This window comes from Idiotropiscis lumnitzeri, chromosome 5 (assembly GCF_059441095.1).
Source record: "Idiotropiscis lumnitzeri isolate Australia: NSW breed Sydney's pygmy pipehorse chromosome 5, RoL_Ilum_1.0, whole genome shotgun sequence".
NCBI classification, from domain to species: Eukaryota; Metazoa; Chordata; class Actinopteri; order Syngnathiformes; family Syngnathidae; genus Idiotropiscis; species Idiotropiscis lumnitzeri.
The window spans coordinates 21,778,883-21,892,415 of record NC_142395.1 but is presented as its reverse complement, the minus strand read 5'-3'; the positions used below and the strand labels follow the sequence as shown (position 1 = coordinate 21,892,415).

General features: G+C 39.8%; 14 protein-coding genes and 5 pseudogenes across 25 annotated transcripts in view; 12 read left to right on the top strand and 7 right to left on the bottom strand.

Moving 5' to 3' along the window:
• Positions 1 to 1,383: 1,383 nt before the first annotated feature.
• LOC148337282 (uncharacterized) lies at positions 1,384 to 4,997 on the bottom strand. Its single transcript, XM_088296082.1, has 2 exons — positions 4,357 to 4,997; positions 1,384 to 3,701 (listed from the first exon to the last, which is right to left on the bottom strand). The coding sequence occupies exons 1-2, from the start codon at positions 4,475 to 4,477 to the stop codon at positions 2,296 to 2,298; spliced, it is 1,527 nt and encodes a 508-aa protein (XP_088152208.1). The 5' UTR covers positions 4,478 to 4,997; the 3' UTR covers positions 1,384 to 2,295.
• A 744-nt stretch (positions 4,998 to 5,741) lies between these two features.
• LOC148337281 (uncharacterized) lies at positions 5,742 to 7,904 on the bottom strand. Of its 2 annotated transcripts, none has more exons than XM_088296089.1 (2): positions 7,557 to 7,904; positions 5,742 to 6,984 (listed from the first exon to the last, which is right to left on the bottom strand). In XM_088296089.1, the coding sequence occupies exons 1-2, from the start codon at positions 7,675 to 7,677 to the stop codon at positions 5,870 to 5,872; spliced, it is 1,236 nt and encodes a 411-aa protein (XP_088152215.1). In that variant the 5' UTR covers positions 7,678 to 7,904; the 3' UTR covers positions 5,742 to 5,869. The 2 variants fall into 2 exon arrangements, with proteins under 2 accessions (XP_088152215.1, XP_088152216.1); XM_088296090.1 differs by having other exon boundaries at positions 7,561 to 7,904.
• A 198-nt stretch (positions 7,905 to 8,102) lies between these two features.
• On the bottom strand, positions 8,103 to 11,241 carry LOC148337280 (uncharacterized; annotated as a pseudogene). Its single transcript, XR_015843180.1, has 2 exons — positions 10,833 to 11,241; positions 8,103 to 10,567 (listed from the first exon to the last, which is right to left on the bottom strand). The product of XR_015843180.1 is annotated as an uncharacterized LOC148337280 (transcript).
• Positions 11,242 to 11,935: 694 nt separating this feature from the next.
• On the bottom strand, positions 11,936 to 15,512 carry LOC148337279 (uncharacterized). Of its 2 annotated transcripts, XM_088296093.1 has the most exons (3): positions 15,302 to 15,512; positions 14,953 to 14,985; positions 11,936 to 13,045 (listed from the first exon to the last, which is right to left on the bottom strand). In XM_088296093.1, the coding sequence occupies exons 1-3, from the start codon at positions 15,306 to 15,308 to the stop codon at positions 12,075 to 12,077; spliced, it is 1,011 nt and encodes a 336-aa protein (XP_088152219.1). In that variant the 5' UTR covers positions 15,309 to 15,512; the 3' UTR covers positions 11,936 to 12,074. The 2 variants fall into 2 exon arrangements, with proteins under 2 accessions (XP_088152219.1, XP_088152218.1); XM_088296092.1 differs by lacking the exons at positions 14,953 to 14,985; positions 15,302 to 15,512 and adding an exon at positions 13,906 to 14,420.
• On the top strand, positions 15,387 to 19,052 carry LOC148337278 (uncharacterized). Of its 2 annotated transcripts, XM_088296083.1 has the most exons (3): positions 15,459 to 15,935; positions 16,987 to 17,160; positions 17,259 to 19,052. In XM_088296083.1, the coding sequence occupies exons 1-3, from the start codon at positions 15,812 to 15,814 to the stop codon at positions 18,464 to 18,466; spliced, it is 1,506 nt and encodes a 501-aa protein (XP_088152209.1). In that variant the 5' UTR covers positions 15,459 to 15,811; the 3' UTR covers positions 18,467 to 19,052. The 2 variants fall into 2 exon arrangements, with proteins under 2 accessions (XP_088152210.1, XP_088152209.1); XM_088296084.1 differs by lacking the exon at positions 16,987 to 17,160 and having other exon boundaries at positions 15,387 to 15,935.
• Positions 19,053 to 21,559: 2,507 nt separating this feature from the next.
• Positions 21,560 to 22,571, top strand: LOC148337277 (snaclec coagulation factor IX/factor X-binding protein subunit B-like; annotated as a pseudogene).
• Positions 22,572 to 25,947: 3,376 nt separating this feature from the next.
• LOC148337276 (uncharacterized) lies at positions 25,948 to 40,068 on the bottom strand. The gene is made up of 19 exons (XM_088297104.1): positions 39,638 to 40,068; positions 38,926 to 39,114; positions 37,202 to 38,118; positions 36,668 to 36,767; positions 34,457 to 34,668; positions 34,276 to 34,382; positions 33,965 to 34,080; positions 33,621 to 33,832; positions 33,442 to 33,548; positions 33,150 to 33,262; positions 33,017 to 33,079; positions 32,706 to 32,861; positions 32,487 to 32,597; positions 31,075 to 31,178; positions 30,763 to 30,851; positions 30,447 to 30,675; positions 30,037 to 30,176; positions 28,116 to 28,303; positions 25,948 to 27,632 (listed from the first exon to the last, which is right to left on the bottom strand). Exons 1-19 carry the CDS (start codon positions 39,756 to 39,758, stop codon positions 26,611 to 26,613), a joined length of 4,296 nt encoding a protein of 1,431 aa, XP_088153230.1. The 5' UTR covers positions 39,759 to 40,068; the 3' UTR covers positions 25,948 to 26,610.
• Positions 40,047 to 42,825, top strand: LOC148337275 (uncharacterized). Its single transcript, XM_088296087.1, has 2 exons — positions 40,047 to 40,488; positions 40,963 to 42,825. The coding sequence occupies exons 1-2, from the start codon at positions 40,377 to 40,379 to the stop codon at positions 42,213 to 42,215; spliced, it is 1,365 nt and encodes a 454-aa protein (XP_088152213.1). The 5' UTR covers positions 40,047 to 40,376; the 3' UTR covers positions 42,216 to 42,825.
• Positions 42,826 to 43,756: 931 nt separating this feature from the next.
• Positions 43,757 to 49,005, top strand: LOC148337274 (uncharacterized). The gene is made up of 3 exons (XM_088296085.1): positions 43,757 to 44,125; positions 44,660 to 44,932; positions 47,748 to 49,005. Exons 1-3 carry the CDS (start codon positions 44,011 to 44,013, stop codon positions 48,824 to 48,826), a joined length of 1,467 nt encoding a protein of 488 aa, XP_088152211.1. The 5' UTR covers positions 43,757 to 44,010; the 3' UTR covers positions 48,827 to 49,005.
• A 1,475-nt stretch (positions 49,006 to 50,480) lies between these two features.
• Positions 50,481 to 53,204, top strand: LOC148337273 (uncharacterized; annotated as a pseudogene). The gene is made up of 2 exons (XR_015843179.1): positions 50,481 to 50,889; positions 51,856 to 53,204. The product of XR_015843179.1 is annotated as an uncharacterized LOC148337273 (transcript).
• Positions 53,205 to 54,531: 1,327 nt separating this feature from the next.
• LOC148337272 (uncharacterized) lies at positions 54,532 to 57,232 on the top strand (annotated as a pseudogene). Its single transcript, XR_015843178.1, has 2 exons — positions 54,532 to 54,884; positions 55,744 to 57,232. The product of XR_015843178.1 is annotated as an uncharacterized LOC148337272 (transcript).
• A 1,518-nt stretch (positions 57,233 to 58,750) lies between these two features.
• Positions 58,751 to 62,156, top strand: LOC148337271 (uncharacterized). The gene is made up of 2 exons (XM_088296086.1): positions 58,751 to 59,540; positions 59,857 to 62,156. Exons 1-2 carry the CDS (start codon positions 59,417 to 59,419, stop codon positions 61,155 to 61,157), a joined length of 1,425 nt encoding a protein of 474 aa, XP_088152212.1. The 5' UTR covers positions 58,751 to 59,416; the 3' UTR covers positions 61,158 to 62,156.
• A 311-nt stretch (positions 62,157 to 62,467) lies between these two features.
• On the top strand, positions 62,468 to 65,295 carry LOC148337270 (uncharacterized; annotated as a pseudogene). The gene is made up of 2 exons (XR_015843177.1): positions 62,468 to 62,802; positions 63,521 to 65,295. The product of XR_015843177.1 is annotated as an uncharacterized LOC148337270 (transcript).
• Positions 65,296 to 65,808: 513 nt separating this feature from the next.
• LOC148337269 (uncharacterized) lies at positions 65,809 to 68,239 on the top strand. The gene is made up of 2 exons (XM_088296091.1): positions 65,809 to 66,221; positions 67,114 to 68,239. The coding sequence occupies exons 1-2, from the start codon at positions 66,089 to 66,091 to the stop codon at positions 68,103 to 68,105; spliced, it is 1,125 nt and encodes a 374-aa protein (XP_088152217.1). The 5' UTR covers positions 65,809 to 66,088; the 3' UTR covers positions 68,106 to 68,239.
• Positions 68,240 to 70,048: 1,809 nt separating this feature from the next.
• Positions 70,049 to 73,454, top strand: LOC148337268 (uncharacterized). Its single transcript, XM_088296081.1, has 4 exons — positions 70,049 to 70,480; positions 71,149 to 71,394; positions 71,728 to 71,775; positions 72,101 to 73,454. Exons 1-4 carry the CDS (start codon positions 70,366 to 70,368, stop codon positions 73,303 to 73,305), a joined length of 1,614 nt encoding a protein of 537 aa, XP_088152207.1. The 5' UTR covers positions 70,049 to 70,365; the 3' UTR covers positions 73,306 to 73,454.
• Positions 73,455 to 76,884: 3,430 nt separating this feature from the next.
• On the top strand, positions 76,885 to 88,471 carry LOC148337267 (AP-2 complex subunit alpha-2-like). Of its 2 annotated transcripts, XM_088296078.1 has the most exons (23): positions 76,885 to 77,171; positions 77,798 to 77,866; positions 78,586 to 78,728; positions 78,889 to 79,082; positions 79,955 to 80,084; positions 80,313 to 80,414; positions 80,500 to 80,608; positions 81,123 to 81,273; positions 81,594 to 81,762; positions 82,054 to 82,191; positions 82,428 to 82,610; positions 82,692 to 82,789; positions 83,355 to 83,586; positions 83,692 to 83,862; positions 83,954 to 84,040; positions 84,803 to 84,972; positions 85,152 to 85,234; positions 85,867 to 85,957; positions 86,188 to 86,310; positions 87,150 to 87,266; positions 87,344 to 87,413; positions 87,514 to 87,648; positions 87,950 to 88,471. In XM_088296078.1, exons 1-23 carry the CDS (start codon positions 77,105 to 77,107, stop codon positions 88,025 to 88,027), a joined length of 2,910 nt encoding a protein of 969 aa, XP_088152204.1. In that variant the 5' UTR covers positions 76,885 to 77,104; the 3' UTR covers positions 88,028 to 88,471. The 2 variants fall into 2 exon arrangements, with proteins under 2 accessions (XP_088152204.1, XP_088152205.1); XM_088296079.1 differs by lacking the exon at positions 83,954 to 84,040.
• Positions 88,472 to 89,263: 792 nt separating this feature from the next.
• Positions 89,264 to 93,038, bottom strand: LOC148337266 (protein C19orf12 homolog). 3 transcript variants are annotated; one of them, XM_088296094.1, is made up of 3 exons: positions 92,816 to 93,038; positions 90,993 to 91,162; positions 89,264 to 89,713 (listed from the first exon to the last, which is right to left on the bottom strand). In XM_088296094.1, the coding sequence occupies exons 1-3, from the start codon at positions 92,890 to 92,892 to the stop codon at positions 89,448 to 89,450; spliced, it is 513 nt and encodes a 170-aa protein (XP_088152220.1). In that variant the 5' UTR covers positions 92,893 to 93,038; the 3' UTR covers positions 89,264 to 89,447. The 3 variants fall into 3 exon arrangements, with proteins under 3 accessions (XP_088152220.1, XP_088152222.1, XP_088152221.1); XM_088296096.1 differs by having other exon boundaries at positions 89,266 to 89,713; positions 92,845 to 93,018; XM_088296095.1 differs by lacking the exon at positions 92,816 to 93,038 and adding an exon at positions 92,220 to 92,478 and having other exon boundaries at positions 89,299 to 89,713.
• Positions 93,039 to 93,084: 46 nt separating this feature from the next.
• On the top strand, positions 93,085 to 95,667 carry LOC148337265 (uncharacterized). Of its 2 annotated transcripts, XM_088296761.1 has the most exons (4): positions 93,085 to 93,220; positions 94,444 to 94,564; positions 94,670 to 94,844; positions 95,232 to 95,667. In XM_088296761.1, the coding sequence occupies exons 2-4, from the start codon at positions 94,456 to 94,458 to the stop codon at positions 95,479 to 95,481; spliced, it is 534 nt and encodes a 177-aa protein (XP_088152887.1). In that variant the 5' UTR covers positions 93,085 to 93,220; positions 94,444 to 94,455; the 3' UTR covers positions 95,482 to 95,667. The 2 variants fall into 2 exon arrangements, with proteins under 2 accessions (XP_088152887.1, XP_088152886.1); XM_088296760.1 differs by having other exon boundaries at positions 94,444 to 94,844.
• Positions 95,668 to 96,444: 777 nt separating this feature from the next.
• The window catches only part of znf536 (zinc finger protein 536), a 188,549-nt gene continuing 171,460 nt past the window's right edge, over positions 96,445 to 113,533 (bottom strand). The window contains exon 8 of the mRNA XM_088297073.1: positions 96,445 to 100,234. Coding sequence (XP_088153199.1) covers positions 100,110 to 100,234 — 125 coding nt within the window. The 3' untranslated portion in view covers positions 96,445 to 100,109. The remainder of the gene's footprint in view (positions 100,235 to 113,533) is intronic.

Here is a 113,533-nt window from a genome sequence, read left to right as displayed (position 1 = left end):
TCAAAGAGAAATTACCTGCAATAGCCCCGTTGTGAATGCTGAATGGTTATCCACGTCCTCTTTTTCTCATTACTGCCTTATCAGTTGAGAACAGTTCTCTGAGGCTGAGGAGCAGTCGAAGAAAGGCTCTCAGTCTCTATGGGTGTCTTTGAGGATGTAATCTATGACTAAGTGACAGTTGGCCCGGCCACAAAATTTCATATTAAGCCTGGACGATAAACATTGCTTTGCAAAATTCCGAATCCTTTGTTAACTCTTGCCCACAATCACTTGCAGGCTGCATAGTGAGGCGTAGCAACAGATGACATAAGATAATGGGTGAGATTTATCTCCGCTGTTGAGAGTGAAGTAGGATTAGAAAAATCGGAGATAAAATTAATATTAGTACTTAAGCATCATGCAGCACCTTAATGGAACTGGCAACGACATGCCTGAGTGAAAGACTACTTAAAGCTCAAATGAGCTCACATTAGTGTCCTCACAATTCCGCAGATGTCTTATACAAATGTGCTACGTGGCCACACAACATCAGTGTCAAGGTGGGAAAAAGGACTCAGACGCCTCATGTTTTCCTGGAAATTTTTTAATCTCCTCGTCCACTGCATAGTTCCTACTCATCTTTGCTCACTATTGACAGATTCAAATCAATTTTGTGATCTGTGCAGTGGCGGCAAGGCGTGTGCAAAGGGTGGGGCCAAAGAGGCGGTGGCCCCTGGAATCCAACTTAGCGGGGCGTCCAGAGTACAGCACTCCAATGGTGAATTTAAAGGCATGTGGAAGGGGCATCTAGTTGGGGTTGAGTGGCACATACTTGGGAAAACACCCATCCGACGCACCCACACAGGGTTTCAAACTAGGCTCTCAAACTCAGGTTAAGGTTTCAAAGTAAGGTTTTGAACAAGGGTTAGGGTTTCAAAAAGGAATTTAAACTATGGTCATAATTTCAAAGTAAGGATTTTAACAATGTTTGGGGTTTCCAAGAAGCATGAGCATACTCTTGGTTTTAGGACTGCAAAGAGCCGTCTCCACATCCTCCTGCTGGGTGCAAATCCTGTGGAAACATATGATCTGTGATTTAATAATTCCCTTAAAAGTATATTTGAATGGAAATGAGTTTTGTGAAGCAAGACATGCCTGTCAGTCGCTTTAAACCAGACTCTGGTTCCCAAGCTCCTCAGCCCCGCAATCCTCTGGGGAATGGAAAGGAATTGTGAAATTTCCAGGAATTCCAGCGCCCTCTGCTGGACATTTTGGGTAATGGAGCAAGCTGGATGTTGGGAGCCCAAAATGCCCCAAAAAAACTCCAATAGCAGACCAAATCCCAACGATGTCATCAGAAAAGTGCAAGTTGAGGCCTCGTTTGGCTTTTTTCCAAAAGCTGTTTCTTTCCACATATTCATGTGCAGCTTGGCATAGGCCGTGGCAAACATTTTCTCCATTGCTGTGCCAAAGATTTGTTAGTAGAATTAATCAAATATGAAATCAAGGCAGGGAATATACCCTGAAATATGTTTTGATCTGATTAAAATAATACAATAATTTTATTCTCCTATGGTAATTACAAAGATCACATCTCAGTTCGTTTCCATCTTCCTTCTGAGGAGTAGGAAGGTCTGACTTCTTTCCAAAACCTCCTGTTGTATATAATTCAATTTGAAATGCTCAGATAGGTTAGTGATATTATACTAGAATATGGTCTTGCGTGTGTCATCAGACAATACAATACTTCGAAACGTGTGTGAAATATCACGACCCGCCACTTGTCTCCATCGTGTTCCCCGCCTTTGTAGATGGGAGGGAGTGACTTCACTTTGTTTCAGGCCGACAAGAGGAGGAGCACTCGTCCTCCATAAATCAGAATCAGAATCAGAATGCCCTTTATTGTCATTGTACTCGGTCTACAACGAGATTGGAGAGCTCCCCTCTCCAATGCAATATAACAAAGTGACCGATGGTGGCTGTGTTGGCAGCTAAATGCTATCTTGGGAGACACTTAAACAACTGGAAACAATTCAATCCAAAAGCATTCTGCTCGGGAAGAAGAATTAAAAAATAAAATTACCCCCAAAAAAAACATTGTGATTTTTTTTTTTTGAAAGTGACATTAATACATAAGCAGCAATAGTCAGAACTAAAGTATCACTTCATGGATACACCATGGTTCTTCAGTCGCTGATGATTTTTTTTTTAACATCTTGACATAATCAAATTCACAGTACATGTTTTTTTTCAATCACTCATACAATTTTACAGTATACCAAGAGTCAATTTGTTCAGACTATGGTACTTAAATCTTCATTTAACGCTACTATTCTCATCAAGACACTTGTGTCTCTTAACATGATGCTTACTAGAGAATCTTTTATCGCACACGGTGCAACTGAATGGTTTCTCCCCAGTGTGTGTCCTTGTATGTCTTTTTAAATTTGCCTTCATCGAGAATCGTTTGTCACAAACCAAGCAGGCAAAGGGTTTCTCCCCAGTGTGCGTTCTTTTGTGTGTTGTTAAATTTGTACTCATAGAAAACCTTTGACCACAAACTGGGCAGACAAAAGGTTTCTCTTCAGAGTGAATTGCTGTGTGAGCTATTAAATCTTCTTTTGAATTGAATCTTTGACCACAGACTGAGCAGATGCAAGGTTTTTCTCCACTATGCATTTTTGTATGGGTTACTAAACTTGTCTTTACACTGAATCTTTCATTACAAACTGTGCAGGAAAAAGGTTTCTCTCCAGTGTGTGTACGTATGTGTCTTGTTAACTCTGTCTTTAAAGTGAATCTTTTCTTGCAAACTGAGCAGGCAAAAGGTTTCTCTCCAATGTGCCTTTGCGTATGTGTTGTTAAATTTTTCTTTAGAGTGAATCTTTTCTCACAAACTAAGCAGGCAAATGGTTTCTCTCCAGTGTGTGTTCTCGTGTGAGCTGTTAAATTTTTCTTCAAAGCAAACGTTTTCTCACAAAGTGAACAGGCAAACGGTTTCTCCCCAGTGTGCGTTCTTGCGTGTTTTCTTAAGTTTCCGCTTTGAGAGAATCGTTGATCACAAACCAAGCAGGTAAAAGGTTTCTCACCAGTGTGAGTTCTGGTGTGTGTTTTTAAGTCTCTCTTCGAAGTGAATCGTTTGCCACAAACTGAACAGGTAAAAGGTTTTTCCCCAGTGTGGATTCTAATGTGTGCATTTAAACGTCCCTTATTACTAAATGTTTTTCCACAAAAAGAACATTTCACACATTTCCTGTCAGTGTAACATGTCACATCGACTTCAGACTGTTCATCATCATCATCCCCATCAGTGCCAGAAGAGTGTGACATTACGTCGTTACTATCAGATAGTGGCGCTAAGAAGCTGTTGCCTTGTACTTCGTTATCATGTTCTGCTAATATGTGTTGGCTTGACCTTCTGCTTAGAGGCTGCACCCCTCCGTTCTCCTCACATTGAACTTTGTCTTCATCTTCTTCACTCTTCATAGGGATTAAAGTCAATGGCAACATGATGAGCTCATCCTCCTCTTCCTCTTTAATGTGTGTGTACTCCGGCTCCTCTACTTCTTTAGTATGAAAGAACTCTTCCTCATCCTCTTCTTTAAAGTCAGCATGCTTCTGCTGCACTTCCACTTCAATGTAGGGTAGGTCTTTCTCCTCTTCCTGCTGATTGTGGGGACACTCTGGTTCCTGTTGCTCAAGATCCAGATCTTCACTGACATCTGCAGGACGCATAAAGCAAAATACAAATTGCTTTGGGCAAGTCAAAACGCATACTGTGACTTTGATGTTGTGTCTTAATGTTTATACAGGGGTACCGTGACAAACTTAGATAATCACAAGGGAGGAGTGTGCATTGCTCAACAAAAGACGATTTTGATATAATTCTCAATTGATGGAGTATGGTATGAGTCAAGGGAGTAATGAATTTAAATTGTAATGATTTGATTCAGTTGGATTATGATTTGATCCAATATGGTAGAAACAACAAATCATCAGCACAACAAACCGATTTGTATATGGTGCACGTCCCTAATAAAAAAAAGATTTGATAATGTCTCAATACATGGGGTGTGATATGAGACAAGGATGCAAAGATTGTAAAATGCAATGAATCGATTCGTCAAATAAAAGACAATTTTCCAATTCAAATAATTTATATTACTCACCTAATAATCACCTTGCTTACTTTGTTTTGTGACACAGCAAAAAAAAATCATGAATAAATTAAGAGACTGGAAATATGTGCAACATAATATGAGTGGTGGTTTTTCACGATTCGGTCAGACAAATCGACTCAAATGAATGACGTTTTGGATGCTTCTCAAGCAGCCAAGTGACATTCCGCTTACACACACAAATAAGAAGTGAACAAACCTGCTCTGTGTAACACAACTGGAGGCTTTTGGAAAACAGCATCCAGCAATTGACGTTGTCGTTGGCTCGTTGCAAAAAGTTCCTCTTCGTAGTCTTCTTCCTTCACACTTCTTGCACACATTTTTACGGGACATTCACAACACTTGATGCCTGCTTCTCGGCGTGTTGCTAACAAACGCCCATCTTTTGTAAGCGGCTAGCAAGCTAAGCTATTCGGTGCGGCGACAACAGAGATACGAAGATTGAAAAAAATCTATTTTTGTGCGGTAAATAAGTGCTGTGCGTGCTGTGTCGAGTCTTCTATACCGTAAGTTCAGTACTGAAACGATACGAACATTACCGTACACACTGAATTTGTCAGGAAAGTTTTCGTTTTATTTCCTGTTCCCTTCGACTTAATGTCCGGTCATGGAACGCCAGACCCTATGTAATACTGCCATCTAGTGGCAATTACAGCACAAAGTACACTTGGGCACCGTGACTGTAAAGATATTTGCTCGAGGAGCACTGAAGTGTTGAAATTGCCAAAACTATACCCTTTTCTAACTTCGTGGCGCAAGCTGATGACGTAACACGCGCTGTCCCAATTCTGCAATTTTCGCGCGCCTGTAAACTGCGCCCCCAAACACGACGCGCATTTCACCCAGGCATGCACTCCATTGAACACCGTAATGTGTAGGGTCGGTATTAAAAGTGGGCCATAGTCCTCTTCATGTTTATGGCACAGAAGCGACGTTACCGAGCAGCAGCCAATGAAAAAAGAGCCCGCAAATGACGTCACTTCTGGTTACACTAGTTTGCGCGTGGTTTAGGGTCGATTGCTCGCCTGCTCTTGTCAGTTAAAACAACCCGAAATGCCACGGTAGGAAAAATGTACTTTCCTTTTTTGATTAATGTATATATGAAAATAATATATATACTGTATTTTATCAACATTACTTAAAGCCACAAATCCACTCCAGAAGCTGGCAACTAATTGGCAAACGAGGCATCCTATCTTTAGTATAATTTGGGCACATCCATGCGTCCATGATTCTAACATCAGAAGAGGCATGTACTGCAACTATTCAAAGTCTGTGAACTGTCTTGTTAAAACTGTAAACTATACCCCGCATTATTCTCAAAAATGTATTTGTTGAATTTTTACTTCACAATACATATCATGGTCTTTTTTTTAAAATCGTACCCATAATAAATCCCTTTAAAAAATAATAATAATAAAACTAATGTAAAAAAAACACCATGAAGACTAATTAAAACTAACTACATTTAAAATACAAAACTCAAAACAAAATAAAAACTATTATTTCCAAAACTATAATAATGCTGGTGTAATAACGCAAGTATCACTCCACCTTGCAGACAATACAGTACACAACATCATGGTCCTTCTGTCACTGATAAATTTATTGACTTAACTTCGAGACATCATCACCGTCCAGTCGATCGTCATATTTTATTCACAATCACATATGCATTTTTACAGCGTACCACAGTCAGTCAATGTAAAGCTTCATTTATTACTGTTATTCTCACCAACACACCTATGTGTTGTAACACTTTTCTTTGTAGTGAACCTTCTGTGACAAACACTGCAACTAAACGGTTTCTCGCCAGTATGTGTTCTTATGTGTGCTGTTAAATTTGTCTTCAATAAAAATCGTTTACCACAAACTGCACATGCAAAAGGTTTTTCTCCAGAGTGTGTTTTGGAGTGCGCTGTTAAATTTGTCTTCAAAGTAAATCTTCTCCCACAAACAGAACAGGCAAAAAGTTTCTCTCCAGTGTGTGTTGTTGTGTGCCTCGTTAAATGTGCCTTTCTACCAAAGCGTTTATCACAAAGTGAACAGGCAAAAGGTTTCTCTCCAGTGTGGATTCTTGTGTGCCTTGTTAAATGTGCCTTTTCAGAGAATCTTTTGCCACAATCTAAGCAGGCAAAACATTTGTCCCCAGTGTGAGTTCTTTTGTGTGTTCTTAAGTTTTCCTTATAAGAGAATCGTTGATCACACACTGAGCAGGCAAAAGGTTTCTCGCCAGTGTGCGTACGTGTGTGATATATTAGACTTTTCTTAACAGAGAAGCCTTTTCCACAAATTGAGCAGGTAAAAGGTTTCTCTCCAGTGTGTACTCTCACATGTATTTTTAATCCCCACTTCAAACTAAAAGTTTTGCCACACTGGGAACATTTCCAGTGTTTATTATCAGTGTGACATGTCACATCAACTTGAGAGTTTTCATTATCATCCTTATCATCACCATGAGAGTGTGAGGTTACATTGTTACTATCTGATAGTGGAGTTAAGAGGCTGTCTGATTGGGATCGTCCATCATCTTCTTTTGTCATGTCTTGACTTAAATTGCTGGTTGACAGCTCCATTCCTCTGCTCTCCTCACTTTGACCTATGTCTTCATCATGTTCAGTCTTTAAGGGGACAAAAATGAATGGTAACATGATGAGATTGTCCTCGTTTTCCTCTTTAATGTGAGTGGCCTCTTCCTCTTTCTTTACAGCATGAAGGGCCTCTGGCTGTACTTCGTTTTTCATGCAGACTTGCTCCTCTTCCTCTTTAATGTGGGATGACTCGGGTTCCTGCTGTTCAGAACAAGGAGAATTTTGCAGTTTTGCATCTGCAGGACACAAGCAGAGAAGCACATTTAGTTGGATATGGTGGACTGTTTTATTTGTCATGACAGTACCTTTTACCAAAAGTAGCAACAGAGGAGAAAACCTCCAGAACAGGTACACACTTTGAAAGTGCTCTTATACACGCAACCGAAACGGGTATTTCACTATAACAAACAAACAATTATCTAAACTGCTTGCGTGATTGAAAAAAATATTGCAGTCAAACTTTCCAGTTCTATTATTTACTTGAATAAAGTAGGAGTCTCCTTATTTTACTTTTATTCCTGCGTTTTTGCAGTGTACCGTTGAGGGCTAACTTTTGACCCTTCACCGTTTTTCTTTTAAATTTACCATTTAGAATGCATGACGATGGCGTTTTTCTGACTTCTGTGTCGTGTTTCAGCCGTTGTGAATGACGATTGTAAATTTGTTGTCGCGCATTCGCGCTACACGTTTGTTTCAATGGCACGAAGTCGACCAGCCGTGGAACTCTCAAGCAACGCTCACCCACCACATCAAAAAGACCCTTCCGACAAGTAGTAACTAAACAGAAGAGCGTAAAATGTGGACCAACCTACTCTGTGTAGCACAACTCGAGGCTGCTTGTAAATAGCGTCCAGTAGTTGACGTTGTCTCTCGTTCTCGTCGTTTGTTCGACATTCCTCCAGGTACTCTGGTGTCGTCCTCGCACACATTTTCAAACGCTACCACAAAACCCTCTACAATTACACTTATCTCTGCTTAGCAAAGTTATCCGGACACGAAAATTAAATCAAATCGTGGTTTAATCCAGTAAAGCAGAGGCAGACGTAGTCTTTCGGGGGCTTTAAGTACATACAGCAGCTTCAGCATCGACGTGAACAAGTCACGCTAAAGTCCAGTAGTCAGACAGTTTCTATTTCCTGTTCCGTTAAATCTAACTTCCGGTCATTACCGTGGCGTTACTGCCATCTAGAGGTAATAAGAGCACACAGCAAATGTTTTGCGGAACTTTTACTATGCGCTCTAATTTTTCAAAGTCATGGTTTAAATATGCGTGTAACACATTTTTTTAATGAAGCTGCAGTCGAATCAATGAGTTATAAATGTGGCTCCGCCACATATGAATGTTCTGAACAGCCACAGATCCACATCCACAGCTTTTTTTAAAAACGTGAATTCAAATCTATTTGATTTTTTCCCCCCATTTTTTGCGGAGAACATAGATGGAATGTTACTCAGCATTTTTTTTTACATCGAGAGACAGATTTGAAAAATTATAATAAAAAGACTTTCATTTATATTATATACAATTGTACATAGCAGCATATATGAATTACGAGTACATTCTTTTTGAAAAGCAACAAAGTGAACCGTGTACAGAAAGCCAAAAAATTAAATACAACCTCATCTATTCGTTATTTTCGCCGCTTCTCCTATGTATACTGTCAGGTTCGCCAATTTGACATATAGTGTTCGTAAGCTAAAAGGAGAGGACAAACAGCTCTTGTGGAGACAGAAAGGTTAACAAAGTTTATTTGACAACTTTATCTCCCCCCTGTTCCTCGATGCTTTTCACACATTCCCTTTTATAACATCGGGGAATCAGATTACACTTCAAGAAATCAGATTACACTCAAGGGTGGTACAGTTCGTCTTCTCAAAAGCTGGTTTAGTCCGGTTTATCATTGGCGTGTCGTCGTGGGTCGCAGCTGACTCTCACGTCAACATCTTTATCAGGACCTAGCACGATGCCGCTTGCGTCAGACTTTGAGGCCCACTTCTTTATCAGGACTTTTCATGATGTTGTTTACTTCATCCTCATCACCCCCCACACTGCAAACACTCAGCACAGTTCACTCTATTAAACTGCAATATGTTATATGTGCTACATATTAAAATAAGCTGCATCACAGCAAATCATCACGGCAAATGTATAATAACCTCTTAATATTATTCTAACATATACAAAACGTAACATACTAATTCAACTTGTTTCCTTGAAGTGAATAATCAACGGCTTCTGAATTTTGGTTGCTACTGCAGTGCCAAGTAGATTCTCAATGTTGAGAGCAAATTTTAGTTTATTTTCCTTCCGTACTGTTGTCACATATACCAAACAAACAGTCTCACCATGGTCACACATATCACAGCGAACACTATGTTGTTTTGCACCAATCCGAGGAAAAGTGAAATTGGTTTCTTCCATTTTCATTCATGGACCTCTGTCCTGAGAAGTGGAAGTCAGAATCAGAATGTTCTTTATTGTCATTGTACTCAGTGTGCAACGGGATCGCCCACCCTGTAGCCTCACCACAAGTACAAGGAGCAAAAGAGGATGGATTTGGTCTATAAACAGCAAGCATCCCTGATGAGTATATTGCATTTTATTTCAAGTATGTACAATTAAGAATTCTATCAACGAGTAACTGCCCAAAGACGGCTGGAATAGGCCAAAGCAGCCCAGCAACACTTGTGAGGAAAAGATGCCTGGATAATAGATGGATTGAGTCAATGATTACAGACACAGCCTCAGTTTCTTCGGCTTATTCAGCAGATTTATTGACTGCTGCTCTTCTCACCAACACATTCATGTCTCTTCAGATCATAATTGACATTTAATCTTTTATTAGACACACCCACTGCAACCAAATGGTTTCTCACCAGTGTGTATTTTTACATGCTCTTTTAAATACCCCCTTCGAGTGAATCTTTTGCCACAAATTGAGCAGGCAAAAGGTGTTTCCCCGCTGTGTGTCCTTATGTGTCTTGTCAAATCTCCCTTTTGAGCAAATCTTTGATCACAAACTGAGCAGGAAAATGGTTTGTCTCCAGTGTGTGTCCTTGTGTGTTCTATTAAATGTTCCTTTCTAGAGAATCTTTTACTACAAACTGAGCAGTGCAATGGTTTATCTCCAGCGTGTGCTTTTATATGCCTTGTTAAATGTGTCTTTGAAGAAAATCTTTTACCACATATTGAGCAGACAAAAGGTTTGTCTCCAGTGTGTGTTCTTTTGTGTGTTATTAAAGTTCCCTGTGCAGCGAATTTTTGACCACAAACTGAGCAAGCAAATGGTTTTTCCCCAGTGTGCGTTCTTGCGTGTCTTGTTAAACCTCCTTTTTGAGTGAATCTTTGACCACAAACTAAGCAAGCGAATGGTTTCTCTCCAGTGTGTGTTACTGTGTGTTTTGTTAAATTTCCTTTTATCGAGAAGCTTTTCCCACAAACTGAGCAGGTAAAGGGTTGTTCTCCTGTGTGTGTTCTTGTGTGTGCTTTCAACAATGACTTTCTGTAAAATCGTTTCTCACAATGAGCACACTGGACAGACTTGTTGTCAGAGTGGCATGTCATATCACTTCGAGGGTAACCATCAGCATCATCATTATCAGAAGAAGTAGAGTGTGACATTATGTCATCATTATCTGATAGTGGAGCGAAGATGCCATTTGATGAAGATACTCCACAAGGGTCTCCATCACCTTCTTCACTCTTCACGGTAACAACCAAACATGGAAAAGTGGTGATATCCTCATCCTGCTCCTCATCTTTAACTTGAGGAACATTTGGTTTCTGCTGCCCATGACGAAGATATTCTTCAGTGATGTCTGCACGACACAAGATGTTAAAAGCATGGTTTATTTAAGTGAAGCTTTTATCAGCCAAGTCTCCTATTGTAACTTTTATTTGGTGTATTATTGTTGAGCAACAGTTTTAACATTTTTACCATACCCTCTATTGATCCCCAAACGGGGAAATTCTATCATTACAAGAACAAAGAATAGGAATATATAATATTCTGAAAAGAACAAGTATTATCAAAATAATCCAGATGGGAGGGCAAAAAAAAATACACATAAGAAGTAAACACACCTGCTGTGTGTAACACAACTCGAGGTTGATTGCAAACAGCGTCCAGTCGTTGACGTTCACAATAATCCGACTCTTCTTTTGATCCAGAAAGTTCCTCCGCGTCTTCTCCATTCATAGGCTTCGCACACATTTTCACACGATAATCACAAAACCGAACACTCACTTTACACTTGCTCTCTGCTTCGCCATGTGAATGAAACGTCTCTTTGTTCGCGGCGAGCAGGCTAAGCTAAATTAGCTCGAGAAGCGTCACTGTGATGAGTTCATGCGAACACGAAGAATTCATTCACGGCTTTTTAAGTCCTGAAATGATGACGGATTAATTGTGTTTAGCGTGCCTCGGTGTGTTAAAAAATAAAACAGTACGAACTGGCGAGTGACGCAAGCGTGGTTGAGTAAAAAAAAAAAGCGTATGCGGAAGTAAAAGAGGCTGTGGAAGGAGTAGAGCAACTGCACTTGGACAAAATTAATATATCAATGGTTGGGCGTTATGTGAGCCACTGGACGGAGGCCCTCGGGCAGTGGTTCTCTACTTTTTTTCAATGATGTACCCCCTCTGGAATATTTTGTCAGCCAAGTAACTCTTAATCAGCAAAAAGCAATTTTTAGGTAAATAAAAGATTTAAAACATGCCATCAATGTCAGATTGATTAAAATATAGAACCTATAAAACTTCAATTGCATTGGTCCACAAAAATAATCAACATAAAGTGTCCTCTTTTGGATGATAGATGAGATATGCAACATGTGACTGGTTCCAACGGGACAACTGACTAAAAATGTTGGCGACCCCGGCAAATAACTTCTCAAAGTAGGTCAAGAGACCAAAAACTTAATGCAGTTATTGGGTGCCCTACAAGATATTCAGAGTGCCTTTGGAAATTGTGTCCATGAACATTAAATATTTGGCTTTTCAAACCCAACTGACAAAAACTTTAAACGCTGAGAATGGGAAACATCAAAGTATAAGGCAATCTTTTATCATTCCTGGAGGGATATCAAAACTCTTGTAACTCACCGGGTAAACATTAACTTTCCTGGATAAATTTCCACATATATGACACTTTGGCACAAACACTTCATTTCTTGATTTATTTGTTGAGTGCATGTACTGAGAAGAAGAAAAAAAGATTGCAGAACATGCAATAAAAAACATTTGTTTAAATATGAGTGAACTATATCATGCACAATAAAATAATCCCTGGATAGGGACAACAGCCATTTTTTTGTTATTTTGCAGCTTTATTGATGGCAGCTCTTCTCACCTGCACATTTGTGTCTCTTAACATCACGCTTGACATGGAATCTTTTCTCACACACATTACAACTGAACTGTTTCTCTCCAGCATGTGTTTTTGTGTGTGTTGCTAAATTTGTCTTTCGGTTAAATGTTTTCCCACAAACGGAACAAACAAAAGGTTTCTCGCCAGTATGTGTTCTTGTGTGTCTTGTTAAATTTGTCTTTTGAGTGAATCGAAGACCACATACCGAGCAGGCGAAAGGCTTTTCACCTGTGTGTGTTCTTTTGTGTGTTGTTAAAATTGTATTTCGAGAGAATCTCTGCCCACAAACTGAGCAAGAAAAAGGTTTCACCCCAGTGTGTGTTCTTGTGTGTATTTTCAAATCTTCCTTTATAGAGAATCTTTTATCGCAAACTAAGCAGGCAAAGGGTTTTTCTCCATCATGTCTTCTTATGTGCCTTGTTAAGTTTGTCTTTATCGAGAATCCTTTTCCACAAATTGAGCAGGCAAAAGGTTTTTCTCCAGTGTGTGTCCTCGTGTGTCTTTTCAATGTTGATTTATTGTAAAACGTTTTGTCACACTGGGAACATTTCACACGTTCAGTGTCACCGTGACATCGCATATCACCTTTTGAGTGTTCTTCATCATCATCATCATCATCATCATCATCCTCATCAGTGTCAGGAGCATGTGAGGTAATTTCATCACAGTCTGATAGTGGCGCTCTGAAGCTGCCTGAGTAGGATCCTCCAAAGTGCTCCCCATCACCTGCATCTTCTTCTTCATCCTCATCTTCACTCTTCACAATTACAGTCAATGGAAAGTTGCTGATGTCAGCTTCCTGCTCTTCCTCTTTAATGAAAGTGGGATCCAGCGCCTCTCCTTTAAAATTAGGGATGTCTGGTTTCTCTTCCTCTTTTATATAAGGTTGCTCTGGCTCCTGCTGTTCACAATGAGGATCTTTGCTGACATCTACAGGACACCAGAAGACAAAAACATGTTTTAGAAAGCTCAAGCTTTGCTTAATCAAGTCGAATGTTTTGACTTTGGTGTTGTGTTGTTATTTCTGATAAATGTCTGTCAGACACAAGTTTGATCATGGTTTGAGAATTCTGTTCTTGCTAAAGGCACGTGAGCAGTCCAGTAATTACATCTATGAATTTAGCAATTTGTTATTAATAGTCTATTTAATTATTATTCATGCAAGTGAGTAGATTTTATCTACAACACAAAGACAATGGCCACAACTGGAATTGTATCCCTCAAAAATAATTTGGTGGCACCAGTGACATCTCATAGTGACCGGAAGATGGACTTCACAAATAAGAATTCAATTATGAAACTGAGGAGCCTTGTGGAATTTTGTAAAATGCATTTGTGAAAGATTTAATAGTTGGACTTGCCAAGAAAAGCATTTAAATCTTTGGCTTTGACAAAATGTAAAGTTATACAATGGTACGATTACAAAATAAAATCCCAACAGTCTGTGTGCAAACTTAAACGTAAAAAAAACATCCCGAGTAGGACTGTCACGATAATTATTATTGACATTGCTCAATGAGTAGCTGTGATGAAGTGATTACAGTTAAACAGAAATCATCTACAAGATTCTGTCAAATCCCTCCGGTTCAGGTCCATCATATGCTCCAGTATAACCTTCAACTTTTAGATCAAAACCCGTATCGACATAATCATGAGGGGACACCATCAGATTCACATACTCTAGCACATTTTCGTTTATTTTACTAACGAGAAGTCCAGTTGATATCAACAACCCGAATATTTTAACTATGTGATGTAGTAAAACTAGTGACCGAAAGAAATGCGCAAACCTGCAACGTGGAACACATCTTGAGGCTTTAAAACAGCGTCTGGTAGTTGTTGACGTTGTCGCTCCTTCTCTTTTGTTTCACAAAATCCCTCCGCGTACTGCGCTGTAGGTTGTGCACACATTTTTACACGACGATCACAACACTTTCATGTGATCTCGATATGGCGAAATTGTCTTTCCTCTGATAGCTTAAATAGCTAGCTCAAGAGGCTTTATGAACCCAGAGGAGATAATCCCGATACGAAGATTTGATGAATGATGTGTTAGTCTGGGGACGTTAAGTAATAATTACTTTGTCGAAACTTCACTACGCACCGCACTGACTCCATAATGAAGCACAATAGGCCTCTTCAAATTCGCGTTTTTGACCAAGGAATTTCCTTTCTAACCTATCCGAACGAAATGACCCGGAAGTACTAGGATCTAAGAATCGTTCGAATTCCACAAATGTTTCGGAAAGGTGCTTGGATGAACCCTTAAGGCCTTTTTAGCATAGGTTACTCCCGACCAACCTTTACGAAATGATATTACCCACAATTCTTTGCGACAGCAACATTTAAAGCAACAGGGCATTGGAGTTAATATCATACTAAAACCTCACCCACATACAAAACATTATTTACTCGAGCCCAAAATCTTGCTTCACAAATACAGCATGTTTTACATATAATAAAGAACATTTCTTCAATTACAACAAAATATAATTCAAGTACAATATCTAATCTTTCAAGTACAAAAACAAAACTCCTTCAAATACAAACTAAAATCTTTCAAGTACCAAAAACATATTAGCAGATACCCGCAAATGCAAGTAAACTTGCACTTTAATTTTTTTGTTCAAAATCTAAAAAAAAAAAAAAAAAAAAAGGAAACTTGCACTCCACAACAGCAGGTGGCGCTTAAGAAAGTTTAAGGCCGCTAGGAGTAATTTTTTGCCCCCCAATATATACATATACGGGAGAATTTAGTTTGCTCATGACCACGTTTCTCACAATGAGCAAACTGTTGGGCTACCTGTCGTTAAAGCAAATGACCAAAAATGTCCAACCTGTATCATGTCCTGGTGATGGTCTCCCACTTTCTGCAAAAATGTCATTAAAAACGTAATTAATCTTAACTGTCGTGTCCCAGCAGAAGGCGGTCAGTGCACGGAGTATCAAGCGACACCGTTTAAAATAAATTAAATAAAACACATCAACTTTCCAGCTGTTGAAATGGTCCAAATCCTAGCTTTGTACATTGAGACCCATTCAAAATTGGAAGTGGAAGAAAAGTTTTACCCATAATGCACCGCGCGATACACATTTTTTTATTTGCCTTATCGAAAGATTGTGTGATAGATTAAATGTCACCCATAGATGGCAGTGTTCCCTCAGGAGACATTTCGTAGGACAAACCTGGCATTCATTTCACCGAGTACTGATGAGTGAACCACAGCAATGCGATTTAATGCACGATGCAATAAAGAGCTTGCTGAAACTATTATTAACGTTCCAAGGCGACGCTTTATGTATTAGCACGCACAATTAACACAGGCTTATAAGTGCAGCCTCCGCATTGTGCTGACCCTGGAATGGGCAATGGTTTTATTTGTCCAAACAGAGTTGCCGTACTAATTACGCTAAGGATCAACTTCTGAGCATTGTTTCTCTTGTAGCTTCGTACGCTCTACCACATAATACTGAATCAATCATGAGCGCACTGAAGCTTCGATTGAGCACGGCCATTACTGGACAATAACATCATTTATTAACTCTTGGTGTCCACTTAAACTCGTTTCGTTGCACGTTGAAGTTTCTCGAGCTAGCTTAGTTTAGCTTGTAACAAAGAGACGTCTTTGTTAGCAACGCAGCGCTAAATAGAGGCCAAGTGTGAGTGTAAGTTGTTACTATTATTGTAAAAAAACAATGTGCGCAAAAGTTGTCAAAGAAGAGCACGAGGGGGGAGTCAATGGAGCGAGAGATGAGAACGAGCGAGAACGTCAACGACTGGACGCTTTGTTAAGGCCTCAAGTTGTCTTCCACCGAGCAGGTTTGTCCATTTCTTTCGCTCACTTGTTTAGTAACGCGTCGTGCTCAGCCTTTCTGCGTGATTTTAGCAATGTAATTCTCTTCAAATATGTGTAATGTTTTTACAAACAAATGTATGTCCTCACTTAGCAAGGACTTAAAACATTTTTTTGAGTCGGTTGGTACTGCTTTTACGAGAATTAGTGTCAGTGGGCTCCTTTATAAACCTCTCATTATTGTAACCTAAGTTGTCTTTTTTAAGTTTTTAATTTCAGTTATTGTTACATCACGCAACGTTGTAGTTACACACACGTACCTTAGTTTTTAATCACAAAGGCACGTCAACGTTTTGAGATTAATTTGCGCTGATTCTGAATCTCCCCTCGTTTTTCTCAAGCATATCATGTTTTTATAGTAGTACTACTAATAATATAATACCAATAATTTCATGTTATTAAAGTAATTATAATGAATTAAGGGTTAATGAAGGGATTTTTTTCAACTAATGTCAGAGCTATAAATTGTGTAAATTTAAATAAATGTATTGCACAAGCTTTTTCAGGTCTAACTTAATTGATTAATATCAGATGTGAGGAACAGCGACACAAATGAAGTTTCAGCTTGGAAAGCCCCACAATGAGACGTTAGGATAGATTCCAGCCAACAGATATTGTCTGAATACAACATGTCATGATGTGTCAGCATTAAACGCATGTTTGATGTAGTAGCATCCTTTTTTTTTAATTAAAGGGCGTTGTGTAATGCATTCAGCTGCCACACTCATTGGGTTTTAAAGTGGAAATGATTGCTTTTTTTTAAGCCTCATTTTATAGAAGTCCCAATTCAATTATTTAATAATTATTCAAAATTGGCAGTGGAGTTAATAATACCAGAAAACACAAGAGACTGCCTCAAGGTAGACAGCAATACGGAAAGAGCTGCAGGAATTTTTGGGAAGTACTGGCTGTTATGCAACAACATTGTTTAATTTTCGTTATATATCTGGACAGCCTTATTTTATGACTTGGGCAAACCACATGTGTCTGTCTTGTGTCCTGCGGACATCACAAAAGATCTTGGCCTTGAGCAGCAGGAGTGGAGCACCAGGGTGGAGCGGCAGGCGCCTGAGACCCCAAACATAAAAGAGGAAGAGCAGGAAGCTGAAGTCACCGAGTTTCAAATTATGGGTGTGATTGTGAAGAGTGAAGATGATGAAGAAGAAGGTCACTGGCTTCAATCCAGTCCAAGTGAGGAGTGAAATAAAAAAAAAGGCCCAACTTGAAACTTCACAGAGCAAAGCTCCAGTTTACTAAAGCATGCACGTTTGTTATCTTGTGTCCTGTAGATGTCAGTGAAGAAGATCCTTGCCTTCAGCATCATGAATCAGAGCCCCTGCACATTAAGGAGGAAGAGCAAGAGGATGATTTCGCCAAGTTTCCATTGACTGTCATTGTAAAGAGTGAAGAAGGTGATGAAGACGCATTTGCAGGCTTCCAGTCACAAAGCCTCTTTGCTCCACTCTCAGATGGTGATGACATGACCGCACACTCTCCTGACACTGATGCTGATGACGAACACTCGAAAGGTGATATATGTCACACTGACAACAAACACTTAGCATGTTCTCAGTGTGACAAAACTTTTTTCAACACATCTACATTGAAAAGACACATAAGAACACACACTGGAGAAAAGCCTTTTGCATGCTCAGTTTGTGATAAAAGATTCACTCAAAAGGGACATTTAATAGCGCATACAAGAACACACACTGGGGAGAAACCTTTTGCCTGTTTAGTTTGTGGCAAAGGGTTTTCTAGAAAGGGAGATTTGAGAATACATTCAAGAACACACACTGGGGAGAAACCCTTTGCCTGCTCATTTTGCGGTACAAGATTCAGACAGAAGGGAGATTTAATTGCACACACAAGAACCCACACTGGGGAAAAACCTTTTGCCTGCTCAGTTTGTGGCACAAGATTCACTCAGAAGGGACATCTAATTGCACACACAAGAACACATACTGGGGAGAAAACCTTTGCCTGTTCATTTTGTGGTACAAGATTTACTCAAAAGGGGGATTTAAGAATACACATCAGAACACACACTGGTGAGAAACCTTTTGCTTGCTCAGTTTGCAGCTTAAGTTTCAGTGTACGTTCGACATTGATTCAACACATGAGAACACACACGGGGGAGAAACCCTTTTCCTGCACAGTTTGTAGTAAAAGTTTCTCTAAAAAGACAAATTTAACAGCGCATACAAGAACGCATGCTGGAGAGAAACCTTTTGCCTGCTTAGTTTGTGGGAAAGGATTCACTCAGAAGGGACATTTAATTGCACACACAAGAACACACACAGGAGAGAAAACCTTTGCCTGCTCCGATTGTGATAAGAGATTCACTCAGAAGGAACATTTAATATCACACATAAGAACACACACTGGTGAGAAACCATTCAGTTGCAGCGTGTGTGATAAAAGATTTCATGTTAAGCGTCAGGTGAAGAGGCACAAGTGTGCTGGTGTCAAGGTGGCCAATAAATCTGTAGAATGAACTTGAGGCATTGAGGCTGTGTTTGGAATCATTTACTTCTTTCCAATAATAATTTTTGAAGGATTTTTATGTTGTGAACTACGGCATGTAGTTGACTCGTTAAATTAAAATGGAAACGTGTTATTTTGATACCTCTCAGAGTTACGAATAAATGGGTATTCTATATACTTGGCAGTAAAATTACTGTCCTTATTTGTGTTTTCATTACATTTTATTTTCTTCTCTTTTCTACTCATTTTGTTTACTGTTTTACTGTGTCTTCTTGCTTAATGATGAATCACATACATTGATGGTGACCACTCCCTCATTTGTGATATGTCAAAATAATAAAAACACATTCATTCACATCCCAAACTTTTGAAATTATTTTTTTGTTTTGTTTTGTTTATTGAAAAGTTTGTCAACACAAACTGACATGAGGAAATTCTTCATGTGAAATTGATCGATTTCTTTTATTGTATATCATCTGCGTTGTACACCAGATCATGTGTAAGATTAACTTAATTTTTATTGCATGCCTTCATAAAATTTGTCTTGGACAAGCTCAAGCCTGTGTGCTATAAATAAAGTTGTCTTTGTTCAACTATCTTGTGTGAGCAGAGTCTTCCTTCAAAATCACCCAATCATTTGATCATTTTCTAACCCGGCAGGAGATGATACACCAAAGCTCCAAATGTTGCTCGTGGTTCCTGTTAGCCTGATGTGAAATGACACGGAGTGACAACGACGACAACGCGCCTGACGTCACATCGCGCAGAGAACTCTGGAAAATCGAGCCAGATTATCGTCTGAAAATTATTTTCCAGAGGTCTTTAACAAAACCCATTGCGAACAGCTAAAGTGCTAATCTGCTATTTATGAAAATTTGTGAGTCATAAATTGTCAAATGAAAAGGTTATTGTAAAGATATTTTCGGGGAAAGCGCAGTGCTGCTAAATTAACTAGCCTGACGGACGCATCTTGCTTCAGTCCTCGGTTTCAAAGAGACAATCGCACTCAGGAAATAGTTAGAAATTTCAGAACCACCTACAATAGGTGGAAATCGTTTATCTGGACTATTAATGTTTTTCCTCTCTCACGCTTTGAAACCCTTTTCAAGCATTCATCACTCATGCTCGCATATAGGTTTCGAAAAATAGAGGCATTCTTGCTTCAAGCTGTTTATTGGTCACTCACATCTTAAGTTGACTGTAAAAAAGACTCATAAAACAAAAGAGAATTAAACACGGCATCGCATGAAAATGTTTAGCCCAACAGTTCGTGTAACGTAATTTAATGCGAAATGCCATAAAACAGCACTTTAAGTACAAACGTACAAAAAAAATCTCTGTAAACAAACAAAAAAAGACTTTGCCTCTTTCATTAATTTGACTACAAGAAAAAAAATAACAGGACGCACTATCTAAACGTATTCACATGTTTTCCCACGACATACAAATTCCAAAATAGTGATCAGGGAATAGTGAATGTGTCAGTATTGCCAATACATCCTGTTTCTTCGGTTATTTTGCAGCTTTACTGAACACCGCTCTTCTCACCAGCACTCTTGTGTCTCTTTACCTCGCGCTCGACATTTAATCTTTTATCACAGACTGCAACTAAATGGCTTCTCACCAGCGTGTGTTCTTGTGTGTGTTGTTAAATGTCCCTGTGCAGAGAATTTCTTACCGCAAACTGTAGACTGAACAGGAATAAGGTTTCTCGCCAGTGTGTGTTCTTGTGTGTATACCATTAAAAGCCTATTTTTAGAGATTTTTCTATTACAAACTGAGCAGGCAAAACGTTTCTCTCCAGTGTGTGTTCTTGCGAGCCTTTTCAGCGATGAATTGTTGAAAAATGTTTTGTCACACTGATGACACTTCACACGTTTGTTATCAGTGTCACGTGTCATATTGTCTTTGGAGTGTTCATCATCATTGTCAGAAGAGCATGATGTCAAGTCATCACCTCGTGATATTGACACTAAGAAGCCACCGGCTTGTCATCGCCCACTGTGGTCTCTATCACCTTCATTTTACTTTGAAAACAAATCTTAACGTTTGCCTGTGTTTAAACGCTTGTCGGACACTTCTGAAATGACGTCTCCAAGAAAAACAACATTTCTTCATGAGGATGTTCTTTGAGCTCTGATGTGACGTCACGTGAACAGGTCCTCGCAGGGCGAAACTACAGTTGAGATTGATCTCGATCTTGTCGCTTGCATCGTCCGGACTGAATCAAAGCTGCGTGTGAAATGAGAGTCGCCAGTCTTATGAAGAAGTTGACCGAAACCCCGTCGAACTGGCCCAAGATGAAGAAGCAGTGCTCAGACATGCTCGTCTTGATGCTCTCCGTGATGTTCGTCCTAGGGTTCTTCGGCATGGTCGCGCTCGGCATTGGCTGGGCGCTTTCACGTGAGTTGGAGTCTTTTAACTTAAGAAAGTTCAAAATAGTAATAGGCTTTATAGGTTTCGTTTATTAAGAATACTTGTTTTATGTATCTTTTGGAAAATGTTTAGGTTTTTAATTAGATTAGAAATATATGTCGAAATTTCACTGTGCACGCTTTGAAGCTATATCATGTGGTAAAAAAAAGACAATCAGTGGACATAAGAATCAAATTCGTTGTCAATACACGAATGTTCTATGACATCCCATTGCTTGTATTTACATACATTTATATAGAAATTGAATTCAAATTGCCCGGTCGAATGCACCTTTTTTTTATTACCACGGCCTGCGTCTGATGGGGACTTAGTTGTCCCCGAGCGCCTGGCTGAGGGCAAAATCTGAAAAAAAAATGTTCTACCAAGCATTGGCATTGAGTCTTGGAAATGTAATTTTCATTCTGGAATTAATTTCTCATTAAATTAGTGGCCGGTTGATTTATTATTAAAGCATTTTGTCAGGTCAATGCAAATTTCTAGCCCTCAATCACAACAAAGTCTCAAGTGCTTCACTGACAATTAACGGAAACATAAAAAATATTTACACCTTTTTACTTACGAGAGGTAAAAAACATAAAAATAACTAAGGAAATTATGACTTTAGGCGAATAGGCTAATGTACGAAAGAGAAGTGAGAATGTTCCAATTGACTGGCAATGAGACAAAGTGTGAGGACAAATCTTTTGTCTTGGTACACTGAAAATGAGCATTGTGTCCCCAAAATGGCAACTTGACCTTCCTTAACAAAATGCCGGCCATGTTGTAACTTCACAAAGAGCAAGAACATTCTAGTCCACTATCATTGTGCGCAAGTGCGTCAGCGTAATTGCAAAAAAAAAGATGTGTCCTCAGTCAGAAATATGTCGGAGTGTGAGAAGGGGTGGCACCAATACAAATCCAGCTGCTACAAGGAGATGACCGCTGTCAATGATTGGATGCAAGCCCACCTCGAGTGTATCAAGGAGGGTGCACACCTAGTCTCCTTCAACTCATCTCAAGAGGAAGACTTTGTGAGATGGCACATGGACATGTCGTTCTGGATTGGACTCTCCAATCTGGTGAGATGGAAGTGCAAGCTGCTATTTATTGACTCTGTACTGGTACTCAATTGACAACCGGGTTTGGTTTCTGCTGAGATGCAATGATAGTGGGTGTTTCTATGAGGGGAACCAGAACCTAATTTGGTCCGACACCGGTTTGAGGCCAATCTACACCAATTTGGACCAGGATCAACATATTCGGTAAAAAGTCACATGATTGCATGCTTCGATTATCCAGGCAGTAACGCGTTGAAATTTTAAACCAATTTTCAAAATGGGGAGAACACACACATAACAAGGGGAAAGAGGGTAAATCATCCCAACTTGGCCTGTTTGTCAGTGTCTCACTTAATGCGACTTCTCCCTACAGCCTTGAAGATAAGTCCTGCACGTATCTTACTAGTAGATATGGGTGTGGTTTTTGTAACGGTGCCGGCAAGTGGAGACTCGGTCTGTGCGGATCCTTGCTGCCGTTCATGTGCGAACGGCCGCTGAAGGGTAAATCTGCACATTCGTCATGTTGACATTTAAAAAAAAAAAGCTTAGTCACAATGTCTTGTAGGTGGCCCGGATGGACAGTTAAGTTCCAACAAAAAACTGGAGAGTGCGTTGTACCAATGCTACTTTTCACCCCTTCGTTGTCCTGTCATCATTTTCTACTAAATGTTTCTTAGGGTCGTTAGCTTCCGATTGCGACTCTGGTGAGTTCTTGTATGGCAATTTTTGCTACCGTTTCGAGATGTCACTTCGAAGTTGGCAGGAAGCCGAGAACTTCTGCGTCGGACGGGAAGGTCACCTGGCGAGTGTCCACTCAGTTGAAGAGGGCAACTTCTTGACTGGTGAGTGCCGATCAACTTTTGCGTGCTGTTCTCGTAATAAAGTTCTTGTTCTCCTTTCCGCAAGATCACCTGGTTAAAGGAACAAATCCTTTGGACCAACTCATGCCTTTCGTGGGTCTCAAGAAGAAGGACAAGTTTGAGTGGAGTGACAAAACACCTGCCGTAAGTGAAACATTTGCAGCATTCTACAAGTGTTGTAATTTGCTAAGTTATGAATGAGAATAAAAATGTCATTTTGACACAACAAACGTGTACTTTTCCAAATACATTTCATAATGCTAACAAGAAGAAACAATCGGTTGAGGACAAAGTTGGAATTTTATGAGGATAGTATCAAAATTTACAATCCATCTATCCCCACGAGGGTCGCGAGTGTGTTGCAGCCTATCCCAGCCAATCGCAGGACACACAAAGACAATCATCCACGCTTACGCTCACATCTGGGAACAATTTTGAGTGTTCAATCAGCCTACCATCACTCTCTTTGAAATTTGGGAGGGAACTGGAGTACCTGGATAAAACCCACGCAGGAACGAGGAGAACATGCAAACTCCACAGAGGAAGGCGGCAGCCGTAACCGAACACTGCCCCTCTGCACTATGAGGTGGAATTGCTAAACAGTCGGTCACTGTGGCACCCTTCGGAATTTAATTTTAAATAAAAGTGGTCAGTATCTTTTGACTAAAAAAAAGTTATATATGACAAAAGGGTTCTCAAAAATTGTGGCACAATGGCAATGGGAAGTCATCCGGACCAAGAGCGCACGCACAACGCGCTCAAGTCACATCTCCAATGTCATCCACAGGACAATATCAAGTGGAAGCAAGGATATCACGGCGGAGAATGCGCAGTACTGCGCAGTGATGGGGAAGTCCAAGACGTGTCCTGCTTTCAGCGTCTGCCATCCGTCTGCAAAAAAGGTCCAATCGTCAGTACTGATCACTTTGCACATTTTGTAATATGCCCAACTCAAGATTTGGTCTCTTGCATCCCTGCAGCCAAGCATCAGGGGTCTCGTCCTGACGTGATGCCAATCAAGCAGCCGACACCAGGTGGGTGAGAATTCAGCGACTGCTATTAGATATGAGCCATCAATATGCAGAATCTAATCCCTCCACTCCCTGTGTGATGTTCCACTCATTCTCGTCACGTTTTGATATCCACGATAGGATCTCTTGGAGCAAGAAAGGCACCGCTGACCAATGGGACAGAAGGCTTGCCGCCATGTTTCTCTGGTCGCAGCAACTGCTTGTGCTCGCTTGGACTCATTGCTAAGAATGCGAGGAATGTTAATAACTATCGTGAGATTCATTTTCGTGATATCGTATTGTGACGTTTGGCTACATCCCTTCCAACCACTGTCTTCACCTCATTCTGGACATCTTAGAAAATAACTTTCCCTTTTGCCCAAACTAACACTGCAACAAAATTGGATATTTTCCATAAAAAACAAATCAATTTCACATGAACTGCTTTTTCTTTTTACTGTAATTCTTTTTCCTTTGTGTGTATGCAGAAAGATCAATTCATTGCGGAGATTCCCAACGGTGTCAACATTGGCTGCAAAATCGTCATCAATGGAGTACTCGAGGCAGCTGCAAAGTAAATAGGCCATCACCCCCAACCTTACCATGACAACACTATCGTGTGTTTGTGTTAACGATGATCTCACTTTTGTGTGTTTGTGTTGCAGGTTTGTCATTACAATATTGGCAGCTGGCCAGGATGACAAAGATTCGATTGCACTGCTCTTGAGCGCCGATTTGAGTAGCAGAAAGATCAAGTTGTTGACCAAAAATGTGACCTTGGCCGGTGCAGAAAAGGAGTTTTCAAAACAAAGCTTCCCCTTGGCACCCGGACACTTCAAGGTCACATGAATCATCATTCTTGTTCCAATCTCTTTAGCAAGTTGGCCTCACACATTCATTTGTGTACCTGAAGAAAATTGAAATTTACTGTTTAAAAAGCATTTTTTGGGGGGTTCACCCTGCTCACTTTTCATCATTCAGATTGCCATTGAGTGCCATGCTGACATCTTCCGCGTGACCATCAACGACACCCACCAGATGGAGGACCAAAATCACAATGTTGACCCGCAAAGCTTCCAACAGGTGTCCACATCCGACATGACGCTGATTAGCATCCAGCTGCTGTGACACTGTCCGACTGTCACTTCCTATCTGGACATCCTGTCTGGACGGCTTCATGCTAATAGCACTGAGCTTAATTGTTACATGTTTTATTTTAGCACTCTATCCTGTTGTATTCTGAAAGTTGCCTTTGTCACATCTTTAAAACAAAAGTATTGTCAAAAATCAATTTTGAAAAAACGATAAGTCCCCCACGGAGAATCTAAAAATACTAAGTTATGTCCTTTTAGGGAATCTTAAGTATATTCTAGGCAGGCCTCAGCACCCCTAAAATTGGCACAGATGGCAAAAATTGGGAATAATTTTCAAACCGAGTGAAATTTGATGCCTCAAGCGCGCCACCCTCATGTCGTCAGATGGGACTGTGTGATGAGCAAGAACATGCGAGTGCACCACCACCGTGCACTGATATCAGACTCGTGGCCTAAATATGTCCCAACCAATCAGATGTCAACGTGCAAGGACTGCTGGCAGCAGTACCACTCCTGCTGCTACAAGATGACCGACACCAGAGGTTGGAATCAATCCCACCAGTCATCCACCGTGCCACACTTGTTTGCTTTTCTTACCATGTTAAATGGTTAACATGATCAGTGTTTTCACAGATCAATAACAATTATAGGTAATTATTTCAAAGGGTTTTTCCCTAGTGTGAATGCATTTTGAAGTCTTGAGTGATATTTTTTTCATTTACTGAAGTGAAATGAATATATCTTTGAAAAAAAACATCAAAAATATTTAAAAAAAATGAAACATTTCCATATTTTGGGATTTTTTTTTTGGAGCAGCTAACGGCTAACAAAACCGTACAATTACTAATTACCAAACTTCCAGGTCATAAAAATATTAAACTTTGAAAAATATTAAAATAAAACTCAACAGAAGATTTCATAATGAGGTAGAGGACCATGACTGAGTAATTGGGCAATATTAGCTCTACCAAAAAAAAAACAGGTAAAGGGCTGGCCCATATTTTAGAACATATTTTTTTTCTTTGAGAAAATTATTTACGCCATCAGACAAATATAATACAATACATCTTTATTTGGTGCATTTACAACCGGACATTCAAACATTAGCCACCCCAAAATGTTAACTATTTTTCTTTGGTTGTAAAGCTAAACAAATACTCAAGAATAAAGTTAGTTAAAACACAAATGTTCTGCCTTTACAAAGTGTCTTCTCAGTTTTATTGTTGAAAGCGTTAAACGAGCAAAAAAATCTTATTTAATTCCTTTCATTTTTTAATGAATCAATCAGTTATCTGATTTTTAATCAGCTGAATGATAATCGACATTTGCCTGAAAAAAATTCATATTGGCTTGGTATTATGATATTACAGAAAATTAAAATATGACTATTAAAAGTAAAGGAGGACTCAAAATTTACAAAAATATTTTTTTTACCTGTCAACGTCTGTATATACAATAACCATTTTAAGAGCTAGCAATAACATCACTGCACACAAATAAGTCTCTTTTTTAACTTGTGCTCAGGGGAAAAAACTCACGGGTCATGATACCAAACCATGTTCCCATTTTTGTTTGATGAGTCAACAAGATGAAAGTGCCTAATTATTGATTCGAAAAACGCCTCAATAATGATTTGGGAAAAGGGAATGACTTGATATTTCCCAACACATGTTAATTTTCTTTGTTTTATTTCACAGCTCGATCGACGACGGCTGGTCTAACCAGAACACTTGTGTCTCTTCACTTCCCTCTTGGCATGAAATTGTTTATCACACACAGTGCAACTGAATGGTTTCTCGCCGGTGTGTGTTCTTGTGTGTGTTGTTAAACTTGTCTTTCTAGAGAATCTTTTACGACAATAGACGCAGGCAAAAGGTTTCTCCCCAGTATGTGTTCTTGTGTGTGTATTTAAATGCGTCTTAATAGAGAATCTTTTACCGCAAATAGAGCAGGGAAAGGGTTTTTCTCCGGAGTGTGTTCTTGTGTGCCTAGTTATATTTTCCTTTGCAGAGAACTTTTTACCACAAACGGTGCAGGCAAAAGGTTTTTCTCCAGTGTGTGTTCTTGTGTGCATTATTAGACTTTTCTTTTCAGAGAATCGTTTAGCACAAACTGAGCAGGCAAATGTTTTCTCCCCTGTGTGTGTTCTTGTGTGTGCTATTAAATGTCCCTTCTGAGTGAACGTTTTACCACAAACTGAGCAGGAATAAGGTTTTTCTCCCGTGTGAGTTCTTATGTGCATTGTTAAAGTTGCCTTTCGAGAGAACCTTTTACTACAAACTGAGCAGGCAAAAGGTTTTTCTCCTGTGTGTGTTCTTGCGGGTCTTTCCAATGATGACGCATTGAAAAAAGTTGCGGCACACTGAGAACCTTTCACATGTTTGCTGTCAGTGTGGCATATCATTTCCCCTTTAGACTGTTTAGTATCATCATCACCGTCATCCTCATCGTCATTATCCACATAGTCATCAGTTTCAGAAGAGTGTGTTATGTCGTCACCATCTGAAAGTGGTGGGATGAGGTTGTCTGTCTGGGAGTGGTCTCCAGCAACACCTTCTTCACTCTTCACAATGACACCAGGCAATGTCAACATGATGCCGTCATCCTCGTCTTGTTCTTTTTTAATGGAGCAACGCTCCTCTTTAAAATGTGACAAATATGGCTCGTGTTCCTCCTCCTCTTTTATGGAAGGATGATGTGGTTCTTGCTGCTCAGGTCCCAGATCATCTTCATTGACATCTACGGGACACAAGAAGACAAACACCGAAAATATTTCCAGTAAAAAAAAAAAAAGTTTGCTGAGATGTGTAATATGAATTAAAGAAATAAAAAATGTTGGTTATCTTAAAATAAGAAAAACAATTGATTATTCACGGTAAAACGAAACAATCAGTAAAAATGCTTCAGCCCTGCACTCAACCAGGCAGTTTTATTGTCATATTTTTATTGTTGAAAACCTTGCAAAAAAATAACCTGCAAAGAATTGCTCCTCAAAATTTGTAATTTGCTCCTCAAATTAGGTCATTAGCCAAATTTGTCCATGAATTGAAAAAAATATTTCAAGCCTTATATGTTCAACCAGTTAATTAGTAAAGTGTGCTTCTATAAGGTGCTTGAAACTCATTCCACGTGATCCCTTCTTACGTTGACCCAAAGGTCTCTTCACACACTTGGTGACTTCCTTGGACCTCCGAAACAAGTGAGAGCCAAAACTGAACAAACCTTCTGCGTGGAACTCATGAGGCTGCTTGCAAACAGCGTCCACTCGTCGTTCGCTGGCTTTTATCCGACAGATGTCCTCCTCGTAGACTTCTTCTTTCACACTTTTTGCACACATTTTCAAACAATAATGCCAATATTTAACAGTCACACTCGGCTGACCGATGTGTTGTCCACAAACGCCTATTACGCTTTATTGGCGACTACGCGTTTTAGCTCGAATAAGCTAAGCTAAAACTAGGCCGTGAAGCATTATCTTACGCTAAAACGAGTTTATACAGAGAAGAATATTTAAGTGAGGACATTTTGGTCCAATGAGGAAGTGATGACAGTACATCACGTGACCGGTTCAAAGTGAGGAGAAATAATTTAACCTAGCTTGGGACGTCGCGTCAAAATGCAAGCCAGCATTGGAAGCAGTACGGCAACATTACTTGGACAAACTACATGACCCAATCGCGGAAGTTAGACTCAAATGTTTTGCGTGAGCATTCATATAAAATAAAGAAATATGTTTAGTTTTTATACTCAATGAGTAGCATATAGGCTAAAGCGCGGCTCAAAGTTTTTGTGATCCATGTGAGCCTAATATCTTCGTTTTTGAGCACCTTAAACCCCCGCACCAGAAGTCATGTCACGTGACCGGAAAATTCAGTAATAGATTCAAACTGGTTAGCACGATGGCCTCACAGTACTTAGGTCGTGGGTTCGATTCCGGCTGCAGCCTTCCCTGTGTGGGGTTTCCATGTTCTTCCCATCCCTGCGTGGGTTTCTTCTGGGTACTCCGGTTTCTTCCCACATTCCAAAAACTCTTATAGATGCATTCAATTGTTTTTTTAAACTGTTAAACACATTGAATTACCAATAGTGCAACATAAATGCTTCCTTTTGTTATGATTTCACAAGTATCATCCTAACAATTATTTGTGAGTGATATTGTGTTGGGACTCATTTCTGGTGTTTGAAGGCAACATTGCAGAGAATTGCCGTATATTTGAGCAGGGTCATGGTGGCCATCGGAAATTTTGGGAGGACTCCTGTACCGCTCATCCGTTGCAGGCTGAAATTGTTGCGCAAATAAAACTTGAGCTTTGTATCCTTTGGGGTTTTATTTCAAATGTATTTCGATATTCCGGCACAGCTGTAAAAGGGTCGAAGAGAAGCAAAGCCTTCAAACAACCAGCATATTTGTCACCGATGACGACAATTCTAGAAGTTTGCGTGTTGGTCCACTCACCTGATCACACCCCGAAATGTAACGTGATTCAAAAAAATTTTTTTCAGTTTTATATATGAAAAATATTTTACACAGTATACAAAAAAGTAGTCCACTCTACAACTGAGTTCAATACTTAACGATTCTAATTCTCAAATCCACTTTTATTGTATTTGTAAGTCTGGACTGTAAACTGAACAGTGAAATATCAAACAACATGGTTTTCTCTAATCTTGCACACAAGTAAAAAATAAATTTATTTAATAATGGTAATACTAAAACTGTTTTTGAGAATAGCTGTCCTGAAAACAACAAAAAAATGTCCTGAAAACAACATGACGCACATTTCCTCATTTGCCGCCTTTCGAGTTGCTCAAAGGCAGTCGCGTAGCTAAATATTGTAGAATAAATTTTCAAACTTTGCTTCATCTTTATACATTGTTAGGAAATGTGCATTCTAGTTTTTAACAGATGTGTCCCTGTCATGCATAATTGACAATTAAACTTTTTTTTTTTTAAACCACATCCATTTAATGTTTTAACACATTTCCAGGATCATTCCAGTTTGTGGCCAATTAAGACTCATCAGGATCATCTTTGTTAAATCAACAGAACCAATGTTGCCATGGAATTAAGAAAGTAGAAATAAAATATCCAGATAGGAAGTGGATGTCCGTACAGGGTGTGGCAGTCAGATGACGACGTCACATCAGCTTGACACTTGTCAGCGTCACACCCATCGCTGTTATCTGATAGACATTTTTTAGGTCAAGATTATAGTTGTCCTTCATCCGGTGGATGTTGTTGATGGTAACGCGGAAGGCCTTGGTATCACACTGAATGATAATCTGAATGAGAAAACAATGAATGAAAGCACACTTCAACCTGTAAATATTACATTTCAATGTCAGGACACGGCGACACGATGGCCTCACAGTGCACAGGTCATGGGTTCGTACTCCGCCTACTGCCAGAAGACGGGCATAGAAACAGCAAAACGGATAATGTATGGATGTTAATACTCATGTCGGCACCAAACGAGAAGTTGTCGGCCTCCAATGACGTTAGGAAAAAGCCAGTTTTATGAGAAGGCCGTGACCAAGAATCAAACCTCAAACCTGTGAGGCCACAAATGAAGCCGTGTGTGCTGACGTAGTGATTGACGCCACCTTGAAGTTGACTCCGGATCCAAAGGGGAAGCTTTGTTCTGAAAACACATTTTCCATGCCGGCCATGGTGTCACTTTTGGACAACAGCTTGACCTTTCTGCGACCCAAGTCAGCCTTCAGGAGCAGCGCAGTAAAATTTTTGCCGCCCTCGACACTTGCCATCAGTTTAACGATAAGACTGAAACATTTAACACAAAAAAAGTGGTGTCATGAAACACAAACACACAAAAGTGTTGTTATGGTAAGTGGTGGGGTGGCTTTTTACTTCTGTGCTTTGGCCTTGACTTGTCCTCTGATGACGATTATGCGGTTCACGCTGAGACCTTTTGGAAGCGGCACTTTGAATACATTTTTCTGCACACACACAAATGAGGAAAGGTTACAGTAGATAGAGAATGGAGTTTAAATAAGTAGAATGGATTTTCTTTCATGGGAATTGCAGAAAAGAGTTAATTTGGGCAATGGCCATAAATATTTCCCCAGATGGTAATTGAAAAATGTCAATTACCAATGAAGGACAAAAATAGTTGTGGAGAGTACAAATCCTCTTGGGCATTCTTGCAAAAAATAAACTCACCCGGGGAGAAATGGGAAGCGAGCATGAGCATGTGGTGTCATTAGAGGAACATGACTGCTGATTGGAGGCGGTTGCGCAGGTCTCTAGTTTCTGATTGTTCTTTCCTGCAAGAGCAAAATCATTTGAGAATCAGTCGAGCATCACACATGGAGGGTCGGGTGCTAAATTCTTTCAATGGGGCGGCTAAGGTGATGCAGTGACCTTCTAAGGCAGATGTGGGCAAAATACGGCCCGGGGGCCACATGCGGCCCGGTAAATGTTTTAATCCGGCCGGCTGAACTTAAAAAAAAAAAATGATGAATAAACTTTTTATTTTCTAAATACTGTGGTGTGTCAAAGACATTTTATAGTAATGTTTTCGTTTACTTCCATTGAAAATTAAATTTTAAATTATTTTTTTTTCTCCAATGAGGTGAGGTTACCAAAACACTCCATCCATCTGCTCCTGGTCCGGCCCCTCAGTCAAATTTTAGAACCGATTGTGGCCTGCCAATCAAAAAGTTTGCCCACCCCTGCTCTAAGAGGTGGCAGGAAAAAAAATTGCCGTCATTTGAAAATTATTTAATTCTGTGGTCATATCTTAATCTGCAAAAATAAAGTGAATCACCATCCTCCGAAAATGGCAATTCCATAAGTTTTTACACAACACGCCTATTTAACAAGCAGGATCAATTCGCTGAGCTGATCTGACTCATCAATTGTCATTGATGGCCGGCACTTTTTTTTGTATTCTGCCGATCGATAGACGGCCTATTCGTTCATATCATCTAAGAAGCACAATGACGCAGCCGTCTCTCAATTGGCTTTTTACTCAGATTTGCTCCTGCTTGTTGGGTTAAGTGTTCACAGCACTTAGCTGCAAGGATGCTGGAGGCATCCAATTTGGGCGAGCAGATTAAAAGACGTGCAAAACGAGCATGTGTGACTTTTGCACCTTTTTTGCAGACAGACGGCATCTGTAAAGAGCAGGTCCATTCATAAATCTGTCCATCATCGTTTAGTATTCCGCAGGCTTCGCCCTCACGTCCTCCATCCCACTCAAAGTTGTTCTGTGGACGACATTGGGAGCGTGTTGCCTTTCCTCCAGAAGCAATCATATCATTGATTAGATTTTTTTTTCCTGATGATTTTTTTTTTCTACTCATTCTCATTTTTAGTCATTTAAATGACTAAAAATGTCCTCATGTGAATTTTTTGGAGACTTAAGTAAAACCCCAACTTTGTCCTTATGTTAAGACTAAATTACATTATGAAATAAATGACATTTCTATTCTTGTACTGTTATATAGTATTAGAACATTATAAATAGCAACTTTTTCCACTTTTATTCTGTTCAAATGACACTTTTTCTCGATTCAAATTGACATCTTTATACATGGTTATGCATGTTTAGAATACCGTAAATGTTTTACTAACTGCAGGTGTTTTGTCACTCCACTCAAACTTGTTGTTCTTCCTCTTGAGTCCCACAAATGGCTTGTGTGCAATCAGGTGTAGAGGATTTTCTTCTTTTGGCAGGTGATCTCAAGGAAAGGAGAACAAGAGCTTTAGTACGCGAACAGCAGCCGAATTTGACGCATGTTATCAAGCAGCGTAGGATCTTTGCGGCCATTCACACAGTTGGCACTCACCGCTCAAAAAGTTGCTCTCTTTGACTGAGTGGACGCTGGCTAGGTGACCTTCCCGTCCGATGCACAAGTTCTCAGCACTCTGCCAACTTCGAAGTGACATCTCGAAATGATAGCAAAAATCGCCAAACAGGAACTCGCCAGAATCACAATAGGGTGCTAGAGCCCCAAAGAAATATTTAGTAGAAAATCATCGGCTGGCCGATGAATCGGGCAGGGCATAGTAACATTCATTGACTGCCATTGACGGCTAAAGACGTCAAAAATATTTTTTTTTACAATTGGCTGGAAGTGAATGAGTTAATACGACTCACTCTCCTTTCGTTTGAGAACGTAAGTTGGATCTCCATTAGAATGCGCCCATCCATCCGGGCCACCTGCAGGAATACGTTGGGTTTACCCTTTTCTCTTTTTAACGTCAATATGACGACAAACACGCAGGCTTACCCAGCTGCCGTTTGCACATAAACGTCAATGAGGATCCGCACAGGCCTCGTCTCCACTTGCCAGATTCTTTAAAAGCCCCTTGGTTGATGTACACGCAAGACTCGTCCGTGAGGCTGTTGGCAGAAGTCGCATACACTGAGACATCGACAAACGGACCAAATTGGAGTGTTTCCATCCTTTCCCGCTTGAGAAAATGCCCTTTTCCTCTCGTCACGAGGTTTTGAAAATCTGCACAAAATCTCGATGTTTCCCGGCTTGCATAATCAAAGTACACAAAGATGTGACTTTTTACCTAACATGTTGACTCTTGCTCCAGTTGGTGTAGGTCGCCATCAAACCAGTGTCGGACCAAGTCATGTCTCGGCTTCCTTCAAAGTGACACCAGAAGTTGTGGCATCTCTGCAGAAGCCACACCCGGTTGTCAATGGAGTGCCAGTACAGAGGCAACAGCTGCTAGTACTTCCATCTCACCAGATTGGAGAGTCCGATCCAGAACTGGGTGTGCTCGCCCATTATAGCCTTCACAAAGGTTTCCTCTTCCAACGAAGTGATGGAGACCAGGTCGCCGCCCTTCCATACGCACTTGTGATGGGCCTCCAACCAACCGCCGGTGCTGGTCATCTTATTGTAGCATCTTGAGTTGAAGAGATGCCACCCCCGCGGACACGATGTCAACAAATCAGCTGAGGACACATTTTGGCAAGTGAGGCGTTACGGCAAATTGGGAGGGAGGCCATTTTAGATCAAGTCCACATCAATTGCAGGCCGTTTGTATTCATATTCATCATCTTTGATGACAGACGTGCAAAGCTTACATTTCAGCTGCCGTTTGCACATGAACGCCAACGATGATCCGCACAGACCACGTCTCCACTCGTCAGGATTTTCAATAGCCCCTTGGTTAATGTAGGTGCAGGATTCATCTGTGAGACTGTTGGGAAAAAATCGTGTGAAGCCAGAAACCAACAAACGGGAAAAGTTGGAGGGTTTCCGTCTTTTCCCTGCTCAGTAAACGGCTTTTTGCCTTGCCATGTGGTGGTCATCCCACATTTGGATAATTGGTTTATTATTTCAACGTGTGTCCCTGCCTACACAGTCATGGCATACAAAGATGTGACTTTTTAACCTAGCATGCTGATTCCTGTCCCAGTTGGTGTAGCCCGCCCTCACACCGGTGTCAGACCAAGTCATGTCCTGGCTCCCCTCAAAGTCACATCGGATGTCATTGCATTGCTGCAGAAACCAAATCCAGTTGTCAGTTGAGTACCAATTCAGAGTCAACAGCTGCTTGCGATTCCCCATCTCACCAGATTGGAGAGTCCGATCCAGAACCGCGCGTCCTCACCCATTACGCGCTTCACAAAGTTTTCCTCTTCCAACGAGTTGATGGAGACCAGGTCGCCGGCCTCTTCGACGCATTTGTGGCGTGCCCCCAGCCAACCATTGGTGCCGGTCATCTTCTTGTAGCACTTTGAGTTGTACTGGTGCCACCCCTGCTCACACTCTGACATCCAAATGTCTGCAGACACATTTTGACAATTACTCTGACGCAGTTGTGCATGACGACAGTGCATTGGAATGTTCTTGTTTCATGCAGCACCATCCAAGGCGTTACAGCAGGGCACCATTTTGTCGGGGGGGAGCGGACATTTTGGGGTCACATTTTCCTTTTTCTTTCAAAACCACAAACCTGTCCCCGTTATTTTTGGTCTATCGCCAGCAACTTGAACCACTCTCACGTTAGTTTATTATGCTAACCTAAAAGCATCATTGCCGTGATTATTTTTTGACATTTTGCTGAGACAAAAAAAAATTCAGCCCAAGTCCACAGGTATTGATTCTACATTTACCAATTATACAATCAACGAGATCTGTTTCCCAACTAGGTGTACGTGGACCCCGAGGGCAGTGCTTCCCAAACACTGATATGCCTCCCCAACTCCAGGAAGAAAATATTTAATAGAATAAACTAGCAAATCATAAAGTACCAAAGTAACACAATAGAGATAAAGCGCTACAAACAAAAAGTGAATACACACTGCAAAGGGAGTACAAAGGAATAAACCAGCAACATGCTGGGGTGCTGGGAAGCGTTATGATAGTTGGTTACAATTGCATACAGCTGTGCCTGCCACATTTATTTTCATGAATATGTATGTATATCATGTATAGGCAACGTATTATTTCTTCTTATATTTGAATTAGAAGAAGACAGTGCTCAATTTAATAAGGAAATAAACAAAGATTCATAAACCCATGTGTAATAGGTAATCATGGTATTGTAATGCCAAGGATGCTCACAGTCGTCAATGCAATTTTTTGTTTTAATAAACCAAACGACAGCAAAAAAAAACGCATTCACGGGAGTTGCTGACGGTCACAACTCACGCCCACACGTGCCACATTCAAACTAACTGCCCGAGCCCAAAAAAAAAAAAGCAGCCGGAGCCAATCTTCCCAAACCTGGCTCGTCCCCTCTCTGTGACGTCACAAACCATTCAACTAAGACCGCCCTCAATAGATTTTGATCCGCAACACGAGTTGTGATGTGCTACGTTTCCGTTATACAGCAACAACACTCGTCCCATATTCTCTCCACATTGCTGTATTTGTAGTGAACAATGTTTTTTCTTCATTTTTGTCTCCAATGAAATTTCGAAATCAATTTAAATCAGAGAAATAACGCTTTTATGTGTTTGCCATCAAAAGGTCCCATTGACAAACTCAAGATATTACAAAACACACGAAACATGATAAAGCGTCTTCGATATATTTGAACCCTCTAAATTCAAAGAATCCATCTCCATTGACTTGTTGAATGGCAATTCGAGCGAATCGTTCCTGTAGTGAATCAAATGAAAATATACTTACACGAACACGTCCACCACGTGCCAAAGATGACAACGGCAACGAGCGCCACGAAGAACACCAAGCGCAGCCGCATCCTCCGCCGTTACCGTGGCGAGGCAGATTCGGTCCGGGCGATGTCAGGTAACAAGTGATCAAGTCAAAGTCAACTGCTGTCGCTTCTCCCGGTGCGCATCATGATTTGGTGCCAGAAGCGCTCACACAAAGTCACAACACAGCGCAAAGAACGTTCGTCATGAAGAAATTTGCTTTGATTGTCGACGTCATTTCAAAAGCCTCCACAAAGCGTCTGGAAAATGTTATGTTTATAAAGAAGTCAAAGACCCGTTTTGTATTTGTTGTACTTTTTTACTGAACAGGTGCCGCAGTACAACACAATACCACGCCGCGAAGGCAATACACAAGGTGGTATCTTATGGCAACAAAAGGTAGTCCCCTTACTTTTTAATGGATTATGATTTAATGTACTAAACAAACATGTACCAGTACTATTAAGCAGAGAAATGCAGTTGAAACATTAAGACTTGTAAATTAAATAGGATACGTTTACCATTAGCAAACAATGTCAAACTGTTCTTAAACATTATATTAATCATTAACTCTTTTTTTTTTACAAAGACAAGCCAGACAAGTATTTCTTTATTCTTCACCTGCTGCTTGGCCAATCGTCCCCCAGTCCTTTTCGTCATCAAAACTGTCTATGTTGGTGCCTTTCACTGGCTCTTTGGACATACAGCCCACTACTTTCTCCTTGTTGCACATTATGTGACCACCATAACTGACATGACTTACCGGGCATTGAGATCTCCAACTATTTATTGTGAATAAAAAAATAAAATTAATTATTTTTGGGGTATTTAGTGACTGTATCACTTTGATATTTACCCTTGCATCCTGTTCGCAATGCACGGTGGTCTATATTAACCTATTGAGTGAACGCCATGGACAATACTTTTCCAAGTGGATTGGAGGAAATTTTGAGTGCCCCATATTTGGACATTCAGACACCCCTACAAAATGGCGTAACCCCTTTATATTGAGCTAAATATGGACTAGTGTGTAAAGTTGGACGCAGACAAAGGGTGCGTTCGGCAAGTCAGTCACAGTCTCATTAATTTCCAGTTGCATGTTGTCATGGTTTGGTACTACAGTAGTAATGGCACACTTACATTACTTGTACATTACAATAAAAGCGATTCTGATTCTGACTTGTGTTTGGTATGCGTTTTTGTGTGCTTCGTTAATAATGATTTACGAGTGAATCTTTGACCACAAACTGAGCATGGAAAAGGTTTTTCTCCAGTGTGTGTTCTTTTGTGCGCTTTCAAATGTCCCTCCTGTCTGAATCTTGTACCACAAACAGAGCATGCAAATGGTTTCTCCCCAGTGTGTGTTCTTGTGTGTCGCTGTAAATGCGTCTTTGAAGATAAACTTTTACCGCAAACTGAGCAGGCAAAGGGTTTTACTCCAGTGTGTGTTGCCAAGTGCCTTGTTAAAGCTTGATTTTTAGAAAATGCTTTACCGCAAACTGAGCAAGCAAAAGGTTTCTCACCAGTGTGTGTTCTTGTGTGCATTGTTAAATTTGCCTTTACAGGAAATGTTTTACCACAAACTGAGCAAGCAAAAGGCTTTTCCCCAGTGTGCGTTCTTGTGTGTCTTGTTAAATGTCCCTTCCAGGAGAATCTTTTGCCACAAACTAAGCAGGTAAAAGGTTTTTCCCCAGTGTGTGTTCTCATGTGTTTTTTCAAGGATGACTTGTTTACAAAGGTTTTGTCACAATGAGAACATTTCACTTGTCTGTTGTCAGTGTGACATGGCATATCACCTTTAGATTGTTCATCATTGTTGTCTGTGTCAGAAGAAAGTGATGTCCCGTCGTCAACTTCAGAAAGTGGAGCGAGGAGGCTGTCTGATTGGGATCCTCCACATTGCTCTCCATCACTTTCTTCACTCTTCACAAAGACACGATTAAATGGAAACTTGGAGATAGCATCCTCGTGCTCTTCTTCTTTAAAGTGTTGAGTCTCTGGCTTGTCCTCCTCGTTAATTTGAGCAGACTCTGTCTCTTGCTGCTCACGACAGAGATCTTCTTCACTGAGGTCTGCAGGACAAAAGAAGACAACACACAGGTTGCTAAACTCAAGCTTATCTCTGTCAAGTTTCATGATGTGACTGTGACCTTGTGGGTTATTGTTTTTAAATGTTTTGGCTATGTTTAGGATAATGAAAGATGAACTATAAAAGCCAAATGATTTAAAGGTGAAACGTTTTAAAAAAAGATGAATTGTCAGTGTTGAACCAGAATGAGTTCTTGAACGAAACTTCATGAGGAATTCACTGGTGTGTGTTTTTCGGTAGCCTGAAAGGGGTTTAGTTGGTGTGTGTGAGACAGCTCATTTGCTACCTCAGCCTGGTTTTTATCTTAAATTTTATTTGTGCTTGCACATTAAAGACGACTGTCCTTGATTCTTCATTTAAAAAAAGCGGATTCTAGCAATAGTTTTTACGCCTGAGATTGTACGGTAAAACTTGCTGCCATTCACTAGTGTGGACTGAATGGGTGGCAACTATGGGGAAATGACAACATTTTGTGGATAATGGTTCATTGCAAAATAGATTTTTTTAAAAATCAACTATGAACTACTTAATTCTTGGAATGATTAACTTTTTTTTTTATAATATACTGTATTAACTATAAACTATGAATTAGACCCAAATTCTAAAAAAGAGCATGTTCCCTGGGGTCATACACACCCTCGGTGGCCTAGTACCGCACCCGCCAGGGATGTCCACCCCACTATTTGACAGGGGCTAACGTAAGGGCAGGTTGATGGCTGTTTCCATACTGTAGTGTTATCCAACGCTGAAACTATGGCTATCGTTAATGAATCTTTTTTTTAATACATACAGGTGTTTGATTGCGATCCTCCACAGTGCTCTCCATCGCCTTCTTCACTCTTCACAAAGACAACAACAAATGGAGAGTTGGTGATTTCATCCTCATGTTGTTGTTCTTTTACATGTGGAGTGTCTGTCTCCTCCTTTTTAATTTGTGGGGGCCCTTGCCACTCAGGGCGGAAATATTCTTTACTGAGGGCTGCAGGACACAAAAAGACAAACACAGATATCTTAAATCCAGACTGGCTCAGTCATGCACTGTTACATGTAGTTGTTCTTTAACCTGAACAATCACAGGAGCAGGTTAATTGAATGTGAAAATATGCACTTTTAATAATTGTAAATATTTTTTGTTCCACAAAAAATAATGTTTTTAGTTCAGAAACATGAAGCACTATATCAAAGGTTTGTTTACGTTAATGTTTTAATGCATAAAAAGAACAAGCTTATTCTGATAATGAGGTAGGTTAGAGTATAAAAACAGAACTAGCTGATATCATTAGTACAGTAAATACAGTTGATATTAGAACAAAATCTAAAGAAACAAACTGGTCTTTACTTGGAGTTACCTTTCATTATTAAAGGTTTATTGATAGAAAAGCTGTTGTTACTGCATGAAAAAAAACATAAACATAAAATGTTATTTACATGCCTAAGAAACTGTAATAACGATTACATTAAAACAATGAACACTCACAAGTGAGAACGAGAAGCGAACAAACCTGTTTTCAGAACGACAACTCGAGGCTGCTTAGAAAGCACGTCGTGACGTCGCTCGTTGTCTTCTTGTGTTCCAACAAGTTCCTGCTTGAACTTTGCTGTCGCTCCTGTACACATTTCCATGCGACAATCGCATCACTTTGCACTCACTTGATCGCTTCTTGGCGACGTGTTGCTACCAAACGTCTGTTTGTTAGCGGCTAGCAAGCTAAATTATGCTAGCCAGACAACCTTAACCTGCATCCGGGTAAGTTTATCCAGACACGAATATCCGTTTATAGTGTCTGAATCCAGTTGAGTAGGATTGACAAATTGGATCCATCCACCCAGCTATAAACCTACAATTTCTAGTTACACATTTTTAACTTGCATACGCACGGGGACCGCACAGTACGTATTCACCAGTGAATCTTGTCTTAGTGTTGTTGCCGTAGCAAGCTACCCAAAATGGCCGACGTATTGCACATGCGCACTGTTGGTTGTGTGGGCATCGTCTCGACACGGCTTGAATTTAGTACAGACTGGACTAAAACCTCGACGTAGTACGTCATTTTCTACTTTCCTTGACTCAACCAGCATATAGTCAATCTTCCTGTCCGGATAAAAGTGTCTGGGTGCTTGTTCACGCTTCTCTGGCTTACTTTGCTTAGCTTGCTAGCCACTAACGAAGAGACTTGTGTTAGCAACACATCAATAAGAAGACAACAGGTGAGCGAAAAGCGTTGTTTTTGTCCCGTAAAAATGTCTGCAAAGAAGACCGTAGAGTACAAGGACCTTTGTGCAACAAAAGAGGACATCAAGCCACAACGACACCTTGGCACGGTAGAACCTCAAGTTGTCTTACACAGAGCAGGTTTGTTCACTCATCATTACTATCCTTTTTTTTTCTTTCTTTCTTCTTTTTTTTTTTTTTTTTTTACTAACAACCACGTAATATTGCGCTATATAGACAAGTTACAAGTTAACTTCTTTACCAGCTACATTATGGTGGCAAATCTTACATTTACCTTTTAAAGTGTCAAATTAATTATTAAATAAATCATTCCAGATTGAAAGAAAATAAGTAATTTAAAAGTAGCTTAAATTTGAGTTACTCATTAGAATACAGAGATTGTATTAATATTGTAAGGAAACTTATGACTTTCACATGCAAGTAACTAGTAACGTGTAATATTTTACATTTGGGAAATAACGTGCCCAACAATGGTCTTGAGAAGTTTTTTTATGTCTGTAGATTGTCAGCTTGCTCAGGTCATATGGAACATCAAAGTCACAACATAAAACTTGACTGAGGAAACCTGTACTTTTCTTTTCTTGTGTCCTGCAGATCTCAAAGAAGAAAATGTCCGTCATGAGGAACAACACCCAGAGTTCCCCCAAATTAAAGAGGAAGAGGAGGCAGAAATCCAAAATATTAAAGAAGAGCAGGATGATGAAATCATAAAGTTTCCATTGACTGATGTCAGTATGAAGAGTGAAGAAAGTAATGGCGAGGAGCGCTGTGGAGGATCCCAATCAGACTGTCTCATAGCGCCACTTTCAGATGGTGATGATATAACATCACACTCTTCTGACACTGACGACGCTGATGATGAACACACTAAAGGTGATATCACATGTAACATTGGCAACAAACGCATGAAATGTTGTCAGTGTGACAAAACATTTGTCAACAAGTCATCCTTGAAGAGACACACAAGAACACACACTGGAGAAAAACCTTTTACCTGCTCAGTTTGCGGTAAAAGGTACTCCAGGAAGGTGCATTTAACAAGCCACACAAGAACTCACACTGGTGAAAAACCTTTTGCCTGCTCAGTTTGTGGGAAAAGATTTTCTGTCAAGACAAGTTTAACAATGCACACAAGAACACACACTGGGGAGAAACCCTTTGCCTGTTCAGTTTGCGGCACACAATTCAGAGAGAAGGGCCATTTAAAAGCACACAGAAGAAAACACACAGGAGAAAAACCTTTTGCCTGCTCAGTTTGTGGGAAAAGATTCACTCAAAATGACGCTTTAACAGTTCATGCAAGAACACACACTGGAGAAAAACCTTTTGTTTGCTCAGTTTGTGGTAAAACATTCTCGATAAAGGGAAATTTAACAACACACACACGAACACACACTGGGGAAAAACCTTTTGCCTGTACTGTTTGTGGTAAAGGTTTTTCTATTAAATGTGATTTGAAAAAACACACAAGAAAGCACACTAGGGAGAAACCCTTTTCTTGTTCAGTGTGTGGTAAAACATTTTATAGAAATGAACATTTAATAAGTCACTCAAGAACACATACTGGGGAAAAACCTTTTGCCTGTTCACTTTGTGGTAAAACATTTTCTGTAAAGACAAGTTTAACAATGCACATAAGAACACACACTGGGGAAAAACCTTTTGTCTGCTCAGTTTGTGGTAAAACATTTTATAGAAATGAAGATTTAAAAAGGCACTCAAGAACACACACTGGAGAAAAGCCTTTTTCCTGCTCAGTTTGTGAAAAGAGATTCACTCAAAAGAGACTTTTAATAGTGCACACAAGAATGCACACTGGAAAAAGTTCTTTTGCTTGCTCAGTTTGATTGAATGTATAAATGACAATTTATTTTGCTCAGTCATTCAAAAAAAACAGCTCGAAAAGTTGTAGGCTGAAGCGCTCACTTATTTTCGCTCACCCTTTGTACTCGATGAACCCATTCAACTCAATTAAATCAAACATCACTCAGACATTACATCAAACAATATAGAATTAGAATTAGAAATCCCTTTATTTTCATTGTACTCAAGTGTGCAATGAGATTAGAGGGCTCCCCTCTCCAGTGCAATACAACAATAATACAGACAAATATATAAATTAGATAAATAAATAAGAGAGTGCAATGGAATTTAGTACTGAATAGGGTATATAAAAACACATCACAATGCTGTTATGCAAGGTAAGGGTGTTCTCGTAAGTACTTACAGTCTCTCTAATATGGTTTCTGATCCCTTCCTTTAGTTTACTGTAGTCATTGTCCGTGTTTATTCCGATTAACTTAAGCAATTATTTTGTGTAAATATTACATTTCCTTTTTGTTTTTTCCTGTTCTATTCTGTAAAAATTATATTTTTCTTTGTAATTACATTCTGTTTTTTTTGTCGTTGTTGTTTTCATGACTTAATCACACAGTGGGCGGAGTGATGAAATTTGAGCTGGCCCTTTGATTTTTTTTTTAATTACAATTGTCTGATTTAAAGGAAAAAGTGTGTCATCTTGATAAAATGCAGCTTCACTCAATGCCTTAGTTGGTTTACTGAATAAAAATTCATCAATCAATCAGTCAGTGTTTCCCAGAGGCTTTCTTACATCACTAGTATCATCTTCAATTTTGCAAAAATAGTACGTGTATTTGTCAAAACTATTTGTTGCAATGTAGTATTTCTCAAAATCCTTAGTTCATCTTTCAAACTAAAATGTCACCCCAGTGTCATCAGAATGATAAATCCTTGTGTATCGATATAAGTGTCATATTATGCTAAGTCAAGTTGTCAACAAATGTCTATCTATCCATCCAGCCATCTATGACGATATTAAAGTATTACATGTATTTTTCTTACATATTTAACTCCAATTGTGCATGCGCAGACGAGTATTAAAAATATATGTTACATAATCCGTGCATGCGCAAGGTTCCCGTGTTCATGGTGCAGATTGTGTAGGTTTCGCACATCGTGGCAGATGTTTTGATGTTTTTGATTTTTCAATGTTTATTAATTTTAAAAACACACTATTTCAGTATTATGCAAAAAATATGTTATAACACACATTAACGGACCTTTTTATATAATCGTAATTGGTCTATGTAATTAATTATAGGTCTAGTAATCGCTAATTAAATTACATTGATGGTGGTTCATCAAACAGGACGCTGACGTGTCTTGCTGCCATCACCCAAGCCCAGATTTGCTGTATCAGATGACTACAGAATGATGAACATTCAAACAAATCATAGTCAAATGTGTACACGCTGCAGCAAAAAATATAAAAATAATATGTATTTTTCTTTATTCTGTCCGAGTGTAGATGCCGTAGCTTGCTATCGACCGACATGTTGCGCATGCGCACCGCTGCCGGTATGGGCGTCGCAAATCATAGCTTGAGCGCGAGCCCCACTAAATAATTCTTCCTAAATGAGTACGGAACACACTCAAACCTTCACACAGTAGGTCCATTTGTACCTAAAAAAAATTACTTGTGTCCGGATAAACTTGTCTGAGTGCACGCTGAAGCTTCTCTGGCTAACTTATCTTAGCTTGCTAGCTGATAACAAGCAGACGAGTTTGTTCGCACCACATCTTTAAAAAAAGATCGAGAGTGCATAGTGTTGTCGCGTAAAAATGTGTGGAATAAAGACCGAAGAGTACAAGGAAGGACTTCGTGCAGCAGAAGAGGACGTCAAGCCACAACAGCACCTTTGCAAGTTGGAACCTCGAATTGTCTTACTCAGAACAGGTTTGTTCACTTCACATTCTTGCTAGTTTAGTGGCTACGTTTTACTCTTAAAAATATTCCAATGTTTATTTTTAATGGATTCCTTGTTAGGTTATATTTAACATGACATGTTTAACATCCAATAATCTGATGGTGTCTCATGATTACGTGGACACGGGTTAAAAACGGCACAGGGTCTTTATTTAACTTTTATTTGGGGGGGGGGGGTGACCCTGCAATAATCGTCACCGTTGATTTTTTGATTTATGAGCCCAATTTCCACGTACTGCTCCTCTTTCTGACTGTCTTTGTAGCACCTTCAGACTTCTCTGCAGCACCCCAAAACTTCTGATCCTCGAATCACTCCAGAACTGGACTATTCCTGTTAGTTGAAGATATCTCACATTTATTTTAATAGGGTTATTCATTTCATTTTAGATTACCTTAAACATTGTCAAAACATACAAAACAATAATACGTTAAATCAGAGTCATAACATGGGACTTGACTGAGTGTCACTTTAGTAACCCATGTGTTGGTCTTTGTGTTCTGCAGACCTCAGTGAAGAGTATTTCCATCCTGACGAACAAGAACACCTAAAAATTAAAAAGGAGGAGGAGACAGAGACCCTGCACATTAAAGAAGAAGAGCAGGAGAATGAAATCACCAAGTTCCAATTGACTGGTGTGAGTGTGAAGAGTGAAGAAGGTGATGGACACCATTGTGAAGGATCACAAACAGAAGACCTCAGACCACCACTTTCAGGAGGTGACGACATGGCGTCACATTCTTCTGACACTGAAGATGATGATGAGGAACACTCTGAAGGTGATCTAACAAGTCACACTGACAACAAACGAGTTAAATGTTCTCAGTGTGACAAAACGTTTGTCAACAAATCATCCTTGAAAAGACATACAAAAAGACACACCGGGGAGAAGCCTTTTACCTGCTCAGTTTGTAATACAACATTCTCCAGGAAGGAACATTTAACAGCCCACACAAGAAAACACACTGGGGAAAAACCTTTTGTCTGCTCAGTTTGTGGTAAAAGGTATTATCTAAAGCAAAGCTTAATAAGTCACACAATAACACACAATGAGGTCAAATCTTTTGCCTGCTCAGTTTGTGGTAAAAGATTCTTCCGGAAGGGAAATTTAATAAGCCACACTAGAAAACACACCGGGGAAAAACCTTTTTCTTGCTCAATTTGTGACAAACAGTTTTCTAGAAAATATGTCTTAGATTCACACACAAGAACCCACACTGGGGAAAAACCTTTTACCTGCTCGGTTTGCAGTAAAGGGTTTTCTAGAAAAAATGCCTTAAAAATACACACAACAACACACACTGGGGAAAATCCTTTATCCTGCTCAGTTTGTGGTAAAGGGTTTTCTCGAAAAAGTGACTTAAATATACACATGAGAACACACACTGGGGAAAAACCTTTTGTGTGCTCAGTTTGCAGAAAAGGGTTTTACAAAAAAAACGACTTAAAAGTACACACAAGAACACACACTGGGGAAAAACCTTTTTCCTGCTCAGTTTGCAGTAAAAGGTTTTCGCGAAAAAATGCCTTAAAAATACACACAAGAACGCACACTGGGGAGAAACCTTTTGCTTGTTCAGTTTGCGGCACACTATTTAGAGTGAAGGCCCATTTAAAAGTACACAAAAGAACACACACTGGAGAAAAACCTTTTGCCTGCTCGGTTTGTGGTGAAAGATTCACTCGTAGCTCATATTTAACAAAGCACACAGAAAATCAACACCAAAGATAAATAAGAATCATTTTTATTCCCCAAGTACAAAAAACACACAAAGAATTTTTCTCTGGTAGAATGAGCCCCCGTGGTATTGCAGTAACAAGTAACGTTGGATGGTCATTACACTCAACTAAATTATTTGTACAATTGCATTGTGACTGTGTGTGTACTTAAATGATGAAATCAAGGCATTGTAATTTCACTAATTAATATTAATACTTCAAAAGAATAAATAATCACAAAGTTAATAAAATATTTACTTCGCACTGACATCCGAACAATGTACTCGCCGGGCACAAAAGGAAGGCCCATTAGGTTACTTGGTTCTTATTTAGCTGGACTGATTTGATGGCACCTGACTTAATAACGGGAACAGGAAATGTCTGTAACACTGCGAGACAGAAACGTCTTATTTTATCATTGAAATGTTGTATTCTATACATTTCTACCATTGAACATTTAATATTATGTTCAAATGAAAGTGCATTTTTTTTTTTTTAGTCTTAGGTACTGGTAAACTTTTATACAGTGTTTTCACTTTTTTCCCAACAAAACCCGACAATAGCAACAGGTTGAAACTCGAAGATAAGAGACACAACTTTTGTGGTGTTACTGTTCAGCTGTCAGGCGCAGCTGTGTAAACTGTGGCACAAAAATCGCTATGTTAGCTTAAGCTAACATTCCAGAGAAATATTTTATACTATAAACTAATACCTTGATAGGCCAGTGAGGCCACTCTTCTTGGCTGACGTAGGTTGTAGCGTACCATATTTTTTCCCCGGTTTCCACTTCAATTAATGTTCAAAGTTGGATACGCCCCGATTTAATGTGGTTCGAGTCAGACAGTAGAACAGAAAGCAAAGCTGTGCTAAGCCAAATGAGCATATGTTGTTGCTCCCCCCCCCCCTGTATTTTGGTCAGTGATGCACATTCTTATTTGAACTGAAACGTTTGTAAATACCGTACTTTTGCATTTTTAAACCATTTTTTTTGTAATAACTGATGTATTCTGATTTTGACAGTGATGGTGAAAGTAAAACTGTAATAAATGTTGATATTTAAAGACTCAGAAGTGTTATTGTGGTTACAGCTGTAGTATCAGCGGACTTCCAGCTAGGCAGACCCTTCAGCCAACTGTGGCCGTTTGAAGTACCTCATTTTCGGATAGGCTGTGTAGGGAGTACCTCAAAGTCAAAGGGGGACTTTGAAGAGAAAGTAAGTCGAGCTAGCACTTACAGATGTAAATATAATATAACAATTTATGAGCAAGTTAGGTCACAAAAAAGCTCTCAGAACGCAATCTGAAAAAACAACAGAGGTGACAGAAACTGCACCTAAGCTGCACATAGGCTGCTCATTTCTTGCTCCTTGAAGTCAGCCATGGAAAGGCTAATCGTCCACATCCCGTTATTTATTAGTGACATATTTACAGTGACTTTGAATGGACAATTTGTGATTGGTCCCTTGTGTGACTACCACTAAAACTGGAGGGAGAAGAGGGGGCGCCGCCATAGTGATCATTACCAGGAGGCGTTTTTGACTCCTTCGTTTTGTATCGATTTCTTCAAAACAAATTGATAACGTTGAAAATGCAAGTTAATGCAATTTTCTTGATTAAAAAAATATAAATTAACCTTGTTGTTTTAAATAATGGACTATCCTGGATGATTTTTACGAAACTTTAATTAACAATTGAACGTTATTCGAGGACAACGTGTTGTTGACTGGTAACAGTTTGTGATGCAATATAAACACTCAAACACAGTCTGAAAGAAGAGTGAAGTCAGCGGTTACGCTGCGACACAATGTTGAAATTACAACATGAGACTTGAATGAGCTAAGTTTGAGTTTAGTGTTTGTTTTCTCGTGTCCTGCAGACCTTGAAAATCATCTTGGTCCTGGGCAGCAGCAGCCAGAGTCCGCCCACATTAAAGAGGAAGAGGAACCACAGTCTCCTCACATTAAAGAAGAACAGGAGGGCGAAATCAATAAGTTTCCCATAATTGGTTACCGTGTGAAGAGAGAAGATGGTGATGGAGACCACGATGGAGGATCCCAATCAGACGGCCTCTTAGCACCACTTTCAGATGGTGACAACATAACATCACAGTCTTCAGATACAGAAGACAACAATGATGATGATGATGATGACCACTCAAAAGGTCGTATGACATGTCACACTGACAACAAACGAGTCAAATGTTCTCTGTGTGACAAATCTTTTGTCAGCAAGTTATGCTTGAAAAGACATACAAGAAGACACACTGGAGAAAAACTTTTTGTCTGCTCAGTTTGTGGGAAAAGATTCATGCAGAAGGCAGATTTAGCAAGGCACACGAGAACACACACTGGTGAAAGACCTTTTACCTGCTCAGTTTGTGGGAAAGGATATTCTCAAAGATGGACTTTAACTGCTCACACAAGAACGCACACTGGAGAAAAACCTTTTGCCTGCTCAGTTTGTGGTAAAAGATTTGCTCAACGATGGACTTTAACCACTCACACAGGAAGACACCCTGGAGAAAAACCTTTTGCCTGCTCAATTTGTGGTAAAGGGTTTCCAACTAAATTAAATTTGAGACTACACTCAAGAACACATGCTGGGGAGAAACCTTTTGCCTGCTCTGTTTGTGGTATGAGATTCAGACAGAATGCACAGTTAGAAGAACATACGAGAACACACACTGGAGAAAAACCTTTTGCCTGCTCATCTTGTGGTATAAGATTCAGACAGAAGGCACAGTTAGATGAACATACTAGAATACACACAGGAGAAAAACCTTTTGCCTGCTCAGTTTGTGGTGTAAGATTCACTCAGAACTCAAAATTAACAAGGCACACAAAAATACACACCGGTGAGAAACCATTTAGTTGCAGAGTGTGTGATAAAAGATTCTCCCGTAAAGATCAGGTTAAGAGACACAAGTGTGCTGGTGAGAAGCGCAGTGGTCAGTGAAGCGACAAAATCAACTGAAGCAACTGCAGCTGAGTTGTGGATAGCGTACGCCTTCCCTTCTTTACAGCAGGGGTCTACAAGTCCAGTCCACAGGAACCCCTATCCGGTATATTTTGGATGTTTCCCGAGCACTAACACTCCTGGTTCAAATGAAGGATCATTAACAGGCTTGTGTAAAAGTTGCTGATGATCTGATCATTTGAATAATGTGTTTTGGATTAACTAAGACTTTTCTCAAATTTCCCCATTGTGGGACTAACAAAGGACATCTTTATCTTTATCTTTATCTTTATCTTTATCTTTATCTTTATCTTTATCTTTATCTTTATCTTTATCTTTATCTTTATCTTTATCTTTATTTCAGTGCTGAGTTAGAAAAATATCAGTTTGCCAAGCGGCAGTTCCAGGATCAAGTAAGAGATCTTTTTGTAAGTAATTTACACATAATACAAACAATAAAGCATGGAAATTTGTTATTAAAATTATAATTATTATTATTTTGGTATATTTGACAAAATAATAGTTTTCCTGAAGTTGGACTCTGCCAAGCGACAAATCCGGAAATGCGACGTCATTCCAAGGCAAGTATGGCAGAGCTCTACATCAAAGTGTATTACAACAGTCGGAAATTGACTCAGAAAGCCAAATATCAAACGTACCTGAAGGGATCCAGGTATTTGAAGATATTAAGGGCCCTGGCCACGTTGGGGTATTGGCACATTGGAAATGGGATTTTTTTAAAATGCCGCAATTAATCTCTAACATATGGAATCTGCCAATCCAGGTATGTGTGTAAAATGTAATAAATTATGGTGAATATTTAGACCCCCATTTGGTCCCTTCTCAACGTTTGCTCTTTTCCCCTGAAATGGGATTTTGAGGGTTTTTTTTCCTTTTCCATTTTGGGGGTTTGGATCAAGTTACGCTGCCAAACTCAATCAACTGTGGGGGCATATGAAGCCCCTCAATACTTTTTTTTGTAAGGCAAAGGACTAAAGGAAGCGCTAAGAAAAATCTGGCATCGTGTAAATTATGACTGTAGCATTGTGTGTAGGTGACTGTAAATAAAGTGAATGAAAAAATTCAAGACTGATTCCTGAGCTTACTCAACCGCTCAAACCAAAATGTCCAGCACTGGAAGCCCACAGATAATTGTGGCCCATCTTTGCGATGAATTGCATGTTTTGTCATAGTGTTGTAACCGTACTTACTTTCAAATTTTACCGACCTGCAGCACTGACTTGCAAATCGCCTTATATTTTGCGATAAAAATGGGGGGCTGGACAATCGAAACTAATGATGGCAAGTCATTTAATGTTAACCCCCAGCTATATTTTTTTAATTATTGATGGTGTCAAGTTTAGCATCTTAGAATGTTTATATGGTGGTTAAATGGTAAAACGTCTGTGTTGCATCTGTATATGGCTATACATCGTCACTGTCGAGTGGAATCCTCGAATTGTCCAAATGACAACTTTATTTTAATTTTAAAAAAAAAGTCGCCCGAGCCGTTAACTTTTCAGGCACAGCTTCGTTCACGTTGTATTTTACCTTGTAGTGCTATACACGTCAACATTTATTTCCAACGCGCACCTAAGTGTTTTGTCCTTTTTACTTTGCCGTACCTTGCTATCAAAATGGCCGACCTGTTGCGCATGTGCGCTGCAGATATTGAAGGCGCTGCAGATGTGGTTTAGGCACCTGCATCACTAAATAATCCCTCCTGAATTAGTTCCCAACGAACTAATGCCCCGACGCGATACGTCAATAACTACTGACTGGACCACATTAAATTAAACCCTCGTGTCCGGATAAGATTGTCTGGGCGCACGTTTTAGCTTATCTGGCTAACTTAGCTTAGCTTGCTAGCTGCTAACAGAGAGACTTTTTCGTATCACATAGCTCAAACGAACAAGTGATTGTAAAGTGTATTGACTTTCTCGTGAAAATGTGTGCTAGACATATAGCAGAGTACAAAGAGGAACTTTGTGGAGCAACAGAGGACATTAAGCCACATTGTCACCTTTGCGAATTGGAACCTCGAGTTGTCTTACACAGGACAGGTTTGTTCCCTTCTCATTCTCACTTTTTTGTGGCTGCGTTCGAATAATTTGTAAAGGAATTACTAGCGCATTACGTTACATTTACTAAAACATAAACATCCAATATCGGGTACGAGATGGTGATGGTGCCCCCTCATGATTTTGTGGAGCCAGCTGATTCATCAATATTACAGAATTTTGGGGATGAGAGGATTGTGCCTGAGACTCCGATGTTTGCCTATCTACGGTGTCAGAAAAAAAATTCTTATTACTTTTAATTGCCCTTCTCAGAGCAGGGAAGCTCATTACTAAGCATTTTAGACTAGTTTTTAAAACTTGCATCTGTTATATGATTAAAAAGAACGTACATTTCCAAAATATTTTCCACAGGGTTCAGTTTGTTGGAATGTTTTTATTTTTTTAAACAAACCACACCTTTAGGTTGTATGAAAAATAGTGATATCAAGCACAATTCCTTCAAAGCATTAACATAAATGTGATAAATTATCATAAATCTTATGAAAATACATATACTTGCAGAAATCACATCTTAATGCATCTTATATCACCATAAACAATGGCGAAAACATTTAGAAACAAAAATACACTATGTCAAAGTCACTAACCTTAATTGGAAGTGTTTGAATGGCACAGATGACAAAACTTGCCCAAAGTAATTCATGTTACTTAAAAATATCGTATATCGCAATAATATAAAATCAAATTACTGTAACAGATAGCTGTAAATTCAGATTTGGCTGAAGTCAATTTTGGAATGGCACACAGATCAAGAAAGAATATCTTATATTAAGTCTGTGTCGATTCAGTCGTCCTAATTATGGTAATCCCCAAAGATTGAATATGTTGAAGATGTTTCACTTTTAATCCTGTTCAGATCATCTTCTATTATCGTAAACATTGCCAAAACCTTTTAGATGCAATAATACACAATGTTAAAGTAATTTTTTGCTTTCATGCCGAATGCAGTCCTCAATGAGGATCATCTAGGTCCCGAGCAGCAGAAACCAGAGTGCATCGAAATCAAAGAAGAGGAGGAGCAAGAGTCTCCTCACATAAAAGAAGAAGCGCAAGAGGATGAAATCACAAAGTCTTCATTGACTGGTGTCAGTATGAAAAGTGAAGAAGGTGATGGAGACCTCTGTGGAGGATCCCAATCAGACGGCCTCATACCACCGCTTTCAGATGTTGACAACATAACATCACAGTCTTCTGACACTGACGACGTTGATAAAGATGATGAACACTCGAAAGGTGATATGACACGTCTCACTGATAGTGGACGAGTGAAATGTTCTCAGTGTGACAAAACCTTTGTCAACAAGTCATCATTGAAAAGACACACAAGAACACATACTGGGGAAAAACCTTTTGGCTGTTCAGTTTGTGCTAAAAGATTCTCACGGAAGGGAGATTTAACAAGCCACACAAGAAAACACACTGGGGAGAAACCTTTTGCCTGTTCTATTTGTGGTAAAAGGTATTCTCTAAAGGATAGCTTAATAAGTCACACAAGAACTCACACTGGAGAAAAACCATTTGCCTGTTTAGATTGTGATAAAGTATTTTCTAGAAAGGGAGATTTAATAGTTCACACAAGAACGCACACTGGAGAAAAACCTTTTGCTTGTTCAGTTTGCGGTAAAACATTTTCTCTAAAGGAAAGTTTAGTCAGACACACAAGAACACATACTGGGGAAAAACCCTTTGCATGCTCAGTTTGCGGGAAAAGTTTCTCGAGACAGGGGCATTTAAGAGATCACTTAAAAACTCACACTGGAGTGAAGCCTTTTTCCTGCTCAGATTGTGGTAAAAGTTTCTCTTCAAGGACACATTTAACAAGACACACAAGAAGACACACTGGAGAAAAACCTTTTGTCTGCTCAGATTGCGGTAAAAGATTTTCTACAAAGGGAGAATTTACAGCTCACACAAGAACACACACTGGGGAAAAACCTTTTGTCTGTTCATTATGCGATAAAAGGTTTTCTACAAACGATCACTTAAAAACACACACAAGAACACACACTGGGGAAAAACCTTTTGCCTGTACACTATGTGGTAAAGGGTTTAAGATAAAGAAAGAATTAAAAATACACACAAGAACACACACAGGGGAGAAACCCTTTGAATGTTCATTTTGTGGCTCACGATTCAGACAAAAGGGACATTTGAAAGCACACAGAAGAACGCACACTGGAGAAAAACCTCTTGGCTGTTCAATATGTGAAAAAAGATTCACTCAAAGGAAACTTTTGAATGCACACATAAGCACACACACTGGAGAAAATCATTTTACCTGCACAGTTTTTGGTCAAACATTGTCTACAAAGGAAAATTGAACAAGGCACACAAGAAGACACACTGCCTTTTTGTCTGCTCAATTTGTCAAAAGTCAAATTTAACAAAACACCTAAACACACATGGAGACAAATCGTTCAGCTACATAGCGTATGATAAACTATTCAATTTTAACAATCAAGTTAAGAGATAAGTGTTTTAGTGGGGAGCAGTGAACACTGAAGCTGCAAAATAAGATGAAGAGACAAAGGCTGTCTTCGGCATCAGTGACTCCTTCACTCCGAATTTCTGAATGATTGAAAAAAGAATGAAAAGATGTTGGCAAAGTGATTTGTCTACAAGTGCACATGTTCCCTTTGAACAAGAATGTGTTGAAAACAATGGGATTATAGTCTAATTGCGGCCTCATTCGACTAACAGAGGTGAAAGCAATTGACTTTTGCATCTACCGTGAATAATTTTTTGTGCGGCAAATGATTTTCCTACTGTACTGTTCACTAGGCAGCCCTCCTGAAATAGATTTTTTTTTATCGGGTTTGGATCAGATAATTAATACTTACTCTTCAGGCTTGACCGATTACAATATTTTGCAGAAAATAGTCCTGATAACAGAAGAGTTTCTATGGAATGAATTTTTAAAAAATGGAACCCAATTATCTAGTCTTAATCAATTTGGTCCCCTTTGTTGCTTGATTATGGCGTTTTCACTTAAAAATGCATGAAATTAGTTGGAAGTTTGTTTACCCATTTTTTTCATAAAATACATATATTGTGTAGATTAAGCAATGAAAGGGATGAATACAAAAATCTTATTAAATCCAATTATTCAGTGGCCAGAAAAAGTCCCATTCTCAATCAAAATATGTGATTGTACAACGCATTTTCAAGTAATATTGTAAAGTGGTAAAAATTAAATGGAATACAATTTTTTTCTAATGTTGAGCAACACACATTTTTCATCTTGTTCTAAAGGCATCGTTTGATTCAACTGTGCTGTCTCAGTCTGAACACTGGGAGGCACCACCAAAAGAGCTACCTCACTTAGAAAAAGGAATAAAGAAGGCACCATGAAGAGTTCTGGCATCATGTTGACTTTATACTGTAGCATTGTGTGCTGAGCTGTAAATAAAGTGAATAAAAAAAGAAAGACCAGACTGATTCTTTAGATTACAATGCTGTCTGTCCGCTTGTTTGTCATATTTTCAGAAGCCTTTTTGACAATTTGCTGCATCACACATTTTCCAGGCTATCAATAGGTATTTTGTCCTAGCGTGGTAGCCATAGCATGACCACGAACAGGGCCGACTTTTTGCGCATGCGTACTACATATTATGTATCCACTGTACACCGTGGCTTGGACACGCGGTTCACAAAATAATTCTTCTCGAATTAATCCTGACCAGAATAAAATCTCGACACATTACGTCCGTAACTACTGAACTGGACTAAACTGTAATAAATGCAATTTTTGTGTCCATATAAACTCGTCTGGATGCCCGTTGAAGCTTCTCTGGCTAACTTAGCTTAGCCTGTTCGCAGCTAACAAAGAGACACGTCTGTTTGCAACATACCGCAGAGAAGACAAGTGACTGTAAAGTGTTGTTATTGTCGTGTGAAAATGTGTGCACAAAAGACCGAAGAGTCCAATGAAGAATTTTGTGAAACAGAAGAGGACATCAAGCCTCAACGTCATCATTGTAAGTTGGAACCTCGAGTTGTGTTAGTTTTTTTTACACAGGTTTTGTTCATTCATTCTCGCTTGATTTCATAAGTACGTTCTCTCATTATTATCGCTTTACTTTACATTTACTAACGATACGTTGGCAATCAAATCGACGTGATCTTTACACCATCAAAACATACAATGATATGCTCCGATTGCTTTATATCAGGTACTACTTCTTCTTTGCGTGGAGCGCGTCGTAAAATCAACGTCTGATTGTAAATCCGAGACAGACGCGATGCTTGCCCGTTTGCATACCCATTCAAGTTTTAATTCGTATTGCTGTTCAGCAGTAATCTGTCAATTTTTCAGCAATACAAATGTTCTTAACTCGCTCTTGCACACATTTTCACATGATAATAACCACACTTTAGACTTAATGTCTGCTGCACTTGAGAGCCTTCGTCGTACACCAAGACGCGTTTATCCGGACACAAGCGATTTAATGGGCTACGTTGTACACCATTAAAGAGATCGACGTAGTGTGTCAACCAAAACCAACATACCCTTGCTGTCACCAGACAAAGATCTAGCGAACATTCTTCACCCATTCACACACAGTCATTCTATGACTCCAGGCTCTTGGCATAATAAGTGTCAGCACTCTTCATTACAATCAAGCAGAGCTGGGCACTTTTCTTCCAGTCAGCTGAAACATAGAAAACATGGACATTTCACCTTTATTCCAATAGACTCTTTCAGCTCATCTTACTCAAAGTATGATCTTAAACATTGGCAAAAAGTTCAGACACAATAATACACAATGGCAAAGCCACAGCATGAAACTTGACTGAGCAAAGCTTGACTGAAGCAATGTTTCTTTTGTTGTGCAGACTTCAGTGAAGAAGATCTTGGTCATGAGCTGCAGGAGCCAGAGTCCCCCCAAATAAAAGAGGAGGAGGAGCCAGAGCCTCCTCACATTAAAGATGAAGAGCAGGAGGGTGAAATCACCAAGTTTCCATTGACTGGTGTCAGTGTGAAGAGTGAAGGAGGTGATGGAGAGCACTTTGGAGGATCACAATCTGACGGTCTCTTGGCTCCACTTTCAGAAGGTGACGACATGACATCACACTCTTCTGACGATGAGAATGATGATGATGATGGTGATGAACAGTCTAATGGTGATATGCCACGTCACGCTGACAACAATCGAGTGAAATGTTCTCAGTGTGACAAAACCTTTGTCAGCAAGTCATCCTTAAAAATACATGCAAGAACACACTCTGGAGAAAAACCCTTTGCCTGCTCAGTTTGTGGTAAAAGATTCGCTCATAAGGGACATTTAAAAATTCACACAAGAACACACACTGGGGAAAAACCTTATGTCTGCTCAGATTGTGGTAAAGCATTTTCTGTAAAAACAAGTTTAACACTCCACACGAGAACACATACTGGCGAGAGACCTTTTGTCTGCTTAGCTTGTGGCAAAAGATTCATTGATAAAGGGCATTTAACAACACACATAAGAACACATACTGAAGAAAAACCTTTTGCCTGTTCGGTGTGTGGTAAAGGGTTTTCTATAAAAGGAGAATTGAAAATACACACAAGAACACATACTGGGGAGAAACCCTTTCCCTGCTCAGTTTGCGGAACAAGATTCAGACAGAAAGGACATTTAAAAGCACACAGAAGAACACACACTGGGGAAAAACCTTTTCCATGCTCAATTTGTGAAAAAAGATTCACCCAAAAGAGACTTTTAATAGTACACACAAGAATGCACACGGGAGAAAATCCTTTTGCTTGCTCGGGATGTGAAAAAAGTTTCTCTCAAAAGAGACTTTTAATAGCACACAGAACAATTCACACTGGAGAAAATCCTTTTGCTTGTTCAGTTTGTTGTAAAACCTTTACCAGAAAGGAAGATTTAACAAGGCACACGACAACACACTCTGGAGAAAAACCTTTTGCTTGTTTTGTTTGTGGTAAATCATTCTCTCGAAAGGATAGATTAACAAGGCATACAAGAACACACTCGGGAGAAAAAGCTTTCGCCTGCTCAGTTTGTGGTAAAAAATTTTCGACAAAGGAAGATTTGACAAGGCACTCAAGAACACATTCTAGAGAAAAACCTTTTGCCTGCTCAGTTTGTGGTAAAACATTCTCTGCAAAAGGCAACTTAAGAAAGCATTCAAAAACACACTCTGGAGAAAAACCTTTTGCCTGCTCAGTTTGTGGTAAGAAGTTCACTGTAAAGAAAAGCTTAGCAATGCACACAAGGACACACACCGGAGAATATCCTTTTGTCTGCTTTGTTTGTAGTAAAAGATTCACTGATAAGGGACATTTCACAGCACACACCAGAACACACACTGGAGAGAAACCCTTTTCTTGCTCAGTTTGTGACACACAATTCAGACAGAGGAGTCATTTAATAGCACATAGAAGAACACACACTGGGGAAAAACCTTTTCCTTGCTCAATTTGTGGTAAAAAATTCACTCGGAACTCAGATTTAACAAGACACACAAAAACACACACTGGAGATAAAGCATTTAATTGCAGTGTATGTGACAAAAGATTCTCTCGCAAGGATCAAGTTAAAATACACAAGTGTGCTAGTGATAAGAGCAGTTGAAAATCGTTGCTCTGAATAACATGTAATCGTCCCTAATAAATATGTATGGCCCGAACAGATTTTGTGCAACAAATAATTGTATCGGTTTTGCAAGTCCTTAGAGGCCTAATCTAACAATTTGCGACTGCACTGCTCACTCGGTACCTCTCCTTAAGCACATATTTCTTCTATTTTTTTTTCATCATAAATGAATTCTTAACTTGCATATGACCGTTGAAGAGAAAGAAAGATGGGTTGGATTCCAAAAGACTTTGTTCGTCCTGCTCCTTTTCCGACATGAGCTTTCCTACCATTTTGTTTGGAGGATATAATATAAAATAAGCTATGTATGTATGTTTCTCTGTATTTTATTGTAAAATGCCATTACCTGAAATAAATAAAATAAAATAATCATCCGACTTCCCCAATATTTATGAAGTTGGGATAATCTGTAAGACCGAAAACAATGGTTTGCAAATCCTTTTCTACCAGAAATGGTGGTTAACCTCCCTAGATTGGTGCTGTGGAAAAAAAAAACTTCCAGAATGCCTTGCTCTGAGATGCATGCAAGTGACCTATTGGCATTCGAAAATGAGTCAGCGTAGAAAAAGGGTGGAGCAATGTAGGCTACGAAAGTATGCTTCGAAGCAGCCCTCGCTCACGACCCGTCTCCATGGAAATGAAGGCCAGACTTCAACGGTAGATTTCAAGGCTGCATGATTTGGACACCAGCGTGGGGTCGAAGCACGCCGGAAGTTGCGCCATGTGACCGACAAATGCAGCCGACTCCGGCCTTCCTGTGTGGAGTTTGCATGTTGTTCCTGTGCCTGGGTGGGTTTTCTCCGGATACTCCGGTTTCCTCCAGTATTTCAAAAACATGCATGGTAGGTTGATTGGACACCCTAAAATTTCCCTTATGTTTGTTTGTGAGCGCTGATGGATGTTCGTCTTTGTGTGGCCTGCGATTGGCTGACAAGCAGTTTAGGGTGTACCCCGCCTACTGAATTTCTGTTAAGTATTAAACCTGGGTGTACAAAGTTTCATTTTTTTACATACTGTGTATATTTTTTTCATGTATGTATATTTTTCGTGTATAAACGAACCAACGATTTATGTTGTAATATTAGTTATTGATAAAATAATTTCTCCTAAAGAAATACAAAGTAAACAAACAATAACATACATTAAGGTCGTTTTTTTAAGGTAACAATTTGTGTGTATAATTGTAATGACTAAATGGTCACCCAGAGTTAATCATTAGCGAATCAATATTTTCTCAAATGAACACTGTGATTAGCTCAATCTAATTGATAAGATTCATCTAATTAAAATAATAATCACTGTACATCACAGTACCTGTTCTCACGTAAAGCATTTGTAAAGAATTCCAAGACGAGGCCTCTGGGGGAGAGGCCCTTTGGCCTCGTCAAGGAAAGAATACCCACAGTGGAATTCCTACACCCCGGTTGTTGTCATGTTTACAGGTGATATTGTGTCCAAATGAAATCCTGATACCTTAAATTTGTCTTTGATTCTTTAATATGACATTACCCCTTTCTAATGCATTAGCATTGTGCAGGCTGCGGCGTCATTGGTATTTTGTCCTTTCCGGTCGCCATACTATTGTATCAAAGATGGCCGACCTGTTGCGCATGCGTACTGCAGTTCGTGTAGGCACCCCAGATCGCGACTTGGACACGCGTTTCGCGAAATCATTCTTCTCGAATTGCTTCTGAACGGACAAACACATCGTACGCGCATAATTGTTTTACTGGACTTAAACGTCATAAATGAAATCTAGGTGTCCGGATAAACTCGTCTGGGTGCACATTAAAGCTTCTCTGGCTAACTGACCTTGCTAGCCGCTAACAAAGAAGTGCGTCTGTTTGCAACACATCGCCAAGAAGAGATTAAGTGAGTGTAAAATGTTGTGATTATCGAGTAAAATGTTTACAAGAAAGGTAGAGGAGTACAAGGAGGAACTTAGTGCAACTAAAGAGGACAACGAGCGACAACAACTACTGGACCCGCTTTGCAAGTTGGAACCTCGAGTTGTCTTTCACAGAGCAGGTTTGTTCTTAACTGTTTTACCAGTCAGAATTCACCATTTGATCTTATTCTCTTTGATCTATTCCTGCTGTAACACACCAAACATGTAACATGTTTTGATCTCAGGTTTTGGACAGGGGTGATACAGGTTTGGCCACCGTGTGCAAGTCTGATATTACTCCCCGTTGTCCAAGGAACAGTTAGCGACTTTGTGTGGATGCTCAGATGTATGGAATATTAGGGGAACATTGGATACAATATACACAAAGTCTAAGTCACAAGACTAAGCAATTCTTGACTTTAGCAACACGTGTGTTTGTTTTCTTGGTTTCTGCAGACCTCAAAGAAGATCTTTGTGATGAACAGCAGGAGTCGGTCTCTCCTCACATTAAAGAAGAAGAGCAGGAGGACAAAATCACCAAATTTCCATTGACAAGTGTCAGTATAAAGAGTGAAGAAGCTGATGGAGAACACTGCGGAGGATTCCAATCGGACGGCCTCATGCCGCCACTTTCAGATGGAGATGACTTCACGTCACGGTCTTCTGACACTGACGACGACGATGATGATGAAGGTGATAAGACATGGCGCACTGAATATAGACGAGTGAATCTTTCTCAGTGTGCCAAAATATTTGTGAACAGCTCAAAATTGAAAGGACACACAAAAACGCACACTGGGGAGAAACGCTTTGTCTGCTCAGTATGTGGTAAAACATTTTCTAGGAATGCAAATTTAACAAGCCACTCAAGAACACACACTGGGGAAAAACCTTTTGCCTGCTCTGTTTGTGGTCGAGCATTTTATGTCCAAACAAGTTTAACAATGCACACAAGAACACACACTGGTGAGAAACATTTTGTTTGCTCAACTTTTGGTAAAACATTTTATACAAATACAAATTTAACAAGGCATGCAAGAACACACATTGGAGAAAAACCTCTTGGCTCTTCACTATGTGATAAATCTTTTAACACAAATAAAGATTTAACAATGCACTCAAGAACACACACTGGAGAAAAACCTTATGCGTGTTCATTTTGTGGTAAAACATTTTATACAAATAAAGATTTAACAAGGCACACAAGAACTCATAGAGGAGAAAAACCTTTTGCCTGTTCAATATGTGATAAAGGGTTTACGACAAAAGGTGACTTAAAAAAGCACAATAGAACACACACAGAGGAAAAACCTTTTGCTTGCTCAGTTTGTGGGACAAAATTCAGACATATGTCAACGTTAAAAGCACACAGAAGAACACATACTGGAGAAAAACCTTTTCATTGCTCAGTTTGTGGAAAAAGATTCACTCAAAAGAGGCTTTTAATAATACACACAAGAATGCACACCGGTGAAAATCCTTTTGCTTGCTCAGTTTGTGGTAAATCTTATACTAGAAAAGAATATTTAACAAGGCATACGAGAGCACACTCTGAAGAAAAAACTTTTTCCTGTTCTGTTTGTGATAAAACATTCTCCACAAAAGAATATTTAAGGAGGCACATGCGAACACACTCTGGAGAAAAAACATTTGCCTGCTCAGTTTGTGGTAAAACATTTCTTACAAAGGAAGATTTAACAAGACACACAAGAGCACATTCTGGGGAAAAACCCTTTGCTTGTTCAGTTTGTGGTTAAAACCTTCGCAAGAAAGGACTATTTAAAAAACACACACAAGAACACACTCCGGGCATAAACCTTTTGCCAGCTTAGTTTGTGATAAAAGATTCATTCAAGAGGATCATTTGGTAAAACATGAGAAAACACACTGAAGGTTGCTCAGGTGTTTGTAATGATTCAATCTGAACATAAAAAATTGCCTCAAATATCCATACAGAAAAAAAACAGCTGTAAACACAAGATTTTATGAAAGCATGCGCGAGGGAGAATTGTTTCCATTAATATTTAATCAGAAAACAAAACGTCACTACACAAACACCATACAGTTAACATATTTACAATCAGTGGCATTGGCTGAATATTGTATTCCATGAATACATAAGTGAACATAGATCCAAGGTTTGAATGCCTTTTGCAATCGTGGTGTGTCTCAGGGTCTTAATCTATTGTTTGACTTCACTTTCACAAATGAGTGGTTTTAAATCATTTTATCAACATTTGTGTATGTATTTGCCCTTTAACCAACAACTTTTTATAAATCTTTTATTTTTTTTGGCCCAAGTGAAAAGGCAATGGAGGACAGCAATATATGTTCAAAGCAAAAGGAAAAACTGGGGTTCCATAGAAGCGAACAGAAATAAAATCCTATACTTCTTTATATATATTTTTTTTAAAGAATGGGCAATTGTAAAATCAACGCATTACATTTTTAGGCAAACTTCACAAAAACAACGATTAGTATATCTACTCACAATTGCTTACATTATTGTAGACTTTGGGTAGAATCTGTGAATGAGTCTAAAATTATTCTTTTTAAGAGCCTTTTCACTGTACCTTATTTTCGTAATTTCGTAGTTCGATATGTTTCTTGTTTTTTTTGCTTTTAAATGTTTCATTATTTTTTTGTCTGAAATGTGTTTGAATGTTGTCTATGAATGCTCTTTTTTTGTGAGCTACCATTTATCAATTGGTGTGCTTTTGATTGCGTGAAGCACGTTGATTGTCTTTGTGTATGAAATGCGCTTTTTAAATAAAGCCGCCTTTCCTAAAGGTACGTCTTTCATTTTATTATTAAGCTCATATTTTATATCATTGATCTCCTGTTAAAGCCAGCCTCGTTTTCAAAGTCCTTAGTTAATTCTTCCAAACATGTCAATATTTATCCGTCTGTCTGTCCGCTCGTCCGTCAATCTAAAATACATTTCACGTTGCGATTTTTTTACGCATACGTATTATGCAGGCACCTAAACGTATTTCGTCCTCGTTTAGTTGCCATAGAATAAGAACAAAAGATGCCCGACCTGTTGCGCATGCGCATTGCAGATAGTGTAGCGCCTCAGATCGTGTCTTTGACTTGCACGTCACTTAATAATTTCTATCGAATTACTACTGAACGGACTAAAGCCCCGACACTTGGCCTAAAACAGAATTAATTAAATCTTCGTGTCCGGATAAACTCGTCTAGGTGCACGTTGAAGCTTCTCTGGCTAAATTATCTTAGCCTTCTCGCAGCGAACAAAGCGACAAGTTTTGTTAGCAACACATCGCTAAGAAGAGCTCGAGTGAGTTTTAAGCGTTGTGAAAATGTGTGCTAGAAAGATAGCAGAGTACAAGGAAGCGCTTGGTGCAGCAAAAGAGGATATCAAGCCACAACGACACCTCTGTAAGTTGGAACCTAAAATTGTCTTTCACAGAGTTTGTTCGAATCTGTTCCACCACAACAATTCATATGAAAGATTACAAGGAATATGTAAAAATTGGCGACTCCACAAACTCGACTACCTCTAAAGAAAAGATAACTAAACCTGCGCAACACGCTCACACGAGACAGTAAACATTGGCAAGGTATCAATTACATTACTTCCTGGATGCGGGTAAAAGTTGGCCGGATGTTCGACATTCGTGAGTTCTTGCACTCTTTTACTCAGTCTTATAGCTACATTAGCCGACTAATTTATATGTATCATGTGTAGGAAAATTCGTGTCGATCCGCGACATTACTGCGCTGGCCCAATTGACTCGAATGTATAAACGTTAACTCAACATATTTTGCTTTCTTTAGCAGAAAATAATCATCCAACTCAACTCAACGTCTTTCCTATAGCGGCCCAAGACGGTGTATGACAAATAGATTAAGTTCAGCATCAAACAATGCAGCCACAAACACAGCAATAATAGGCCAATGACACCCTTTGTCTGTATTTTACTGCCTGGGATATTTCTGTCTGATATCTTCATCACAAATGCAGACAGGGTGGACTTGTATGAAAGGTCAGACTTGTTAGAAACAATAATACACAACATTATGGTCACAACGTGAGACTTGACTGAGCAAAGCTTGACTTTGTCAACCTGTGCCTTTGTCTTTTTATGTCTTGCAGACTTCAGTGAAGGATATATCCATCCTGAGCATCAGAGGCCAGATTCTCCACAAATTAAAGAGAGGGAAAAGCGAAAGACCTCATACATTAAAGAAGAAGAGCAGGAGGACGCTATCACCAAGTCTCCATTGAATGGAGTTTGGGTGAAGAGCGAAGAAGGAGATGGAGAACACTGTGGAGGATTCCAATCAGACAGACTCTTAGCTCCCCTTTCCGACTCTGATATCACGTCACACTCTTGTGACTATGATGATGATGATCATGATGAACACTCTAAAGGTGCTGTGACTGGCAACAGACGAGTGAAATGTTCTCATTGTGACAAAACATTTATCAACAAGTCATCCTTGAAAGTACACACAAGATCACACACTGGAGAAAAACCTTTTGCCTGCTCAGTTTGTGGTAAACGATACTCCTGGAAAGGACATTTAACGAGACATACAAGAACACACACTGGGGAAAAACCTTTTGCGTGCTCAGTGTGTGATAAAACATTTTCTGTAAAGACAAATTTAACAATGCACTCAAGAACACACACTGGTGAGAAACCTTTTTCCTGCTCAATTTGTGGGAAAACGTTTTCTTTAAAAACAACTTTAACATTGCACACAAGAACACACACTGGTGAGAAACCTTTTCTCTGCTCAGTTTGTGGTAAACGGTTTCCTATAAAAGGTGAATTAAAAAATCACGCAAGAATACACACTGGGGAAAAACCTTTTGCATGCTCAGTTTGTGCTAAACAGTTTTCCGTAAAACGTCAATTAAAAAAGCACACAAGAAGACACACCGGGGAGAAGCGCTTTGTCTGCCCAGTTTGTGGTAAAACATTTTATAGAAATACCGATTTAACACGGCACGCAACCACACACACTGGGGAAAAACCTTTTGCCTGTTCAGTTTGTGGTCAAACATTTTCTCTAAAGACAAGTTTAACAACGCACATGCGAACACACACTGGGGAAAAACCTTTTGTCTGCTCAGTTTGCGGTCGAGCATTTTCTGTAAAGACATATTTAACGTTGCACTCAAGAACACACACTGGTGAGAAACCTTTTGTTTGCTCAATTTGTGGTAAAACATTTTCGAATAAAAAAGATTTAACAAGGCACTCTGTAACACACACTGGAGAAAAACCTTATTCCTGCTCAGTATGCAATAAAGGGTTATCTACAAAAGGTGCCTTGAGGAAACATACAAGGACACACACTGGGGAAAAGACCTTTGCCTGCTCAATTTGCGATACAAGATTCAGACATATGGTAAATTTAAAAGCGCACAAAATAACACATTCTCGAGAAAAACCTTTTGCCTGTTCTGTTTGTGGTAAAACCTTTGCTAGAAAGGACTATTTAACAAAGCACACACGAAACACACACTCTGGAGAAAAAACTTTTGCCTGCTTAGGTAATTTGTGAGAAAAGATTCATCAAGCGGAGCATTTGATAAAGTACAAGAAAACACTGAAGTAAATTTCAATTGCTTAAGTTTGTAGTAAAAGATTGAGTGATCATCGGGCCTATTAGAATTCTCATTTTTGCCCTTTCCTATTAAATATTGTCTGGACTGATTTTGTGTGGTAATGCTCATTCATGTTTTTATGTTTATTCGCTTCACTCATGACATTTTTTTGGTAAGACGTTGGTTTATTGTATTATTTTCCCAAGTTAATTTCACTTTTTGAGGTGATAAAAACCGTGTTCGCACTGATGATTTTAACTTATGTTTTTTTTATTTCAATTGTCTTCTAAAAAGGTGTAAGCTTGATAAGATGCGGCTTCACCCTATGCCTTTTTGGTTGGCTTTGTTTACCTGTTCAATTCTTTATTCACATTTTTTACTGAAGGTAATTCAATAAGAATGAATAAATAATTCAGCAAGGTATTGTTTTTTTTTTAACAGTGACTTTGTTACTTCTCTAGAGTGATCCTGGACGTTTGCATAACAGTGAGTGCATCATCTGATATGGATGAGTCACACGCCATGCGAAATTGAGAAAAAATGACAGGCAAATAACAACATAAACAATACTTGTCTGCGATAAAAGAACCAACAACTTTAATATACGTAAGAGACACAATGATGGTGTAAAAGGGTGTTAAAGAAAACGACATAACCAGGAAAAATATAACAATTTGCCACTCGGTACATGGTACATTATTTCCCAATGCATGCGCATTGAGTAGTGGCGTAAGGCACTATGTACATTTTTTGTCCTAGTGCATTGCCGTAGCTCGTACGCTCTCTATCGCATACGTCATTTGCGCATGCGTACTATCGATTGTTTTGACGCCGACCATGCTTGGACACGCGCTTCACTAAACATTCCTCCTGGATTAGTACTAAACCTACCCGAGACTCGACACGGCATTTCCATCCACTCTTATCTGGTCTAGAACACCATTAATGGTATACTCGTGTCCGGATGAACTTGTCTGGGTGCACGTTGTAGCTACTCCGGCTAACTTAGCTTAGCTTACAAGCTAAGAAGGAGACGAGTTTATCAGCTACACATCGCAAGGAAGAAATCCAGCGATTGTAAAGTGCTGTGTGATTCGCGTGAAAATGTGTGAAAGAAATACTGTGGAACACAAGGAGGAACTTTGTGCAACAAAAGAGGACAACGAGCGTGAAAGTCACCCACTGGACGCTCTTTGCAAGTTGGAACCGCCAGTTGTCTTACAATTACACAGAGCAGGTTTGTTCACTTACTCGCACTTGTTTACCAACTGCTTAAAAAGTTATTGTATTTATATGTTTTGGAATCGTTGTTAGCGTTTTAGGTTACATTCGTGTATGACATTAAATTGGGCTACATTCGTGTATTTTGACGTCGGCATAATGCCGATTTTGAGTTGTCTTGATGCATCGTGAGCCGTGTCGTGTGACATAAATTTCTGTTTATCTTGCCCCAAAGTAAAATGCGCTACACAAATAATAAAGTTGTCTTGTATAGTATTGTATAGTGTGACACATCCTACGTCGTCCTACGATTGGTTACGTGGCTGTGCCCTCCTATGATTAATGCATTATGCATTTTGCTGCCTATTTCTGTCTGAAATCTTCATCACAAAGTAGGATAGGCTTCCATGTAAAAAACAAACTATAACTGCTGAAAATAATGTACACATATCGCCTCAAGGGCACCATTTCTTTTATAGTTGATGTCATACTTGGTTACACAAATGTTTCTGCATTTAGTTCCTCCAGGTGTGCACAAACTACAGATAACTCAAAATGATAATAATAAAAAAATTATTCATTATCCATAGAAGGTTTTCAGTATCAGCTTGAAAATTTTTTTTGTACATGCCTAATCTTTTATGTCTCAGTGTATTTTGTTGGTCATCCAGGTCATGACAATTTGTAAAGGTCTGAGTGAAGCCAACTGGACTATTGTTTGCTAAAGACATTTCACCTTTATTTCAATTGACTTCTTCAGTTCTATTGCGTTACTCATTGCCAAATATTGCTAAAACATTTTAGAAATAATCATAGGCAATGTCAAAGTCTCAACATGAAACTTTGCTGAGCAAAGCTTGAATTAAATAACGTGTTTGTCTTTATGTGTCCTGCGGACATCAATGAAGAATATATCCATCCTGAGCAGCAGGAGCCCGAGTCCCCACAAAGTAAAGAGGAGAAAAAGCCAGCAACCCCACACATTAAAGAAGAAGAGCAGGGGGATGCTATCACTAAGTTTCCATTGACTGATGTCTCTGTGAAAATTGAAGATGATGATGGAGACCACTGCGAAGGATCACAAACAGATGGCCTCATACCGCCACTTTCAGATGGTGATAGCATGACGTCACATTCCTCTGACACTGACGATGATGATGATGATGAACACTCAAGAGGGGATGTGACACGTCACACTGGCAATCAACGTGTGAAATGTTCCCAGTGTGACAAAACTTTTTTCAGCAAGTCAAACTTGAAAAAACATACAATCACACACACTGGGGAAAAGCCTTTTGCCTGCTCAGTTTGTTTAAAAAGATTTTCTCTAAATGATAGCTTAAAAAGACACACAAGAACCCACACGGGAGAAAAACCTTTTAGCTGCTTAGCTTGCGGCAAAAAATTTACTCAAAGATGGACTTTAACTGCTCATACAAGAACACACACTGGGGAAAAACCTTTTTCCTGCTCAGTATGTGGTAAACGGTTTTATGTAAAAAGTGAATTAAAAAAACACACAACAACACACACTGGGGATAAACGCTTTGTCTGCTCAGTTTGTGGTAAAACATTTTATAGAAATAAAGATTTAACAAGCCACATAAGAACACACACTGGAGAAAAACCGTTTGCCTGCTCAGTTTGTGGTCAAACATTTCCTGTAAAGCAAAATCTAACAAGGCACACAAGAACACACACTGGCGAGAGACCTTTTTCATGCTCAGTTTGTGGTCAAACATTTTCAGGAAAGCAAAATCTTACAACACACGCAAGAATACACACTGGTGAGAAACCTTTTGTTTGCTCAATTTGTGGTAAAGGTTTCTCCAGGAAGAGACATTTAACAAGCCACACAAGAAAACACACTGGGGAAAAACCTTTTGCCTGCTCAGTTTGAGCTAAAACATTTACATACTACAAATCCAGATTTAGCAAGGCACACAAGAACACACTTGCGAGGAGAAAATGTTCAGTTTCAAACTTGTGAGAAAAACGATCCATGTTTCCATTGCCTGCTCTAACCGTACTATAAAATGGGCTGTTTTAGCAGATCGGTTTTGTACATACAATGCAAACTCAATCACAAACTCCTTTTTAGGTTTCGTTAGTCAAAAATGCCATGCAGGTGACATGTACAGTCAGTGATAATGACTGAAAATTGTATTGTATAAATACATAACAGAGGACATTGATCCAAATTTTGATTGCCCTTCATATTCTTGGAAGTTCTCATGGTCCTAAAATATTGTTAAACTTCATTTTCAAAACTGCCAATGAGTGGTTTTCGATCATTTTATCAATTATTGTGTATTTTCCATTTAACAAAAAATGTAATACATTAGGGCGAGTGGTTAGTACAATGGCCACACAGTGCTGAGGTTGTGGGTTCCGGCTCCGGCCTTGCTGTGTGGAGTTTACATGTTCTCCCCGTGCCTGCGTGGGTTTCCTCCGGGTAGTCCGGTTTTCTCCCACATTCCAAAAACATGCATGGCAGGTTGATTGGACACTCTAAATTGCTCTTCGATATGAGTGTGAGCGCGGATGGTTGTTCTATGTGTGCCTTGCGATTGGCTGGCAACCAGTTCAGGGTGTTCCCCGCCTACTGCCAGAAGATAGCTGTAATAGGCTCCAGCACCCCCCCTTTTTTTGTCACAAGTGGATCTTCAAGGAAGGCAAGCTATATCTGTTCAAAACAAAAGGAAAAACGGAGTTCTATACAAACAGATATGAAATTATGTCTTTCTTTGTGTGATTTGTTCCATAATGGGGAATACTAAAATCAATGAAAACATTTTTAGGGTTTCTTCAGAAAACAATTAGTATCTTTCACTTTTTTTGGTGTGAGTGTGTGTGCATTGTTTGTAGAAACGCTTAGACGCATGGGGAGGATCTGTGAAATATTTAGAAACAAATTCTTTTTAAAATCCATTTCGTATACAGTAGGTTCTTTTCATCATTTTAGAGATCATTATCTTTCTGCTTTGCTTTGAAAAGTCTTGAAGTGTTTCGTTTGTGAATGATTTTAGGTGTTGTGCTTTCGTTGTGTGAAGCACATTGATTCATCTTGTGAATGAAATGTACTCTATAAATAAAGCTGCCTTGCCTACAGATATGTCTTGAATTTTATTTTTAAGATCATATTTTGCAGGTAAAGTCCGCAAGCTACCCACTTTTATCCAATTTTTAGAGCAGTGATTCTCATCTGGTGGGTTGGGACCCAAAAGACGGTCATGAATTCATTATTTAAAAAAATATAGAGTAGTATTCACTGTAATTATGAGGTCACTAATGCATTATTTTGTGTTTAAAATAATGATATACATATTATAAAAGGCAACAATACATTTTTGTTGTTGACTTACTATACATAAAATTGGTTCGTGACATAGTGACAATAGGAAAATGTGTGTCCCAGGCTGACAACAGTTGAGAAGTGCTGCTTTAGAGGACCTAAATTCTCAATGGTTGAAAACGAATGCAAAGGAAGGAATTTCCACCGTGACAACATAATGTATAAAATGGATGACGTAATTTTTTCACACGATATAACCACGAAATCTCACTCATTTTGGCACGGGTCTCTTTTGAGTGAACGTCCCTTGGTTAAAGTAGCAACTTTTCCCATTTTCCATATAAAAGTGAGCAATTCCTTTTTGGGGTTAGCTTCGGTGATTGAGATATCTTTTTTAAAAGGAGCATTTTTTTTCCCCATGACTTCCTTTCACTCTCTGAGGTGTTTAATTTTATGTTGTAATTTGTGTTCCCATTCATGCGCATGGCATAGGCACAAAATTTGTCCTATTGTAGTAGCCGTAGATTAAATATGGTCGACCTGATGCGCATGCGCAATGCAGGTTGTTTTGGCTCCCGAGCCAGGCCAGATTGTGGCTCTGACTCGCGCATCACTAAATGATTCTTTATGAATTACTGCTGACCGGACTAATGCATCGACACAGTGTCTGCATCACTATTTTATCGGATCACAACAAAATCAATTGGATCTTTGTGTCCAGATAAACTCGTCTGGATGCGCATTGATGCTTCTCTTGCTAACTTAACTTAGCTTGCTTGCTGCTCACAAAGAGACTGGTTTTATTTGTAACACGTCCCTATGAAGGGATCAAGTGAGTGTAAAGTGTTATGATTATCGCGTAAAAATGTGTACAAGAAAAACAGCCGAGTACAAGAAGGAACTTTGTGGGAGTGAAGATGACATCAAACCTCAACGTCACCTTTGCGAGTTTGAACCTCGATTTGTCTTACACAGAGCTGGTTTGTTTACATCTTACTCTGAATCGTTTGCTAACTACTTAAACATGTAACTTAAAACACAAGGCTTGAAATACTTTTTTTTTTCCATTGCAGTTTCCAATTTTATTACAATGCACTGAATAGCCAAATTGAGCTTAATAGATGTTTCATTTTTCCGATAAATTCACCGCAGAAACTGACTGGTTGGTTGATCACACGCATGTTAATGTGCTAGCGTCACCGATGCTATCTATGCTGCACCAGCTAGCTCGCAGTAAGATTCATCTGGTTGCTAGTGCAGCTAAACACAATTTGGTATCACTCACAATTCAGTAATAATCCCCTCCATGGTGATGAAGAAGCCACACTTCACAAAGTGTAGGCTAGGGTTACGCTAAAGTTTTTTTAAGTCTCAGGAAGCAGCCAGGCATGGATGTCCAGGATTCAAAAAACAGTAAATCATTCAGCCCTATTGTGTAGATCGTCTGTCATCCAGGTCATGGTAATTTGCAACGGTTGAGTCAAGACAACTGTTTGTTGATTTAATCAATTAATTCAGTTCTATTACCCTAAACATTGCCAAAACATTTTAGAAACAATAATATGCAACATCAAAGTCACCAGATGAAACTCGACTGAGCAAAGCTTGACTTTAACAACCTGTATGTTTGTCTCTTTGTGTCCTGCAGACAAGGAGCCAGAGTCCGTCCAAATTAAAGAGGAGGATGAGACGGAGGCCCCACATATTAAAGAAGAGCAGGTGGATGAAATCATCAAGTTTCCATTTACTGGTATCTGTGTGAAGAGTGAAGAATGTGATGGAGACCACTGTGGAGGGTCACAAACAGACGGCCTCATTCTGCCACTTTCAAATGAGGATGACATAACTTCAAACTCTTCAGACACTGATGACAACGATGATGAACACTTTAAAGGTGATATGACGTACACTGGCAATAGACGAGTGAATTGTTTTCAGTGTGACAAAACATTTTTCAACAAGTCTACCTTGAAAAAACACACACCGGGGTGAAACGCTTTGACTGCTCAGTTTGTGGTAAAATATGTTGTAGAAATTAATAGGGATGCAAGACAACTGTTGTTTTAGACTGATTCTACAAACCAATATGCTCACTCAAATATATCCGTTGTTGCGGCTTAAAAGAAAATACATATTTCAATATTGCTTCCTATTAATGTAGTGAAAGTGGAGGATGAGAAAATAATTGTGGCCAGTTGCATGTTACTTTCTGAACTTGTCCCTTCAGATGGTGAGGTGATGAGCAAGACTGGGAGTGAGGACTCCCTTCGGAATGGTAAACATTCGATGTTAACCACCAGAAACGTTTACTAATTGAATTCAAAACTCTCCAAATCTTCCTTCCATGAATGACTGATTTAAAGATATTTTTTGTACGTTATCCTGAATAAAGAATCCAAAAACAGAGACACTCAAAGATAGTGAAAGCATTAAACTCAATTTGCAGTTACCGGTAATTAATTCCGTTCTTTGCAGTGACTGAAATTATGATGGTTTATTTTCTATAACCAAAACGTTTTTGGAACAATAATACGGAAAATCAAAGTCACAACATGAGATGCGAATGAGAAAAGCTTAACTTATTTTCTTGTATCCTGCAGACCTCAATGAAGCAAATCTTGGTCCTGAGCAGCAGGCGCCAGAGTATCCACAAATTAAAGAGACCCCACGTTCAAAAGAAGATGAGCGGGATGATGACACCACCAAGTCTCCATTGACTGACGTCATTGTGAAAAGTGAAGGTGATGGCGAACACTGTGGAGGATCACAAACAGATGGTCTCATGCCACCACTTTCAGATGGTGACGACATGACGTCACACTCTTCTGACACTGACGACCACTATGATAAACACTCAAAAGGTGATATGACATGTCATACTGGCAATAGACGAGTGAAATGTTGTCAGTGTGACAAAACATTTGTCAATAAGTCATCCTTGAAAAGACATACAAGAACACACTCCGGGGAAAAACCTTTTACCTGCTCAGATTGTGGGAAAAGATTCTCTCTGAAGGCACATTTAACAACACACATCAGAACACACACTGGTGAGAAACCTTTTGTCTGTTCAGTTTGTGGCAAAACTTTTTATCGAAATGAAGATTTAACCAGGCACTCAAGAACACACACTGGGGAAAAACCTTTTGCCTGCTCTGTATGTGGTAAATGTTTTTCTACAAAAGTTGAATTAAAAAAACACACAAGAACACATACAGGGGAAAAACCTTTTGCCTGCTCAGTTTGTGGTCGAACATTTTCTGTAAAGACAAGTTTAACCATGCACACGAGTACACACACTGGAGAAAAACGTTTTTCATGTTCAGTATGCGGTAAAGGGTTTTCTACAAAGGTTGTCTTAAAAACACACTTAAGAACACACACTGGAGAAAAACCTTTTGCCTGTTCTGTATGTGATAAAGTGTTTTCTACAAACGGTCACTTAAAAACACACACGAGAACACACACTGGGGAAAAACCTTTTTCCTGCTCAGTATGTGGCAAAGGCTTTTCTACACAAGGTCACTTAAAAACACACTCAAGAACACACACCGGAGAAAAACCTTTTTCCTGTTCGGTATGTGATAAAGTGTTTTCTACAAACGGACACTTAAAATCACACACAAGAACACACACTGGGGAAAAACCCTTTCCCTGCTCAGTTTGTGGTGCAAGATTCAGACATAGCGGACATTTAAAAGCGCACAGAAGAATACACTCCGGAGAGAAACCTTTTGCCTGCTTAGTTTGCGATAAAAGATTCATTCAAGAGGAACATTTGATAGAACACGAGAAAACACACTGAAGAAACGTCTTCAGGATTGCTCAGTTTGTAGTAAAAGATTCAATGATCATCGGCGCTCTTGGGATTCTTGTTTTTTGCCAAGGACTTTTCCTTTCCTATCGGAACAAGATCATCTGGATGGACTTGGAGGCAATACTACAAATGCTTAAGAAATGTGCCTGCATGCAACCTTTAAACCACCTCTTGCAATGGTCTCTTCTGACCAACCTTTGCAACAGAAAACAATCGGCATTATTCCAAACCATTCATAGCAGCAATATTGAAATTACTTTAAATCAACAGGCCACCAATAAAGTTTGCGGCCTATGCGAAGATGCTTGTGAGTTTCATGTTAGAGAATTTTAAAATATATTTTTCAATTATTTTAATTAAAAACACAAACATACATCAAGAATTACCGCCTTAGTGAACAATCTGAGCGTAAAAATTTGTCTCAAGGGTATATATATATATATACACTATATAAATTTGCCTGTAGATGTCTTTAAGTGTTTTGTTTGTAAATACTTTTAGGCGTTGTGCTGTGGTTGTGTGAAGCACATTGATTTACCCTGTGTATTAAATGTGCTTTAAAAATAAAGATGCCTTAATTGCCAAAAGATTTTTTTTCAATTTATTATTAAGCTCATCTTGATGTCGAATAGACATCGGATGCTTACTGGGATGGGACGGGCAGCGTGTTGCAGAGGTGAAAAAAATGTAGTTCTGCTAATAATCGTAATGTGCAATTGGAAAAAAAGAGTCAAATATAACACTGAGCTTTTTTGTTGAGTTACTTTGGGTAATAGTACATTTATCAAGACTCCGCGTGGTGTCCTTAAATAGGTGGAGATGACGAGCATGCACCTCTGTTTTTATCAGAGTTAGGAAGCAAAATAATTAAAGACATTGATTTTTTAATCTCAGCTAGACACGCCTCTCCACATTTTTTCTATTTCCAGCGGCATAAACAAATAATTGTGTATCATCGGCTGAACAGTGAAAACTAATGCTATCGTAGATAACGTGAAATGTATGTCATCGTAGATACAGTTCTGTAATTACATAGCAAATTTCTGTAACTTAAATCTAGATATCTGTAATTCACTCTGCAAATAGATGGCTGCAGCTGAAATTTTGATATCCATAATGACAAAACCCACATTATGAATGGCAAAAATAGATTTGCCCATTTATTATTTTGTACTCTGAAATGTTCTTTTTGACTAGGCAGAGCCGTTAAAGCTGCAACTACAAACTTGCGACATTGTTTTTCACTAGGCTTCAAAGTTGAACAGGAAGAATGTAGTTACACATATCGGAAAAACAGATATCTGCAACATATAACTTCAAAGTTGAGAAGTGTCTGTTGTTGCCAAATGCACTGCAGAGAAAAGAAAAGACTGACTTGTGATGCCATTAGTGGTATGCGGGCTCCCTCTTGCGGTCGGCAAAATTATTACATGATGTTCGAGATCAGTGGTTAGATTGTTTGTAGCGACATTTGTCTTCACTGTCTATATAAATGATAGAGAGGCCACCATTGCTCATCACAGACGACAAAATACGCAGTAAACTACATGTGACAAAGACAAGGAAGTAGCTGGCAGGCAGGTCAGCAAGGATTGCTATTCAGGGTTGCTGTAGTTGCAATGGGGATGCTTTTCTCCTAGAGTCCTAGACGGATGGCTGATCTATTTTTTAATGTCTGTGTTGTGCTGATCAAAGGTTATTCGTTTTTCCCAAATATTTAAATGTGTCCACTTTTCTAGCTGTTTGCATGTTTATGATGGTGCCGTGGGGGAGGGTAGCGGAGGTGTTGTTTCTACTGCAATACCTTTGTTTTATTGACATTGATTTGGAAATAGTTGCCTGCACACCGCTTGGTGAAATGGGCAAGTAACTGTGTTGTGATAGTCCAGGGTGTCTGAGAGCAGTGTGGGGATGGCTTTGTCGGAGTATTTCAGATATGATGTGGATGAGATTTGAAATAGTCATTGGTGGAGAGCAGGGGTGTCCAAACCCGGTCCCAGAGGGCCGCTGTCCTGGGTCTTTTATATCTCTACATACTCCAACAAACCTGATTCAAATGAGCAGGATCGTTATCAGGCCTTTTAAGCACTTGCTTGTGAGCTGATCATTTGAATGGGCATGCCTGGTGTAGAAAATGTACAGGAAAGGACTCAACACACATCCCTGTGGCACCCCAGTGTTGATGGCCAGTACAATGGATGTGATTGAGCCCACTCCTACTGTTTTCAGTCTGTCTCTGAGGAAGTTAGGTTCAGATGGATCATATGGGTCGGGGGAGGTACTATAGTTTCTGGATCCGAGTTCATATACAAATTACCTGGGGAGTCTCGATGCTGAAGGAGGAGGTGCAGCAGGCAGACCACAGCTTCCTTGTTTCCCCTCTTCACCTTGTAGTCAAATTGTAGGGGGTCTAGATGTGGGGTGACAAATGGAACAATGATGGTCGGCAGCAGTTTCTCCATGCACTTAATTATTGTGGATGTTAGGGAAATCCTATGCCCCATCCGATTGGATCTCATGATAGTGAAATTGTCCAGGCTCACTTCGAAGTCGGGAACCGACTCCTCAAGCAATTTTGGTAAGAGCAGTCATATAGATGTCTCTGAATTACCATTCAATTCGGCACTTTGCATGTAGAAGATCCCTCTTGTTAAGGAGTGACGGAACGTTGGACATGATGACGGACGTTTGCCCCTTTTCCTCAGCCGAAGCTCAGACGGTATGACCACAGCAGGCTTGGTGTTACTCCACAGCTAGGCTCGCTGTAGCTGGAGTTCATCTTTGCTGCAGGTGAGTTGAAAATTTGCTGGTGTGGGTATGGAGTGCATAGCTGTCACAGATTAACCATAGGATTGCGAGAGAAACGACCATCACCTCATATAGCTTGATGTCATGGCTGATCAGAATGATGTTGCCCACAAATGTTATTCACCAACGTTTACATCATGCACATTGAACACAGAGAAACCTAAAGTACAGTCATTGCTGTCACAGCAGAGAATGCGCCATAAACAGTGTGCGGCATGCTACATGCAGTTACTTAATAAAAATAAAATCTCTCATTTTTGATGAGCACTAAGGCCTTCTATGCCTTTGAATTTTAATGTTGTTTAATTTGTACAGGTGCTGTCAGGGCCGGGGCTGGATTCAAACCCACAACCCCTGCACTGTATACAATACAATACAATACAATAAATTACAATAAATTACAATAATATAATATAATATAATATAATATAATATAATATAATATAATATAATATAATATAATATAATATAATATAATATAATATAATATAATATAATATAATATAATATGATATGATATGATATGATATGTTATGATATAATATATAATAATATAATATAATATAATATAATATAATATAATATAATATAATATAATATAATATAATATAATATAATATAATATAATATAATATAATATAATATAATATAATATAATATAATATAATATAATAATGGATGGATGCATTATATAATACAGTATAATAGAAACGTCACATGGACTATTTCATATGCCAAGTTTTGAGTGAACAAAATGGAGCGCGGCGCGCGTGAGGGTGTATGTCGCTAGGTACGGGGCGCGGCCCTTGTGCTTCCTGTCTGTTTGGGTCCTTTTGGGAACACTCAAGCCTCTCAAGTCGCCCGCCGTCGCTTGCTGGCCGGCTTGACTACAGCGCGCAAAGCCGGCGTCTGTTTGGGCCGGTGGGAGCGAGTGCGGACGAGGGGACAGAGAGTTTGGCCTTAGCGGGGAAACAACAACATGCCGGCGGTGTCGAAAGGGGACGGAATGCGCGGCCTGGCCGTGTTCATCTCCGATATCAGGAACTGTAAGTTTATGAAAGTTAGCCGCCCAGATAAGATAAAATTAGACTTTATGACCTGATGAACTCTAAACGGAGAGCCGTTTGTGGACGCGAGTGACTCTGCATGTTTCCCGGTCTTTGCACGTTTATAACTCGTAAATTTAAAGTGCAAATTCTAGACTTTTTGACAGCTAGCCGGCAAGCTAATTAGCTGTTAGCAAGAAGCTGCTAACGTCACGACGAAGGGCGTGACCGCCCCTTTTATAATACCAAAGTCACACTTTGAAGACGACAGAAGTCCGTCGCAGATTATTTGACATAGTAACCGCTTTGGAATTAATTAATTCATAAAACCGTACTTGAGTTTAAGTTGATCACTTTTGTGCCAAGTTAGAGTTTTACATTGTTGACTTATCATATTAGAATAAGTTATTACAATTTACGATCAGGCAATGTGATGTAATATGGAGTTTTTTTCAGATAATAAGTGCCAATTGGAAAAAAGTCCACTTTTTAAAAAAAATGATATTTTAAATGATAAAAAAAATGATTGAATAATTGAAAATAATGAAAATAAAAACATCAACCAAGAGGAAGTTGATGTTCTTATAACTGACTGTTTTGTGTGTTTTGTGTTGTTATGTTATCAGGTAAAAGTAAAGAGGCAGAGATAAAAAGGATCAACAAGGAACTGGCCAACATCCGGTCAAAATTTAAAGGTAACATGAACGTGTACATACACAACACGCTATGGCAAAACACTACACAGTGAACCCGGTTTACTGCAGGGGATACGTTTCAGACCGCCCACAATAGGTGAAAGTCTGCGATTTAGCGAGAACATTCACATTAAAGAGAATTAAATGTTCAAATAATTATATAATTTCATACAAAAAAAGTCCGGTAGTGTAATGCTAACATACCGTAAACATAAATAATAAAAAAAACAACCTTCAAACAACTACTTAAACACACGGAGCTGCAACGCATACAAACGGAGGACACACTATATACTCACTGGGATTTATCCTCTATATTTTTTGGGAACAGCCAATTATTACTAGAAGGTAGTAGGGGACCTTCTCTGTCTCCCTTTCTTCCTCTTGATTAGGCTGCAACTCTTCCAGTAGAGTTTGGTGCTGACCTGCATGTTGTAGCACAACATGGTATTACACTGAAGGCAAGCATCTTGAAATTCACTTGTGACTGTGTACTCTAAAATCGGAATAAGAAAAAATAACAATGTCTTAAAAATGTGCGATATAGCGGGGTACGAACAATGAACTGAGATATTGTGGGGCAACACTGTACTGTCACATTTATGTCAAAACTGCATAATTTGACAAAGTTTGACTTTAATGCATCAAACCATACCTATGTATTCTTGAGTCTGTGTCTTCCTGGTAACGTGCTAATTTTGTTTTGAACGTGTGCACAGGCGACAAGGCTCTGGATGGCTACAGCAAGAAGAAGTATGTTTGTAAGCTGCTTTTCATTTTCCTTCTGGGACATGATATCGACTTTGGACACATGGAGGCCGTTAACCTGCTCAGCTCCAACAAGTACACGGAGAAACAAATTGTAAGCCTGCCTTCCCCACAATGCCTCCATGAGTAAAAATATCATTAATATCTTCAGAACAAGAAGGAAATAGAAATTATTACAAGTGTTTATGATCCAGTGGTGCCTTGAATTACATGTTTATTCATTATGCTATCTTTCCCCATTGTGTTGCCTTCAGGGTTACCTGTTCATCTCAGTGCTGGTCAACTCCAACAGCGACCTGATCCGCCTCATCAACAACGCCATTAAGAACGACCTGAGCAGCCGCAACCCCACTTTCATGAATCTGGCGCTTCACTGCATCGCCAACGTGGGCAGCCGCGAGATGGCCGAGGCTTTCGCCTCCGACATCCCACGCATCCTCGTGGCTGGGTACGTGTGTTCTCCGTGCTACCAGCACTGGTTCTCAACCACAAAAAATTGCTGGAAATTATGTGGCTTCATTTAAAAAAAAAAAAAAAAAGTGTGTTCTGTCATATTGGGATTGCTGTGCTCATAAAACAAATCAGTCAACCAATTGCTAAACCTATTTTACAAGAATGAAATATTTTTGCATCATTCACTTGTGAAAGCAGGACTTTCTCCACTGACTGAGGAGAAGCGGTTCAGATAATGGATGGAAGCATATTGTTGCGCAACCTGTCCTGATAAAATGTGTCATTGTTCCTTTAAATTTCTTGTAACGTAAAGTAACTTAAGTTAAATCTTTGACAGGAAATGAAACAAATCTTTTACAGGATTGCATAAATATTTAATTAAATTTAAGAACTATAGCCATTTTGTATGCACGTATATTGTTTTCAGAATATTGTCCCTTTTTTTTTTAATTCAGGTGTCTTTTTTTTCCCCCAAATATATATATATATATTTTTTTTTAAAGAACAAATGTGTTTTTCCCGTGTAGGGGTATAATCCAAGATAAAAAAAAACTTTGTATAATTCAATAACTCATTCTCCCTTTGTTAAACTTTGACTGAAAAAAACAAATTTATAATTTTCCACACAAAATGCACGTTTGTTATATTAAACTTGATCCTAATTTTTTTTCTTGAAAAAACAAATTTGTTCTCATAACATTACCTTTTCGTATTGAAAAAACATGCAGTTGTAATCGTAGCGTTCTCTTAAAACTAGGCGACTTTTGAATTCCTCAGACATTTCGATTGATAAGGGGCAAATTTTTCCCACAATTTTTTGAGGAGCTCTTTTGACGAGTGTGAGCTGCTTGTTTTTGTTTTCTTCAGGGATACCATGGACAGTGTGAAGCAGAGTGCTGCACTTTGCCTCCTTCGCCTCAACAAGACGTCACCTGACCTGGTGCCCATGGGCGAGTGGACGTCCAGGGTGGTCCACCTGCTCAACGACCAGCACCTGGTAACATTTTTCACACCGCTTTCACTTGAGTGGACAAATATACAATGTGCAGTTTTAAACACTTTGTATATCCTTTTTTTTGCCCTGGGAATCAATTTCAGTATCAGGTTGACTGCTATTGGTCCCACCAGACTTGATTCAGTATTGTGAGAGAGAGCTGCAGACTTTTTTCCGTGTATTTCAGTTCTTTCCTGGCGTCCTTCAAAGTCTCAACTTGTTTGTTTTCAGGGCGTGGTGACGGCGGCCACCAGCCTCATCAGCAGGCTGGCCCAAAAGAATCCGGATGATTTCAAAACATCCGTCTCGCTGGCGGTGGCCCGACTGAGTAGGGTGCGTGTCACTCTGCAGTGTGTTGAAAAATAATCTACTTTTAAGAAGACACATTTTCATGTATTTTTTTTTTTTTTTTTTACAGATTGTGACGTCGGCCTCCATCGACCTTCAGGACTACACATACTACTTTGTGGCGGCGCCGTGGCTCTCTGTGAAACTTTTGAGACTGCTGCAGTGCTACCCTCCGCCTGGTATTTGTTCTTAACATCTTTGCACACTGCACTACTGACCTAGTTAAAAATGAGATGCAGTGGATTTCCAAATTGATTATTTCCATGGTCATTTCTAAACAATGCAGGCCATACAGTTGCAGTAAATTAGAGTATTGTAGCAAAGGTAATTTGTTTCAGTAGTGTAATTAAAAAAGAAACATGCTTTTTAGCTTCATTGAACAGAGGAAAATACACATTAAACTTATTTAGCCACATGGACTGCTTTTGCGGCTGTTTTTGGGTGTTTAATTTAATTTAATTTAATTTAATTTAATTTAATTTAATTTAATTTAATTTAATTTAATTTAATTTAATTTAATTTAACTTAACTTAACTTAACTTAACTTAACTTAATTTAATTTAATTTAATTTAATTTAATTTAATTTAATTTAATTTAATTTAATTTAATTTAATTTAATAACTCCAAACTCCAAATTGTACATATATACCACGAAGTACGTAGGTGAGCTATCGTTCCGTTATCGTCCACAGAGGACGCGGCGCTGCGAAGTCGCTTGACAGAATGTCTGGAGACCATCTTGAACAAAGCCCAGGAGCCTCCAAAATCCAAGAAGGTTCAGCACTCCAACGCCAAGAACGCTGTTCTCTTCGAAGCCATTTCACTCATCATCCACCATGACAGGTCCAACTCTCGCCATGGAGTCCTTTAGCAAACACTAAATCGACAACCTCTTACTATTTGTAAACGATGTGCGCCAAGGCTACCTGCGGGTGACAGAACCCAATTGACATGTCAACTCTTCTTAACAAAATCAAATTACTGTGCTGTAGTTGAGAAGAAGGCTAAAATCTCCATTCAAGCTTTTCTCCTCTATTTTCTCAAACACTGACTTGGTCAAATGGCGTACTGATTTGTTTACTAGTGGTCCCATCGCAGAAAGTTGAGGCTTGGTTTTAAACTGTAAATATCGCAAAGTATTCTGTGTTGCTGTCGTCCCACAGTGAGCCCACCTTGCTAGTGCGAGCATGCAACCAGCTGGGCCAATTCTTGCAGCACCGTGAGACCAACCTACGCTACTTGGCCTTGGAGAGCATGTGCACCCTGGCCAGCTCTGAGTTTTCCCACGAGGCCGTCAAAACTCACATTGACACTGTCATCAACGCTCTCAAGGTGAGACACTCGTCCTGCTACGCTTTGGCTAACTGCACCAGTACAACTGAAAATGTAGTTCAGAAAAATGATAACAAATATTACGTGTAGCTGCTATCATACAAAATTAGCCGACCTCCGCCCACTTGCATAAATGCCATTCCCAACCTAATTTAAGACCGCGCATAGTTGTAGTGGAAATAAGCAACCTGTCGAAAATGTTTCGAGTATATGGATATATGTCGTAACATGAATAATCATATTCATGAGATTCGTCTTTAATAATCTGTTTACACGTGTGTTTTCTGGCAGACGGAGCGAGACGTGAGCGTTCGCCAGCGTGCGGTGGACCTTCTCTACGCCATGTGCGACCGCAGCAACGCCAAGCAGATTGTGGCAGAGATGCTGAGCTACCTGGAGAACGCCGACTACTCCATCAGAGAGGAGATCGTACGTTATGCCTTCACCCTGCCTGATATTGTCGTGCTCCACTCTGCCATTTTAGTCAAGGTGGAGGGAATAATGAATGATTCAAAATACCAGTCATTGCTGGATGACCAAAAATGGCAGGAAAGGCTTATAGTTTATTTTATCTCCCCTCCAAAAGGATTCTTTTTTTTTTTTATTTGAGCAGGTTATACATCACAAATGATGGAAAGACTTTCCTCTCTCTATTTCTCCTCCAGGTACTCAAGGTGGCCATCCTGGCCGAGAAGTACGCAGTGGACTACACTTGGTACGTGGACACCATCCTCAACCTCATTCGCATGGCCGGGGACCACGTGAGTGAGGAAGTGTGGTATCGCGTCATCCAGATCGTCATCAACAGAGACGACGTCCAGGGCTACGCAGCCAAGACCGTCTTTGAGGTGAGCGCAGACGAGCTGGCCTCACGTTTTTTTGCCATGCGGTCCTCGACTTCGATGTCATGGCTAGTAAATTCTTCCCAGGCGCTTCATGCACCTGCATGCCATGAGAACTTGGTGAAAGTGGGAGGCTACATCCTGGGGGAGTTTGGAAACCTCATTGCTGGAGATCCGCGCTCCAGGTACAAACTATCATCCAATTTACCGGCTTTCCACAGATGCTTAAAAAGTCTTGAAAGGCACTTAATCTCTCAATTCGGAAACAGGTCCTTAACTCATTCACGACCAGCCGATTAAAAAAAATTAATCTTTGACGTCTTTAGCCGTCAATGGCAGTAAATGAGTTAATTGGCATTAAACTGTCTTAAATGAATCTTTCAACAGTAGAAATGACGGGATTTTATGGTTGGAAATAGATATCAAAATACATTTACATTCTTTAAAAAAAAAAAAAAGGAAGCAATGAACTGTTGTAATTTGGGGCAGAACATTGACCATACTTGAACATACATGACATTTACTGCACGTGAGTCAAAATTGTTCAAATAAGGAGGTGGAGCACAACAGAAACTGCAAAAAAAATAAAAATACATAAAATAACATCAGTTACATACAGAGCCATTTTGATTTATCTGGAACTCTATAATCAGCCTACTTTGTGGACCTAAAATGTTTTGAGACCCTCTAAACTAACACGTGTGTCTCCTGTGCTAACTTTTCCATGTTGTGTCATCTGTTCTCCTTCAGTCCGCTGGTCCAGTTCAACTTGCTGCACTCCAAGTTCCACCTGTGCTCGGTGCCCACGCGGGCGCTGCTGCTGTCTGCCTACATCAAGTTCATCAACCTGTTCCCGGAGGTGAAGAGCACCATCCAGGAGGTTCTGCGCTCAGACAGCCAGCTCCGTAACGCTGACGTGGAGCTGCAGCAGAGAGCCGTGGAGTACCTGACGCTCAGCTGCATCGCCACCACAGACATCCTGGTGCGTGATTCGATGGCACTTTGTATCGACAAATCTCACTCTTATTTCTATATCATATCGATATATCATCTTCGTTTTGCTTTTTTTTTTTTCTTGCCCCCACAGGCCACCGTTCTGGAAGAAATGCCTCCTTTCCCCGAGAGGGAGTCCTCTATCCTGGCTAAGTTGAAGAAGAAGAAAGGACCCGGCAACGTTCCAGGCATGGACGACGCGCGGCGCAACGTGAACGGCGCTACGGAACACAACAACGGCGAGAACTCGGCTGACGCTACCACGGTAACGCCAAAGTCACATGCTTACTTTCCTTTTGTCTTCATGCTGACTTTGACCTCTTCTTTCTTCCTCCTTTTTGTCCTTCCTCCATCAGTGCTCTCCTTCACTGATGATGGCACCTCTCGCCAACAGGCCGCGTCCTGCCCATTCTATCCCCATCATGCTCTCTGCCGGCACGATGGTACCTTCATACTGTGGTATTATCTCTGCCACAACATTAGATGCAGCTACACAATCTAATGAGAGTTAATATAATAACGATGGCCTTCCTAATGTTGTGGCTGATGATTGCTTCTGAACTCAGACTTAACGACGTTTGCAGTGATATGAGTTGCTCAAATGCTCACATTAACTGCCTGTTTTTGTTTTTTTTAGCACATTCAACTAATTAACATCATTGTTAATTGTACGTAACGCAGTCTACCTTTCCGATATTCCCACATTCCCGCTTTTTATTTTTTAACGTGATATCTTTTTATCTGCTAAAACACATGAAAGCGATTGTAAATTTGACTTAACGCCTGTTTGCTTCTTCCTCCATTTCCGTTTCCTTATACGGATGTTTTTTTTTTTTCTACTATTTTTTTTTCTTCATTTAATAATTTTGGTGTATTATTCCCGCCTCTGCTTTTTTTTTTTTTTTTTTACATGGCATTTGTCATTCATTCCATGACCTGTCGTCGGCTCTCTTGATTGCAACATATTCTCTACTCCCCAAAGTAACTCCTACTTGGTCACTCAAGGGACCTACCTACAGTATTAATAATCCAAGTTTCCACAGCATATACAGTTTGATTTTTTTCCATTTCTTTTCCAGTATTTCAAAATAAAACTTCTTTTGACGGGCGTCATTCTGCCCCATTTTCTATGCATTTCATGTCTATGAGAGTTTTTGTAAAAACGGAACTTTCAAAATTAATTTTGACTTGTCTGTCTCTCACAGAACTCTGCACAGCCCGTCAACGACCTGCTCAACCTCAACTCGCCGCCCGCCACCAACTCCAGTCTGCTGGTGGATGTCTTCTCAGAAGCCACGCCTGACCCCGCCCCTGCCTCTGCGTCTGCATTCACCTATGCCCCTCTCCCCGACGTGTCTGACGAGAGTTTCAGCAGGTTTGTTCCGCCACAATCTAATCAAACAAATCTCCCAAATTCACCTTACAGGATATTTTAGGCACAAGAAAATCGTCCACATCAAAGTATATAACTGAACTTGAGAAGTCCCTTTGTATTAATAATTTCAACTTGATGTTCCTAAACACTGCTGCATGTTTGTGTTTTCGTCTATGCAGGTTTGTGTGTAAGAACAACGGTGTTCTCTATGAGAATCAACTTTTGCAGATTGGCCTGAAGTCCGAGTATCGGCAGAACCTGGGTGAGCGCTGAGCTGCTTTCATCCCTCTGGGGACTTTACCACAGGACTCTTTCTGGTCTTGTTCAACATGCAAATGGGGGCCAAGGTCCTCCCCTGGAAACAATTAAATGTTGGCATTCTTAAAATGTGAGCTTTCCCACACAGTTGTCTGTGATGTAGTAGCACTAGTAATAGTGGTGGCGGTTCGAGCCGTAACCAGTTCGAATCGTTAGTCAGAATTGCTGAGATACGAACATGAGCGACGTTTCAGCGGGCGCGTTCTTAAGAAAATGTTTATTTGCAAACTGTATGTGTGTGAAAAGCAATCTCATTAGTGAGGTAAAACTGCGCACTAGTTGACACCTGCATGCTACTAGTACTTTTCGTGACGGAAAATTGTACTCGTGAGCATCCAGTGCTGTAAAAGCATGCTGGTGGCAACTTATGCACACTTTTGCTTCATGAGCAACATTCTACAAGTGCAGTCATGTCACGTGATAGCGACAGGGCTCTATAGTTAAAAAAATCAAATAAAACTCATTATTTGTAAAACACAAGTCATTCTACTCGTGCGGTGAACTGTCCATGCGGTAGTGATGGCAGAGCATACTCGTACATGGAATTAATGTTGCTTCATTTTAAATGTCCTCCAGGTCGCATGTACGTTTTCTTTGGCAACAAGACGTCCAGCCAGTTCGTCAGCTTCTCCTCGTCCGTGACCAGCCAGGACACGCTTAAAGCTCATATCCTTTCTAACGCTACTTACTAAACTACCCGATTGTGATATTTAAAATCATTTGGATTGTTTCGTCATATGCAAACATCTTAAGGTGGGGGAATTTGTGTTACCTGCAAGGTATAAATCAAAAAAATATTGGAATTGAGATGCATCTGTAAAATTGGCTTCACGGTTACCAGCTGTCGCAATTTTGTGTGGAAGCTGCGGTTTTTTTTTCTTTACCAATGACTCTACAGGTGAACGTCCATGCCAAGGCGGTGGATCCCGTCATTGAGGGTGGCGCTCAGGTCCAGCAGATCCTCAACATCGAGTGTGTGTCAGAGTTCAGCGACACCCCACTGCTCGACATCCACTTCAGGTACGTTTGTCCTTCGCTCGCTCATATTCGCGGCACCCGGAAATCACCACTTTTTTACGAATGTTATTTTTCTCTCAAAATGGACGATGTCGCGGGTTCCTATTCGATATCCTCCCGAATCAATGGTGTAGCCAAAATATATGCACCAGTGTAGTTTATTCTTTAAAACTCACACAGTGAAAATTTACCAAGAAGAAAAAAATTCAAAAATAGTTATTTTATAAAAACACTGAATGCGGTTCAACAATAACTAATGTGCAACTGTCTCCTACTCACTCTCAGGCCCAACTTCAACACAGCACCGTCTCCTCCTCTGACCTTTTACAAAAACCACATTAGGCCTGTCAAAGTTAAAGCATTAACTCTGGAAATTAATTAGAATTTTATAACGCACCAAAATAATTAACTCCGTTAACTCAATTGTATTTACTTCCTGAAGTAACTGACCTCTTCTCACTGTGCAGTCAAACTAAGAAGAGTTTCCTGTGGCAAAGATGGACTTTTAGGTAGTTTTACTTGAAAAATGTGCTCAACGGCTCATTGGCGAAATCCAAAATACTTTGCAGGCTTTGCGAAGCCAAATTCAAATATCATATTAGTTGTACGTCTTCGGCGTATCGCTCAGCTGTTTTTCCTGTATTTTACAGGAATAATGTTTTTAGAAACGTTCACATGTTGGTGTGAAGGTTTTTGTAGCACTGCGCTGAATGTGCACAACTTTAAAGTCTCACAAAAGAGACACCAAACGCTTCCATACAGCTTGGGTCCAAAATGCAAGTTGATATGGGTGAGCTTCGCTGTCCCCATAAATGGACAGTGTGGTGCATGCGTGTGCGCAGGTACAGTGGCGCCCCACAAAACATCTCCATCAAACTCCCTGTGATGCTCAACAAGTTCTTCCAGCCCACTGAAATGACGTCGCAAGACTTCTTCCAGCGCTGGAAGCAGCTCGGCCTGTGAGCCTCACGCACAGATACCCCTAAAAATAGACACACAGCAGCTGCAAACCATTCGGCCTTTTGCTCTCTTCCAGTCCCCAGCAGGAAGTCCAGAAGATCTTCAAGTCCAAACACCCCATGGACATCGAGGTCACCAAAGCCAAGGTTGCCTTTCACCACTTTTCATGTTGAAAATCTGTTGGGCCTTAATCTGTTTTGGTGAAGGAGGTTTAACAAAGTGAACATATTCTGTTTGTTGTTGTAGATTTTAGGCTTTGGCGTGGCACTGCTGGAGGCCGTGGATCCCAACCCGGCAAACTTTGTCGGCGCTGGCGTCGTTCACACTAAAACGTCTCAGGTGGGATGTCTTCTCAGGCTGGAGCCCAACACGCAGGCACAGGTAACGAACATGAGCAAACGTGCTCATCAATACACATCCGAACACACAATCACAGGCGCAGCGAAAGATTCACACTGAGAAAAACTAGAAAACATGTGGACACATAAACATTTTAACACCGGCATTCGCCGCACGCACGCACACGCGCATTAACACAGGTGTCAAAACACACACACCAACACAGACATCAAAACATACACACGTGTGCGTGCACACACCATAGTTCAAGATGACAAATTTATTTTCAAAGAATTTTGTCAGAATTTCTAAAAAGTGTGCATGTTTGCGTGTCTCCCTTCAGATGTATCGTCTGACTCTGCGGACCAGCCGTGACACTGTGTCTCAAAGACTTTGTGATCTGCTCTCAGATCAGTTCTAGAAGCTTCTTTGTACAGTTTGTAAGGTTTTTTTTTTTAATGTATTCTTGGCACATAGCTTTACGGCCTTTCACTCACAGCACAGGTGTCCATTGCCCCAATGTGCTGACCTGTGGCTGAGCACTGTTACTGAGTTTGTTTGTTTTTTAAGAAGGATCTTGCCATCTTGTCACCATTTAGCGCGCGAGTGTGACATCACCACGGAAGAGGGTGCTTTGACATCTCACGCTGCCGCCGTCGTTTGTAGGCTTTTCAAGAAACACACGCACACGTGCACACTTTGTACTGGAGCTCACAACGGTGCCTTTTTCGTGAAACACTAGCACACTGCCTCACTACTTCTACCTGAATGCATTTCACACACTTTACACGCTTTCTATTTTCTAATGCTTCCCACTGCCTTCAGAGTTGTTTTGTTTGAAAATAAAAAGCTTTCTCCTTGTAAACAGACAATCCTAAAACCAACAATGCAATTGAAGGGAAAACTTTGAAAATGTACTTGAAAAGATGGAAAAAGTTGCGAAAAATAATTCTTGGGTTGTAATGTGACATGAATTAGTTATGCTTTATGTGGAAAAGTAGTTTTACATTCTATTACTATGAGATGTTTACGAAGGCATTTCATAAGGAAAAAGTTGGAAAGTAACAACAAAAATCATAATTTGTGAGGGGGGGGGGTGAATTCCAAAAGGACATGAGTGCGGGAACAAAATTTGAGGATGACAAATTCGGAGTAAAAACTATTCCCAATCTCCATTTTTCACGCGGAATGCTTTTTGGAGGAGGTATGACATTTTTTTTCACAAATCTTTTGCCGTTAAAAAAGAGAAAAATAATGTGCCCTCAATTTTTCTCTAGCACATCAGGTTTTCATAAGAATCTAACAATATTATATGTGATTTAGTAATAACATTTATAAGAATTTTTTAATCTGCATCAAAAATATTTTGGGACACAAAGCCATCTTGAATTGAAATTTGCTATTTACCAGTTATGCACGGATTATTTAGTTTTCTCATGAAGAAAAAAAGTTTTTGGAGCAAGGCTCCATTCATTTCATCTGGAAAAATGATTTACAAGCGTGGTTATGGAAGGTCTTAGGGCACCGCTGTAAGCACATTGAAGGAAACGGGACTCTTGGTTGTGGAAAACATTTGAACTTTCCCACAAAAGCAAGCGTCAGTTGAAACATTTATACATATAGTCTTCACTAATTTAACGACACCGCGTTATGCAGAATAACCGCCATCTTTGACCTGCCTTGTTGGAAAGATGTACACGATGGTTCCAGCAGTGCGTTTTATTGAACTGACATCTCATAATAATAAATAGGCACAGATGATTGGAAAATTATGTGCAAGACCAAAACAGTTGCATTAAAAAAAAAAATCACATTTGACAAGTGGTTTCTAGTGCGCCATGTCAGTCTCTGTAGCGCACCTCGGCTCTCAGCTCCTTGGTGACGTAGTTGAGCAGGGCGGCAAGCACCTGCTGCTGCAGTGTGGCGTTGCCTGTCACCAAGGCGACAAGCTGCGCCGCGTCCGTCCAATTCAAGCCGGCCAGGACGGCGCTCACGTCCTTGTAGAGTTTGTCCTGCTGCGCCGGCGGCAGCTCGGCCAGGATCTGAGCCAGTGGACGGAATTGGCCGCTTGACAGCCAGCCTGCCAGCAGGCTGCCCACCACGCCCCCTGGTGGACGCAAAGGACAGCGCAACACGCTCAACACTCAGCCAATGAGGTCTTCTGTTTCTATTCTGCCCCTTCTTGTAAATCGGATTCTCTGCCTTCCTCCCACCTCTAACCTGCATTTCTTCCTTCCTTCAGCTTGTCTTCAGTCTTACTTCCACCATACACTCCAATTTCCCCCCCTCTCACGCCAGTCCACTTTTCCCCTGGCATCTTTTTTCTCATGACCTTCCTACTCTTTACTTGCACATCATACCTGTTTTTTCCCTTCCTTATTTCCTTGTTTGTTTCTGTCAGATCCACTTCCCCCTGACCATCCCTTATTTCTTTCCTGCCTGTTTTTTTATTCATGCATGATTACAGCCTTCTTTCCTTCACCTCATAGGCCTACCTGACTTTTTCGTCCTTCCTTTCCTTGGAGCAACTTTTTGCATTCATCCTTCTTTTGGTTCAGATGCTTTTCTGCCTTTAAATCTTTGGGTTTATACAGCCCACACTCCCTCTTGTTGTAACAACACTGTTAAAAAAAGAATAAAAAAAAACGATAATGTACCCGCTTTTCTTTTCATTCGACCTCAGTCATTAGCAAACAGTTGCTGTCATGACCGCTGCATTTATTTGTGATTTGTGTGTTCAGGCAGTCGCACAAGCTAAAAATAACTTCCACAAATAACCACTGCAAATAACTGTCTAGCCGCACTAGTAGGCTGAAAATAGTTCAGACAACAGCAGCATGTCCCAGTCACGTCTCAATTTCACTGTTCTTATGAGCATCGTAAGCTTTCCGACTCGCTAATGTTGGTGGGTATTTCTTTAAAGCTAACAAAAACTTCTTTAAAAAAAACAACTCTATTTCTCTGAAAAAAAAACTAAGAAAAAAACTCCAACTTTTTTTAATCTATGTAAGAAAATGCATTTTTAATTTCCTCTGGGAATTTAAAAAGAAAATGTTCTTGTAAAAATATCATTAACTTTTATTTTTATCTAAAAAAAAAAAGAGTAAAAGAAACGCACTTCTGTCCCAAAAAACGCACTTCTCTCTGAAAAAAATAAATTCTTCTCCCAAAAAACATACAATTGCCCAGACTGAGCTCAAGATAGTTAGGCCGAGACAACTAGTTAGTATTAAGTTAGCTCTCATGCTATTTTCATGAAATATTTTGCCCAACCTGACCTGAACATGTCCACCTTGTTCAAAAAGGACCAAAAACTCCCAACATTTTTTTGCTTGTCATTACATAGTTGATGATGCTTGGCCATAAAAGTTAGTAGTTTTTCTTACCAACAGCAATGCCGGGCGGTCCGCCCACCAGGCCTCCCAAAAATGCGCTACCGCCCGCCATCAAGGCTCCCCTGGCCGAGCCTTTGACCGCCACCTTGATTTGCTCGTGAGCCGAGATGTCGCAGCACAGACGCATGACGTCATCCACCCTGGGTGCCATCTTACGAATGCTGAGTAAACAAATATTAAGTACATATCTTACTGAGCAGCGAGGGTTGGCGATTGTATTGCGCACAGCCCGAATGTTGATTTTTCATCAGCTGTTGGTTCAAGTTCGCCAACGGTCGCCAACATTTTTAACTGTTGCGCGCAGCTTGTCTCCGGGAAATTTTGAACATGTTCAAAGTGTCGTTGCGATGAGAAAAACTGTTGGCTTAACATGGAATCTTCCATATATGTCCAGCATACTCGAACAAATTCATAAGAACTCAGACAATGGCAACTGAAAAGTCAGCCCCGAATTTCACTTTCACTTAGCAACATGAAATATGGCAAACATGTCTATCATGTGTAGACAAACCAAAAGGTCTCAAGATAAGTCCAACAAGACACAGTCAGTCTACCATTTTGGTTTCATGTGGATATTTTGGGGTGATTATTGGCATTTCCAGGGGTTCTTAAAAAAATTTAATAAAATTTGTGGAAAGCAGCCCCCAAAACTAGACTGACTTGGTGATGCATATATAATGAAAAGGCCTACAAAATAAACATCCAGAAACCCTTATTGGGTCATTTTGGGTATTTCTAGAGACGCTACATAAAAAAAAAAAGTTGAATTGAGCGCTCGAATGTCATGAATTAAAAATAATAACCCAGCCCCAAAACCCCGTTTGACTCAGTAACATGCATTTTGGTAGGCATGTCTATCATGAATGGACCCACAAAAAGCCTAAAAAAAAAAGGTCAAGAGTGAGTCTCACATTTTAGGGTTTAAGTTATCACGAGTTTATGCAGCGTTGAAACTGACCCTTACAAGTTTCGTTTTAACAGTTTTACAAAATTACTCCAGTCAGACTTTTTTTTGACGGAATAAGATAATATAATTAAGTAGGAGAAAATTACATTGGCGTCGTTTTCGATTTCACATTATGCCGACAAAATCAGTTTCGCAGTTGCTTCCTCGATTTATGTAACGTTTGCAGCATCACGTTCCCTTAGGAACTGTTACACTCAATGATTTAGTCTGACTATAATATGTTAAAACATTCGTTAAATTACTTTTCTTACCGATACTGTTCTAGGAATAATAAAGTTTGGTCGTGTTGTTGTTGAACTCGTGTCGATGACTTCCGGGTTAGTTTCGGAGAGTATACAGCCGAGACAAGATTGTTCCTTGCCAGGAAAAGCCATTTAGTCGGTGTCAAATACTATAAATTAAGAACGAATTTTAACAATCATTTGAGAACATTGTATATTTTCATCAGTGGACTTGAATGAATGTGCGGGTTTTAGCCGCAATCGTTGCGCTAGTTATTGGACGTCTTCCTGACATCAGGATGAGGTAATTAGCCCCGCCTTTTTGGCCGACTGTTGATGACGTATGACAATGCTCCGAAATGGCTCGTCGATTGTAATAAAAATAACGATTATTTTACCGTTACAAATCACTACTTATGTACATTTTTTTAATTAAAAATGATTTAAGACCAGAAAGCATGAAATCATCCGCTTTAGCACTCCTGATATACTTTACAGTGACCTAATGAGCTCCCGCCTCTTCTTAGACGGCTGTTAATGACGTAAAATAACGCAATTGAAAGGAATCGGTGATAAATCAATCAGACTAATATTAACAGATTTGAATGACTGATTGAAAAAAATACCTCAACACTCCTGATGTCCAGTGACTTACCCGAGACCGCCTATTTTTGGGTAGGTCTAGTTGACGTGGCGGAAACATATGGGGAATAACATCAACAAAACAATAAAATGGCTAATAATATTAATGTTTTGTGTTAAAATACATATTTCATCAAAACACGTTACAACGATTTTAAAAAAGTGCGGAATATATTCGCCGTTGCTGTTCTCCTCGAGGACGCCTGAGGTCGTGGTGACGCCTCCCGCCTCTATAAGGGCGGTTCTTGACGATGTCACGACCCTGGGCGGGAGGACTCTTTGGGTAAACAACAAGCTCGCGATCAAAACAAATCTGCAACATCAACTCAGCTCGACGACCGCACCCTAAAGAAGAAGAGCAATATAATACATTTTTTTCACTCCATCAGGTGAGTTAAATCACATCTTCGAGCGAAGAGAATCATGACATCTTTTTTACACTCCAGCTGCGGAAGGTCTTTGTCTTTTTGTCCGCTACCGTGACGTCACGTCGACTGTTTTTGCCCGAACAAGTCCATCTGGCGGATCACAAATGATTCAAAATGTAAACCTGAGCAAGTCTTCAGTAATTCTCAAATATGAACATGCAAGTTTCATGTATATCCAGTTAGGGTGTCAAAAAGCAAACTCGTCAAGTGTAGTCGCAACATTTCAAGCAAGACCTAATAAGTCTCACGCCTTGCTCAGTTACACACTACGTTCATTTTAAGCAATTTGACTTCAATAAGTTAATTTTGAGGAGGTGGGGGGGCAAGACAGTGTCATTAATTTTTAGAACTAAAAAAGACTGGCTCTTCATTCTCCTTTTAAATAGAAATAGCTTTGTCCCTCTCTAAATGACGTAATCATATGTGCTGTTTCGTCAGAATCAGAATTCTGATTAATGACTTAATCATATGTGCTGTTTCGTCCTCAAAACTTCCATCACCTTGACTCTATGTGATGACATTAAAATATGTATATGATACGTCATTCAAATGGGATTTTAATGTTGAGTGAGCGACGGAATAAGAGGGTGTCGCTCGTTTCAAGTGATCATGTTTGTTCCTTTTTAAAAGCTATTAGGTCACTGTGACGTCATATGTGAACGAGCAGACAAGTCCTGACTGGTGTTATGTGCGTAGGTGGCCAGCAGAGGGAGACAGAATTTAAGAAACATTTGAATGACGTTTAATCATTGCTATAGTTACACTCCTCTTATTCATTTTTCATTATTCATGCAGTTTTCTTATTGTATTTTGTCGCAATTATTTTATCTAGTTGTAGTCTTCAGTTAATTTTTTTAAAACATACATGTAGCACATTATTATTTTAACCTGATTAGATAAACACGTCAAGATTATCATTGACTTTAAGGACATGGTTGGGGCACACGTCATTGTAATGTACAGTACAGAAAATCAACAGGCCAGAAGGGCATCAGAATGAAAACAACAACATCCTATTAATAATACAATTTAAATTTACATTGAAAGTTTTCAGTCATAATCCAAATTGATTGATTGGTTAGTTTTGGGTCTCCATATGAGCCCCAATGTAATGCATTTTTAACAAGAAGCAAAAAACCAGCAGTATGATTTTATTGTAATGTGTTTTTGTTGTTGTCATACAGGTTGCTGTGACAATGATTGGCAAGATTATTTCTCTGCTGCTCGGTGACGGCGAATGCAAAGATAGAGGAGACGAATTGCTGGAGTTTGAAGAGGGAGGCTGGGTTATCGTCAATCTGCCAGGTGACATTCTCAACATGCGCGCACAAACGCACACAAATTCAAAGACAATGATTGCACCCAGTACAGCGCCAGACCGACAATGTTTTTTTTTTTTTTGTGTGTCAGATGTTGGGCCCCTTTCATCCACTGAGGGGTCAGAGCCCCTGGAGGAGCTTCTGCTGGAGCAGCCCAGCATGTCCGTCTACCAGATGAGACGCGGGATGAGGACAGCTGATCACCACGACAGTGATGAAGAAGAGCAAGAAAGCTCAGATGAAGATGAGGAAAACGGATCATCCAGGTAACTCACACGGCTCGTAAAAAAAAAAAAAAAAAATGCCAACCTTTTGAAAATAAAGAGGGAACAAAAATGTCAAAATGTGGGAAATCCTTACTCGAAAACTTTATTAGAGGAAATCTTTTTTCCAAAATGTGTTGTTTTCTTGGGAAACCCTAAAAACGGCTCTAAAAATATTCAACTTCCTTGAATAAAAGAAAAAAAAAAAATTTGTTTTAAAAGCCATACCTTTTTCACGAAAAAATGAAAATTTTCTTTCCTCGGCATCGTTATCAAATTAGAATATCTAATTAGAATATTTGTCGATTTTAAGTAATAAATGAAATAATCAGAGTAAGGCAAGCTTTGCTTTTGTTTAATATAAATATGTGCGTGTGTGTGTACTTTTAGGGCCGTGGCGTCGTCGGCTTTGGTGTTCCGGCGAGGTCGCGTCTCGTGGCGCCTAGCAGCGTGGGGCGTCCCCCTGCCGGCCGACGCCCTCTCGCTGGCATCCGGTAAGGGCACGGTGGCGGTGGCGGCCGAGCGGAAGAAACTGAGCCGCGGCGCCCTCCTCAGGCAAAACCAGACCACGGTGAAAACACGCGAACGCCACATCTATGCTCATGCCAAGCAGCCCAGCCCGCGCCCATACAACTACTAAAGCACTCGGGCGCACCTCGTCCACGATGTCGACAATGGTGCCTTTTTTGTCCTCAGCTTGTTTTGCATACGTTGTAAAAAAGGAGAAAAAAGCTAGTCGTGACTTTTTCATGTTTTGAGGTGTAAATACATGCTTTTTATTTATAAAATGTACAAAAAATGCAAATAAATTTCATTTCTTAACGAATGTAAGTGTTTTTGATAGGGGTGTAAACGAAAACCGATTAATATTTACCACATAAGTAAGGCAGCAGCGTTGGTGTTTTTCTTGTATGTGATATCACTTTACTGGCTGCCCACATCCCGACTAGTTTACATGCACACACATAAGCATTTACAAAGAGTGCGCACTGAGTCGTGAGGGCTGTCAATACCTAACCCTACCCCTAAACCTAACCCTACCCCTAACCCCTGCCCTAATTTGAAGAATTTGAGTCTCATTTAACTTCTGTTTTGTTGTATTTTCAACTTTTTGTTCATGAATTACATTTATTTTATGAAATCCCATCATTTTAAAATATTTTTTCCATGTATTTATGAAATCAAGTCACAATGACAAATTCAAACATTTTGTGAACATTTAATTTAGTATTGATAAATTAAAAATTTTCACTTTCTCACTTAAAGAAACCTTTAATTTTCAAGGTAATCATTAAATCAGGTAAAAAACGTAATTTTTAAGATACACAATTTAATTAAAACATATATATTTAATTCGAGAGCAAGATAAACAGCCCAATTTAGTGTTAATGAATTCATTTTTGTGTGAAATCTAATCGTTAAAAATGTTTTAGTTACACCAAATTAACAACCCCCCCCCAAAAAAAAAAAAATCACGATTTCTGCCAACCCAAATCCATGTTTTATTTTCGACCATGACGATGAACAAGGACTTTTTTCGTCATGTTTATTTTCAAACTTGTTAAATTTCCGTTTGGTACGCACGAGGAAGAACAACACAGCAAACGCCATCCGTCGCTTGACGACCGACAGTTTAGTTTTTTTTTTTGAGTTGGAATACATTTTATTTTTCTTATAAGTACAGTTCAGTAGTTACAAAACGAAGCATCTGCCAAACACAAGACACCAGGAGAGGGCGTGGAATGCGACTGCTCGCCGCCCATCCGGCGACCCCTTGCCACTCCTCCGCTCGCCGTTCGTCTTGCGCAACGGCACGCGCAGGCCGGCCGCCGGCGGGCCCGAGGAAGTCCAAAGAAAAAGTCAAAGCCACATCGAGTATAGATCCAACTAAAGTCTTGGGTTGGAGGAAGAAAAAAGGGGGATTATTATTATTATTATGATCATCATATTGGGGACTGTACATTAGCACGTTAGAATCGTTCTCTTCACATAAAAACAAGAAAAAAAGACGTAGAAACATTTCACGATGCCAAGGGGACGCACAAACACACATCCTTCAGTTTACTTCGTTCGCAAGTGTCGCGTTTGGAATCATCTTCGTCATCTTTATCATCATCATATTACGATCACAGTGCAAAAATGCTTGCGAGAACCCAAAACAGTTAGCGTCAAAGAAAACGTCAAAACGAGAACAAGAGAAGTCCTGCTAAGCATCATCATCATCATCATCTTCATAATCAATGTCGGGGCGCCGTTTTGCAGCACAGCAGACGATTGTCATCTTTTCTTTTTGTTCGTTTCTTTCTGAATGGAGCGCAACGATGGAAACGGCCGCCATGAATGCGGCCCTCGCTCGCAAAAAGTTCACCATATTGACTTTTGTGGCGACATTTCCCAATAAAACTAAAATGCATTTCCACCTTTATTTGACCTTCTGTTAAAGGTTTACTGGTCCAACTTTTTGGTGAATTTTGCACAATTAAGGAGACAAAGGGCAAAATTCTAAACAGATAATTGCTCTATCAACTTGGATGCCTTTCTTTGAGTCTTACAGTCTCTGGATTAACTCATCGCAAGCTGAATTGAAGTTTACATGGAAAGGTTAAATGGCATTTTGGGTTCATCCAGAAATCTCCCCTCTTCAAGTCGAATATCTCGGACCTTTTGTGAGAAGTGATGACGTGTGTGTGTGTCTGTGTGTATATATATATATATATATATATATATATATATATATATATGTATATATATATATATGTATATATATATATATATATATATATATATATATATATATATATATGTATCGCTTCAGAGTATATTGAAAAAAATCACAATAGGTTTGCTTTTCTGAATGTTTGCTGCTAATGTAATACATTAACGGCTACATATGTATTACGCCGCCGTCTCTGTGTGACCTTTATCTTTGCTGCTGTAACACTGCAAATTTCCCCATTGTGGGACTAATAAAAGCCGTCTTTATCTTTAATATGATATCACAAAGAAGTGATAAGTTGATAGTTTCGGAATTGTATGCTTTTATGTGACTTTGACCAATCAGATCCAACCTCAATTACGCATTGCCATCAAACAGGATGACTTATATCGTCTGATATAATTATCACGATTAATGACATACAAATACATTGATGCTGCTTATTTGTTTCCTTAGATAATAAAAATGTCATTTCTTTAGGTACATATCAAATATCGCAATCTTCGATCGCGATCTTCAACACCCGTATCGCATATCTAATTTTTTTCCAATATTCTGTAGCCCTAGAAGAGTGAGTGTGTATGTGTTTGTACTCACTGTATGTGTGTGTGTGTGTCTGTATATATATATATATATATATATATATATATATGAAATGTAGACAAAGAATGACAAACTGAGAGAAATGAAAACAAAGCGTACGCCCTGGAGTCTAGCACAGCTACGCATCTTAGTCCACGCTAAGGCTAAACACAACATGTCCGCTTTTTCCAGTTTCTTCTTTTTTTGTTTTTCTTCTCACGCAGTAAGTAAATACATCATTATCATCATCATCCTCCTCATCAGTAGTATTCAGCAACACTGTGCAACAACGACGGCTGGCAGTATTTTACAAACCCCCTTTTTTTTTTCTTTTAATTCTTCCCGAGAAGAACGTAGGCTTGATAAACGCCTCTTTTTTTTCTTTTCTTTTATGACGCTCCTTGGGAACGTCCTCCTAAATCTCTTTATGTACACAGGGAAAGACCCCAAAAAGGGTGGTGGGGGGCAGGGAGGTTGTTTAGTTGTTGGGGGAGGAATGCCGCTATGTGGGCTGAGGGGCTTTGGGGGTCAAAGTACATCTTGGGGCAGTTCAAGTGCTCCTTGTTCACAATCATCAAACACGTCATTCGAATCAGCAGTGAGTCATCGCTTCTTTCCAAAAAAAAACAAAACAAAAAACAAACAAACAAAAAAAAAATCCAAAGTGACTGCTTCTTTTGTGATTATTTTCTTTAATCTAACATACAAATAAAAACTAATTTTCCACATTTCAATTTTTGGCTGCTCAGATCAAAAAGTGAAACACACGATGGCGACAGTACTACATGAACTTCCTCAACTCACATGAACATATACTAGCTCTGTAGCAGATGCCACAAGAGGGCGCCAAAGAAATTTTTCATTCTCCTATTTTGTTTTAAAGAATAACAAAGCCCTAACAACAAAGTTTTCAATTCATTTAGTCCTGTAGCGCCCTGTGCTGTCGACTGAAATTGACGTCAAAGTGCCTTCGGACTCGCATTGCGAATGTCCCGGGCTCTTCTGTTTTCTGAGGGCAGAAGAGGACAAAATGGCGGCCGCCTGAGAGGAATGAAAAAGGATCGAATATCCAAGAACTTTTGACTCAGCAGTGTTTTATTGTGTTGACTGTTTTTCTGTTTTGATAGTTGATTTATGGTTTTAACTGTCTTTGTTTTTTGATGTCTGATTTTTGAAGCACAGCACTTTGTATGCAGCTGTGGTTGTTTTTAAAGTGCTCTATTATTATAGTTGAGTTAAGAATATTGTTCTGATTAGTGTGTTTTGACTAGTGGGGGCACAGGGATTTTTTTTTTTCCTTTTAGGAGGAAAACTTGAAAACTGAAAACATCTGCAAGGTTTTCCAAGTACAAATTTTCCCAAAGAATTCCATTCTTTGAAATTGCGCTTTTACTTTTAACCACAAGTGAGCACTGAGCCAAAAATTGAAAGCGAAAAAAAATCTTTTGATTTTAATTTTTTTTGCTGTTAGAAAAAAAGTTAAACAACAAAATAATCAGTCACTTTTGTGATTTTGAGTTGAAAATGGAAAGAACCAACGATACACGCATTAAAAGTCCTCCTCTGCTTGTTTTTTGTGTTCTTTTCGTGTTGTTTTTTTTCCCTCCCCGTTTAACGACGGCCTGGAAATGTCGCTATGTCGCTAACAGTTAGCCGGCGCGCTAACGTGGCTATTCTACTGAAGAATACATTCCGGTACAATATATTTATATGTATATCAAGTCTTGGTTGTGGAATACAGGAAAGAAGGAACGAAAAAGTTTTCTGGCTGGCTGGGAGGCCTGAAAGAGGACAGGAAGTGCTCATCGTCACACAGGTAGTTTCAAAACAAGTTTCTTTTCTCTCTTTTTTTTTTTTTTTTTTTTTAGGTCCGCCTTCCAAAGAGTCCCTTGATGCTTGTGTGCGTGTGTGTGTCTGCGTGTGCGTGTGAGAGTGTGTTTAAATAAAGTTTTTCTTCATCATGTTGATGTTTAGTCTTGCTCGTTGTGGCCGAGGTCCGCCAGCTCGTCAAGGTCGCTGTTGAGGTGGTCCTGGTCCAGGGTCAAAGCGGGGTCAAGGGTCATCGGCTGGTCCTCCTCCGACATCCATGCGGGCACTAGGACCCAACAAAATACAGAAAGCTCAGTAAAGGTTCAAACAAAGATCATTTTCAAATTCGGGTTTCATATCAGACTCATGTTTCACAGAGCACTTTCAGGTTAGCGTTTCCAAGTTGTGGCTACTAAAGTAGGGTTTCAAATAAGTGTTTAGGGTGTCAAATCCAAAAGAAGAAACAACATTTTCCAAGATAAGTGTTGCTGTTAGTCAGGGGTGCTAAATCTGGTCCTTGAGCGCTCGCATCTAGTCTGATTTACATGTTTCCCTCCTCCAACTCACTTGAGTTGCAAGCTTGTGCACTCATCAGACACTCGTTCTGTTAGTTGACCAATTTAGTCCATTTGCAACTGATGAGCAATCTGACCAGCAGGTGGCAGTACAACATAGCCAATCAAGCCTAACACGACCAACCAAAACAATTCCATTTCACATTTGTGGCGAGATGACAATGATGAATTGAAATCCCCGAGCCACAATAAGAAAAGTAAAACTTTCCTTACACCCCCCCTAAAAAAAGCCTTGCTTTAGATTTCCCCACGCGGAAACTTACGTTAACGAGCTCCAGATTTGACTCCATATTTGATTTTCACTCTTCATTAAGTGAGCCACCTGGAACGTTATTTAAGCGTCTCCCCAAACAACTGGCGAGAACCACGCGCGCTTTCTCCCGGCCAACTTTACACATTTAATGTAACTTTCCTCGCCGACGATTATTCAGCCCCCAACCCGCTTCTCACATTTCCCATACAGGTGGCAGATGCACCACACACACACAAATAAACACGTTTGGTTGGGAATGCTCAGCTTTTTTGTTTTGTTTTTGTCATTCTCGCAGACGCATTTGAGTCACGTGACTTGACCGGAGTCACATTGAAAGCTTCGGATTTGGGATTTGTATTGTATATTGGTACGGGGGCTCCGTCTCGTGGACAAGAACACTATTTAGCAAAACACATTTGTAATTTATCTGAAAGAACTTTTTTTTTTCTAACTTTTTATCGTTATGAGTGTTATTTAACTTTTATATGAGTTCCATTTAGATTGATTCATTATTGAAATAAAAGTGCAATGTTAATGTTTAGGTGATGCATCACGTTACAGTGGCTTGGAATAATATATTAACTGTCCATTTGTGCCTCTCTGGCTTTTGTTGTCGCCATCATAATATTTGAGCTGTGTTAATGCAAATGTCATTAAAGTTCCCAAAGGTGTGGCTTTTTTTGGGTGTCTGTGTTTGTCATTTACAACTCTTTAAATATATCAATAACATTTTATTTACATCAAATTGAACCTTTTTGCTCCATTGTGGCCAAATTAATCTCTAACTCTTCATCTCTTGATTCACTGGATTGAATCACAAAGTTCGGTGAAATAGATTTCTTTCTCGACTCACCAAATGAAAATCTTCATTGAGAAGACAGTACATTCATCATTGCTTAACCCAAGTTATGCTTTACAAAATATCTCCCAGTTGTGTCCCAATTGCACTCTCCTGTGGTGCTCGCTGGTACAGCACAGGCCTTTTTTCTTCACAGAAACAGGCCTCAGAAGACGAAAAAAAAAAAGACAGCAGCATATGGCTGAGGCCGCACAGCTCCTGGTACGCATCCCGGCCGTATTGCGCGCGTCACGCTTAACAGGACGGATAAACGGGAAGGCGGCGGCTGTGGCGGGAACGAGTGCTCACCATTCCAGCGACGGCAGCAAGAGCAGATGCAACAATAGCACAGAGTCCTCATTTTTGCTAAAAAAAAAAAAAAAAGAATGGATGGAACCCGTTTAGGATGACTTCAGTGAGCGCGATTCTAGAGGCATATGGACACGTTGACTTCCATATTAACAACCAAATGTCTAATGTTTGAAATACAAAGAGTGCTCACATTCCTGATGACACATTCTCCGATGCGATCGGAATTTCACAAAAATTTAAATCATTTTCCGTCTAAACAGGTGATTGATTCAAATTATATGAGCATACATTTATACACTGATGTATGTCTTTGTTAATTAATTTTCCCTCTGCAGCAACAAAAATAGTTTTGTTGGATTACATGAGAAAGCATTTCATGTTTTTCTGGAGTCCCCCGAGGGACGAAATGTATGGAAAATATGATGCAATAAATCAACAAATGATTCGAGCTTTTCTGTTTGTACTCCATCCATTTGGTGAGGTTTTGTGTTTCACAGCAAATCATCAAACTTTGCTGTGTCAAAACACAGTGAGAAAAATTCAAGTTTCCCACATTTCAGTCTTGGCCATCTGTCTATTATGGGATGTCGTTCAAATGTGATCAAAATTGGACCAAAGTTCATCTTTGGGTGAGGCCAGGAAAGGACCAAAATATGTCTAAGATGGCAGCTTCAAAGCAAAATGGATGACTTGCTGAGTTTTTGTGACATTAATTCTTTTTTTTTGTGGAAATGTCAACCAAAGTTCATGTTACTAAGAAAAGGGACCGACTTTTCAAAACATGACAAATAGTCCGGAAAATACGGTAATGTTGCATTTACAACAAATGTACATCACTATTCTTTTCACAAATTTAATTCCCCAAATTTTCCGACGATTGAAAAGATTTCTGTTCACTTCCAGCGAATGCGACAATAAGTTTTGTCTCGGCTAAAAAAAAATAAAAAAAAACATTTTGGGAGGTTTTTGTGAAAAAGCAGGGTGATGCCGAATCAGCAGTGGGTGCCGTCTACTTCCTGGAGTCGCAGTGAACGCAAAGGCTGTTATTTTGTTCTGGTTCAAGCTCAAGCCACTTGATAGAACAATCATAAATATGTAAATACGAACGCAACGAGGAGAAACGAGGAAGTGAGCGCACCCTACACCCCCCCCCCTCAAAAAACAAGCATATTTTTAGATGGTTTTAATGAATACAGGATGTTTATAGACGGGGCCCGTAGCTGCCTGTGATTCGCACAAAAGAGGAGAAAAATCCACATACTCCCTCTCGCTCCCTCAAAGCGCTCCGAGGAGGAAGAATAAGCGGCGGGAAAAGAGAATTTGCGGCAGCGGGATTGTTGACTCTCCTTTTGGGCTCACGTCCTATTAGACAAACACGCCCTGCAGTGGAGTGGGTGCACGGCACACACATCAAAAGTCCATTTGGGTGCTTGTTGTGTTTATTGAAGTGGCAGAATATAACCCAAAAAGCAGAATCAAAACTTCTTTTTTTTTAGAACAGAAACACAATTTGGAGCATGGTTACATTTCTGACAGGAGAGGGTGCCAATAATCTCCAAATCGCGAGAAATCAAGCAAAAATTCACAAAGCCAACGTAATACAGATGAACCTTTTTTTAATCAATTAATTAATTGATAAAAAAATCGATATATCTCAAAAACTAGATCCTTTGTCTTTGACACTTGAGTAATGTATAAAAATCAAAATAGACATTTTTTTTTTCGTTGGCCTCCATTTTTAAAATAATGGTTAGTTGATGTCCTACAATCTGAGGAAGTAGGTGAAGCTGATGACAACTAAAAACGTTCACATCCTGCTGTTTAAATTTGTTTGCAAATTGAACACAATCTTGAGAAGGCAAAACGCCTGGAAATGGCGGCTTTTACTTTCTGTGTTTTATTTTTTTTGGGGGGGGGGGGGGCGTGGCATCTTGAGACTTTTTTTTTTGTGGCTCTCCTCATGATAGACACATCTCCCAAATTTTGTGCCCCTGACTGAAACAGGCCTCCGGGGCTGAATTCTGCAAACATTCCACGGGCGCCGCTGAGGCAAATTTGCGGAGTTTGCGAGTGTGGGAAAGCCCTCCAAATGTATTTGGCCTAAGGAGAATAACAATGAAGAAAAGAAGCAATGTCAAGCCTTTAATGAGAGTCCTTCTTTTTTTTTTTTTTCTTTTTTAAATAAAATAAGCGAGCGAGTGAAGTGCACGTTTGTTCTGGTCGGTGGTGCGCGGCGCCTCTCAAACTATTTCTGAGGCTGAAAGATTGGCGTGGAGATAAAAGCTCCGCTGAGCAATTTAAGCCCAAACACTGCGATGCTACAATCTGTCTTGTGTGCCTGATAGCGCTTTCCTCCGCTCGCCTCTCCAAATTACTTTCTTTCATATCTAATTATATTTGCTAATGATCTTATAAGAGAATAATGGAACGTGCTTGATCTATTACCTTTTTTTTTTTTCTGCAGTGCATAAATACAATGCGGCTGGAAATGACTGCCGCAGACGGGAAGAAATGTTTTTTTTTCTTTCTTCTTCCTTCTTAATGTTTTTGATGAGAGGGGAAAATGGAGCTGGGAGCGGCGAGGTCGTTAATGGTGACGGCGGCGAGGTCATCGCTCACGCGCCGATGACGGCTGGATGCCGCCGTGTCGCCACAAGGAGGCGATCTGACGAGATACTTTAAGATGATGATGCTTGAATAAAACAAGAAAAGGATGCAAAAACAAACCTGGACGAAACGACGCTGCAAAATACAAATTGGATTTAAACAACAATTCGACAATTTTGCATATTGACTAATGTTTGATACCGTTATTTTTCAGACCGATACCAGCATAGGTAGTCACTCGAGTACTCACCGATGCTGAGCACTGACTAGTACAATGATGAGTTCGTACTGCAGACTCCCTCGAGGGGCAAAACAAAAAAATCACGATGGATAATTTGAATGTAAAAGTACGCTACACTATTATATTTTATGAAGAAAATACAGCAATATTGTGATTTAATAGAAAATAAATACGTCAATGTTTCAATTCAATGAATTGTGATGCTCCTTTTACTGTGTCTACCTTGTCCACCAGGAGGCAGTGCAGTACAGAACTCTCAGTGACTCAATAAGATGCAGTTTCCTTTTTTTTTTTTTTTGCACAAGATTAAGAATATACCCCGGTGAAGATTGTCATATTGTCTGTCTTTAAGTCCTGCGCCACCTTTTATGTTCAACACCGCCACTATTCATGCTATTTGTTAGCGCATCTATGGTATATTTCATGATGTGTTAGCATTGAGCTAGTTGGGGGTAAGCCAAAGTCGTTTTAAATGTGTAATTCTCTTTATTTTACATTTAGTTTGACAGTCATCTTCAACTAGGGAGTGTCAGTCTTTCGAAAATTTCATTTTTCACCACAGCCAGCAGAGGATAGCGTCTTCTTTCGCTTTAAAATTCAATTGATTTGCAAGAATTGAAATTTACAAGCAGCTGATATAATGTGATTCATAATCACTTTCATTTACATATACATAACATTACTATTGAAATATTTCCATTTGAAATGTTATTTCCACTCTTCCATTTGAAGAATGTCATTGACATTTTGAAACCTTTTCTTAAATATTTTTGTCCGTGATTCTACCATTCTTTAAAAAAAATAATTTCCGTTAAAAACACAAGTTGTTTTACTGTGCCTTATTGTGCCTTTCCATCCAAACTCAACCTTAAAAATGAAACAAAAATATTCACCCTTTGCATCCCAAATGACATTTCCTATCCTGTCCTTCTTCCCCACAGCTCACGCCCCCCTCCTCCCTGAAAGCCCCCACCCCCCAACCCCCTGTCATCTCCTCCTGAGTGTGGGATGCGTCACGGCCATGACAGCCACTCTAAAGCCGGAGCATTAATGGACGGAAATGGCATTCGATCTCTGTTTGATCTCCTAATCATCGGCGCTCAAATGATAATTAGTGCCCTCGCAATCCTCCAAAAGATGAAGTGGGGGGGGGGGTGAGGAGACCAGTCAGAGCATTCATATATAGACACATCCAGCCATCCATCCAGAGGCCCGATACACGCTGGACTTTTCTTTTAGGAAGTTTAATAAGCAACTTTGGATTTCTTTCATTGACACACCTTGTGTATGAAATAACGCTACATTCAGAAAATAAAGGCACCTAGCCTTGCCGAGTCACAAATTGCCAGTGTCAGGACACATAAGGGCGAGACGTTCACCAGGAAGTTGACCCTCGAAGGGAGGGTAGCGAGTTTATACACTTGCACGCCATAATGAAAGTCTGGAGCACAGATTCGAACCTTGAACTGTAGAATTGCATGGCAGATGTGTGAACCACTTGATGACATATTAGTTGTCCAACTTTAAAACAAAACAATAAATGTAGGAAGGGCATCGTTGTTAGCAGTAACTGCTTCCCATCCTCTCTCTCTCTCTCTCTCGCATACACACACACTCACACACACACGCTTACACACACAGTCTGTGATTCTTTTGCGCTGACATAATCCTGATTGATTCGTTCAGCAGATAAAAAGTGGTCCACTTTTGCCCTTTTACTGGGTGGGAGTCTAGTGGTGGGGTGGGGGGGGAGGCGTAACATAATACGGCCTTTTATTCATCAACAATGTCACATAATGGCGCAGGAATGTGCAGGCAGAAAGGCCACGGCTTTAAATGGCGGCGACACTGTGCTCTGGTGTAAAAGAGGAGAACGAGCTCATTAAGGACCTTCATCCCCCCGCCCCCCCCCCCCCATCTCGAACACGCCACCCTGCACACGCCGCTACACGCTAACAAGGTTGCAAACTTATTTTCTTTAGACGTCAACCACGTTTTCACCGCTCGAATAAATTGGGAGTATCCGACCTTTTTCCCCCTCGCAGGAAGTCAAACGTTTGTGTGGACGGGGACAGGAAGTGGACGATTGTCGTCTTACTTTGTGATTCGGCAAAGTTAACGTGACGATGCAAAACAACATCCGTGGCATTGTCAAAGACATCACAAAGTTCATAGAAGGCCGTGCATATTTAAACTTATTTTGGGATACTTGGGAAAAATTATTAGTTTTTCTCGAGGTTAAAATTTGCAGTGATGTTCCAGAACACATCTATAAAAAAACAAAAGACAGATGTTAACAGATTTTCTTTGATATGTTTAAGAAAAAAATGCAACAGTTGATTTAAGACTTGTTGGTAATGATTTCATTAAATGAGTTCAATTTTCTAAATTGTTTTTACGTGTACAAAAAACATATTACATAAGTTGAGGGAAAAAGTGCATTGACCTAATTGTAAATTCAAAAGTTCATCAGTGACCAAATTATCTTTGGTGTAAATGAAAAAAATTCAACAATTAAGTCAAAGACATGTCTTGGACATTAATAATGATAACGTATGTTTGCTTCAAGACACTGTCATCTTTTGATATACTCCAGGTTTGTCAAATAGTACATTTTGTTCCACGTTTACAAAAATACGTGTTACGATTCATTTCAATCATCTTTGGTGTTTAGTAACAAATGTAGGTTAGGTGCTATGAAAAATCTAAAATGGAAATTATTGTTTTATTTGATTGGTGTCTTGCAGAATCCAAATCCCTTGGAAGTTATACTCACAGAAGGCAAAAAACGCATAAAATGATCAAGTCAACAATTCAACACTAGGGGGTGTCATTTCCACTTTGGCTTGGTCGGCTACTTTATTGAATTGTAACGTGTGACGAGCTTATGGAGGATGTACACGATGTGGATCAGAAGGTGGAGCTCCGCAGCAAGTGGGCCAAAACTATATAGGGCACGCACGCACGCACGCTATATGGGACAAACCCTACCTTGGCCTGCTTAACACCAAAACGACAACTAGCAACCCAACGTGTCGCAAAAGGACTCGCCTCGCAATTACCACTCAGTTAAAATTGCGTTATTGTGGAGTGTTAACTTCTGACGGGAAGCAAATTAATAAAAGGCCGCAAGCTTTTACTCGTCAAGGCGAAGGAGAGATTTGGCAGGAGGGCTCGCTCCTTCACCTCCAGCAGCCAGGCTTGACCTCCGAGGAGGAGAAGTCGGACGAGCTAATGAACGACACGACACGCCCGCCAGCACTTGCAACTTATCCATCAGCATTTCTTATGCTGAGAAGCAACTTTTAGTCTTGTCTGCATGCGGATACTCAAAGTTTCTGACTTTCAAGGTTGATTGACCAGAGGAAAAACATTTATTCGGGGGATTGGGTTTGTGAAAAACTCGAAATTGCACAAAAAATATGTACGTTAGGATTGTAAATTGTTTTTGTTGGTAAAGAAAACTTGTTCATGTTAAGAAAAACGTTCTTTATCTTGACGACTTGTTGGAGACCAAATTGTCCTGGATAATCTTTAACACTCCAAATTGTCTTCGACGTTTGCAAGTATTCATCCATTAGGATGAAAATGATCCGAAAAATTTGTATCAAAATGGTTTAGAACTGTAAAGATTTTATTTTTATTTGATGTGAAACAATCCAAAGAAAAGCAACAAAGCATTTTTGCCGCATTTGTGTGTTTCCGGGACAGGGTGAGGGCGTGCGTAAGTCAACGTGTCGGGAGATGTGCAGGATGTGAATTTGATGGAAGTGGAGAAACAACTTTGTTGAAAGGTGATCTTTACCGACTCTCAACCCGATCTTCTCAACATCCTGAGGCCAGCTGCCATATTGGCTTTCATGCTCATGTGATCCCTCCTCCATCCCAACTTCGGAACGTTGCCGCCCGAAACAATCCAGTTGGAAGCAAGACATGAGAGAAAACAAAGTCCAAAATGTTGACTTGTTCCTGCTCTCTCGAATAAAAGGAAAACAAAAAAAAATTCCAGACTCGGCAGACTCTCATCTCCGCCGTCTGTGACCTCCAGACGAACTCTGCAGCTTCACTTTCAGCAAATAAACCTCATCTCCTTCACACCTGATTCTTTTTTCTTTCTTTTCTTTTCTCTTTTCTTTCAGCTTCCAGGACATTCTTCTCACGCTTTTATTTTCACGGGAGCTATCAATCACCCACCGTAAAGTCGACCACACGTTTGCCTATAATGAAGTGGAGTCAGCAATAAGAAATCAACCGATCCCAAATTGATTGCCAGCTAAATACCTCCACCAAGGAAGTTAGGCCCTCATCTGCTTGAGTACAACCTGTAGTTGACACTTTTTGATCAGGAAGGAAACATTTTACTGATCAACTGTGATTGAAACGTGAGGCGGTTATTATGAACATTTATTGATCAGTAAAATCGTATTTAGCGTTGGGTACGTGGCAAAAAATATTTCAGGTTGACTTCCCCTTTAAGGAGTTTGGATATAGGGAATACCTAAAAACACCAGCATCAGAAAAAACGTTAATATAGACATACTGTAGATATATGACAATGGTTGGACAGTGTTTTAATTTTTTTTCCATCTTCATACTGATTAAAAAATGTCACAAATGTGTTGAACAGGGACGTAGAAAAATGACGGTGTTGGATCAGAGGTAGCGTCAACATTTGGTCACATTTCTTGGAATGGTTAAAATAACTCAGGCGGACAGAATAAAAATCCTGTATTGTCATTGAATAATGTCGATAGAAGTTTGCGATATCAAGAATCGAAAATAACTCACATAAAAACGATACTGAACACAACTAACTGACGCCGTGCAAATGGCAAGACAGCTCAATGGAATCTTCGCAACTATTTAATCATTCACCACCGCCAACCTCCGCTGCTCTCAATTACGACTGCGCAACGTATCCACACCTTGCCTTTTTAAACATGCCAGACAAGAGGAATGGGGTGCTGGCTGGGGGGCCAGCCAGGGGGGGGGGGGGATACGATGTACGGGGAGGCGCTGGGAGTGTCTGGCACGCCGTATCAAAAGAAGACCAGGCAGCGGCAATGCCAATGCTGGCATCACTTTTAAGACAAGAAGAAGAAGGAGGACACAAGAAGACCCCCCCCCGACAACCCCCTTCATCATGAGCTTCTTCCTGCTCGCAACAAGCAAAGACGAGCGCTGCGATATGATTATGTAAATGTAAACAGGATTTCCCGCAGTTCTCGCTCTGACCCGTTCTCCTCGCAAATCTTCCGTTTAAGAGCAATTCCCAGAGTGGGCCGGGGGTGGGGGGTGCGCCGCTCTTACTTAACAGGATAATTAGGATATAGCAAACCTTTCCAAGAGCATACAAGTCCTCCCTGTCCCTCGTGCACGGCTTCCTTTGCCCATCTAAACACTTCTTCGTTTTGCCTGAACCTCGGTGGAGCTGAAAATCCTCCACTGAGCTGAAGGAATAAACACAAAAGAATAAAGAAAAGGCATATGGACCATTTTCACGTAATTTAATCAATAACTACTTCACTAAATTTCATTTTGGGAAAATCCGTTAATTAAAAAAAAAAAAAAAACAAATGATATTTTTCACATTTTTAATACCAAAATGAAATGTCGTGATTAGCAACATGTTGCATGACATTTTTGGAGAACGTTTCTCCAATTTGAATCATGATAAACAAAAATGATGGAAATGGACTGTGCCAAACTGAAATGTTCATTGAAAGAGAATACACAAGCCAGAAATGTTTCACTTCGGGTGGCCCCGGTAAGCCAACGTTTCCTGAGTGACCATCATACATTGGACACTCGCATGCTCGTAACACACTCTTGCAACTCCCAAGTCTTTGTAATCAAACCAGAAATTTGCTCGGCACACTCATAATACGAGCCGGATCAAGTTGGAGCGAAAAGGAATGTTTTGCTGAGCTTCATTTGCTAGATGATTTGATCTCATATTCTATTTTTATGTCATGCACTGATTTGCAAGCTAAGAGCCAATCAGAGTGATCAATTGAACTTGTATCGAATGATACAAAAATCCCAATTCGTCACAATTCTAAAAATCTGAAATTTTCGCCTTAATGTGGGGTGGCCAGTGAGTGGCCCCCCAAGTCAATCCACCCCTAGTGTTTGGATATTCGATTATTATTATTTTATTATTAGCTTATATTCGATTTTTATGCCTTTAACGATAATAAGCTCCAATCACGTGTTCATCAAACTAAAGAAGCCAGGATAAAATTAGAAGACAATAATGTTATTATTCATTGTTATTGTCAGTGAGAAAAGAAAGTATTGATTGTACAATATTGATTGTAATTAAATTCAGAATACGTGCCCTGTGAAAAAGCAAACTTCCCGCTCTTGAACCGGGATTCGTGTCCTGAAGAATGACTTTGCCGAATGACCTTGAAGAAGTGGCGCACGTCTCGCCCTGCCTGCGTTGCACATGTTTCCCACAATGCACTCTTCTTCCCCTTTCATTCCGCCGCAATACAAACAAAGAAATGTTTTGACACCCCCACCGGCTCTTGATGTGATTTGATTCTGACTTCTGTTTACGTGTGCGGACGTACGTGTCAAACAATAGCGGCCGGGTGGTCACGGCGACGTTTTGGACGCCAACGCTGGACGTAAACACGAGCAGGAAGGGGAAAGACAGCATGATCGTGAACATCAAAGCAGAATTGGAAACGATGTCAAATCAATATGCAAGACAGGCTTAGCTTTGATTTTTGTTTGGAGATGTACGCTTGGGGGGGTGTGATACCGGGAATTAAGGGGTGGTGAGGGTGCGCCAAATCTGAGCGGGTTTGGGTTTAAAAAAAAAAAAAAAAAAGTGTTAAAGCAGTTGTAGGATGTAAAATCAATTCAAGTTAACGGTGTATTTTTGTATCATTTTGTTTCATGATAACTTATTAAATTGCGATACAGGTGAGACTATGACTGGCCTTTAGGAACGCACCCTCCAAGGGGTGAGTACTTTTGCTATCTTTTAGTTTTCAAACAGCAGTTCACTACTTTTTCTGTATGACCACGGAAGATGCTTAAACATGACCAAAGATCGTTAATAAAGCGGAAAAAGAAGGAAAGGGGCTTAAATTCGAGATCGATTGTGACATCAGCTTAAGAAAAGAAACAAAAAAATAAATAAATCCTCTTATTGGACTTTTGAGGCGCTAAGTAAAAGCAACCTTTTCCTGAACTCCCATTTTAGCCGCGCCGATCCATAACCTTTTCCTTTTGTTCCCGTCGTACTTTTTTTTTTTTTTTCTTCCCAAGGCCGTCCGACTTCAGTCATGAGAACGGCGCGCGGTTAAACGGCGGGAAAAGCGTACCTGGATTAGCAGCCATTGACAAAATAACCTTGGTGATGGACGCCGGCTCGCTGGGCTTCAAAGCTTCTCCAAAGAGATTAGGCCGACTTGCTATCGACGTCGGGGAAATGCGTTTCAAGTCACATTGATTTATTGAGAGATTCCCCAATAGCGGCGGCGCTCCCGTGTCATGTGAACGCACGCTTCAAATAAAATACACCGCCTCGTTCTGCTTTAAGGGAGGAAAAAAGAAGTTCCATGATCCACCAAACGCCGCTTTGTTGCACCTGGCAGCAAAAAAAGTGAGTGAGAGACATGCAAACTCAATGAGAGAGTGACGGTACATGTGACATGAACGCCATTACCTACTGCAATGCTGTTTTTCGTCACATATATCCCCAAAATTCTTAACGACAAATGCGGTGAGGAATGTTTGGCGCAAAGGCGACATCATGGCATGATTCCCCATCACCACTGTGCGAAGCAATCCAATTTTACGAAATGATCGTTAATTTAATGCAAATAACTGGCTGTGCCAGCGACGGAACAATTCATTGCTCTTCCACTAGATGGCAGATGGAAATCTTACAGCACATTTGGAAGTAAAACGAGATGTCATATTTGTGGCGAATTTTTTCACTGTATTTTATCATTTTTGAGACATTTTTGTTTAGTAGGGTGACAAAAGATTTTTGTAATGCAGTAATATGTGCCTTGGCACAACAACACACGGACAGAAACACACACACACAAACACACACACACACTCTCTGTCTTTCATTCGCACACACAATCCAACGTCCCCCTTTCAAGTACTCCTGTCCTTGCCCACCCCAGAAACATTGACGAGGACTCGATCCGGAACGCCTTGACACGCACACACCTCTAGATGGTGCTCAGCTGTTACGTGTGGGAATGCCGCAAATGCGCGCGCGTGCGTGTGTGTGCTAAGACGAGACAATAAAAACATTAATTTGGTCTGAAATCATTTGTGACGTGGCGGCGTGGGTCTTGGGGCCGTAATGAAGCGTGCGCCATCTCGCCGCCTCCTAATTGGACGAGTCGGACGAGTCCATTACGTGGCTAACAGACAGCGGCCGATCCTTTCTGGTCAGTTGAGGCTCACTTAGCCGCAGCCTGCTGCTGCTGCTACTGGACAAATTGTCAGCGGCTCATCTTTAGCAACTTACGATCCTCTTCCTCTTCCACCTTGCTGCTTGAACGTGTTCCTTATGTACACCCACAAATTAAAATTATTACAAATGTATTCAAAACAACCAGCTAAGCAAAGTCCGCTTAGCTTAGTGCTAACAACAAGCAATTCAAAACGTCATAGGCAGGCTAACAAATAGAATCAGTGTTGTGGTATTACATCCCTGAAATTTGAGCACAAACAGTGGAGCAACACGTAGACTGACGACATAAGCATACACACAAGCC

What these genes read in the sequence shown, in the direction of transcription:
- LOC148337282 (XM_088296082.1), bottom strand. Translation starts at nt 4,477, where the DNA reads ATGTGTGCAAGAAGTGTGAAGGAAGAAGACTACGAAGAGGAACTTTTT. An exon ending in AGTTGTGTTACACAGAGCAG is followed by an intron (nt 3,702 to 4,356) that starts GTTTGTTCACTT and finishes TGCGTCCTGCAG; the next exon opens with ATGTCAGTGAAGATCTGGAT.
- LOC148337281 (XM_088296089.1), bottom strand. Translation starts at nt 7,677, where the DNA reads ATGTGTGCGAGGACGACACCAGAGTACCTGGAGGAATGTCGAACAAAC. An exon ending in AGTTGTGCTACACAGAGTAG is followed by an intron (nt 6,985 to 7,556) that starts GTTGGTCCACAT and finishes TGTGTCCTGCAG; the next exon opens with ATGCAAAACTGCAAAATTCT.
- LOC148337279 (XM_088296092.1), bottom strand. Translation starts at nt 14,026, where the DNA reads ATGTGTGCACAACCTACAGCGCAGTACGCGGAGGGATTTTGTGAAACA. An exon ending in AGATGTGTTCCACGTTGCAG is followed by an intron (nt 13,046 to 13,905) that starts GTTTGCGCATTT and finishes GGTGTCCTGTAG; the next exon opens with ATGTCAGCAAAGATCCTCAT.
- LOC148337278 (XM_088296083.1), top strand. Translation starts at nt 15,812, where the DNA reads ATGTGCGCAAAAGTTGTCAAAGAAGAGCACGAGGGGGGAGTCAATGGA. An exon ending in AGTTGTCTTCCACCGAGCAG is followed by an intron (nt 15,936 to 16,986) that starts GTTTGTCCATTT and finishes ACATCACAAAAG; the next exon opens with ATCTTGGCCTTGAGCAGCAG. An exon ending in CTGGCTTCAATCCAGTCCAA is followed by an intron (nt 17,161 to 17,258) that starts GTGAGGAGTGAA and finishes TGTGTCCTGTAG; the next exon opens with ATGTCAGTGAAGAAGATCCT.
- LOC148337276 (XM_088297104.1), bottom strand. Translation starts at nt 39,758, where the DNA reads ATGGAAATGTGTACAGGAGCGACAGCAAAGTTCAAGCAGGAACTTGTT. An exon ending in GACAGGAATCAGCATGCTAG is followed by an intron (nt 34,081 to 34,275) that starts GTTAAAAAGTCA and finishes TTTTCCCAACAG; the next exon opens with TCTCACAGATGAATCCTGCA. An exon ending in TGACAAAACACCTGCAGTTA is followed by an intron (nt 31,179 to 32,486) that starts GTAAAACATTTA and finishes TTGCTCTTGCAG; the next exon opens with GAAAGAACAATCAGAAACTA.
- LOC148337275 (XM_088296087.1), top strand. Translation starts at nt 40,377, where the DNA reads ATGTCTGCAAAGAAGACCGTAGAGTACAAGGACCTTTGTGCAACAAAA. An exon ending in AGTTGTCTTACACAGAGCAG is followed by an intron (nt 40,489 to 40,962) that starts GTTTGTTCACTC and finishes TGTGTCCTGCAG; the next exon opens with ATCTCAAAGAAGAAAATGTC.
- LOC148337274 (XM_088296085.1), top strand. Translation starts at nt 44,011, where the DNA reads ATGTGTGGAATAAAGACCGAAGAGTACAAGGAAGGACTTCGTGCAGCA. An exon ending in AATTGTCTTACTCAGAACAG is followed by an intron (nt 44,126 to 44,659) that starts GTTTGTTCACTT and finishes TGTGTTCTGCAG; the next exon opens with ACCTCAGTGAAGAGTATTTC. An exon ending in TGATGAGGAACACTCTGAAG is followed by an intron (nt 44,933 to 47,747) that starts GTGATCTAACAA and finishes CGTGTCCTGCAG; the next exon opens with ACCTTGAAAATCATCTTGGT.
- LOC148337271 (XM_088296086.1), top strand. Translation starts at nt 59,417, where the DNA reads ATGTTTACAAGAAAGGTAGAGGAGTACAAGGAGGAACTTAGTGCAACT. An exon ending in AGTTGTCTTTCACAGAGCAG is followed by an intron (nt 59,541 to 59,856) that starts GTTTGTTCTTAA and finishes TGGTTTCTGCAG; the next exon opens with ACCTCAAAGAAGATCTTTGT.
- LOC148337269 (XM_088296091.1), top strand. Translation starts at nt 66,089, where the DNA reads ATGTGTGAAAGAAATACTGTGGAACACAAGGAGGAACTTTGTGCAACA. An exon ending in CTTACAATTACACAGAGCAG is followed by an intron (nt 66,222 to 67,113) that starts GTTTGTTCACTT and finishes ACATCAATGAAG; the next exon opens with AATATATCCATCCTGAGCAG.
- LOC148337268 (XM_088296081.1), top strand. Translation starts at nt 70,366, where the DNA reads ATGTGTACAAGAAAAACAGCCGAGTACAAGAAGGAACTTTGTGGGAGT. An exon ending in CGATGATGAACACTTTAAAG is followed by an intron (nt 71,395 to 71,727) that starts GTGATATGACGT and finishes TTGTCCCTTCAG; the next exon opens with ATGGTGAGGTGATGAGCAAG. An exon ending in TGAGGACTCCCTTCGGAATG is followed by an intron (nt 71,776 to 72,100) that starts GTAAACATTCGA and finishes TGTATCCTGCAG; the next exon opens with ACCTCAATGAAGCAAATCTT.
- LOC148337267 (XM_088296078.1), top strand. Translation starts at nt 77,105, where the DNA reads ATGCCGGCGGTGTCGAAAGGGGACGGAATGCGCGGCCTGGCCGTGTTC. An exon ending in CCACGCATCCTCGTGGCTGG is followed by an intron (nt 79,083 to 79,954) that starts GTACGTGTGTTC and finishes TGTTTTCTTCAG; the next exon opens with GGATACCATGGACAGTGTGA. An exon ending in CGGTGGCCCGACTGAGTAGG is followed by an intron (nt 80,415 to 80,499) that starts GTGCGTGTCACT and finishes TTTTTTTTACAG; the next exon opens with ATTGTGACGTCGGCCTCCAT.
- LOC148337266 (XM_088296094.1), bottom strand. Translation starts at nt 92,892, where the DNA reads ATGTTTCCGCCACGTCAACTAGACCTACCCAAAAATAGGCGGTCTCGG. An exon ending in TGGACATCAGGAGTGTTGAG is followed by an intron (nt 91,163 to 92,815) that starts GTATTTTTTTCA and finishes TTGTTTACTCAG; the next exon opens with CATTCGTAAGATGGCACCCA. An exon ending in ACCGCCCGGCATTGCTGTTG is followed by an intron (nt 89,714 to 90,992) that starts GTAAGAAAAACT and finishes TGCGTCCACCAG; the next exon opens with GGGGCGTGGTGGGCAGCCTG.
- LOC148337265 (XM_088296760.1), top strand. Translation starts at nt 94,456, where the DNA reads ATGATTGGCAAGATTATTTCTCTGCTGCTCGGTGACGGCGAATGCAAA. An exon ending in GAGGAAAACGGATCATCCAG is followed by an intron (nt 94,845 to 95,231) that starts GTAACTCACACG and finishes GTGTACTTTTAG; the next exon opens with GGCCGTGGCGTCGTCGGCTT.